Source organism: Gavia stellata, chromosome 21, assembly GCF_030936135.1.
Source record: "Gavia stellata isolate bGavSte3 chromosome 21, bGavSte3.hap2, whole genome shotgun sequence".
NCBI lineage: Eukaryota > Metazoa > Chordata > Aves > Gaviiformes > Gaviidae > Gavia > Gavia stellata.
The window spans coordinates 1,827,310-1,961,944 of record NC_082614.1 but is presented as its reverse complement, the minus strand read 5'-3'; the positions used below and the strand labels follow the sequence as shown (position 1 = coordinate 1,961,944).

The 134,635-nt window shown below is 62.6% G+C and overlaps 7 protein-coding genes and 1 non-coding gene across 28 annotated transcripts in view; 4 read left to right on the top strand and 4 right to left on the bottom strand.

Moving 5' to 3' along the window:
* The window catches only part of EWSR1 (EWS RNA binding protein 1), a 22,819-nt gene extending 20,481 nt beyond the window's left edge, over positions 1-2,338 (top strand). For all 4 annotated transcript variants that reach the window (XM_059827498.1, XM_059827496.1, XM_059827495.1 and 1 more), the window contains 4 exons: positions 41-218; positions 630-727; positions 1,851-2,136; positions 2,245-2,338. In XM_059827498.1, the coding sequence (XP_059683481.1) occupies positions 41-218; positions 630-727; positions 1,851-2,136; positions 2,245-2,284 (602 nt within the window). In that variant the 3' untranslated portion in view covers positions 2,285-2,338. The remainder of the gene's footprint in view (positions 1-40; positions 219-629; positions 728-1,850; positions 2,137-2,244) is intronic.
* A 916-nt stretch (positions 2,339-3,254) lies between these two features.
* Positions 3,255-14,371, top strand: GAS2L1 (growth arrest specific 2 like 1). Its single transcript, XM_059827895.1, is given in 7 exon segments — positions 3,255-3,275; positions 4,713-5,274; positions 5,276-5,368; positions 8,125-8,232; positions 8,525-8,621; positions 8,970-9,040; positions 13,024-14,371. Coding segments are annotated over 6 exon segments (2,226 nt in total). The 5' UTR covers positions 3,255-3,275; positions 4,713-4,722; the 3' UTR covers positions 14,329-14,371.
* A 2,993-nt stretch (positions 14,372-17,364) lies between these two features.
* AP1B1 (adaptor related protein complex 1 subunit beta 1) lies at positions 17,365-36,474 on the bottom strand. Of its 7 annotated transcripts, XM_059827878.1 has the most exons (22): positions 36,386-36,474; positions 35,230-35,335; positions 33,261-33,396; positions 32,203-32,448; positions 31,169-31,359; positions 30,420-30,641; positions 28,932-29,052; positions 28,618-28,713; positions 27,386-27,501; positions 26,435-26,600; positions 25,433-25,531; positions 24,782-25,041; positions 24,139-24,340; positions 23,244-23,264; positions 22,635-22,781; positions 21,973-22,118; positions 21,281-21,410; positions 20,629-20,713; positions 20,049-20,135; positions 19,133-19,287; positions 18,490-18,498; positions 17,365-17,777 (listed from the first exon to the last, which is right to left on the bottom strand). In XM_059827878.1, exons 1-22 carry the CDS (start codon positions 36,420-36,422, stop codon positions 17,703-17,705), a joined length of 2,853 nt encoding a protein of 950 aa, XP_059683861.1. In that variant the 5' UTR covers positions 36,423-36,474; the 3' UTR covers positions 17,365-17,702. The 7 variants fall into 7 exon arrangements, with proteins under 7 accessions (XP_059683861.1, XP_059683858.1, XP_059683859.1 ...); XM_059827875.1 differs by lacking the exon at positions 18,490-18,498; XM_059827876.1 differs by lacking the exons at positions 18,490-18,498; positions 23,244-23,264 and adding an exon at positions 22,882-22,917.
* On the bottom strand, positions 21,749-21,853 carry LOC132318929 (small nucleolar RNA SNORD125). Its single transcript, XR_009484411.1, has one exon. It is a non-coding gene; the product is annotated as a small nucleolar RNA SNORD125 (small nucleolar RNA).
* A 9,583-nt stretch (positions 36,475-46,057) lies between the features above and the next one.
* On the top strand, positions 46,058-51,951 carry NEFH (neurofilament heavy chain). Its single transcript, XM_059827787.1, is given in 7 exon segments — positions 46,058-46,123; positions 46,125-46,707; positions 46,710-46,786; positions 46,788-46,842; positions 48,902-49,101; positions 49,844-49,968; positions 50,361-51,951. Coding segments are annotated over 7 exon segments (2,697 nt in total).
* Positions 51,952-53,439: 1,488 nt separating this feature from the next.
* On the bottom strand, positions 53,440-68,451 carry THOC5 (THO complex subunit 5). The gene is made up of 20 exons (XM_059827790.1): positions 68,430-68,451; positions 67,115-67,228; positions 66,366-66,509; positions 65,623-65,736; positions 64,867-64,964; positions 64,090-64,236; positions 61,471-61,585; positions 60,827-60,959; positions 59,737-59,814; positions 59,330-59,370; positions 58,295-58,394; positions 57,729-57,837; positions 56,160-56,261; positions 55,779-55,875; positions 55,306-55,420; positions 54,693-54,796; positions 54,519-54,606; positions 54,269-54,384; positions 53,868-54,058; positions 53,440-53,629 (listed from the first exon to the last, which is right to left on the bottom strand). Exons 2-20 carry the CDS (start codon positions 67,208-67,210, stop codon positions 53,566-53,568), a joined length of 2,052 nt encoding a protein of 683 aa, XP_059683773.1. The 5' UTR covers positions 67,211-67,228; positions 68,430-68,451; the 3' UTR covers positions 53,440-53,565.
* A 965-nt stretch (positions 68,452-69,416) lies between these two features.
* Positions 69,417-73,183, bottom strand: NIPSNAP1 (nipsnap homolog 1). Its single transcript, XM_059827805.1, has 10 exons — positions 73,104-73,183; positions 71,610-71,737; positions 71,412-71,457; positions 71,005-71,099; positions 70,766-70,836; positions 70,509-70,649; positions 70,296-70,327; positions 70,086-70,180; positions 69,898-69,981; positions 69,417-69,542 (listed from the first exon to the last, which is right to left on the bottom strand). Exons 1-10 carry the CDS (start codon positions 73,181-73,183, stop codon positions 69,478-69,480), a joined length of 837 nt encoding a protein of 278 aa, XP_059683788.1. The 3' UTR covers positions 69,417-69,477.
* Positions 73,184-75,134: 1,951 nt separating this feature from the next.
* NF2 (NF2, moesin-ezrin-radixin like (MERLIN) tumor suppressor) lies at positions 75,135-122,590 on the top strand. Of its 12 annotated transcripts, none has more exons than XM_059827796.1 (17): positions 75,135-75,259; positions 87,057-87,182; positions 88,198-88,320; positions 90,573-90,656; positions 95,133-95,201; positions 95,691-95,773; positions 96,444-96,519; positions 96,830-96,964; positions 99,229-99,303; positions 100,727-100,840; positions 103,219-103,341; positions 103,728-103,945; positions 105,310-105,415; positions 105,827-105,848; positions 110,345-110,450; positions 112,760-112,919; positions 122,516-122,590. In XM_059827796.1, exons 1-17 carry the CDS (start codon positions 75,146-75,148, stop codon positions 122,564-122,566), a joined length of 1,785 nt encoding a protein of 594 aa, XP_059683779.1. In that variant the 5' UTR covers positions 75,135-75,145; the 3' UTR covers positions 122,567-122,590. The 12 variants fall into 12 exon arrangements, with proteins under 12 accessions (XP_059683779.1, XP_059683778.1, XP_059683777.1 ...); XM_059827795.1 differs by lacking the exon at positions 105,827-105,848 and adding an exon at positions 114,755-114,799 and having other exon boundaries at positions 110,323-110,450; positions 122,516-122,546; XM_059827794.1 differs by lacking the exon at positions 105,827-105,848 and adding an exon at positions 114,755-114,799 and having other exon boundaries at positions 110,320-110,450; positions 122,516-122,546.
* Positions 122,591-134,635: the final 12,045 nt, after the last annotated feature.

Genomic DNA, 134,635 nt, shown 5'->3' with positions numbered 1-134,635 from the left:
TGGCCGGTGCCTCCTGGCATTAACGGAGCCTTCCTTGCAGGTCCGGGGGGGCCCGGGGGCCCGGGGGGGCCCGGCGGCCCCAGTGGCCCCATGGGCCGGATGGGAGGCAGAGGTGGAGAGAGGGGTGGCTTCTCCTCGAGAGGACCGCGGGGATCCAGGGGAAACCCCTCCGGCGGGAGCGTCCAGCACCGAGCTGGCGACTGGCAGTGTCCCAATCCGTAAGTATCCCGTGCTGCCCGCGTCCTCCGCGCGTCACGGCAGCTCCGCCGGAGCCTGGCAGCTCTCTCGTCACTCCCGCGCGGTGACAACAGCCGTCTCTGACCTCAGAGCCCGCGGAGGGGCCCTTGTCTCTGAGCTGCTGTCCGGGACAAATAGGTCTTTCCCAAAATAACTTGCTGGGTCTTCCGAGGAAGCGCCTTTCTCCGGTCCAGAGCAGGGAGGGAGGGCTGCTGCCGCTGCCCGGGGGGCTGTGGCTGAGCGAGCAGCCCGGCCGACGCGCTCCAGGCCCTGCTGAGCAGCTTTTGTGTCCCCTCTCCGTGTGCTCTCCGGCTGACGGCCAGGCAGCGCTTCCGAGCGTTGTTCAGCCGGGAACGCCTTCCCGCTCTTTGCTAACTGGTGTTTTTACCCAGGGGGTGCGGAAACCAGAACTTCGCCTGGCGAACGGAGTGCAACCAGTGCAAGGCTCCCAAACCGGAAGGGTTTCTTCCACCCCCTTTCCCCCCTCCAGGTACGTAGAGCTCGCGGCGGGGCGGGAGGCACCCGGGTGTCCAGGGAGCGGCCCCGAGCCTGGCTTGGGGCTCCAGGGAGCGGCTGGGCCTGGTCCCTCCTTGGGCTGCGAAATGGAGGCTGGCACCGCTCTGCCCTCCGTCTCTCCCGCGCTTTCCCGCTCTTCTGCAGCTGCCGAGGCTCTTCCCTGGGGCTGTCTTCGGCACTTTGGTTCCCCAAGGCAACCCTTTCACCTCGTTAGGCAGCGTCCTCTTAACGAGCCCCGGCTCTCCAGGAGAAGCTGGGTGAGGTGCGCTTGCTGCGCTCCCCGCCCGCGGTGGTGGCCCTCCGGCTTCCCAACCGCTCCCGGACTTCCCAACCACTCCCAGACCTCCTTGTGTTGGTGGCCCTCGGGCTTCCCAACTGCTCCCGGACCTCCTCGCATTGGTGGCCCTCGGGCTTCCCAACTGCTCCCAGACTTCCCAACCGCTCCCGGACTTTCTTGTGTTGGTGGCCCTCGGGCTTCCCAACCTCTCCCGGACCTCCTCACATTGGTGGCCCTTGGGCTTCCCAGCCGCTCCCAGACTTCCTAACTGCTCCTGGACCTCCTTGTGTTGGTGGCCCTCGGGCTTCCCAACTGCTCCCAGACTTCCCAACCGCTCCTGGACTTCCTTGTGTTGGTGGTCCTTGGGCTTCCCAACCGCTCCCGGACCTCCTCGCATTGGTGGCCCTTGGGCTTCCCAACTGCTCCCAGACTTCCTAACCACTCCCGGACCTCCTTGTGTTGGTGGCCCTCGGGCTTCCCAACTGCTCCCGGACCTCCTCGCATTGGTGGCCCTTGGGCTTCCCAACCGCTCCCGGACCTCCTTGTGTTGGTGGCCCTCGGGCTTCCCAACCTCTCCCGGACCTCCTCACATTGGTGGCCCTTGGGCTTCCCAGCCGCTCCCAGACTTCCCAACTGCTCCTGGACCTCCTCGCATTGGTGGCCCTCCAGCTTCCCAACCGCTCCCGCACCTTCTCCCATTTTTAGCGCCGCAGCTGGACATGCCAGGTTCATCGGGGTGGGGTTTGGCCGGCCGGAGGAGCGTCCGGAGCGGGCTGGCTCTCCCTTCGGAGCGCTCTGAGAGTCTTCTCCTCTCGCCCAGGCGGAGACCGCGGTAGAGGCGGCCCCGGGGGGATGCGAGGCGGGCGAGGAGGTGGCCTCATGGACCGCGGGGGACCCGGTGGCATGTTCAGAGGTGGCCGCGGTGGAGACAGAGGTGGATTCAGAGGGGGCCGGGGCATGGATCGGGGTGGCTACGGAGGAGGCGGACGGCGAGGAGGAGGAGGCGGCGGCGGCGGAGGCCCCGGGGGCCCCCCGGGACCCCTGATGGAACAGATGGGAGGCGGCGGCAGAGGCGGACGGCGCGGAGGGCCGGGAAAGATGGACAAGTACGTAGGGAGAGCGGGCGGGGGGGCAGCGGGGCGCAGGCCGGGTTTGGGTGCTGGGGCGGGGTGCCGGGGTGCCGCGACTGACCCGGCTTCTCCCTCCGCTCGCAGGGGCGAGCACCGCCAGGAGCGCAGAGACCGACCCTACTAGAGACGGACGCCGCCCGGCCGCGTTTGCTACCAGATTTATTTTTTAAACCAGAAAAAAAATGTTTTAAATTTATAATTCCGTATTTATAATGTTGGCCACAACATTATGATTCTTCCTTGTCTGTACTTTAGTATTTTTCACCGTTTGTGGAGAAACATTAAAACCCGAGTTCAGCGGTAGCGTGCCGAGTTCTCCTTCCTCTGTGTGTCCCCCCAAAAATAACACCGCCACCCTTTTAACGCCAACGGACCGGGGCGCCCCCCTTGGCGCGAGGGTGCTGGGTGCTGGGTGCTGGGTGCTGGGTGCTGGGTGCTGGGTGCGGCGGCGGTGACCTGTAGCGATGTCGATGGTTGTGATGGTTTGTTTTTTGTTTGTTTTTTTTTAAATAAAATTCCCGCTGTTTATCCCCGTACCGCTGCTGACCTCTCCTGGGAGCACCCCTGGCCGGGGGGGGGGGGGACACCCCCACGCGGGATGGAGCGTCACGGGGGGGGGGTGGGGTGGGTGCTGGAGCTGCCCCAGCGCCCCCCCCGCCCCCGCGATCCGCACCCCCCCTGAGCTGCGGGGAGGGCCCGATCCTGTCCCCGCGTGTGTCCCCCGGTGCGGGGACGGGGAGGGGGGGGGGGTGTCCCCGGGGCGTGCGGGTCAAATCACACCGGGGGGGGGGCGGGGAATATGTGTCGCCGCCCCCCCCCCCCCGCGTCCGTGTCCCGCGTGTGGGCCCGTCCCCGCCCGCCGCTCCCTCCCGGCCCTCTCTGGGCCGCCTCCAACTTCCCGGCCCGGGCGCGGCGGCGGCGGCCGCTCTCCGCTCCGCTCCCTCCGGGCCCTCCGCTCCCGGCGGCGGATGGCGGCGGGGGCTGCGCGGGGCCGGGCGGCGGTGGCGGCGGTGGCGGCGGGGCCCCCCCGGGGCTCAGAGCCGCGGCCCGGCCCGGAGCGGGGAGCGGGCGGGCGGCGCGGCCCGGCCCGGCGGTAGCGGAGCGCGGAGCCGGCGGTGAGTGCGGCGGAGAGGGGCGGGGGGGGGGTCCCTCTCCCTGTGCCCCCCCCCCCCGCGTGTCCCCCCCCTGTGTCCCGTCCCCGCCTCCCCCCGCACAAGTCGGCATCTGCTTCGCAGGTGCTGACCCCCCCCTCCCCCCCCCCCGCAGACGCCCCCCCCCCGCAGAAAGACACCCCCCCCCCCCCCAAGGGACCCCCGGGTAGAAATATCCCCCCCCCGAGGAAAGGGGACCCCCCCCCGGCAGCATGGACACCCCCAGGGGAAGGGACCCCCCCCAGGGTGTGGGGCTGGGGGGGGCTGCAATGCGGGGGGGGGGGGGTCACTGGGGCGCCCCCCCAGCGGGGGGGGGGGGGGGTTCACCAGCTCTTGTACCCCCCCAGGTCAGGGAGGGTGGGGGGGGGGTCCTCAGGGTGCTGCCCCCCCCCATGGCTGAGCGCTGGGGCCCAACGCCCCCCCCCGCGGGGGACACTGGGGGGCGGTAGTGGGGCGGGGGGGGGTCTGCCTGCCCCTGGCGTGGGCCACCCCCTGCTGTCCCGGGGGTGTCACCTGCTCCCGGGGTGCTGACACCCACCGTGGTGACACCCACCGTGACTGGGCAGCTTTTGGGGTGGGGGGGGCTCTCTGCCACAGTCCCACAGTGGGGGGCCTGGTGGGGGGGGACATCGGTGACAAGGGACTTATTAATCTGGGGGGGCAGAGGGGACATGGGGCGGGTGGACATGGGGTGGGGGGACACAGGGTGGGGGGGACGTGGGGTGGGGAGACACAGGGTGGTGAGATGGGGTGGGGGGGGACATGGGGTGGGGGGGACATGAGGCAGGGAGACACAGGGTGGGGGGGGACACGGGGTGGGGGGGACACGGGATGGGGGGGTGACATGGGGCGGGGGGGACACAGGGTGGGAGGGACACGGGGTGGTGAGACAGGGTGGGGGGGACACGGGATGGGGGGACATGGGGTGGGGGGACATGGGGTGGTGAGATGGGGTGGGGGGGACACAGGGTGGGGAGACACAGTGTGGGGGGGACATGGGGGGGGGACACGGGGTGGGGGGGGACACGAGGTGGGGGGGGACACAGTGTGGGGGGGGACACGGGGGGGGGGGGGGACACACGAGGTGGGGGGGACACGGGGTGGGGGGACACAGGGTGGGGGGGACACGGGGCGGGGGGGGGACACGGGGTGCCGGTGCTGTGGGTGCTGGCAGGGGCCAGGCAGGTTGTGGAGATGGTGGTGTTCTCCCTCCTGCCCCCAGGGAAGGGATGGGGGAAACTGAGGCACACGGGGGTCCCCCATGCTGGGGGGTGACACACACCCCGGGTGGCCCAACCCCGCTTGGGGAGGAGCCGCTGGGGGCTGGGGGGGGGCCCTGGGGGGGGGTGCTGCCCACCCCACCCACCCCTACCAGCACCCATTGCCCCCCCCGCCCCGCAGGCAGCTCGCCATGGCCGACCCCAGCCACATCCAGTCGGCCGCTTCCAAGAGCATCCGTCCCTTCCGCTCCAGCGAGGAGTACCTGGAGGCCATGAAGGAGGACTTGGCCGAGTGGTTCAACACCCTCTACGACCTGGAGCTGCAGGCGGACACCTTCCTGGAGAGCCTGGAGACGGGCTGCCACCTCTGCCGCCACGCCAACAACGTCAACCGCATCGCCCTCGACTTCCAGCAGCGGCACCCCGAGGCGGCCGCCCGTATGCGCGTCCCCGGGACCGAGGTCGTCTTCCAGGCCAAGAACGTGGTGCCGGGTTCCTTCATCGCCCGGGATAACGTCTCCAACTTCATCCAGTGGTGCCGGCAGGACCTCGGCATCCAGGACGTCCTCATGTTCGAGACCAACGACTTGGTGCTGAAGAAGAACGAGAAGAACTTTGTCCTCTGCTTGTTGGAGGTGGCCAGGAGGGGCTCCAAGTTTGGCATGCTGGCCCCCATGCTGATCCAGATGGAGGAGGAGATCGAGGAGGAGATGAGGGACCAAACGGCCTATGGCGTGCCGGGGTGCGCGCCAGGAGAGCCGGGACCCCCAGGCGCCCGCCTACCCCGGCAGGGCCCGGCCCATCGCCCTCTGCGACCTGAAGAACCTGGACGAGCTGGTGAGCCGCGCTCCCCTGGGAGCCCCGTGCCTGGGCGAGGGCCGCGAGGGCCACCCAACGGGGTGCCCTATGGCCCTGAGAGGTCCCCCCCCGTCCCTATGGCCCTGGGAGGTCCTCTCTGGCCACCCAACAGGGTGCCCTATGGCCCTGGGAGGTCCTCTCTGGCCACCCAATGGGGTGCCCTATGGCCCCCAGGAGGTCCCCCCCGTCCCTATGGCCCTGGGAGGTCCTCTCTGGCCACCCAATGGGGTGCCCTATGGCCCCCAGGAGGTCCCCCCCGTCCCTATGGCCCCCGGGAGGTCCTCTCTGGCCACCCAACGATGCCCTATGGCCCTGGGAGGTCCTCTCTGGCCACCCAACGGGGTGCTCTATGGCCCCCGGGAGGTCCTCTCTGGCCACCCAACGGGGTGCTCTATGGCCCCCGGGAGGTCCTCTCTGGCCACCCAACGGGGTGCCCTATGGCCCTGGGAGGTCCTCTCTGGCCACCCAACGGGGTGCTCTATGGCCCCCGGGAGGTCCTGTTTGGCCACCCAATGGGGTGCCCTATGGCCCCCAGGAGGTCCCCCCCGTCCCTATGGCCCCCAGGAGGTCCTGTTTGGCCACCCAATGGGGTGCCCTATGGCCCCCGGGAGGTCTCCCCCGTCCCTATGGCCCCCGGGAGGTCCTCTCTGGCCACCCAACGGGGTGTCCTATGGCCCCCAGAAAGTCCCCCCCGTCCCTATGGCCCCAGGAGGTCCCCCCCATCCCTATGGCCCCCGGGAGGTCCTCTCTGGCCACCCAACGGGGTGCCCTATGGCCCCCGGAAGGTCCCCCCTGTCCCTGTGGCCCCGGGAGGTCCCCTCTACCCACCCAACCCGGCTCTCGGTGGCCCCTGGGAGGCCCTCGGCCGCCCAGCCAGGCCCCGGAGCCCCGCGGAGCCTCCTGACGTCAGGACGGGTTATTTCGGTGGCCGTGGCCATAATCACAGGGGGGGACACGGGTGTCACCTCCACCCCTGCCACTTCCTCCCTGCGGGGTGGGGGGGGGACACACACACAGCGGTCCCCATCCCGGGAACCTGCTCCTGCCCGGAGCTGGCCCTCCTCCCCGCAGCACCATGGGGCTGGTGTCCCCAGGGACAGACGGACGTGGGGACATCCCGGCTGCTCACGGCCATGATTTGGGGCATCAAGAAGGGGGGGGGGCCCTCCGCAAGCCGGGGTGCAGGGACCCCCCCCGGGGGCTGGGAGGCTCAGGAGGGATTAAAGGCAGGCCGGGTGCAGGATCCGGCCCGCGCGTGAGGCAGCGGATTAATACGGGGACAGGGGGGGGGACATGGGGGACACGGGGGGACGCGGGGGGGGGTCTGCCCTCCCCTGACTCCCTAAGCTCAAAGCCCTTTGTCAATTGAAACCCCGATTCCTCATTAAGTCCCGCAGCTGCCACGGGGCGGGGGGAGCATCCTGCACCCCCCCCTCCACCCGCTGCTGCTGCAAAGGGCCCCCCCCCTCCCTGCTGTTGCCCCCCCAAACCCCCCCAGCCCCCCTGGCCGGGCGCTGCCAACCCCGGCTGCAATTTTTCCGGGCTGCGTAATTCCTCGCCATCGGCTTTTATGGGCAGCGCTGGAGCCGGGGAGGAGCCTGACGGTGCCGGATCCGGCCCGACTGCTCCCCATGTTCCCCCCCACCCCGGGTCAGGACCCCCCCCTCAATGCAGCCCACACCCCCGTGCCTCAGTTTCCCCGGTTGGGGCTGACCTTGCCAGCCGGCTGCTGCCCCGGATGGGAAGCGGAGCGGCCGGATCCTGCCCTGGCTGGAGCCCTGCGGTGGGCAGGAAGGCAGAACTGCAAAAAAAAAAAAAAGAAAAAGAGGAATTATACAAAAAAACCCCCAAAAATTCAGGGGTGGGGGAGGCAGCAGGACTTGTCCCCCCCCTCCCACCCCGGGCCAGGGCAGGATGCGGCCGTGTCCCCGCGTGTCCCCGTGGCTCCCTGCCTAATCCCTGACGTCAGCGCCGGCCAGGCCGCGGGCAGGGCGGCCGCCCCAGAGCGGGCAGCTGGCCCCACGGGGATGGGGGGGGTCCCCGGGTCAGCCCCCCCAAATCCTCCCTTTGGCTTTGTATCGGCACCAGACGCTGAAGTTGGGGTTTTTTTGGGGGGACACACAAAAAAATGGGGCTTTAACCCTTTTCTGTTGGCGGAAAATGTGGGGTGCAGTGGGGCACTGGAGGTCCCTGCCCCATAGCGGGGGTGCTTGGCGGGGGGCAAATCCCCCGTGGTTTGGGGATTAGCAGGGCTGGGGGGCGTTCCTCCTCCTTCCCAGTTTCGGGGCGGCTCTGAGCTCCCCACACCTGGGGGTCCCAGAGTGGGTGGTGGGCTCCAGGGAGTGGGGCTGGCAGCAGCTGAAGCGAGTTGTGCCCGTTCTCAGCCTGCTCAGGGGTGGCCATGGGAAGCCCCCCCCACCCCCCACCCCGGGCTCCTCTCCCACGCTGTGTGGGTGCTATGGGTGGCCCCCACCGCCCGGGGCTGCAGCGGGACCCACCGGTTTGGGCTCCCACAGGAACCCACCCGGCTGCTCCTCGGCAGGGACGGGCAGCGCGCTGCCCACGGCCTGTCCCTCCCGCCGGGACACGCAGCGGCAGGAGGAGGGGAGCTGGCGGGCCGGCACCCAGCTGGCTCCCCACTCTCCGTGGGCTCTATACAGCGCGCACCTATCTATAGGGGCTGGCCCTATAGCTGGGGGTCGGCGCCCCACGGCCCCCTCTCCTTTCTGCCGCAGGTGCGGGAGATCCTGGGCTGCTGCTCCTGCCCCTCCCAGTTCCCCATGGTCAAGGTCTCCGAGGGTAAATACAAAGTGGGCGACTCCAGCACCCTCATCTTCGTCCGAGTAAGAGCCGCCGCCGCCGCCATCGCGCCTCTCACCCCACTGTCCCCCGCCCCACGCCGGGACCCCCCCTCAGTCCCCCTTCCCTCGCTCCTCGGTGCAGTGGGGACGTGTCCTGCGAGACCCCGTGGTGGGAGGGCGCCGAGCTGGATTTACTCCCCACAAACTGCCCCACATCTGGGACCGGGGGGGGGCTGTTCGCCCCGTTCCCCCCCACCCCCCCTCCAGGAGTGGTCCCTCTTTGGTCCCATCCAGGGGAGGGGGCAGGGCGGGCGGGGTGACCGGCTGTCCGCAGGTGCTGAGGAGCCACGTCATGGTGCGCGTCGGCGGCGGTTGGGACACACTGGAACATTACCTGGACAAGCACGACCCGTGCCGCTGCGCTTCCCTCTGTGAGTGCCCCCGGGGCCCAGGGACCCCCACCCAGCACCCCCAGCCCACCGCCGCACCCCCCCGCCCGGCCGGTGCCGCCCCACCTCACCACCTTCACCGCTCCTGTGGCTCTTCCCGGGGCTCCTTTCCCTGGGGCTGGGCTGCTCCGGGCGCTGATCCGGCTGAAACGGGAAAAGGAGCGGGGAGAAAAGGCAGGTTTCCAGCCAAATTAATTCCCGAGGTGATTAACCCCCAGCGTGGGAACCCCTGGCTGGAAAAGCCGGGTGCTGGCGCAACATGAGGTGGGTGGGGGGGTGTGGGTGACAAGGGATTGCCCCCCTCCAACCCCCCCATGTCTCTGTTTCCAGCGCACCGCCTGCCCCAGCCCCGCACCCCGGGCTTCTCCCCGCAAAAACCAGCTCCCAGCTGCTTCTCCCCCGCATCCCGCACCCGCAGCCCCAGCACCCCCCGCCGCCCCCGTGCGCCCGGCCCCACCGCGGCCGGGGGGGACAGCGGCCACGCCAGGACGGAGCGGGGCGGCCACCAGCCGAGGGGTGTTGGGGACACCGGCATCCCAAAGCCATCGGCCAGCGCCAAGCAGGAGGGTTTGCCCCCCCGGGGGGGGTCAGCCCCACTGCCCGGCTCTGCCAGCCCCTCAAGGAGCCCCGCTGAGCAGCGGGCGGCCAGCACGGCCAGGTAGGGCACCCATGGGTGCTGCCTGGGGGAGGGGGGAGGCACAACTGCCGTCACCAGGAGCCAGGGAAAGGACGTGCAGCCCAGCTGGGGAACACCCACCGGCCAGGCCCAGCCCCATGGCAGCCCCACGGCAAGGCCTCAGCCCCACGGCAGGGCCCAGCCCCATGGCAGGGCCTCAAGCCCCACAGTAGGCCTCAGCCTCATGGCAAGCTCCAGCCCCACGGCAAGGCCTCAGCCCCATGGCAAGGCCTCGGCCCCACGGCAAGGCCTCAAGCCCCACAGCAAGGCCTCGGCCCCATGGCAGGGCCCAGCCCCATGGCAAGGCCTCAAGCCCCACAGTAGGCCTCAGCCTCATGGCAAGCTCCAGCCCCACAGCAAGGCCTCAGCCCCATGGCAAGGCCTCAGCCCCACAGCAGGGCCCAACTCCACAGCAAGGCCTCAGCCCCATGGCAGGGCCCAGCCCCACGGCAGGGCCCAGCCCCACAGCAAGGCCTCAAGCCCCACGGCAAGGCCTCAGCCCCATGGCAGGGCCCAGCCCCACGGCAAGGCCTCAAGCCCCACAGTAGGCCTCAGCCTCATGGCAAGCTCTAGCCCCACGGCAAGGCCTGAGCCCCACGGCAAGGCCGAACTCCACAGCAAGGCTTCCGCCCCATGGCAAGGCCTCAGCCCTGTGCCAAGGCCTCAGCCTCATGGCAAGCTCCAGCCCCATGGCAAGGCCTCAGCCCCACGGCATTGTCCAACTCCACAGCAAGGCCTCAGCGCCACGGCAGGGCCCAACTCCACAGCAAGGCCTCGGCCCCATGGCAAGGCCTCGGCCCCACGGCAAGGCCTGAGCCCCATGGCAAGGCCTCAGCCCCATGGCAAGCTCCAGCCCCATGGCAGGGCCCAGCCCCACGGCAGGGCCCAGCCCCACAGCAAGGCCTCAAGCCCCACGGCAAGGCCTCAGCCCCACGGCAAGGCCTCAGCCCCATGGCAGGGCCCAGCCCCACGGCAAGGCCTCAAGCCCCACAGTAGGCCTCAGCCTCATGGCAAGCTCTAGCCCCACGGCAAGGCCTGAGCCCCACGGCAAGGCCGAACTCCACAGCAAGGCTTCCGCCCCATGGCAAGGCCTCAGCCCTGTGCCAAGGCCTCAGCCTCATGGCAAGCTCCAGCCCCACGGCAAGGCCTCAGCCCCACGGCATTGTCCAACTCCACAGCAAGGCCTCAGCGCCACGGCAGGGCCCAACTCCACAGCAAGGCCTCGGCCCCATGGCAAGGCCTCGGCCCCACGGCAAGGCCTGAGCCCCATGGCAAGGCCTCAGCCCCATGGCAAGCTCCAGCCCCATGGCAGGGCCCAGCCCCACGGCAGGGCCCAGCCCCACAGCAAGGCCTCAAGCCCCACGGCAAGGCCTCAGCCCCACGGCAAGGCCTCAGCCCCATGGCAGGGCCCAGCCCCACGGCAAGGCCTCAAGCCCCACAGTAGGCCTCAGCCTCATGGCAAGCTCTAGCCCCACGGCAAGGCCTGAGCCCCACGGCAAGGCCGAACTCCACAGCAAGGCTTCCGCCCCATGGCAAGGCCTCAGCCCTGTGCCAAGGCCTCAGCCTCATGGCAAGCTCCAGCCCCACGGCAAGGCCTCAGCCCCACGGCATTGTCCAACTCCACAGCAAGGCCTCAGCGCCACGGCAGGGCCCAACTCCACAGCAAGGCCTCGGCCCCATGGCAAGGCCTCGGCCCCACGGCAAGGCCTGAGCCCCATGGCAAGGCCTCAGCCCCATGGCAAGCTCCAGCCCCATGGCAGGGCCTCGGCCCTGTGCCAAGGCCTCAGCCCCACGGCAAGGCCTCAGCCCCATGGCAGACTCCAGACCCGTAGCAGGGCGGAGGCCCCGCCGTGGGGCTGGGCCCTGCCATGGGGCAGAGGCCTCCTCCCCGCGCAGGCCCAGCCCATCCCGCCCCACACCGCCCGGGCTCGGGGGGGTCGCGGCCGTGGGGTCTCTCCCCCCCCCCGCCTCCCCGCGGCCTCTTCCCGCCGTTGCCAGCGCGCAGGCGCAGTGCGCACGGCGTGGGGCGGGGCGGGGCCTGGTGTAGCCACGCCCCTGTACGGTGATTGGCAGGCAGGGCGAGCTGCCCCTGGCGGGAAGGGGCGTGCGGGGGGGGGCAATGGGGGGGCAGTGGGGGGGGCAGTGGGGGGGGCAATGCGGACAACTGGGGGGCAATGGGGTGTGCAATGGGGTGCAATGGAAGTGCAATGGGGGGGTGCAATGGGGGGTGCAATGGGGGGGTATATGGGGGGCAATGGGGAGTACAATGGGGGGGCAATGGGGGGGCAATGCGGACAATTGGGGGGCAATGGGGTGCAATGGAGGGGGGCAATGGGGGGTGCAATGCAGACAGTTGGGGTGCAATGGGAGTGCAATGGGGGGTGCAATGGGGGGGTGCAATGGGGGATATATGGGGGTGCAATGGGGGGCAATGGGGGGGTGCAATGTGGACAATTGGGGGGGCAATGGGGTGTGCAATGGGGTGTGCAATGGGGGGTATATGGGGGTGCAATGGGGAGTGCAATGGGGGGGTGCAATGGGGGGATGCAGTGTGGACAATGGGGGTGCAATGGGGGGTGCAATGTAGACAATTGGGGTGCAATGGGGTGTGCAAGTGGGGGTGTAATGGGGGGTATATGGGGGGGCAATGGGGGGGTGCAATGTGGACAATTGGGGGGGGCAATGGGGTGTGCAATGGGGTGTGCAATGGGGGGTATATGGGGGTGCAATGGGGAGTGCAATGGGGGGGTGCAATGGGGGGATGCAGTGTGGACAATGGGGGTGCAATGGGGGGTGCAATGTAGACAATTGGGGTGCAATGGGGTGTGCAAGTGGGGGTGTAATGGGGGGTATATGGGGGGGCAATGGGGGGGGTGCAATGTGGACAATTGGGGGGGCAATGGGGTGTATATGGGGGCGCAATGGGGAGTGCAATGGGGAGTGCAATGGGGGTGCAATGGGGAGTGCAATGGGGGGGCAATGTGGACAATTGGGGTGCAATGGGGGGCAATGGGAGTGCAATGGGGGGGCAATGTGGACAATTGGGGTGCAATGGGGGTGCAATGGGAAGTGCAGTGGGGGGGCAATGGGAGTGCAATGGGGGTGCAATGGGGGGTGCAATGGGGGGGTGCAATGTGGACAATTGGGGTGCAATGGGAGTGCAATGGGGAGTGCAATGGGGGAGCAATGGGAGTGCAATGGGGGTGCAATGGGGAGTGCAATGGGGGGTGCAATGGGGGGGCAATGTGGACAATTGGGGTGCAATGGGGGTGCAATGGGGAGTGCAATGGGGGAGCAATGGGAGTGCAATGGGGGTGCAATGGGGAGTGCAATGGGGGGGGCAATGGGAGTGCAATGGGGGGGTGCAATGTGGACAATTGGGGTGCAATGGGGGTGCAATGGGGAGTGCAATGGGGGGGCAATGTGGACAATTGGGGTGCAATGGGGAGTGCAATGGGGGGTGCAATGGGGGGGTGCAATGTGGACAATTGGGGTGCAATGGGGAGTGCAATGGGGGAGCAATGGGAGTGCAATGGGGGGGCAATGGGAGTGCAATGGGGGGGCAATGCGGACAATTGGGGTGCAATGGGGGTGCAATGGGGAGTGCAATGGGAGGCAATGGAAGTGCAATGGGAGGCAATGGAAGTGCAATGGGGGGCAATGGGGGGGGCAATGGGGGTTGAAACGGGGCTTGCACTGCCCCTCCAGCCCCCCCGACCCTCTTCCCGGTGCCCCCCCAGGCCCCGCGACGCCGCTCCCACCCGCTCCCGCCGCTGCTCGGGCGACAGCGACTCCTCGGCCTCCTCCGCGCAGAGCGGCCCCCCGGGCCCGCGGGATGGGGGCACCCCCCGCCGCCGAGACCCCAACCGGGGGGTCCCCCCGCCGCCGCCGCCGCCCCGCGACGCCGCCCCCTCCCCGGGCGGACGAACGGCTCCGGAGGAGCGCGGCCGCTCGCGGGTGCCCAACGGGCCTGGCCGGGCCCTGCCGCGTGCCCGCAGCCATGGCCGCCCCGGCCCCCAGCCCCTGCTGCTCATCAGCCGCCGGCGGGACGGGCAGCACTCCTGGGCGCGGGCCCAGACCCCCTCCCGGCCCAGCAGCCCTCCCCGCAGCCGGACCCCTTCCCGCCCGGCCGCCCGCAGCCCCGCGCCCGCCCCACGCCGCTCCTCGCTGGAGGAAGGGGTTGGGGGGCAGCGGGTCGGGGGGCCCGGGGAGGCCCCGCATGGCGGCGGGGCCGGGGAGGCCTTGCAGCGGGAGCTGGAGGAGCTGGCACGGCGGTTGCGGGCCCCGCTGCGGCTGGAGCCCGGCCAGGAGCAGCAGCTCTTCCGCCGGCTGGAGGAGGAGTTCTTGGCCAACACGCGGATGATGGCGGAGCTGGAGGACGGGGAGACCCCCTCCGCGTCCCCGCTGCCCCCCGCCACCGCCGCCGACTCGGCCTACTGCTCCTCCAGCTCCTCCTCGTCCTCCCTCAACGTCTTCGGCAAGCACGGCCTCCCCGCCGAGGACGGCCGGCGGAGCGGGAATGGGGCCGGCCCCCCACCGCCGCCGGCGGCCCCCGAAATGGCGGATGCGGGGCGCCGGCCGGCCCTCTCCAGCTCCTCCGACGAGAGCAGCTGCTTCCCGGCCTCCTGGGACGCCCGGGAGCCGCGGGGGTGCCCCGAGTCCGACACCGACTGGGCGCCGGGGGAGGACGAGCTGCCGGAGACGGAGGAGGCCCCCGCCATGGCGGACGGAGCCCCGGGAGTGCCGGGGGTCCCCGAGCCGGTGCCTTCCTTCCCAGCGCCGTCCCCGCGCCCCCAGGCCAAGCCCCGGCTGGACACGCAGCCCCACAAGAAGCCCTCCAGGATCCCCACCCCGCGGGGCTCTGGGGGGGCCCCTCCCCGGCCCCCCACCGGCAGCCCCAAGCCTGGGGAGCACAAGGCCTGGGGGGCTCTGCAGAGCGTCCTCTCCTCCTTCCTGGAGCCTTCCTGGCTCCCGCGGGAGCGGGAGGCGCTGGACGAGGACGCTTGGCCGTGAGACGCCCGGCTCGGTGGCCACGGGTGGGGAGAAGCCGCCGGCACCCCCCCCGGCCACCCCCGGGGAGACGGTGGAGCTGCTGCTGGTGATGGCACCCGCATGGCATGGCCCCGGCCGGGCGACGGCCACGGACCCGGGGTGGCCGGGGAGCCGGGACTCCTTCGCTTGGTGACTGTTGGCAGTTGGGGTTGGGCTTTGCCGGGGCGCCCCCGGCCCCGGCCGGGAGCAAAGGGCCCCGGCTGTGCCCCAGTCCCCGTGGGGAGCAGCTCCATGGGCGGGCGGCCACGGTGTGGCCACAGAGGGGGTGGCCGGAGCCGAGAGCGGTGTCCCAGGCGCCTGGGAACGGGGCTGGAAAGCCAACGGCTCTTCTCATCTTTGGCTCTTCTCTTCTCATCTTTGGCTCTTCTCATCTTTTTGTCTCTTCTCTTCTCTTCCGATCTTTGTCTCTTCTCATCTTTGTCTCTTCCCTTCTCATCTTTTTGTCTCTTCTCATCTTTTTGTCTCTTCTCTTTCAATCTTTGTCTCTTCTCTTTCAATCTTTGTCTCTTCTCATCTTCCCCTCTCCTCCTCCTTCTTCTCTTGTCATCCTCTCTTCTTGGCCACCTCCTCCTCTTGATGGCTTCTTTTCATGTCATGTTCTCTTCTTCTCCCCCTTCTCTTCTTGGCCTTCTCCTCTTGTCATCTTCTCCTCTTGATGGCTTCTTTTCATGTCATGTTCTCCTCTTCTTCTCCCCCTTCTCTTCTTGGCCTTCTCCTCTTGTCATCTTCTCCTCTTCGTGGCTTCTTTTCATGTCATGTTCTCCTCTTCTTCTCCCCCTTCTCTTCTTGGCCTTCGCCTCTTGTCATCTTCTCCTCTTCATGTCATCTCCTCTTCATGTCCCCGTTCTCCTCCTTCTCCTCCTCCTCTTTTCGGCCGCCTTCATGTCATGTTCTACTCTTCTTGGTGTTCTCTTCTTCTCCTCATTCTTCTTTTCTCATCTCTCATCTCTTCCTCCTCTCTCCACATCTGAGATGACTCGGGGACATGCACCTCGTTGTCACAACCTGTATTTCGGGGTGGGGTGGGGTCGCTCGTTCCTCCCCAGCACCCATCAGCCCCCGGCCGGCCGCAGCCGTGTCCGTAGCGTGTGTCGATGTCCCTCAGGCGGGACGGGGCTGTGCGCGGAGCCCCCTGCCCCGGGCCCCCACCCCTCCGGCCCCGCATGTCCCCCCAAGCCAGTAAAGACCAACGGAGCTGAACCCACCGTGTCCGGTCGTCTGTCCGGGGCGGGGAGCACGACCTTCCGGGGGGTTTGGGACTCACTGAGGGGCAGCCAGTGGCGAGGAGGAGGGATGTGAGACCCCCCCAAGCCCAAGGGAGGAGAAAAAGGACCCCAGGAGGGGCAGGAGCAGTGGAGAGAAGAGCTGGGGTGAGAGTCAGCCCCAATATTCCGCACCCCATTGTGGCCATGGGGACCCCTCAGCTGCATCTGGGACCCCTCCAGGTCCCCAAAGCCCTCTTCGGCACCCCACGGCCGAGAGCCTCCACCCGAGAGCTGCTCGCCCCAGGGGCACGGCCGTGCTCTGCCGCTGCCCAGGGTGGGCAAGGGCTGGGCGGGTTGTGGGTCGCCGTGGGGTCTAAACCTGCCGGCGGTGGCCATCCCGCTGCGATTTTGGGTTTCCAAAGTGGGGTGTGCGCTGCGGTCCCCGGCTGCCTGCCCTGGGAGCAGTGCCGGTGCCTGGCCGGGGTGCCGGTGCCTGGTGGGATGCCCCAGAGCAGGGGCTCGGTGCTCATCCCCGCTCGGCCCCGGGGCCAGGGCTGTCACCCCCCAGGGCCCAGCTGCACCTCCTGGGGACACTGCCCTTGTCCCCAACCCCAGGAGGGGCTCAGGGGTGGGAGGGGGCCCTGCACTCCCCTGGCACCAGGCACTATGCACCGGTATGGGGCCACCTTAGGCCTTGATGGAGCCGTTAGAGGCTCCGGCACCAGCCCGGAGCGGAGCGCAGGAGCGAGAGCTGCTGCTCAGCCTCCCCCGTGTCCATCCTGTCCCCGGCCCCGTGTCCCCCCTGTCCCCGGCCCCGTGTCCCCCGGCCGCACGCCCGGCACCGGGCAAGTTGCTGCTTCAGGCCTTGCCGAGCCAGAGACCACGGCCACCAGCGCTGGAGAAGGCTCAATTCCTCCCTGCGAGCGCAGGGCGCTGCCGAAGGGAAGCTCCCGGCATCCTGCTTCCCGAGGGATCTCCGGGCCACGGCCCGGGCACTGAACTTGGGGTACCCCCCCCCACCGCCGCCGCAGCTCCATGGGCAGATGGCACCTTGAGTCAACAGTGGCTTAAAAGAAGTGAACGTACACTAAATTTATATTTTATATATTAGATATTTCCTGCACCGAACGCTTCTAGGTAGGGGTGACCCATGGCTTTATTTCGGGGGGAAGAGGGGGAAAACGAGCAGTGTCACCGCAGGGGAAGGCGGCACATCCTCTCCGGCACCCACGGGCACCGGGGAGGAGGAGAGGGAACCGTGGGGCTGGGGAGGGGGGCAGCTGCCCCAGCTCGGGGGGCAGAGGGAGTTGCTGCTCAGAGCCCTCCCAGCCCCACTGTGGGGGCTGGATGGGGCTGGAAAAGCCCTTTTTTTTTTTTTTTTACTGCACGTGCAAGTACAGACTCAAATTTGAGATCCTCGCGCCCTTCCGCGACCTTTGGAAACAGCTCCCAGAGCGGGAAGACCTTCTCCAAAGGGATGGGGCTCACCCCCGGCTCTCCTGAACCAGGGGACCAAACCGGGGACAGGCGGGAGGTGCCGCAGGGGAAGGAAGAAGCCAGGGAGGGCTCCAGGGGGGAGCTGGGGCAAGAGCCCCCCAACCCCACAGCACTTTGGGTGCCGACCGGCACCAAACAGGCTCAGAAGGAGAGCGGGGTGCTGTTCCCAGGGACGCAGAGCGCTGAACACCACTCTGGGGAGAGGCGAGACCCAGCGCCAGTGGGGAGGGGGAGCGCTGCAGGGTGGGGGGCACAGGGCAGAGAAGGAAAGCAGCCCCCCATGCGTGGTGGCTTGATAAAAAAAAAAAAAAGCAGTCAGGGGGAGCGGGAGGGTGAAACAGGGCTCTTGACGGGGCAACATCAGCAAGGAGGAGACTGCATTACTCACACACAGGTTTCTAGAGGGATGCAGGGAGGGGCCGGGACACCCCTGCCCTCCTGCGCCCGCCACAGCCCCGCGGGAGCTGGGAGCACGGCTCCGGCTCCGTTTTCAGGGCCCTGGGGTGGGAGGGAGATGCCCAGGAGCTGGTTCCTCGGCAGGAAGGAGAGAAGACATGCACACAGGTCCTGCCCCGCTTCCTCAGGCGGGAGAGGGAGGAGAGGAGGAAGAGGAGGATGGGCTGCAGCAGCACCTTAGTTCTTCAGGATGGTTTCGTAGGCTTGGTAGACGTACTGGGACACCTCCGGCGCTCGGCATTTCAGGGAGAGCTGCGGGGAGAGAGGAGGAGAGGGGATCATGGCACGTTGCCCCATAGCGATGAGCCACCAGCCCCAAAGCCCTGCATGCTGCAGCATCCCCCCCGTGGGGCCCGGGGTAACCCCAGCTTCTTATTTTAGCTGGATAAACGAAGCTGTTAGAAGGCACCGAGGCCCCTAAACACCCTCCCCGGGCTGCTGGTGCTCCCCCCGGCCGGTTGAGGAGCGGCCGTCCCCATGCAGCGCAGGCAGGGCGGGCAGGCAGAGGTGCACACAAGGGTTTGATTCGCTGCCCGTAGCTCGAGGGTGAACATTTCCCCCCTCAAGGGAACGTTCCTAGTTCCTCTCCCAGGCGGTACGAGCCCCCTTCAGTTTTTTGCTCCAAGATTCAATATTAAAATAACTCAGGGATCAATTAGCATCTCAGCCCGCGGGCGAGCGGGGAGAGCTCAGCGCCAGGGTGCCGAGCGGGGAAGCCTCCGGGATAAGGATTTGCAGCTATCCTCATCCCAAGTGAACCCAGGAGGGTGGTGGGAAGACCCCGACCCTCCGAAACGTTCGCCTCCAATGAAGCTCCGCTCTCGGCGTCACCCCCGTGCCAGAGAGGGAGAGGCAAAAGGCACCAAGAGACAACGCAGGGCTGGCAGGTAAAAACATCAGGGGAGAAATAATCAGGCAGCAGGCAGAGACAGCCCAAAGCCGGGGTAAAAACCAGTCTGCTAACCTCCAAATCCTGCAAGAGCGGGCAGGCCGGCGAGGGCAGGCAGGCAGCAGGTACGGAGATAGAGAGAGAGGTGAGTCAAGGCGCCACAGCTCGTCCCAACCCAAAGGAAAGAGGCTGCGAGGAAGGTGGGGAAGGGGCCGGGGCGGGGAAAGCGGGACATTGGGAGGGCTCACGCCTGACACGAGGACAGACCGCTGCTCCAAGGCTGGTTTGCAGCTGCAGTGGGGCTGCCCAGCACCCCGGCAGAGCCCGGAATGCCCCAGGAAGGGGATGGGGTTGGGGTTTTTTATTTTAACGGAGACGTGTCGGTGGGCCGCGGCCTCTCTCCTTCCTTTTGCTGCCACCACGGTGTCCCCCCCGCGCTGGGAGGGCGGCTCAGCAGAGGCCGAGCGTTGCTGCAGAGCGCAGCGGGCCAGCGCAGACCGTGTCTCGCCCTCCCCACGCGAGAGGGACGCCGGGACCGGCACGGGGACGGAGCTGGCACTGACAGCAGCCGTGGGGGTCCCGCCACCGCAGCCGTGCCGCGGGACCACCCAGCCAGACCCACGCTCCGGGCAGAGAGCAGGGAAGGCAGGCAGGGCAGCGGCCTCGCCTCGGAGCCGCCGCGGGGCTGTTTCGGAAGCGGGCAGGGGAAGGGGCGTACCGTGAAGCTGGGATTGCTGGGCTGGATCCTGAGCTCTGCCAGCACCCAGATGCCGTTGGTGAGCTTCAGGGACTGGTAGAGCATGTCTTGGCCCTCCACGTTCCTCTTGGCGATGGTGAAGATGTTGCTGCCTTGGAGCTTGCTGCTAACGGCATCTGCGCGGGAGGAGAGAGCTGCTGCAGGGGCCGCTTGGGGCAGGGCACCAGGCTGAACGCCAGCTCCCTTCAGACCTGCTTCTGCCCCATCTCCTCCCCTCCGCGATGCAGCGCATCCAAAACCTGCCATTCCCACGCAGGGAGGAGAAGGGCTTTATTCAACTGGACTCCCGGGTGCTCCCCAGGGAGGACAGGCAACAGCCCAGAGCTCGATTCACAAGCAGAGCCGCTCCGCTTCGCTCCACAAAGCTCGGCTCAGCGCTGCCAGCGGGACTGAAAGGACTCGGCTGTCCCCACCCGGGGTTCCCACGTCCCGCTTGGCACCAGAGCTCCTGGAGAATGGGCTGGGGGAGCGAGGAGGCGCCGGGGAGCCTGGGCCCGGCTCCTGCCCACGGCTGCCTGCTCTGCCCGCGACCACGGGAGCACTGCCCTGCCCGGGACAGGCTGCTGTGAGGCTGAGCAGCGTCGGCGCTGCGCGATCCCATTCAGCTTTTCTGCACCGAGACGGAGCCCGGGGTGGACACAGCAACTGTCCCCGGCAGCAGGGACAGCCCCAGCGGGCAGAGCGTCTCTGAGGCTGCCGAGTTTCTACAACTAGTCAACGGCAAGCAAAGCAGCAGCTCCTTCCTGCAGATATGGGGTAGGCACAGGGGAAAAGAGCTCTCGTCTCCCCACAGCCTGGGCTGGGATAACTGGGATGAGCCGGTCAGCAGCAGCCAGCGGGGAGCTGAACCAGGTCCTTCCGAAGGGTTTGGACCCACCTGCATTGAGAGAACATTCTTTGATCTGGAACTGGGCCTCGTTCTCATTGGGAATGTCCTTCCAAGTGGCCAGGAACATCTGCCGCTCTGCAGCGAGGAACGAAACCAACACAGTGAAGCCACAGGACCGGCCGTCCCCTCCACCTCCCAAAGGCGGCACAACACGAGGGCCACGCTGCCACGTCGCTGGCGGCTGAAGGGATCCCTCCCTGCCACCCCGCCGCCCCCTCCAGCAGCTACCCAAGACCAGCCTCACGCAGCCGCAGGAAAGCTACCCGCTTTGCTGGCTCAGGGAAGAGGCTGCTGAGTGCCGGAGACGGTAAAATAAGGAACAAGTGAAGCGAGAGCTCTCCCTGGCAGTCAGGAGTTAGACGGCGGCTCAGGCCATCTCCAGTAGCCACACTGTGGTCACGCTGGACCGGCAGTGTCCCCATCCGCAATTGCCAGGGGCACCTGGTTCCCCACTGCCCCCTGCTCCATCCCCAGGGCTGGGAATGTGGCTGGGAGGATTCCAGGGGTCGGGATGGCACCTACAGAAGCGCACCTTGCAGGAGTCACAGCCACCCGCGCCCCAACTCACCCATCTTCCCGTCCTCCACGAAGAGGATGTGCAGCGGGTACAGGGTGCTGAAGTAGAAGACGTCGATGTTGTTTTTCACCGCGACCTGGGACGGAAGGACACGGGGACGTCAACACCTCCTCCGACCCACGGCAGGCAAGCGATTCCCAAAGCGAGCATCCCATCCCACCGTACACCACCCATCCCTCTCGCGCTTGGTGTCATCCGGCGAACGTCACAGGCAAGAGACTGGCAGCTGCCAGAAGGGAGCCGGAGAGACCAGCAGCCGTGCCCCGCACGCCAGCACGCTCCCAGGCGTGCCACTGTCCCCAGCGTACAGGGGGACACCATGGCACCCCCTCAGCCCGCTCTCCCCGCTCCCTCCCGGGAACTCCCGCTCCACCGTCTCCCCCCGCACTGGGACACTGCGAGCAGATGCTCAGCCGAGACTCGGCTCTGCCGCTGTCAGCGCAGATCTTCCTCCGCGCAGGAAGCGGTCTGCGCGGAGCTGGATGTCAAATCGGAGTCCGACTGAGCTCCGACAGCAGAGAGACGATGAGCTGAGTGTTCCTTCTCGCCTGGTTCCTGCCGTCACGTCTCCCCGCGGCAGCGCACGCACCCCGGGGCACCCCCTGCCCCCCCCCAGGAGGGGAGACCCCCCCGTGTTTCCCACCTGGAGGTTGTTCAGGGGGTCCATCTTCATGACAGAGCCGACGGTGTTCAGCGGAAGGGAGATCTCCACGGACTGGTTGGGGGCGAGGGGCGCGTGGACTTGGAGAGGAGCTGCCGGGGCCAGGCCGAAGCTGGGGGGACACCCGAGGAGGGCGGGGGGTCAGGGCAAGGGGCAGCAGATGATGGCAGAAGGCATTGCCCGTCTGCTCGGGGTCAACCTCAGGACCCCCCCGCCTTCCTCCGCCTGGACCCCAGGAGCACCCCACCTCGTCTCGCTGCCCCTGCGCAGCCCAGGACCGGGGCAGGAGCAGGAAGCCCCAAAGTTTTCCCCCTTCCTCCCGCACAGACTCACACCCATGTGTAGCATTCCTGCCCCGTTCCCTCAGGACTATCCCTTGTTGCGTCCCGCTGAGGGAAAAGAAGGATCGCTTCCCCAGGAGGACAAATGACAGAACGGCGGTCAGAGCCCAGAGGAACGGCCTCTTCAGTCAACTTCTTAGAGGCTTTGGTTTGATGATCATCACCACCACAGCCATCAGAGAGAGAAGGGTCATCACGTGAGGCTGTTCCCAGCCCTCCCAGCCTTGCGGCCCCTTCCTCCCACCCTTTTTCCGCCGGCAACCGCTCCAGAGCCGAGCTCGGAGGTGTCACGCAACACCTTCACCGGCTGCCGCAGACCAGGAGGGACCTCACCTGTTGCGGTTGAACTGGATGGCGAAGTCAGACATGACCTGCAGAGCTTTGTTCGTTAGCACGAGGTCCATGGAGATGGAGCCCAGCTGCCGGCTGAAGGTACCGGAGATCTCCAGCCCCTTGGCTTTCATGGCAGGGAGCCAGACCTGCGGTAAGGAGACGAGAAAACCCTTTGGGGTTTTACCCAAAGCAAACCCTTCAGCGCTCTCCAGCCTGGCAAGAGCCACGCAGGGCGTCTGTAAAACCAGGAGCGTTTCACGGTTACCCACACGCAGTGGGCACAGGTACGGTCGCCCTCACCCCAGCCAGGGCTGGGCGACGCTGCTGCCGAGTCCTCCCAACCTCCCCACACACACCGGGAACACCAAACCTCACCCCAAGATCAGAGACGGAGCCTGACAGATCCCGGCTCTCCGCTCTGCTTGGAGCTCCGTGCCGCCCGGGGGAACACGCAGAACGCCTCTGCCCCGCGTCCCGGCGCCCGGGCAAGCTCTAACGTCCTCTCCGTCTGCAGACCACCCCCCTCCGCTTGCTACCGTGCCAGGAAAAGGGCGTTCATCTTCCATCTCCCCCCTGGGAGGCCCTGCAGCGTGGAGCGGGCACGGGGAGGGGGCTCTGCCCCCCTTAACGCCACAGCCCTGAGCTTCGGCTGTCCCACTCACCGTTTTGGGTGCCACGTAGGATCCCGACAGGGTCCCCACCCCACCGGTGAGGTCAAAGAGGTCTCCCAGGCCGCTGCCGAGGGGTGCCCCCAGGTTCGCGGGCATCGCGGTGCTGGGTGCTGGTGCGAAGCTGCCGCCGCCGCCCATCTGCGGGGGACAAGGGAGCGGGTTACGGGGGGCACCGTGGGGTGGGGGACAGGAGGAGGAGGGTGCAGAGGGAGAGAGAGGGGTTCAGGCACGAGGGCACACTCACGGCAGGGCTGCCTCCCACATCGCTTCGCAGCTGCAAGAGACAAGAAAGGCGCATCAGCGGGGGCCAGCGCACCGAGGGCACAGGGATCCCGCAAAACGGCCCGTCAAGGGCACTCTAAAAGCGTCGGTGCGGGCTAGCGAGGGCCCAGAGTCGGCGGGGATGCTCCAGCGGTCCCAGAGCTGGCGTGCCAGGAGCTGGGGGGGGTGGGGCTGGCTGGCCCCAGAGGGAAGCGAGGTGTCAGTGGGGCACCGAAGCGGAGGGCTCGGGCTGCACGGGGGGAGCAGGGGCAGCCGGGGTGGGTGTGGGTGCTGGGGCTACGCGTGGTCGAGAGGGTTAAGAAAAGGGCTTATCCATACCCCTTCCGACTCGTCCCCCATCTCCAAGCAGAAGCAGGCAAGGCGGAGAGAAGAGCCAGCCACATGCAGAGAGAAGCCAGGATAGAAGAGACAAAAACAGAGAGACAAGAGAAGGCGGGGAGGGAAGAGAAGTTAGTCCTGCCGCAGTGCCAACCCGTCCATCTGTCCGTCCGCGGCTGCCTCAGAGCCCAGGGATAGAGCGTGACCGGGGTCTCTCGGCCCCGCGCTCAGCGCCGGCCCGTTACCGACCCCAGCAAGCCCCCAAAGAGCCAGGGCGGCACTTGGGGGACTACAGAGCAGGAAAAAACCTCCAAACTCTTTTCCTTCCGGATCATCGCCAGCACCCGCAGGGCCGGCAGTCCCAACCAGGCAGAGGTTTCCACCCCTCCTCACCCTGCGGCCAAATCGCTGCTTGGTTTGCATTCCCAGGAGGACGAGCTGTCACCTCCAGGTCTCTCGGTGCCGGAGGCACCCGTTAAAGCACCCCGCAGGCTGGGAGCCGGCACGTCTCGGCACAGCCCCGCAGCAGCTTAGGGTACATCCCCTTTCCGCGCAGCTGTGGGGTTTCAGAGGGGGACCCAGCAGAGCAGTCACCCCGGCAGCACAGCACGGACAGCGGGAGCATCTGCGCGGACCTCGTGTACCGAGAGAAAAGGCACTGGGGAGCACTAACCCCCGGCCCCGCTCCAGCCATCTGATGAGGACAAGATAAATTAGGGCGCAGTGCCCCTCCATCCTCAGGAAGATGTGGAAGAGAAGGACTAGCCCAGATGTCTCCGGGCAGAGAAGCCCATCCCACCCCCAGGAGCTCCGGACAGGAACTGGCACCAAACCCAGCACGATGCCACCAGGGCAGCCGGGCGCTGGGGACAGAACCGGCGGGGCTGCGACGTACCAGGCTGTCCAAACCGCCTCCGAGGAGGTCCACAGCGCCCATCTGCACGGAGGAGGTGGCGACGGGAGGTCCGCTCACCGGGGGCCCCAGGTCCAGGTTCAGCAGGTCACCCAGCAGGTCACCCTGAGTGGGGATGACGGCTGGCTGCTCCGCCGCCTGCACCCCCGAGGGGGCTGTGTCAGGGCTCTCGGCACTCTCGCTCCTAGAGGGAATGGCAAGGGAAAGGTGTGAGATGCTGAGGAGCTCCGGCTGAGCCGACAGGTCCCGCTGGAGACACGAGTTCGCCCAGCCGGGCCTCGCAGCGAGCCATCGGAGACACCCCGTCCCAGCACGGCTCCCAGCGCTCCAACACACTCTCATCAAGATCACCTTCCACTGAGCTCTGAGATCACTCCTTCAGCCTTGTAAGGACAGCATTGAATCCATACAGCCCCGCTCCTACGGGGGAGCCTCCCCTTGGGAAGGGGGGCCCTCAGCCCAGCTCCCGGCACAGCGGACACAGCCAGCTCTGCACGGTGCTGCGTGTGGCTGGGGCAGCCCCACGGCCACTTGGCTCCGCATCCAACCCACCCATCGCACGGATCCAGTCCTGGAAGTCCCCGCGTGCGGTGGAGAGTCCCCCTGGGGAAGCAGAGATACTCACGAGCCCGTTCGCGGAGGCAAGCTCTTGTGCACGACCCCTCTGCTCCCCTCCACGAAGGCGCTGGGAGGTTTGTGGTAGACAGAGGCCAGCGTCCCGATGTAGCAGATGAGCTCATCCAGGAGCGTCGGCTCAATCAGATCCGTCTCTTCGGAGATGAGGGGCTTCTCCGCCAGCACCACCTCCTTGGCGGCCACGGGATCGGTGGAGAGCAGGCGCCAGTAGATGTAGCCGCGGTCCCGCAGGTCGGGGTTGTCGGAGTCCTTCGGGAAGCACGGGGGTTAGTGCGGAAGCCGTCAGGCTGGGGAAGCTGCAGCTACTACAGAGCAACTCGGAGCATCTTGGCCCCATCTAAGTCTTGCTGTAGTATTAAGAGGGATCACGGGGATAAAAGTTAAAGCTATTTATGTCACACCTCTGCTGTACAGAGGCTACACCACTTTGCTGCACCAGCCTTAGCAGAGAAACAGCACACGATGCCTCCTGCGCTACGGGAGAGAATCTCCTCGCTCTCCAGGACTTTAACTATCAGCTTTTCCAGAATTAAGCTCCAGGAATCTGCCTCCTGCCACGTTCCCAAGCCATTCCCACTGCCTTGAGGGGGATGGCGAAGGGCGCAGGAAGCTCTCCCCTGGCGCAGGAGCCGTTACCCACCTGCGTGGCCAGGCTCAGCACCTGCTGCACCAGCTCCTGCGTCTCGGTGGGTTTCTTCAGAAACAGCTTCACGATGGCCGTCAGCAGCTGCAGCTGAACCTGCAGACGGACAAACAGGGTTAGGGAGAGGCAGACAGATCGCTTGCACCGTTTTTGGGGAAGAACACATGAATTTTCCCCCCCGTACGTGCCGCTGGGACGTAACGCCAACCTGCCTTTCAGGGGACCAAACGCATGCTGACTGCCGAAGCGGCGGTGACGAGCGTCAGGGCATTCGGCGTGGCTCCCAGCCAGGCCGGCAGCCCCTTGCAAGCCGATTACCGCACCCTCAGCCCGTCAGAGCCACAGGTTGATGCAGAGGTTACTGGGCAAGATCTTGGGACCGGGTTACACAGTCCCACAAGGGGGAAGGGCAGAGCATCCTCCGACTTTTATCAGGATAAGCAGCAGCAGTTCACCGACAGTCCCTTTAGAGCCGAGGCAGGATTGCTGGCTTTGCTATTTGACGTTTCTAGACTTTCCCTTGTTCACCGTGACTTAGTTTCACAGTGTTTCGCACAGTGGCGTTGTAGGAAGTTTCTATAGACGGAAACTCCCCCAAAATTCCACAAGCAAAAGCACTGGCCTCGGCTGCCCCGGCAGAAGCGGCAGGCACGTTTCCCTCTGCTCATTTCAGCTGTCTGACTCTGTTTTCCAGCTCCGAAGGGCTGATCCTGTCCCGGCACAGAGGAAGGACCAGGGGACCACTTGGTCCCTCCCAGCTATTACGGAGGGAATGTGCTGGGACACCCCCACGGTGGCATCTCATGGGCCACGTTCTACACCCAAAGCCACGGTGGGACACAGCTGCCGTGAGCGCCTGCGAGAAAAACACCTTCGCAACCCCGCTAAAGCAAATCGCTCCGTTACGCTATAATTAGCCCAAGCTTTGTCGCAGTGTCACCCCTCAACCAGCCAGACCCCCCCCCATCGCATGGGGGGCTGCCCCCCATCCCACGGCACCTGGGTGCTCTCATCGTGGAAGCCCTCCAGGAAGCTCTCCAGCAGCTCATCGGCGTTGTCAATCCGCTCAGCATATTCTCCCACGATCCAGATCATGGCAGCCCGGGCCTCGGGCTCGTCCAGGGAGTCAAGGTTCTCGCAGAGGGTGGCAATCACGCTCTCGTACCTTCCCGAGGAGACGACACGCGTTCACCGAAAGCAAGAAACCCGAGTCCCCGCCCCGCTCTAACCCCAAACCACGTCCCATCGCCCTCAGCAGAACCAGGACGTCACCGAGGGCACTGGCAAGAGCCGCTGCCACCTGCCTGGGGCTGTCCCCTCTCCCCCGGCGCTGTGGCACAGCATGACACTGCCCACGCCAATCCCTCTCCAGCCCCAGAGCGTGTTCCCCTGCTCACCAGCCCTGCTGCTGAATTAACCTCTCAGCCCTGCTCATCTGCTCTCCCTCCTCTCTGCAGCAGCCCTGAGTCTCTGGCTATCCGTGCAGATCTCCTGTTCATTACTAATTCACTTCGTTAGTATTTATTACCACTTTCAGTACATGACTTCGTGATCACGCAGTTGCCTATTCATCCTGGCTCAGCTGGAACGCTCCCCTCTCCTCCTGCTGCCCTTGCTCCAGCGTCGGGAGCGCCGAATTAAGAGCCAGAGATGGTTTACGCTGACACGAGGGACCTCAAAGTCTCTGGCAGCGCCTCTCCATTGGGGTGTCCGGATCTGGGACTGCCACTGTGGGGCTGGGGATGTCCCCAGGGCTGGGGACAGCTTTTCTGCCTCCAGTTTAACTCACTGACCGGTGATCACATCCCACCCGGAGGGAGCTGCAGCCCATCCCTCACCCACGCCTGGGTCTCCGCAGTGCCGCCCCAAGCACGGAGGGGCGGAAAGAGCCCACCTTGGGCAGGGAACGTACACCCGCGGCCCCGAGGCTCGTGAGCAGCCGCCACGCACTTGTTGGGGTACTTGCGGAAGATGTCCTTGATGACGACAATGGCCTCCTGCACCACGTAGTTGACTTTGGTCTGGATGAGGTCGAGCAGGGTGCTGACACAGCGCTCGGCCGATTGCTGTCGGAGGGACTCTGTCAGTCAGCAGCGATGCTCTCGCATCCCCGTCCAAAGCCTCCGCTGCCCTTCCCACACCTCCTCCGTGCTCCTTATCCCCTCCGTACCACCCCCAAAGCCAGCCCAGAGGAGAATGGGGGATGCACAAGTCTGGTCTCCCCTTCCTGCATCTTTAATCCAGGTCTGGCTCCTCCTCACCCCCCCTGCACGCTCCCAAAGCCTCCTCTCTCCCCACACCGCTTGCTCCCTGCTCCCACGGGATGCGTTTCAGGCCGTGGGGCGCAGAAGCACAGCGGCGAGCCCAGACCTCGGCTTGCCGGCGCAGCAGCATCTTGCACCTTGCCTTAGTTTGGAACTGCACAGCCACGCGGCTCAGCGTTAACAGTGAAAACCAGCCAACGTCGTGGCAACAAATCCCCCCGGGAGAGGCTGGCTTCACTGCGGAGGGGAGGGGAGGGATCGCTCTAACGGCAGAGCTGGGCCAGCTCAGCTCCTGGTGGGAGGCAAAGCCTGAGCCAGCTCCAGCGCGTCTCCTCCTGCCTCTCACCAGCGCCCGGCTCGCTGGTGTCGAGCTGTTTGTCTCACGCGATTGAGGACGCTCCGCAGTAAACCCGCTGCAGTTATCAGCTGGCTCAAAGCGACACGACCTTGTCTGTGAGCCCGCCTGTACCCGAGCCACGCAGAGCCACAGCACGGTTTTTAATAATCCCCCTTCTTCAAATTACCCCCGAGGAGAAGCAAAGCCTCCCAGCCCCTCGGTGAGGGATTAGCTCCCCGCCAGCCCCCTCCGCGCTCCCCGAACACGCCGCTATCATCCACCGCATTAACACATCGGGCACGGCTGCAGGAAGCTGGGTCTGCAGCGGAGCACGGGGCAGGCAGGGATCCTAAACCAGCTCCAGCAGCAAACGGTAAGGGGATGAACTACCCTCCTCCCACCCCATACGTGCCCCGGGGAACAACTGCAGCTCATCCCCAGGCCCAGGAAGGTTCTTGCTTATTGGCACAGCACAAAGTCCTGGGGTGAGACGACCTCCAGCTCATCCAACACGCGCTGGAAAGCGATGCCTTGCCCAACCACTGCTGCCGTCAGGACCCAAAGCGACCCACAGCCCTCACCTCCACCTTGATGGCACAGCGGCCGATGGCTCGAACCGCCTTCCTTACGAAGTCCACGTCCACCTCCGTGGCGTACTCCTTCAGCTCTGCCAGCACCTGCCGGAGGGGACAAGACAGTGAGAGCCCAACTGCAAGAAAAGCCACCAGAGAAGCGGGGCAGTGACCCAGCAGAAGCTGACTGGGTGGTACAGCTGCTCCCGTCAGCACCCTGCAACCCCGGGTCTAGGATTTCCCGGGCGAATCCCTTCCCCGTGGGGCTGGAGCCTCCTGTCCGCCCGCCTCGGTGCCCACGGCACAGCCAGGCAGACTCTGACCTGAGCAATGTTGGCCTGGGAAGCCAGGCGGATCATGATGTCCAGCTTCTCCAGTTTGACGTAGATGGGGTCGTTGTACTTCACAAAGAACACCTTCATCTCGTGCTTCAGGATCTCGGGCCTGAAGGACAACGACAGGCAGCGACTGAGACACACACTCCTTCATTTTGACCACACAGAGAGACGCCAAAGATCTTCCAGAAACCACAGTTTTCTCCAGAGCCTTCTGGACACCCAGTACTGCTCTTGGATGACTTCTCTAGCGGCAGAAGCAACATCCGAGCTTTGCTTCCACCGCCAAGCTCTGACCCAGGCAGCAACCCGCAAGCAAAGCAGTGCAGAAAGGGAGTTGTCCTCCCGCAGAAAGCTGCACGCCAGTCAGGAGACAGGAATTCATTCGCCTGACCCTGCAGCCAGCTAATGCCCCGAGGCCGTGCACATCCACCACTCCATCATCCAGCTACAAGCATGAATCATGGCTCCTCCGGCGAGGCTGGAGCTGGGATGGCGAAGGCTTGAGGAGACCGAGGACATAAGCGGGGGAAACCCGGAGCGGGAGAGCTAGCAGCGCTGTGCCAGGAGGACGAGGCTCCTTGGCCGCGAGCGCAGGGCTCTGGGGGCCCGTCCGATGCCAAGGAATCCAAGAGACCGCGATTATCCCTCCGGGACTCTGTCCCTCGGCTCCGCTTTGCTGGCGCGCAGGGGACAGAGCGCAACCTTGCCGCAAACAAAGACCAGACGCAAGGCAAGAGGGGACGTTTGCCTTGCCAAGGTTGGAAGGGACATGTTGCGGGAGGCAGGGATGCAAACGCAGAGCCCAGGGCTAGGCTGGACCTTTCTCGCCAGACCATCCTCTCTCTGAGCTGGGGAAGGGACAGGCCAGGTCCAGCTCCAAGGAGCCAACTGCCTTCCGCATTCCTGCTCCCAGGGACGCTAATTGCTTTCCACTTCTCCCAGAAGTTGCTGCTATTTTTAATAGACAACCACGGCGTTACGACAAATCATCTGACTGCGGCTGTCGCTGCGGAGCACAGCTCTCCAGCTGGTCGCTTCTGCTCGGGGCACGTGTGGGGCCTCGGACACCTCCTGCCCACCAACGATTTTAGATCAAAGGGACAAAAGGACTCTCAGCACTTATTCAAAGAGGACGACTACGTAGAAACAAGCCGATGTCACAAAAATTCCTCACTAGATGTTTAGTGACTAAACCAAAGTCTTGGCTTTTTGCCTTTCCATCCTTTGCTCCCCCAAACAAACAATAAATTAAAAGAAACCCCTCCCGGAGATCCCAGCTTAGCTCCCTGCCCATTGCCTCTCCTGATTCTCTGCACCCAGCCCTTGGATTTTAACTAATAGAGAAGAAAAAAACCCCCTACGAAGCCCCGACAACGCCGCAGTCAGAGGGTTTGAAGCACTGGGAAGCAGCGCCCGTAGAGAAGAGGGAAAGCCAGAGCCAGGCTGTCCCTGCTGCCGCACCGGCGCACCCACCTCTTCTGCACGATGAGGTTGATGTTGCGGAGAGCAACATACTGCAGCTCGGGCTCTGCGGAAAGCAGGGTGACGAGCGGCGGGGCCAGCTTCTTTAGCAGCGTGCCGTAATAATCCAGGTCCTTCGACAGCATCTCCATGAACTTCATCAGCACCTTCACCGCCGAGAGCACCACCGCCGAGTTGGCGTGGGACAGCCGGGGCGTCACCCGCTCGCAAATGCTGGAGGTGTCGGGGGTGAGGGGGAAGGAGAAGGGAAGGAAAACGATCACAGCCCGTTTCCCTGCTTAAACACTGCTGCCGGTGCCGATGAAGAAGAAAAAGGCGCTGGCGGAGGCTGCAGTGAGGCAGCTGAGCAGCACTTAAGACCTTCCCAAGAGATGCGGAACCGGCTCTTGAATGCCGCGATGGGGGTTATTTCCCGGCCTTTACAAAACCCTTTCCAAGCTCCCCAGTGCCTGTCCTCCCCCACTGCGCAGCGAGGCCACGTTCTGCGGCAGCTCGAGCAGCACAATCCCTGTGCCAGCCGGGGGACGGCGCTCGCTCCGGGACCGCGGCAGTCCCCGCTGGCTGTGCCCAAGGCAGGGTAGCCGGCAGGCGCCCGCTGTCCCACCTCCCGCAGCGGGATGCCAAGGGTCGGGAGGATGAGGATATTTGGGGAACGGGCAGCGTACCCCCTCCCCTTTCCAGCCCCATCTGTGGTGGCCCGAAGCCACCGCTGCCCCCGCAGCACCCAGAGCCTCCCTCACCTCTGGGCTTCCCGGTCATCCTTGGGCATGTAGTTTGCCAGGCAGTCCAGGATGAAGATCTGGCCCCACTCGGTGCACTCGTTCAAGGCCGTGAGCAGTTTGTTGATGGACTGGGGGTTGAGGTCCAGGAGATTACTGCTCGGGTGAGACTCCGCGATTTCCGAGAGAGCTGCTACTGCGTTGGCCACTACCTGCCAGAGGGGACAGGGGCACGTGTTAGGTGACGGCAAGCGTTAGGTGACACCAAACGCGGTTCACAGCCTGGGGGAAAGCTGGTGCAAAGCGGATGAGCTGCATCCTCGGTATCAGCACTTCGCATCCCAGCGACATCTGGGCACCAGCTTCTCCTCCCCACCGGCTGATCGGCAGGAGATGAGCAATCACCGCCAGCGTGGTCCCACCACCCACGCCACATCTCCAACAGTTCGCACATGTTCAGCGGGAGTCATCCTTGGCCCCGTGCCTGGCACAGAGGAACCCGCTCTCGCTCCCCTTCTCAGGGCAGCTCGGAGGAGCCCCATCGCTTTCTGCGGCAGCTCCCGGGCTCGCTGCTACGCCTGCAGCAAGATCTGAAGAGCAGCAAAGGCTGGGGGAAGAGAAACACTGGGGAAAGCAGGCTTTACAGTTTCTCCCATCTGGGGAACGGCAGGGAGAGTAATGCCGGCCCAGCTGCGAGGAAACCCTCACCAGAGGCAAAAGCCACCAGCTATGTGGTACCAGAGCCACGCACCAGCTCCCCTCTGCTACCATCCCCTGCTCCGAGCTGGCCAGGGCAGCCCGCTCCACACCGGGAACAGAGTAACAATGCGCTGCCAAGGAATCGGAGAAACCTTCCACCCAGGAGACAGGGTTCCGGGACAAGGAACACAGCCGGCAGCCCTCAGAAAGAGCTGTCCCCAAAAGCCGTCTGTTAAACGCCAAAAAGAGGACGAAGGGGAGCGCGGGAGGAAAGGAGTCAGTGCGTGAAGATGAAGGGAGAGTATTTACTGCCATTCAGCTGAAAAGAGAGGAGGGAAAAGGCAAAAAATAATCACCATGGGGTTGGAGTCGGAGATGAGGTCTTTAAGGGTGTCCAGGAAGCCCTGGTCCTCCACCAGCTGCGCATTGATGTCGTGGAGCTTCGCCACGCAGACGGCCGCCGTCTTGCGCACGTAAGGGTCCTCGTCCTTCAGGCACTTCCGCAGGGGCTCACACAGATACTCCGTTATCTTGTCCACGCGGATGCAGCCCATGGTCCGCACAGCCAGAGCCCGGATCAGAGGGTTTGGGTCCTCGCAGTCCTGTGAGGGGATGAGAGGGGGAGGTGAGATTTCCAGGGCCACCTCTTCTTGAATCAGAGGCGTCGGCGGTGGCTTCGGGACCTCCATTCTCACGTGGGTACCTGAAATCTAGAGGTTTTAACAGGGCTCTCAAGAACAAGTCACCCAGGAGAGAGGTTTGATCTCTTGTTCTGCCATCTGGCACCCACAGAGTTTTCACACCATCAGTTCTCATTCCAAACACACCTCCAGGAATCTGATGTCTTCATCACTTACATCAAGTATCTGGAGTCAGCTGCTACTCTGCGGAACGGCCACCTGACCTGGGAAATGCACCCACCAGCTTTATTGTGGGGTTTCTTTTCTTCCTAAAAAGCCAAAACTCTGTCTAATGCCCACCAAGCCTTTTCACAAAGTGCTTTGGCAATACCTTGGCTCCTAAAAAACATGCTCTTCAGATCCCAAGTCCAACTGGAAGCTCACGAGGGCTTTCTCAGCTGCAGAGACTTCAGCGCATAAGCTCACACGATGGCAGTTCGATCACAGGAGCTGCCCACAACCAAAGCTGCCACTGACAGAGCAGGTGGCACAATACAGCCACCACGAAAATGTTTTTCTTCTGCGTTACTGGACAAATTCGCTCAGTTTTCTGGAGCTGGGGGAGCCCCTACTCCCTAGGAGAGGCTTTGGAAACCTGCCCACACTCCCGCCTTTGGAGCGGGGTGCACAGCAGCTTAGTGCGGCGGCCTCGCGCGAAAGCGGGGATGCACACGGCGGGCTGAACCGCCCCGCTGCAGCACACGGCTCTCAGGCAGGCAGCCCTCTCCTCTCACCTTCACGAAGGTGTTGACTGCCATGATGGCCATGTCCGGCTGGCTCTTGGCGTAGTTCATCAGGTAGAGGTAGACCAGCTTCTTCAGCTCCAGGTTGTCTGTCTGCATGCAGTTCACCACGTCCGGGAAGAGAGCGCTGAAACACAAAGCGCCTCTGTGAGGGCAGGATACGGCCCCAGCGCTGAGCCGGTGGGAGGAGACGCCGCTGCCTGCGGGACCCCACACTCCCCCGGGCGCGTGGCCATCCCCTTCCCATTGCTCAACCCGCTCCCGAAGCCGGAAGACCCCAGGCTCTCCCATCACTGGAGCCCGCCCTGCAGCAGATGCGGCTGCATCACCCATCCCCGGGGGTTTTTCTTTACGGTTCCGTATCAACAGCAGCTCAAAACAGCCCCTAACGGACCGAAATTGAGCCCTCCCGCAGGGCTCTGCTGCATCCCAGCTCCAGCGCATGTCCGCTGCCCTGGGAGAAGACGCAACACCACCCAGCCGTCACGGGACGTAACGGGAGGGAGCCGTTCCCTCCTCGCCTTCCGCACGATCCCTCCCGCACAGTCCTACCAAAACCGTCCTCTGCTTTCGCAGACGTTAAACCTGTTCCTGCTGCGAACTCCTGAGCGCTCACCCCACACCCTACGCTAAGAAACATCAACGTTAGAGAAGTAAACGCCCAGGACTGGGCGTTAGGAACAGCCCCGCTCCCCGAGGCGAGCCCTGCCGCAGAACGATGCTCTGCTAGGACGGAGCGGAGCTGCCAAGCTGCCTGCATGGAGCTGGGGGCTTCCCCTTCCCAAACCTGATCCTGGTGAGTACTCAACGCCCGAAAGCTGCGGGATGCCACAGATACTGTTTCACCACAGACGACAGACAGCCCAGTTAGACCATTAAAGGTACAGACAGCCCAGTTAGACCATTAAACCACCTTAGGAGAGGCAATCAAGATCAGAAGGCCGACGCAGGAGTTATCCCGTGCTGACAGATGTCCCTTGGCTCCCAGAAGCTTCTCCGCCACTGCAAACGCAGTCATGGCTTACAGGATCCAGCCCAGACCCCCCAAGCCCGTGGGACAGGCGCTTTGCCAGTTCTCTCGCGGAGCTCCGGCCGCCGGCAGAGCCGGCACCCGCCTCAGCTGCTCTCCCCCCAGGCTAAACCAGGCTTCCCCGGCACCTCCCGGGGAGGGGTGAGCTTCGGAAACTGCTTTCTTGCAGCCTAAAATACACACACACCCCCCCAAAAAAAAAAAAATATGGGCTGCGGCAGCTGATATTTCCTTTTCAATTGATATAGCTCCTGCCGAGCACTGACCAGCCTCGGGCAAGTCCCCGCCGTGTCCGGCGTCGTCTTCTCCACGGCGGCCCCAAGACGGAGCGTTACCTGCTGCTGCGAGCGCTCTGGGAGCCGGGGAGGCACCCGTTTTCCAAACGCAGAGCCCAGAGTATGTTTTTTCTCCATCTACTCTCAAATGCACCGTGAAAAGCAAAGGGTTGACGTTGCGTGTAATGCCAAGGGCGTGCGGGGAGGGGTCCGTGCGGGGAGGAGGGGCCGGAGGGGCCACGCGCTGCCCGGGCAGACAGATAAAGAAGAGGGAAAAGCAGTCGCCCGACCTTTTGGACTGGAGCGGCTGCAAAAGGCTTATCGACACCGAGGCAGAGAGAGCAACCCTCTGCCACGAAGGCTCAGAGGAGGTTTCTGCTTGTTTTTTAGGAACGCTTGAAGGAAGTGGCAATAATCCCAACTAATTTATCTGGCGGCCAGACCAATCCTCTTTCAGCCAGATTACTACCAAAGCCAGGCAAGGTCCCGCCTGCCAGACGGCCACGCTCACGCCAACATTCTCCTCCCGTAGCAGGAGGTATAGTGGCAGCCGGGAGCTTGCTCAGTCCTTGCCCGAGACAAAAGCCAGCACAAAAACCCCTCGGAGGGAAAACCAGGAGCCCGTAAGCCGTCCCGGCACAGCAGCGCCACGCACCTGACATCTTTGCCGACAGTCATGGACGCTATCACCTTCTTCACGGCCTCCTTCTTCTTCTCCTTCTTGTCGCTGTTCAGTTCAGCTTTGAGCTCAAATATCTCCCCTGGAGGAAGGGGAAAAGGGGGAGCTCAGGGGTTGGGGATGGGGCACCCACCCCTCTGCTGGGTGCTCCTCCCAGGGGAGGGGGAGCACAGCACCCACCCGCTGCGTGCCGGGGCCCCTTTGCCACCCGGGGTGCCAAGAGCTGGAAAGGGGGATTTATCCTCCCAAATGTCTCGCCGAGGGCCGGGGCTGCTCTGGGGGCTCAGCTCTTATCCGTGGAAACGGAGCCGAGCGTGCCGGTGCGTCCCTGCAGCTTCTCCAGCCCCAGAGGGCTTTAGGGATGGGAGATGCCGCAGGAGCGATGAGCACCCCACGCCCCAAGTGTAGGACTCGGGGTTTATTTGTTGGGTATTTTGGGCTGCAGGGCAGTTATCACAGCGCACAGTGAAGCCCCGGCCCCGTACTCAGCTGTCGGGAGGCACTCCCCTACCCGGGGAGCCCACCGCAGCCCGGACGATGGCAGGCACCCGCAACGGCGAACGCAGAGGGGTTTTGGGAACCGCTCCTCAAGCCCGGGTAAGGGACTGTGGCTCCCAAATCCTGCTCTGCGTCCGGCAGCAATCCTCCAGCACCTTGCTGGGGGTGACCAGCGGCTCCAGACCCAGCCGAAGGGCATCGTCTCCTGCCCTCGCAAAGCCGCGCTGAGCTCTTTATTCACTCCCAGGCAGGCAGACTGAAGAGGAAGATGCCACATTAATTCCTTGGTCTGGAAACTGCTTAAGTTGAACGCCCCGAGCGCTTCTCTCCCAGCCCCGGGGAGCTCTGCGGGGGGCCCTGTCCCGCAGCCGCTCCTGAGCTGCTAAAGCCGATAACGCAGCTGCCAACGGCCTTGTCTGGGTTCAGGGCGCTGGGGACGAGGTGCTCTGACCCCACGGCTGCGTCGGAGCAAGGAGCAGGGTGTCAGCCACAGCATCCTGTGTGGGCTCAGGGCGTTCCCACGGGGGTCAGCTTCCCACGGCAGGGACGGCCCTCTCTGCCCGGCTCATACAGGCGCAAAAAAAGCCTGATTGTTTTGGGAAAAATTGCGTGACCCTCCTGCTCCCTCTCTTACCTTTCTTCGTGGTGGTGAAGTACTTCGAGTCCGTCATGGTGGTCTCCAGTTAGTGGCACGTCCCTGGGAGGAGAGGCAGACCAGAGAGGTTGAAGGTTGCTAGTTTCCTTGCTGAGGTCGCTATGGAGAGCTCCGTGAAGGAAAAAAAACAGGGGACGGAAAGAGCTTGGGATCTCATGGGAAGAGCCACAAGGAGATGAAGCACCCGGAGAAGCCCTCAGCTCCCGCGCTGCCGGAGGAGCCCACTCCCCCGGGGCGGGCGAGCGCCTTGCAGCCACGCTGGCGCACCACGGCTCTGCCGGTGAGTGGGGAATCAGCTGGTTTGCCAACGGCAATGTGGAGGAGGAGGAGGAGGAGGAGGAAAGCAGCCGCTGAAGACGCCAGCGCTCACCCCTGCTCAGGCTCCAGCCCCGACTTCCTTCTCTCACCAGCAGCCACTTTGCTCGCCCCATCCCACACGGAGCCGGGCGGCCCTCGTCCCCGCTGCACGGGCGCAGTTATCTCCCCTGGGCTTGTCTCCTTGGCCGAGAAACACTTTTCTAGGGAAAATTCACCCCCGGCCCTCCCTCACACCTCCCCAGGGAACAGCTCTGGGATGGGAAGCGGAACCGAGCAAAACCCGAGGCTCAGAGCAACGCCGGAGCGAGGGGCACAAGTCTGCCAGCGCCCGGCTACGCATGCCGGCAAGATCAAAAGGAGCCTCTTCCAGAAACCGTCCCTGCGCCGGCAGCGGTGCTTTAAATTCAAAGGGTGCGAGGTTTCCGCCCGGCACTTGGGGCTGTATTATATAATTCAGGCAGTGTAGGGCAGATTTGCGGCTTGGCAGGCTGCGGAAGCCCGATGTGCAGGCAGCAGATCGCCCTTCTTAAAGGTCAGCGGGGATTTGTCTTTTACGGCTGTTTCACCCATCTTTCCTTCAACAGCAAAGAAACCAGAGGATCGTCCTTGAAAGCCCGCAGCGGCCTTGCTGCTTTGGAGGGGCAGGAGCGCAGAAAGCAAAGCCAAGTCAAAAAAAAAAAAAAAAAAGCGCTTGCAAATGGTTTTAAAATGTAAATGAACATCTTGAAAGCCAAATGCAGCAATCCCCTGCGAGCAGGGGAGATGCGGCCAGAGGAACTGTGTCCTCTGTTCCTTTTCCAAGCGGGATAGGGAACCCCAACAGGGATAAAAGGGAAGTCTGGATAAAATCCGGGGGCCGAGCCTGCCGGGCAGAGCACCCGGCCAGAGCCATCTTGGCGGGCAGTAAGAGAGGAAGAGTTTGCATCGGTTCGGGGCTCACTTTGGCTGTCGGCAGCGCGGTCCCGATGCTGTTACAGAGGGAGCGAGTCTGCCACTCTGCTACCCCAGCCTGTGCGCAACCGCTTCCCCGGCAGCCTCGCCTGAGACACAACACTCCTCCTTCGGTTACCTGGGATTTATCCCGAGCCTTTTTTCCCCCCCTCGGTCGACGGCTCTCCAGCGAACAGCGGGAGCTCCCAGGCTGTGCTGCAGCAGCTCTCTGCGCCTGACTGCAGATCCCGTCCTGCAAGAGAAGGAGGAAGGAGGATTTACTGCAGTCCCTCCGATTTCAGCGACCTGGCTCGCGGTCAGCCCTGCTCTGCAGAACTGCCTGGAAAGCAAACTTGAAGCCTACCGGGGAATTTCTGCAGCCGGCTCGGAGACATGAATCACGCCTGCTGCTTTCCCGCAGCTTCCCAGAGCCGCCGGCTACCGCAGCCTGTGTTTTAGCCATCCAAAACCCCACCAATTTCCCAGACGGAGATGGCCACCCGTCTCCCCGGGCCCTTTGAGCCCTGCAGTGCCTCCAAAAAACAAACTGCCGCCGCCGCCTCCTCCTCCAGCCTGAGCTCAAGAATTAAGGCGCACCCCTCGCTCCCCACACCAACACCTCAACCTCTGCAGCGGCAGGACCAGACTTGAAGCAACCGAGCGCCTCGAGCAGGGTGACGAGAGGCTGAGCGAGGCTCCGAACACCCGCCGAAGCTGGGTGCTCAGCGCCCTGCACCGTGTGTGTCCCCCCCAGGCTGAGGAAGGGTGAGGAGGCAGGGCTGCCTGCCAGCCCGGGGACGCAACCAGCGCTGGCACAGCCCGGCTTGAAGGTGAATTCCGCCAAGCTCAGCCCTTGGGCAAGGTCCAGCGCTGCTGCCTGGCTCCGGTTTTAAGGTCGGCAAAGGAAACGGTTCAGGGACTGCAGAGCAGCTCTTGCATTACCCCATCTCTTTCTACACGCGGCTTTGTCCAGCTTGAGCTGGGCAAAGGGACGGACGGGGCCCGGTCCCCTCTCCCGAGCTGGAGCCCAGCAGTAAATAAGCCGCATTTCTGGCACAGAGAAGCAGGGAGGGGTGTCAGATCCCGAGCCAGCACCCTCGATCATCTCGTTTGGACGGATCTGATCGTTTAGAGTCATTACAGTGAGCTGCAAATACTCTGCCCTCGCTAAACACCCTCCACCCGGCGAGCAAAAACGGGTGGCGGGAGCTCATCTGCAGGCAGGGAGATGGCAGCAAGCGCTGGCCATGGGGCGCAGAGCCAGGAGCCGAGCGCAGGTGTTTGCTCCCCCGGCTCCAGCAAATTCCCACTGAGCTCCTCTCCAGGCTGGGAAAAACATCCCTGCGCTCACTGATCTCCCAGCGAGGGGCTGCGTGGAGCAGCAGTTGCCGGCGGCAGCAGCGCTCAGAAAAAACAGGATGCAAAGATCTGCAGCAACAAAATGAGGAAGAGAAAAAGCCCCTGACCTTGAGGTGGCTCAGATTTTACCCTATTTTCTTGCCAAACTTAATTTTAAGCCGGTCTTGCAAACTGGATTCAAGGGGTTGAAGGAGTCTGTAAGGATATGACAGCAAAAGGGCGGCTGGGTGTTGGAGGGGAGCACCCGGAGCTCACCCACACCCCGTTCGGGCTCCTCGGGTCCGTTTTGAGGACGAATCTTTGCAGCGGCCCAAACCCGCACCCTCCCTGGGACCCCCGATCCATCGTCCCCGGGCAGGGGGGCTTCCGCGCCCTCCAACCCCTGCCCCGCTGCGGAGCCTCCCGCTCTCAGGCGGTCCCCGCAGCCAAGGGGTGGGGGGAGACCCCCTCTCCGAAGCCCCTACGAGGGGTGAAACCAGAGCACGCGCCACCAGCGATCCCTCCCGCGCCTCCCTCCTGCGCCGGCCAGGCGCAGCGATGGAGGGGGAGATGCAGGGAGCTCAGCACCGCTCAGCCCCCCGTGCCAGCTTCGGGGAGGAAAGCGTTTTACCCCCGATCTTATTCACCCGGGACGACTAAATCCAAGAGCTCCCGAGGACCCAGAGCAATGCTGCTCTCCCGAGAGCCCCGGCGTGACAGCGGCCGTGCCGCTTTGCCTCCCACGCTCCCCCTCCGCCTGCCTCGGGGTGGAAAACGTCGTCCACGTTCACGCAACGCGCAGCAGAAGGGTCCTGCTGGGTGCTGCTACGGAACACCTTCCCTGAAGGCCGCAGCTTTAACGAAGTGACTTTGCTCCTGCGATGCAGCACGAAGGAGCCCGTGGCCCCGCTGGAAGAAGCGCCGCGGTTTGGAGCATCCGATTTTCCTACTGCTCGCGAAGCAGTTTGAGGCTGAGGGAGAAGCCGGCGCTCCGGCAGCCAAGCTCACACGGCTGACGGCAGGACAGCGGGCTCCTCCCGGGACCTGCATTTCCGAGCTGCCGGGCGATGCACCCGGACAGGCGCAACGTGGTGGAAGGCCCCTCCTCGATCTCAGGCCCTCGGGTCGAGAACGCGGCAGAGCTCAGCTGTTCTTCGTGCCAGCGGGCTCCCGAATTCAGCCATCCCGCGTGCTCCTAAAGCCGAGATACAGCAACAAACGTGGCACAGTGCTTCTCGATGAGGCACGTGCTGCCAGCGGGTTCCCTGAGACAACACCAACACCGAATAACCCGTCGCTGGTGCCACTCGTTTCCTCTTGCAGAGAGTGGAAGAAGAAAACTCGTTAGCGACCCCCAGCTACTTTTACCACCCTATTTTAGGCCAATTCCTCCATCCTCAGAGGCTGAGATGCTGCTGAGCCTTTCAGCTTCCAGCACCAGAGAGCAGTTGCCTGGGAGGGACGCGGGAAAAGCGCTGCTGCCGCCGCTCTTCCAGAGGAACGCGCCATCGCAGCACCACACGAGCGTCTGAACCGTGCCCGAGACACGCCGGGTCCCCGGTTATTGCGGCGAGAGGGCTCGCCGTAGCTCCGCTGACCTTTCTACGGACTCTGGGACAGCCCAGGACAGGAGTTTACCGGCTAACGGTAAGTTTTGATCTCCCCAGCCTGACGCGTGTCTTCGGAAGAGTCCGACGAGGCAAGCGGGAAGGGAAGGAAGAAAGCAAACGCAGGGAGACGTATCCGCTCCAGCCCCACACAAACGCACGCGCCCTGAGCGTCAGGGGGGACGTGCTGGCACCTGAAGCGGAGGGAGAGGCAAAGAGGAGCAGGAATTCAAAAGCGCAAGGAAACAGCTCGCCTAGAAAACAGAGGGTCAGCTGAAGGTTAGCGGGGGAAGAGAACTCCTACAAGTAACGCGCCCTCTCGCAGCTGCAAATAAAGCACTCGACGTGGATCAGTAAACCCCAAAGTCGGCACAATTAAAGAAAATTGAGGCAGATTAAAAAAATCTTAAATACTGAGACGGGTAAGTGAAGCCATGGGGACTCCACGCAACTATTCCCCGTTGATACGAAGCAACGTCAGACCAATGCAAAAGGCCAGGCAGGCGTGAGGCGGCGACGGTTCCTCACGCCTCCAAGCAGCGCTGTGTGCCCCGTTCCGGGAAGGAGCCGCGTCTGCTTCCGCGGGTGAATTAACCCCCCGGACCAGGCACAGACACCAACGGGGACGATAAAAACCCGAGCGCTGATGAAGAGAACGAGCAGCTGAGGATACGAGCGCCAGCAGCTAAAGAGCCTCGCGCTGAACTTCAACGGAGTGAATAAGGAGGGGGAAAACATTGGGTTACGCGGTGTGTCCTGTCCTGCAGACAGCACGTAGCCACGGGCGCAGCTCCCACCCCCGTGCGCGACCCAGTCTCTGCCCCACACCTCTCCCCACAGCCGGCACAGAGCCCCCCGAGCCCCACGCACGCTCCCTGGGGCAGAAGATATTTTTCCGAAGGACTGGCCTGATTTGAGCCACTCTTAGCTGGCGCTCGGCCCCGTGGCACGCAGCAAGGCAGGGCTGGGAGCCTGCTGCTGCCTCCCGAGCTCGGCTCAAACCTCCGCACCTCCCCGAAGGAGCCGGGACTGTCCCATCCGCCAGCGGGGCCGCGCTCTGCCGCAAACCAGCCGGCTGCATCGCCACAGCACCGGCACCGTACCGCCGAACCCCGGGGGGTGGCAAGACCCTGCGGCTCCCACCTAAGTTGTAAAAATACCCCTCCAGTGTCCGCCCGTAAAGGAGCCACTGGTGAGTGCCACAAATTACCCCGCACCTTCTATAACGAGAGGAGCCACCGATTTGCAGCAGCGCTGAGTGCAGACGGGGGTATGTGAACGCAGACGGGGGTCTGCGGACGCAGACGGGGGTCTGTGGACGCAGACGGGCTGGCAGCCAGCACGTCCTCTCACAAACCTGTTACCGAGAGACCCACACGCTCTCCAAGCGGGTCCGTCTCCCACCAACCAACAGGTTAAGGTGCCCTTTTTTAATAACTCACGGGGAAAAGCCCTGCCAAAGCGACCGCCGTGTCAGCACGGCGCCCGAAATCCCGGCAGATCAGTTCATTTGCTGAGCCGCCGCCTGAAGGAAGCGCCGGCATCTGGCCCTCAGTTCACCCAGATAACAGGAGGGCCACGAGAGCGGCCGTACGCATTGAAAATGAGTCACCCATCAACCAATAATTGGGGAATAAAGCCCACAAACAGACAAGGGAAAATCCCAGGGTGTCCCCTGCGCCGCGCGTCACCGGGCAAAGCAGCACACGGCCATCCCGGTACCGCAGGGCCCCAAGCGTCGCGCTCCGGAGAGCCGGGCGGGAGTTGATCACCTCGAGCGGGGATAAACCTCCAGCGTCCCTCCCGGAACACCAGCTGAGCACCCTCAAAGACACCGAGGACCCTCTTCCGGAGGTGTCAGGACACAGCATCGCCTTCCCACGGCAGAAGGGACGTTCTCCAGCCAGGAAAGCCGCGCTCCGCAGGGCTCTGAGGACGGACACCTCCTGCCGCCGAGTTCCCAGCCTGGCTTGATCCGAGTAAGGACCAACACCGCTGGAAAGCCCCGCGGGGTCCCAAAGTGTCCGGTTTGTTCAGAGCGGCAGTCTGAGGGGCGTGGGAAGCGGCCCGGGATCCCACAGCCACAGGTTTGGGGCAGGAACACCCGATCGATCCAACCGCGTACCCGAGGAACCCGTTTCTCGCCCCACGGGAGAGCGGAGGGTAAAACCCCGTCCGAGCCCCCCCCGCTACGGGGGGACGGTGCCCCGACGAGTTTTACACCTCTGCCAAACTCCGTACGGTAGAAAGCAGCCGCAGGGAAGGAGAACACCTATAACGCACCTCCTTTAGGCAGAAGCTGTTTCACAGACTCCTTTTTTATCAGATTTGGGGGTTTTCCACCCTAAAACCTCCCCGGAGGGGGCGGTGAGCACAGGGTACCAGAGCGGGTGCCTCCCTGTCGGATCCAGGCCCAGCTCCCGGCCTCCTCCACGTCTCAGCGGAGGCCGGTACCGACCTCTTCCCGCGGTTCCCCTTTTCCCGGGCCCCCCCCAGCCCCCCCGCCGGGCCCGGTGCCCCCCCGAGCTCCGGGCCCCCTTCGGCTCTTGACTCCTTCCACCTCCCGCCCCAGAGCCGGGAGCTCGGCGGGGCACGGGGCTGCTGCGGCTGTACCCGGGAGCTCGAGAGGGAGGCGGGAGTGGGGGGGACGCCCCGGTGGCTGCGGCAGACCGGGAAACCCGCGCCTCCCGCGGGACCTGCCCCCCAGGAGCCATGCCCGGTGGCGGCTCCGGCCGCTCCCCCGGGGGGTACAGCTGGCGGAGGGGGGGAAGCGGACTCCGGGGCTGACCCCGGGCCGGGTGGGGATTGTTGGGACACGGAGCTACGGAGGGCGCGGGGAGAGGCACACACCCGGGCTGGGCCCGCGGCGGCACCGCGGGGCGGGAGGCGGCCCTGGGCCGGGAGAGGCCGGAACCGGGGCTCCAGGCTGGAGGGGGCCCCGTGTGCTGCCGCGCCTGGGCGGGGGGCGAGGCCAGGCCCGGGGGGGGGGCGGGAAGGGCCCGGGGGGGGGGGCGGGAAGGGCCCGGGGGGGGGGGCGGCCCAACCCGGCCCGGAGCTCGGCCCACCAACGGGGGGGCCCGGCCCGGGGCGCACACGGTCAGAGGCCGCCAGCAGCCCCCGCCGGCGGGGAGGGCCGTGCAGCGGGGCCGCCTGGAGGAGCAGCCGCCGCCGCCTCCCGTGCTCGGCCCCCCGCCCCCGGCCCGGCCCGGCCCGTACCTGCTGCCGCCGCCGCCGCCCGCTGCCACCGGCCCAGCGGAAGTGAGCGCCGCGCGGGGGAGCGCTTCCGGGGCGGGGCGGGGGCGGAGCTGGGGAGGGGCTATGGCGGGGAGGGGTGGGGCTATGGCAGGGAGGGGCGGGGCTATGGCGGGGAGGGGCGGGGCTATGGCGGGGAGGGGCGTGGCTATAGTGGGGAGGGACGTGGCTATGGCAGGGATGGGCGGGGCTATGGCGAGGATGGGCGTGGCTATAGTGGGGAGGGCGTGGCTATGGCGGGGAGGGGCGTGGCTATAGCGGGGAGGGGCGTGGCTATGGCGGGGCGGAGGGCGGGAGCGGGGCCGGGGGGGAGAGGGGAGGGGCGTGGGGAGACGGGGTGGGGCCGGGGGGGGGCGGGAGGGGAGAGGGGACACCGGAGGGGCTGTGCCGGGCCCCGGGGACGGGACAGGGGACCGCGCCCCGCGCTCCTCCTGCCCGCCGCGGCCTGCACCGGGGCACTGGGGGTCCCCCCCGTCCCAGCATGCACCGGGGCACTGAGGGGTCCCCCCCCCCGTCCCAGCATGCACCGGGGCACCGCAGCCATCACCCCTCCAAGCCTCCCAGTGACCCCTGCCAGGGCTGGGGAGCGCTGATTGGCTGGGCTCCACGTACCCGGCTTCTGATTGGCTGGGCTGCACGTACCTGAGGTTTGATTGACAAGGAGCGCGTCCCTGGCTGCTGATTGGCTGAGCTCTGCTTCGCTGCGGGTTGGCTGAGCTGGGGGTACCTGCGGACCGGTCGAGATCTCTATACGTTGATTGGCTGAGCTGCAGCTGTGCTGATTGGCCAGCTGGGTTACGCGTGCTGACTGGCCAGATGACCTACGAGTGCTGATTGGTCGGGCGTGCCATGGGCGGGGCTGCCCACCCCCCCAGGGCGGGTTTGGGGGTCCCCCGGGGGTCGGTGCCCCCCCCTGGCGGGATGGCGGACCCGGTTCTCCGCCCCCTCCCCGCCCGGAAGCCCCCCCGGACCCCGCTTTGGGGGGGGCCCGGGGGACCCCCCTGCAGAGCCCCCCCCCCCCCCCCCGCCGGGGGGGACCCACAGCCCCGAGCGGTGCCCGACCCCGGGGGGGGGTCGCAAAGTGTGTGTGTGTGGGGAGGGGTCGTGTGTCCCCCCCCGCGGGTCCCTTCTCTGTCACCCGCCCGCGGGAGGGGCTGTCTGGGCCCCCCCGGGGTCCCCCCGCTCTCCTTCACCCCGGGGGCCGGGCCCTGCTGTGCCCCCGGGGGTCCCGCTCCCCCCCCCGGGGGTCCCACTCTCTCCCCCGGGGGTCCCTCTCCCTTCGGGGGGTCCCCGCTCCCTTTCCACGGGCCCCTCGCTCAGTCCTCGGGGGTCCCCTCTTCCTTCCCGGGGGGACCCCGTTCTCCTCCCGCGTGGTCCCCACTCCCTTCTCGGATGGCGCCCGTTCCCCATCCCGGGGGTCCCACTCCCCATCCCGGGGGTCCCGTTCCCCACCCGGGGTCCCACTCCCCATCCCGGGGGTCCCGTTCCCCACCCGGGGTCCCACTCCCCATCCCGGGGTCCCGTTCCCCCTCCCGGGGGTCCCCCTCCCCATCCCGGGGTCCCCCCTCCCCATCCGGGGGTCCCATCCCCCTCCCGGGGGTCCCCCTCCCCCACCCGGGGGTCCCCCTCCCCCTCCCGGGGTCCCCCTCCCCATCCCGGGGTCCCGTTCCCCACCCAGGTGTCCCGTTCCCCATCCCGGGGTCCCACTCCCCACCCGGGGGTCCCCCTCCCCATCCCGGGGGTCCCACTCCCCACCCGGGGGTCCCGTTCCCCATCCCGGGGTCCCCCTCCCCACCCGGGGTCCCGTTCCCCTCCTGGGGGTCCCCCTCCCCATCCCGGGGTCCCACTCCCCATCCCGGGGGTCCCATTCCCCACCCGGGGGTCCCACTCCCCATCCCGGGATCCCGTTCCCCATCCGGGGGGTCCCGTTCCCCACCCGGGGTCCCACTCCCCACCCGGGGGTCCCCCTCCCCATCCCGGGGGTCCCACTCCCCACCCGGGGGTCCCGTTCCCCACCCGGGGGTCCCCCTCCCCACCCGGGGCGCGGCCCTGGGGTCCCCCCACACCCCCGGTGCTGCGGCGCGGGGCGGTGCCGCTGCGGGGTGCCCATCCCCGTGGCCGGTGGCGGGGCGGAGCGGCCGCCCCCGAGCCCCTATAAAGCGGAGGGCGGCGGCGCCGGTGCCGCAGCGCGGACGGGGGGTTGGCCATGAGCCTGATGCTGGAGCCGCTGCTGGGCCCCCCGGGGGGGCTCCGCAAGGACCCCCCCCGCGCTCCCCCCGCGCTCCGCCGCCTCCAGCGGTTTCCACTCGTGGCCGGGCCCGGTGGGACGCGCTCGGGGCGCGGGGGGCGGCAGCGCGGCCGCCTCCTCCACCGAGAGCCTGGACTCGCTGAACGGCGAACCGCGGGCGCGGAACGAGAAGGAACTGCTGCAGACGCTGAACGACCGTTTCGCCGGTTACATCGAGCGGGTGCGGGCGCTGGAGCAGCAGAACCGGGCGCTGGCGGCGGAGGCGGCGGCGCTGCGGCAGCAGCAGGAGGGGCGCTCGGCTATGGGCGAGTTGTACGCGCGGGAGTTGCGCGATATGCGGAGCACCGTCCTGCGCTTGGGCGCCGAGAAGGGGCAGCTGCGGCTGGAACGGGCGCGCCTGACCGAGGACGTGGCCGCGCTCCGGGAGCGGCTGGAGGGGGAGAGCCGGCAGCGAAACGAGCTGGAGGCGGTGACCCGCGGGTTGGCCCAGCGCTCCGCGCAGGCGGAACGGGCGCGGGGGCCGCTGGAGGAGCGAGCCCGAGCGCTGCGGGAGGAGGCTGAGCTGCTGCGGCGGCAGCACCGGGCCGAGGTGGGTGCGCTGCTACGCGGGCCCGGGCCGAGCCCCCCGCTGAGCCCCCCGCCGCCCTCCGCCCCGGTGTCACCGCCGCCCTCCGCGACCTGCGCGCCCCAGCTGGAGGGCACGGCGGTGCGCAGCACGCTGCAGGCCGAGGAGTGGTTCCGCGGTGAGTGGCTGTGGCTGTGTCCCGCCGGGCCCCCCCCCCCAACTCCCCCCTCCGCTCCCCGGGGTGCGGGGACCCCGCGGGCTGCCGCGCGCCGGGAGGGCGTTAAGGCACCCGCGCCCCCGGGGGGTGCGGGGACCCCCCAACATGTACTGTGCGCCGGGAGGGCGTTAGAGTAACCCCACCCCGGGGGGTGCGGGGACCCCCCTATATGTATTGTGCTCCGGGAGGGCGTTAGAGTAACCCAACCCCGGGGGGGTGCGGGGACCCCCCCCCATATGTACTGTGCTCCAGGAGGGCGTTAGAGTAACCCAACCCCGGGGGGTGCGGGGACCCCCCTATATGTATTGTGCTCCGGGAGGGCGTTAGAGTAACCCCACCCCGGGGGGTGCGGGGACCCCCTATATGTATTGTGCGCCGGGAGGGCGTTAGAGTAACCCAACCCCGGGGGGTGCGGGGGACCCCCCCCATATGTACTGTGCTCCGGGAGGGCGTTAGAGTAACCCAACCCCGGGGGGGTGCGGGGACCCCCCTATATGTACTGTGCGCCGGGAGGGCGTTAGAGTAACCCCACCCCGGGGGGGTGCGGGGACCCCCCCCATATGTACTGTGCGCCGGGAGGGCGTTAGAGTAACCCCACCCCGGGGGGTGCGGGACCCCCCTATATGTATTGTGCTCCGGAGGGCGTTAGAGTAACCCCACCCCGGGGGTGCGGGGACCCCCCATATGTACTGTGCGCCGGGAGGGCGTTAGAGTAACCCAACCCCGGGGGGTGCGGGGACCCCCCCCCATATGTACTGTGCGCCGGGAGGGCGTTAGAGTAACCCCACCCCGGGGCGTGCGGGGACCCCCCCATATATACTGTGCTCCAGGAGGGCGTTAGAGTAACCCCACCCCGGGGGGTGCGGGGACCCCCCCATATGTACTGTGCGCCGAGAGGGCGTTAGAGTAACCCAACCCCGGGGGGGTGCGGGGACCCCCCCCATATGTACTGTGCTCCAGGAGGGCGTTAGAGTAACCCAACCCCGGGGGGGTGCGGGGACCCTCCCATATATACTGTGCTCCGGGAGGGCGTTAGAGTAACCCCACCCCGGGGGGTGCGGGGACCCCCCTATATGTACTGTGCTCCGGGAGGGTGTTGGGGTCCCCCCCCGGGGGCAGCAGGGAGCCCCACCCCTGCCAGCAGCTCCCGGGTGTCTGCGGGTACGCTGGGGCACGGCGCCGCAATGCGTTTCGGGGAGGGTGCCACGGTCACTGCTCCGGCACCCCGAAAGTTTGTGGGGTGCCGCATCCCCCCCCCCCCCCCCCCCCCCGGAATGCCGCAGGGCGCTCTACCGGTCCCTCCCCGCTGGAGCGGGGCCCGGAGTGTCTGCGGGGAGGGGACTACACGGTGGGGGCGGGGGGGAGTGCCGCATCCCCGGCGGGGGGGTGGGGGGGGAGCAGGGGTGTTGGGTGGGGCACTACGGTACTGGCGGGGGGGGGCGGGAGGGGCACCCCGGGGCTCAGCACCCATGGGCGCGCTGGTTCAGCACCCTGGAGAGCGGCGGTTCAGCACCGCGGACAGCGGCGGGTGCGGCACCTCCGGGCGCGCTGTCCCCGCGGGGCGCAGTCTGCCCCGAGGGCGCGGGGGGGGGGTCTGTGTGTGTGTCCCCCCCAACCCTGTCCCCCCCCTTCCTCCTGTCCCCCCGAGTGGCTGTGGGGCGCTGCGGCACTCCCCCCGCCCCGGGCTGGAGCCGGGTGGGGCAGGGTGGTGTGCGCAGGCGGCTCTCCAGGTCACAGGGGTTGCGGCAGGAGCTGGAGGGGAGAGGGAGGTTCGCAGCGTGGGTTTGCGCTGGGAAAAGTCCAGGAGGGTGAAAACAGCCCTCCTGCCCGGGCACCGCCACCCCCCGCACAGCGGGAGCACAGGGGGAGCGAGGGCTGGTGCAGCCGGGGAGCCCCTGCCCGGGCCGGCTCCGCAGAGGACGCGCACGCAGAGGACGCGCGGTCTTAAAAGATGTGAGGCTCCCCAAGAAGGGGAGGCTGCAGCCTCCCTCCCCGCAGCTTCTCCCTTCCCCTGTCGCAGTGAGGCTGGACAAGCTCTCGGAGGTTGCCAAGGTGAACACGGACGCCATCCGCTTGGCCCAGGAGGAGATCTGCGAGTACCGCCGCCAGCTCCAGTCCAAGACCACCGAGCTCGAAGCCCTCAAAGGGACCCAGGAGTCACTGGAGAGGCAGAGACAGGACTCGGAGGAGCGCCATCACGCAGATGTCCTGTCCTACCAGGTACCGTGGCGCAGCCGGCAGCGTCCCAGAGCTGTCGGTTGGTGGGGAGGGACCATCCAGCTGCCATGGAGGAGCTGCGCTGGTGCTTTGGCTTCAGAGATGGTGCTGACCAACAGCAAATACTGAGGGTTGGGTGGAGAGCCGCGGCCTTCCCCAGCTCCTGGTGATCAGTCACTCAGAGCCTGAGGTTGCATCCGGACTGTTGCGTCCCTCACCCCTGAAGGAGCTCTCCCCCATCTCCGCCGGGCTTTGGGCCACCCGTGACACCGCTGAAGCGTGGCCGGGGTTCGGGTCCTTCTGTCCCACAGCTGGGAGCTGCAGCACAGGGCTGCACCGGGTGGTGGCTGTGGACTGAAAGACCGTCCCCGGGGTGACGCCCCATCAGCCTCAGGCTGGGGCCGGGTGGTCATCAGACTCACCCAGACGTCCCTACAGCTTGTCCCCGCACTGCCTGGAGCTCTGGGAGGGGGCCGGGGGCTCGGCTGGCCGCGGTGCAGCTCGCAGCAGGGGCAGCGCGGGGCTCCCGCCAGCTCCCCCAAGGGAACGGGACACACTGGAACGTGTCCTCTTCCCCCGTGTCTGCGGGGAGAGGCGGGTGCAGACCCCTCTCTGAGGCCACCCCAGTACTGGGTGAGCAGTCCCTCCTCTGGAGACCAAGGGAGCCTTTAGGGGTGCTCCGTGTCCCCCTTCTCCTGGGGACTGTCCCCCTCCATCATGTCACCAGTTGCTCTGTCTGCCTCAGGAAACCATCCAGCAGCTTGACAGCGAGCTGAGGAACACCAAGTGGGAGATGGCAGCTCAGCTCCGGGAGTACCAGGATCTGCTCAACGTCAAAATGGCTCTGGACATTGAAATTGCTGCCTATAGGTATGGGGGTGCCAAGGGGCAGGTGGGAGAGGGGCTCAGCCCGTCCCCAGTGCTGGTGTCTCCGGGGACCGCTCCTCGAGGGCCCTCGCTAACACCTGGGCCCTTCTGGGTGGGAGAGAGACCATCCAGCCTCCACGACCGTGGCGGGCAACGTCCAACTGGATGACGCAGCCCTTTGCGGAGGGAAGGGTGAGGGAACCTGCACAGCTCAGGGCGTAGGAGCAGGAGGGTCAGCCGGAATCTTGAAAGCAGGGCAAGGAGGGTGACGGAGCCGCAGGGCAAGGAGGGCGACAGAGCCGCAGGGCATGGCTGGCAGCTCCTGGTCGTGGGAGGCGGAGAGAGCTGGGTGAGAAGCAAGCACTGACAGCCCTGCTCTGGTCTCTTCCTGACAGAAAGCTCTTGGAAGGGGAGGAATATCGGATCGAGACTGGTTATGGGATGATCTCCTTCCCTGAGGTGGTTCCCAAGGCTCCCAGCATCCCCACCAACATCAAGGTGAAGAGCGAGGAGAAGATCAAGGTGGTGGAAAAGTCTGAGAAGGAGACCGTGATCGTGGAGGAGCAGACAGAGGAAATCCAGGTGACTGAGGAGGTCACAGAGGAGGATGAGGCTGAGAAAGCGGCTGAAGAGGAGAAAGCTGAAGAGGAGGAGGAAGAAGAGGAGAAAGCTGAAGAGGAGGCGGAAGAAGAGGAGAAAGCTGAAGCAGAGGGCGAAGAGGAGGCCAAATCTCCTGCAAAAGAGGAGGCCAAGTCCCCAGAGAAACCCAAGTCCCCCTCAAAGGAGGAGGCCAAGACTCCGGCTGTCAAGTCCCCTGAAAAGCCCCCAAGCCCCTCAAAGGAGGAGGCCAAGAGCCCGACTGTCAAGTCCCCAGAGAAACCTGCACCCCCCTTGAAAGAGGAGGCCAAGAGCCCGGCTGTCAAGTCCCCAGAGAAACCCCCAAGCCCCTCAAAGGAGGAGGCCAAGACTCCGGCTGTCAAATCCCCTGAAAAGCCCCCAACCCCCTCGAAAGAGGAGGCCAAGACCCCGACCGTGAAGTCCCCGGAGAAACCCGCAACCCCCTCGAAAGAGGAGGCCAAGACCTCAGCAGTGAAGTCCCCAGAGAAACCCTCAACCCCCTCCAAAGAGGAGGCCAAGACCCCGACCGTGAAGTCCCCAGAGAAACCTGCACCCCCCTCGAAAGAGGAGGCCAAGACCTCAGCAGTGAAGTCCCCAGAAAAGCCCCCAACCCCCTCGAAAGAGGAGGCCAAGACCCCGACCGTGAAGTCCCCGGAGAAGCCCCCAACCCCCTCAAAGGAGGAGGCCAAGACCCCGACCGTGAAGTCCCCAGAGAAGCCCCCAACCCCCTCAAAGGAGGAGGCCAAGAGCCCGACCGTGAAGCCCCCCGAGAAAGCCAAATCTCCTGTGAAGGAGGCGGCCAAGTCTCCGCAGAAAGAAGTGGCCCCAGCCAAGGAGCCCACCCCCTCCCCTCCGAAGGAGCCGAAAGCCCCTGCGAAGGAAGAGGCAAAGGCTCCCTCCAAGCCCGGAGCCGAGGAGGGCAGGAAAGAGGACGCTCCCAAGAAGGATGTCGCAGCCAAGGTGGAGCCCAAAGAGAAGGCAGCTGCGGTGCCGGAGCCTCCGGCCCCGCCGGTGAAGGAGACCACCAAGCCAGGTGCCAAACCTGCGGAAGAAGGAAAAGCCGAGAAGGAGACTCCACCAAAACCTCAGCAGGAGGTCGGCAAAGCGGCTGCGAAGGAGACTGAGAAGCCAAAGGCTGAGGAGAAGGTGGAGAAGCCAAAGGCTGAGGAGAAGGTGGAGAAGCCAAAGGCTGAGGAGAAGGTGGAGGAGCCCAAGAAGGAGAAGGTGGAGGAGCCCAAAGCTAAAGCGAAACCCAAAGATGACCCCAAAGCCAGTACGGAGCCCCCCAAGGCCGAGGCGCCTAAAGAGGCCCCCTCCAGCAAGGAGGGCAAAGCCCCGGAGCCGGCACCCGCCCCGGGAAAGAAGTGAGCAGAGTCCCAGGCGCCAAAGAGCACCTCTGGGCGCGGGAGCTGCTCCGCTCCCCTCCGAGGGCCAGGCCCGGAGTGGCGACCTCCCGCCGGGCCGGGCTTTACCTTAGCAATATGTCCGTGTGAGAGACGCAGCCCCTCGCCGCCCTGCCCCGGCGGTTTGGCCGATAGCTTCCCTAGCAGAACGTGATACACGCCGAGCGCCACATGTACACACTTGAATTATAACCGAGGAGAAGAGACCCCCGGGGGACCCGACCGCCCTTCTCCTATAAGTGCATTTATTTAATATACGTGCAATGGATGGACGAGCGCAACGCAGAGCTCTAGCTGCTTGGGAGGGGGGCTGGCGGGGTCCTTCCCTGGCCCGGGGGTGACGGCTGTCCCTCCGAGCGGTGGCCCAGGCTGCAGCCGGCTTCGGTGGGAGAGGCTGGGCGCCGCAGGAATGCTCACAGACGCAGGGTGCACGAGGAACCTCAGCCCACTGTTGTTTGCTTTCTGTGCAATAACCAAATAAAGTGCTTACAGAGACCCCCCGCCGCTGCTGGCCTCCTCTCTGGGGTGGGAGGAGGAGGAGGAGAGGGTGAAGGAAGGCAGGGAAGCCTGGCCGGGGGGGCTGGGACCTGTCACCCAGGGCTGGGGGGGTGACACGCGCCTTTCCAAGGTCCCAGGAGGAAAGCCTGGGGCGAGCCCACCCCCCAGCAGGCACAAAGGACGCGGTGGGACGCCTGTGCGATCCCTGCCTGTGCAGGGGCCGGAAATGGGGGCAGCCCCCCACCCCGCGGAGGGTTTTAGTGGTTTGGGGTTTTGTCTTCCTTCCCTTTTCAAAGCGTGGCTCCCAGGGGGGCGGTGGGGCCCCATTTAACCCGAACACTGCAGCACCGCCCCGATGGCACGGAGAGGATCTGTCAGCCTTCCGGGGAGGTATCGCCCGCAGGGGAGACGCTGGCGGGCAGGAGGGACAGTGCCGGTGGGAGCGGGGATGGAGCCCCAGCTCCGCCACCCTGCCCGTGGGCCAGGACCCACAGCGGGGAGCCGCGAGGCGCTGGGGAAGGGGCGCGTCCCAACTCCCTTTCACCCAGCAGGGCGAGGCGGGGTGCGGGGATTCCCACCGCCCCCCTGGCAGGGTGCGGTGAGGTCCTGCCTCTCCCAGGACAGGGCTCCGCTCCCTGCCGCAACGCCCAGGGAAGCGGCAAAGCCGCTGCCTGGTTGCAGGGTTTGTGCCGAGTCAGCTGGCTGGCGGCCAGCGCAGGCAAGGACAGGCTGGGCCGCAGTGCGGGCTCCGGAAAGAGGCTATTTTTAGCCATCTCAGTTTTTAGCCACCTCAGTTCCGCGGTCCCGAGGCCCTGCGGTGGGGAGGGAGGGCAGGAGGCAGGCAGCGCTCCAGGCGAGGGGATGCACCAGCAGCAGAGCCCGGGGACAGGGCTGGCTGCAGCCCCCCCATCCCCTCCCTCTGCACAAAAGGGGCAGGCACACGCTTTTCCTTCAGTTCGGCATTTAATCCCTTCAGCTACAAAACCTTCAAACGAAATCTAAAACCCGGGAAAAGAAACTGGAATGGTGGGAGGGGGCCGCTCCTCCCCGCGGCCAGGACGAGGGCGATGCCCGGGGGTGCTCAGCGATGGCTGAAGAAGCCCTGAGGATAGTTGAACTTGAAGGGCTTCAGGCGCATGGGCCCCCTGGAAGAGGAGAAGAGGGAGAGGCTGACCCAGGGGGTCGGGAAGCCCACGGAACCCCCAGAAAGCGCCTGGTCCCGGCGTACTGCCCCGCTGCGGGGTGCAGAACCCCCCAGGCGACTAGAGAGGCTTCAAGGCCAGTGCCAGGTCAGGGAACGGGGACAGCAGTGCCACCAGGAACCCTGCCAGCACCCTCAGGTCCCCCCCAGCTCCTCCCTGCCCCGCGGCCCCCGGCTCTAACCTGACCAGGCGCAGACACATCTTCTCCTGGGGAAACTCCTTGGGCCCCTCCACGCTGGTGTCGTGGGGCTCCGTCTCCAGGTAGACGTCCAGCACCATGCACAGGCGCTGCAGCTGGTTGGTGAGGAGCTGGTAGCCCGGTTTGGGCCCCCACAGCTCCTTGTAGTTCACGTTGACCTCGCTCTCCATGGCCTGGCGGAGGGAATGGGGATTGGCGCAGGCTGGGGTCTCCGCTCCGCCCTCCCAGGCCCCACGGCTGCATCCGGCAGGTCTTGGGGACCTGCCCCGAGCTGCCTGGCCACCAGCTCACCCCAACGGCTCGCTTACTACGGACGCAGAACCGCTGGGAACGCCCCCCAAAAGCCAGGACCTCCGGCCTGCTCTCCCACCGCCCTGGGTTACCCGAATATTGTCGTCATTGCTGCCGGTTCGCTCTCCTTTCCAGTTCAGGCACAGGCTGAAGACGGGCGGCAGCGTGGAGTAACCGGGGTTCAGGACGACGGCTGCCTGGAGCTTGGCTGAGGAGGGCAGGGAAGAAACGTCACCCACAGCCCACAGGGCCTCCAACCGGTCCCATGAAGACCCCCAGAAGGTGCCCTGGGGGCGATCGGTGGGGGAATTAGCAACGGCCAGGGGAAGGAAAGGTGCCTACCTGTTCCCCTTTCTATCAGGGCCATGTAGTAGAGGTGAGTGTCTTCAGCCAAGCCAGCCTCTACCACATCCTTCGTGTACGGCAGCTCCTGCGAGGAGAGGCAAGAGGAGGAGTCAGCAGCTGTCGGCGCCCCGCGGGAGCTGGAAGGGACAGGGCCTCGCACTCGGCACCTACCGCGTAATCTTCGTAGGGAATGGCAGCCCACTTCACCAGGCGTGAGACGATCTTGGTAGGGAAGAGATGCTGGCACTCGCTGGAGACTGGCACGACGCCGTGCTCTGAAACCAAGGACAAGGCCAGCTGAGCAGGGGAGGGCCGGGGACAGAGCTCTGTCACTGTCCTGCGGGTGGGGATGCTCCAAAACCGGGACCTGGGGACATCGGTACCCTTCCGCCACCTTCATCAGGCGCTCAGAGAGGAGCAGCGGAGACCTTGGCTGCCATCCCACCGGAGCTCACAGCCTTGGCAGCGCACGCCCGGCCTGCCCGACAGGCGTATGACAGGCCAGGGTGCGCGCTTCACCTCCCGCCACGGCCCGAATCGATTCCCAGCGCAGGGACGGCCCGTCCCAAAGGGATGCTGGGCATCGAGAGGGGGCACAGCCTTCCTCTCCCACCCGAACCAGGGCAGCCCTCGCAGCCCCGCCACCTCCGCTGGTGCCGAGGACGACTGGGAACGCTGAGGGTGGCACTACAGATCTGTAGCACCGTTAAAGGTGACATCAATCAGCTCTCCTCTGCTGCTGCACCCCCCATCCCCTGGCACGGGCAGGGAGCCAGGCGCTCACCGAGTGACGCAAACTGCTTGTGGAGAGCCAGGCGGGACTGCAGCCTCGTCCGCAGCAGCTTCACAGTCAGCTCCATGTGGCTGGCGCTCAGCGAGTTGTCCGCGGGGACCGTGTGCTGTGGGCAGGAGGGGCCGTCACCATCACGCCCGCAGGCCCCCACTGGGGACCCTTCGCTCCAGGAGCCACCCCACCCAGCCACGGGGACAGGGACACACTCAAATCGCCGCTCGGTGCCCGGAACAGGGCTTAGACTATCGCACGTGGGAGATAAAAGTACGTTGGCGCGGCCCCGCTGCACAGATTTATCCCAACTGAGCCTGTCCCAGCCAAGGGCACGCAGTGGTTTGGGAGCGGCTGGTGCCAGCGGGCGCTCTGGGGTCTGGGGGGGATGGGACAGGACACACAACTGTCCCCAAAACCCTCCCAAATCGCAGCTCAGTGTTGTGGTGGAGAGGGGAGGGGGTGTGACGTGCCTGAGGCTGATCCTTAGGGAAATGCAGGCCGCCCAGCTTCTGCACCCACACGTAGGGGTGCCCCAGCTCTGTCACGTAGTCGCTCAAGGTCAGGATGCTGTGGGGACAACGAGGGAGGGTTACGCCACCGCAGAGCGTTCCCCGCCTTGTCCCCCCCCACACCCGGCCTGCGAGCCAGCCCGAGGGAGACGCTCCGTCCTCACCCGCGCCCCACGCTGCACCCAACGAGCCCACCCGACGCCGACTGGCAGGACGCCGGCTTCCCGGCTGCCGAGCCCTCGCTGACAAGCCGGGGAGGGCCACACGGCGCGGGGAGCGGGGCAGTCACGCCAACCGCCTGGACAAAGCTGCCCCAGCTGTGTGGGGCAGCGCCCCACTCACCCCACTTTATCAAACTGGAACTGGTTGGCCGGGTTGGGCGTTTTCCTCCCGTGGTCTCCCGGATAGAGGCAGTTGAGGAGGGAGTCTGGGGAGAGCAGGTCGCTGGCGGGAGGAGGGAAGAGATGAATCAGCAGCAGCCCGGGCGCTGTGTCTCTCCGGGGCGGCCACTGACAGGCTCTGAGCCCAGGGAAGGGGATTATGAGCTCCACGAGTTGGGTTTTGAGACCATAATGGCTTTCCCCTAGTTACACTCCAAAAGGAGATCTGCCTCTTCCCTGGCTGTGAAGAAGACAGAAATCCCAGGGCACCCGCTCCCCGGTTTCCCAGGACGTGGCTCACTCCAGCGCATTAACTCTGAAACCTACTGATGTATATGGAGAAACCATCGCCAGCAGAGGCAGGGCACGGCCTGATGGCTGTTTGCCACCCAACACGCTTACGTAGAGGAATTCTGCTTAATGAAATAAAATTCTTCATCTCCGACTGTACTCAGAAGCCCGACCAAGCGTAAAGGGCTGTAGGATTTGGCTCAAGCCACAGCCCCACTGGTTGGGGGCAATACAGCCAAGGGCAGCTGCGAGGGAGGGAGCACCCTGCCCAGGAACCCTGCGGAGAGACTCGAGCTGCTGTCGCGGGGATTTTGGGTACCTACAGGGAAAAGAGAACCCCAAGAGGACTGGGAGGCCTCGTATGGGACGGGCTGGGAGGCAGCACTTGCTTCCAGGTAAGCCCAGACCAGCCTCTCCCGTGTCCCTCCTCCTCCGGCACCTCCTCCCGGCCCGGGGAGAGCCGCTGGAGAGCGGGCAGCTGATGGGAGCTCCCTGGGCAGGCTCCCACAGGCGCCATTTCAGCTATTCCTCACACAAATCGGGCTCCAGCCGTCTCCGGGGAGAAGCAGACGCATCTCCCACCCTCAAGACAGGGTGACCCGCAGAGCGAGCGGGTGAAGGGAGCGGGCAGGCACGGGCTGCGGGAGGGAGGAAAGGGGTTCAGCTGCGAAAGGGTGACTGAACGGGACGAGCAGGAGAGGTTCTCCCCCAGCTCCTGACAGGCCTGGCACCGCTCGAAGAGGTTCCCAACCTCCCTGCCCCTGGCTTGCCGCGACAGAGGGAGAGGAGGAGGATGCTGCCTGCGCTGCAGCAGCCTGGCAGGGCTCCTGGCAAGACCCGGGAGCTAAGGGGAAGGATACCGCCGGGCAGGGGAGAGGATGCGCTGGAAAGGATCACCTTGAAAGCCCTCCCCAGAGGCAGAAGGAGAAGCCAAGACAGCACTTCCAAACTGCAGCTCTGCACAAAGGCCCTTGAAGTGCGCCAGGATGAGGGACTGAGGTTAAAACCTCACCCGCTGGGAGCAGGCAGCTGGGCGCGGAGTGCCCCGGCCCACCGGGCACAGGAGCTACAGCTGAGCAGAGGGACATTGCCACCGCACGCTGCCCTTGGCACAACGTCGCTCTGCCAACGGGTCACTCGGAAGAGAGCACAGCAGGACACCAGGGCAGGGCGTTCATGGCAAGCGGAGGGGTCGCTGCCGGATGAGCTCCCGGCTCAGTGTCCCCAGGGCTCTCCTTACCCGGCACTGATGGCAGTTGTCATCTCAACGGCAGTGGTCACCTTGGATTTCACCGTCATGACGTTGAGGTTCATCAGGTAGTAGAAGGTCAGGTGAAGCACGTTTTCATCTGCGCCAATAGAGAAGGGACAACACCGCTGTTCGCTCTAGCTCGGAGCGCTCTGCAGAGGGGGACATACGTGTCCCCCTGCCAGGACAACAGCAAAGGGGGCAGAGAGGCAACGTGGGGAGTAACTGGCAACCGGTGCACCGTAACCTCCAACACCGTTCCGTCAGCACTTGCCAGGTTGTACCTGTCAGGCCCAAGACCCCGGGGCAAAAGAGAAAAGCTCCCAGGTAGGAGGAGGAAGTTCAGAGCAGGGTCACCCCACCCACGTGGGCAAGAGGAGCTCCGGGAGACAGAGCTGCTAAACCACCTCGTTCACTCTCCCCTGGAAGGCCGCTGGGCTGAGGGCAGGAAAGCCTCTCCGCGCCCCGAGCTCTCCCCGAGGACCAAAGCGCTGCCGAGCTGCTCCCCGACCTGCTGTCGCACACCCTTGGGCGCTCTCCGCCAAGACCCCGCTTACCTTTGCACTTCAGGTCGACGGTGACGGACAAGGGGTGCCGCTTGAGCATCTCCTTGCGCTTGTCGTCCAGCTGCACGCCCAGGGTGGGTCTGCGCCGCTTCTGGGGAGGGCAAACCAGAGCTGTCAGACCCTTCTCCTCCCACCCCTCGGCAACCCTTGGCCCCCACCCTCCTCTCCCGCTGCTCTTTCCTTCCAGTCTAGTTCCCCACTCCCCCAGCACCGCGGCCGGAGCAGCCCTTGGGAGGGAGCGGAGCAGGAAATCTTTGCCCTGCTGCAGGGTGAGGACAAAGCAGCGCTGGTCCCCATCGTTCCTTCAGCTCCCAGGATTGTCCCTGCCCCTGTGAGACGGGCCCAAGGACCCGCTGGCCCCAAAAGCTTCCCCACAGGGGCAGAAACTGAGGCCCTTCCCGTTACCCTTCCCCACAGCAACAGCCCGACACACCAGGCGCTGCTGCCGGGTGGTGGGGAGTGGCGGCACGAACCTCCTGTGGGCTTCCGTGCTGGGAGCAGCCAGCACCCACGGCCTCTCCCCAGCACCCAGAAGGTACAACCTGTAGGACCTAAACGCCGCCCCGAGGGAGCGCTGAACCACCCCCAGGGCAGAGTTCGGTTCAACGCTTTGGGCAGGGGATGGACACGCATCCCTGCCCGGACAGACACGCATCCCTGCCCGGACAGACACACATCCCTGCCCGCCGGACGCAGCCTCCCCAGCCCGAGGCTATTTATACAAAGTGGAACAGCTCCAGCCGGAGAGCTGCCGCTGCCGGGTGGGATGCGAGTGTGGTGGGACGCGAGCCAGGCAGATTTGTACTCTGGCTCTCCTGCGTTCGGGACAGAAACTGGAAAGGGCACCTCTCTCCCCGCAAGAAAGAGCTGGGTTTAACGTCAGCGCACCTCCACACACGCTGACAGCGCGTAGGGACCAGTTCCGAGCCCCACTCGGGCCCAGCTCCCCAGTTGGCAGGCGCAGGTCCGTTTGCCCACGATACTGCGTTGGGAGAGGACCCAGAAGGGGACAGCGCTATCCCTTACCGTGGTCTGCTCTTCCTCCGCATCGGAATCGCTTTCGTCATCTGTGCGAAGAGAGGAGCGTAAGCGGGGACCGCCCGGGGCTCAGCACCTTTCCCACAACCAGAAGGACTACCAGTCCTTTCTCCAAGACCACAGCTCCCCCCGACATCACCATCCCCCCAAAAGCGAGGCCCTAGCAGAATGCAAACGCACAGGAACCTGTGCCCCGGGACAAGGGGTCACTCCAAGGGACGAGGGACTGTGAACGTCTCTCAGGAAGGAGGACCTGGGGACGGAGGGGATCCGCCGCCGGGGACTTTGGCCAAGCAGACACCGAGCACTGCGCCACCTCAGCACCCACCCCAGAACCCACCCGCTTCTCTGCCCATCCCTCTGCCCGCACAGAGCATCAGGCAGTCTCTACGCACCCTGCGAGTCCTCAGGCGGCTTGTACAGGGCTTTGGCTTCCTCTACGCTCCCTTCAATGGCGACCACAAGCTTCTTATCTACAGAGGAGACATAAAAACTAAGCTACGAACCCCGCTGCTGCATGGGAAAGGCAGTTAGAAGCTGCCCCAGAAAGGCACCGCTTCATGGCTGCACGAGGCAGAGCCCCGCGGCAGAGGAAGGTTGAACGAAGAGGTGGTTGTCCGGAGGGCTCCTGGGGGCCACCGCAGGGCTGGATCTCCTGGATAGGACGGGGTCGGAGGAGGGGAAACGCTGGGTTTTGAGGGACTGTCCCCGGAAACCATAAAGGCCAAATCTTTATCGAGAGCCAAACAGGGCTGGGATCCGGCTGGCACAAGCAGGGAGCGAGGAGCCGCAGGTACTCGTTAGCAGGGACCTGGTGCGGCCAAGTACCACAGCGTGGTCCTTGCACGCTCCTCTGCTGCCTGCCCCGCTCCTGCAGCGGCATCAGAGCCGGTGAGATTGCAGCTCTCACGCTACGCTTACGGCCCTCTCCGCACGGGGGATGCGGACAGCTCAGGGGAGCCCGAGCCCTGCTGGGAAATCCCTCCCAACTCGGGGAGGCTTCGGAAAGCCCCTCAAAATGCAAAGCTGCCTAAGGGAATGAAGGTTTTCGGGTGAGCTGCGGGGAAGAGCCTCTGCGAGGGCAGGCAGAGGTACCGCCCGCTCTGGAGTCACCACCACCCCTGGGGTGACAGCTCTCGGGAGGTCGCGTCAGCACTGAGCCAGCTCGCAGGCCGCAGGGACGTCCCTGCCGACCTTGAGAAGTGGGCAGAGGGGGGAAGCGAGCTTCCTAAGCGGTTCTTCCAGCGAGGGAGCTGAGCAAACAAGGTTTCAAATGCTGCTGCCTCATCGTGCTGGCCCCCAGGCCACCCTGGGCTCAGCAGAATCCGGCAGCAGAGCAGATGGGACAAAAAGGACCTCCCAAAGTGTCCCCAGAGCAGTGCTTTGAGTGAAATCTGGCCTGAGAGGGGAACGTTACCCCCCAGCCCCAGCCGGTGACAGCCCCTCGCAGCGTCACCAAGGACTGCGCTCCCCCTCGGTGCTCACCGCAGGCCTGACCGTAGGCGCTGGCTTGAACGAAGAGGACGTAGAGAGGCGGCGGGAGGTGTCGGGCTGTCTCGTACTGTTTGTGCGCCTGGTCGAAAGGCATGAAGAGATACTCCTGGACAGGCAGGGAAGCCTGGGGGAAGAAGAGGGCTAACCTTCATCGCTGGGAACAGAAGAGTTCGCCCTCCTCACCCCTTCCTTGGCCCCCAGGCTGGCGAGCGGGAGACTGGAAACCAGCACAGCGGTGCGGTGCAGGGTTAAACGCAGCCGCGAGCACGGTGAAGCCCCAGGGAAGGGCTGACAGCTCTCCTTTGCCGGAAAACTTTTGGATCTGAAAATAACCCAGTTCCTTCTCCTGTTCTTCCCTCCCAAGGCAATCACAAGGGGCTGGAACTGCGTATCGCTCTCCAGGGAAAGGCCCATTTAATGACTCCTCCATCCGCAGTTCTGCAGGAATTGCCGCATGAACAAGGAGACTCCAGAGGAGTCTCGGCACGAGGCAGATCTACCTGCCACGCTGGCTGGGAGCGACACGTCTCCAAAGCAGAATCAGCCCAGGCCTTGCACCGCTCTAACACAGCCCTCAGAGCCTGACCTCAGCTCAGCCCCAGAGGCCCTCTCCCCTTCCTGCGGGGCTCCAGTACCTGCATGATGCTGTTGAGTCGAGGCTGGAGGCTGCTCAGATACTCCTTCTTCACCTCGATCTCCTTCAGGATCTTCTCTTTGCTGGTCAGGCACTCCTTGTACTTCTCTGCCAGCCTAGGGGTGGGAATTCGGTTACCGTCACACATCCCAGCTACAAATCCTGCCGGGGCCCGCCTGGGTCACGGGCCCCAGCTCTCCTGAACTGACAGAAGTCACGCAGAAACCAGGAGAGCTCAGACGCGGTGACAAAGAGCTCTTCAGGCCAAGGGCAAACGGAGCCGGAAAGGAACCGATTAGAGCTGGAAAACAAACAGGGAGAGAAAGCGGAAGCTCAGCCTTGTGCTGTGCTCCGAGAAGGGACAGCAACCGGATCTCCCCTCAGCAGACCCGCTCACGCGCCAGCCTCTGCGGCCAGCAGCCACGCCGACGGAGCCCTGACGACCCCGCCAAGCTCCTGAAGAGGCTTTTCCGCTCCGTATCACCCAGTCGCTTCATGCCACATCAACTCCTCAGTTAAACCCGTGCGAGTCGAGGTTTAACAAACTAGCAAGTGCTCCTCTGTAACTGGGTAGAAAGCCCAGGAAAATGCAAGTTCACCCCGACGCTCCGAGCCCTGGGTACACTCGTGTTCAGGGAGAACGCGTTAGATCTCCTCGCTGCTGTTGACCGCAACCTCCTGCCCAGCAGAAAGCAGCGGCAGGGAAAGGCGGGTACGGCGGTGCTGCCCAGGACGAGGCACTGCCCTGGCAGGGGGAGCAGCCGCCGGGGGGGCTCAGGCGCTCCCCTCTCAGCACCCTGCTCCCCACCGGGCCGGAGCACCCGCAGGGCAGAGGACCCTCCATCCGATGGGCAGCAACGGACCTGACGGCGCAGGACTGAAACGCTTCTGTTTCAAGCAAAACTATGTTTGCGTTGGGTCACCGCACCCCAACAGGCTCCGACACAGCACAGTTTTGACGTCCAGCTTTCAGACACCTCTACCGAGCTCCCCAAAACAGAGCCACAGCGAGAGCAGCGGAGATCCCTCCAACACCATTCAAGATGCACCTTTCAGAGGGCTCCAAAGCAAATCCGTTACTCCACGTGGTTCCACCGCTGAAAACACCAACGTGACAGTTATGGATAGACGCTAACAACCCCGACAGCGTCAGAACGTGCCCGGAGCACTACCAGCATCTGCTCTTGAGGCAGCTGAAGAGGCTATTTCCCACCGCAGCAGCGGCGAGAGGTGAACAGTGTTCCCTGGATACCATGGGGCGAGGACTGGGGATCGGCAAGGCTTCTCAGCAACCCAACACGCAACCGCGGGACAGGCTCAGTTCAGCTTGTCTTTGCCCTCTCCGCAGTTTGCGCTGAACAATCATTTTTCAGGAGGATCCTCAAGAGATCCCCAGGTCAAAGCTCCTCTACAAGCGTGTGCCACAGGCAGAGCCGTCCAGAGGATCTCGGCCGCAGCGTGAACCTTCCACCAGGCAGAAGCAGATGGGATTGACGTGAAGGATCTGGGAGAGGCGACGCATGAGGCGTTCGAGCCACGCAGCACCCGCCTGCAGCACCTCTCGCTAGTCCGCTCCGCTGAGCGGCTCTGCTTGTGCAGCGCCTACCGGCAGGTTCACAGTGATCCTTCCGGAGGGCTGTCTCGGCTGCCGCCTGCCTGAAAAAGCTGCTGCCCGTTATCGAAACACAGGAACGCTGCGTCGTGTTTGCTTGTCGTGAGGGGCAAGAGTTGACGGAGTGGCTGAGGGACCTCGCGCGTCAGAGCCTGCACTGAGGAGGTGGCTGCCACAGCGCCAGGACAACAGCACCCGGCACAGCTCGGCCGGGATGAGCGCTGCGCAGGCAGCTCCCCACCGTGGCACGTGCCAGGAGCACAGGCAGGAATGGCAGCAGCGCTGGGCTGTGCCACTGAGCCAGGCTGACTTCATTTTGCTCCTCTGCTCACAGCACGGCAGACAAAACAGGGAGCGCTTTGCCCAACGTGGCACATCTTGCAGAAGTGGAGTCTGGGTGGAAGCCCGTAACTGCCCACCCTTTGATATCACCCCTACGGCGGGAGGCGTCCCCGTTCCCTGCTGCGAGAGTCTGCAAGCAGACGCTGCGGAAACATCAAGCAATAGAATTACTTTTGTTCCCTTGATACCCAGCGCTGACGTTTGCTGCCGCGGTGAGAGAACAGGCGTGGGTTTATCAGGAGAGCCAAGACGCCTTTGCTGTCGTCACCCAGAGCACAAGGCGCAGTCCCAGCCGGGCAGTCCCCCTCGCAGAGCTGCTGCGGCCAGCATGGGGCTGCTCTCGCACCGGTTTGGGGGTTGCTCAGCTCCCCGGGATCCCCCGGGGCTCTCTTACATCAGGCGGGTGAAAGAAAACACCGTGATCTACAAAACAAGGATCCCACCAAGCCCAGCTCTACACAAAGAGCAATCCTCCACGCCGAGGGCTCAGTTACACAATAAATCCGTTGCTTGTTCTACACCCTATTTCAGGAGGGTGTCAAAACCTTTAAAACCTTTAACACCCACGCTTGCTTCACCCGGTAGCCGCGCAGCGCGCTCCGGGGGGTCTGTCGAGAGCCGTACCCTGCAGCAGGCTGACCCCAAACCGAGACGCCGCTGACCCACCTCTTGCGCTGCTCCAGCTCCCAGTCCAGGCGCGCCAGGGTCTGCTGGTGGGGCTCGGACAGCGTGACGGCAGGCCGGCTGATTTCGGGGGGGGCCTCTTTGTAAAACTCCTCCAGGCTCACCAGCTCGATCTCCTCATGTTTTGACCTGCGAGGACGGACAGATCAGATCGGGGAAGGGAGGGAAACGCTGCAGCAGGGCTAAACCCAACCGTACCTCACAGGAGAGTAGTCAACGCCAACGCCCCGTGCCCCAGCTTCGCTCTGCTACGTCAAACACCACAGCGTCAGCGAGCTGAACCGCAGCAGAGCTCAGCAGAGGAGGGAAAGGTCTGAAGAGGGTCCCTCCTTTCACGGAGACACCTTCCCCGCGTGGTTAACCAAAGCGCTATTTGAAACAGAGCTCTCCTGGCAGCAGCACAGAGCACTGCCTATGCAACGAGCACGGCGGAAGGCTCGGCTTTCGGAAGAAAGCTGATACACGGAGGCCAGAGAGGCCTTGAAGAGACCAGCGCGGCCACGTCTTTGACATTTATGTTTTCTCCTCCACTGTCCCTCTATCACAATAGATGCCCTCTTCCCTCCTCCCTACACGAGCCTCTTTCCCTGTGTCCCAGCACGAGAACCCTGGGACGCTCCGTCCCTCCTGCATGGCGGCATCTGGAGCACCCGCTCTCCTCCCGCAGCGGCCTCGGGCAATGTGCCAAGAGATCCCAAAGGTTGGAGGGCTCTCCCCCACCTCAGACCACCGCTCCCTCTCCTCCCTGGCCAAACTCACTTGAACTCCAGGCATTTGGTGATCTCTTTCTGCAGGTGCATCACCTCATAGAGCAAGTTCTGGAGCTGCAGGTGATATGCGTCGACCTTCTGCTTTGCCTGAAACGCAGACACGGCCAGAGCAGGGGGTGAAGCTCTGTTACCTTCCTCCCAGCAAGCACACCCCGCAAGAGTCACCGGCACGCACCCCCCTCACCGTACCAGCTAGGGACAGAGGGGTTTAGGGTATGTAACAATATTTTTTTTGGAAAAAAAGACATTTTCAAAGGCTGGGAAACCAAATGATCGTGACATCAAACCGATTCTGCTCCCTTCCAGCACGTTTCTGGCATGGAACAGGGCAGAGCTGCTGGGGCACACGGGCCGAGTCCCCTCCCGTCCCCTCAGCGGTACAGTGAAAACGAGCGCTGTTCAGGAACTGTGAAAAGCTCTCCGAGAACTCCGGGTAAGGAGCTTCGGGGCCACCCGTATACATATTTCTCAGGCCTGCAAGCACACTGGACTCCTGAAATAGAGCTTTCCAACTCCCTGTTATGTTTGAGACGGAAGCAGATACCGCTCCTTCATCGTTTGTTATAATTACAGCTTTGACTGCACTGCAGCAGAGTCTTCTGATAAACCTCTAATTCAAAAACCAGAACCCGGCTGGCGTTCCGCTCCTCCCCGGCACTCACACGCAGGACAAGCAGGAATGGCACCGTCTGCGATCCCGCTAAATCCCAACCTGTATTCGTCACCCCCCAGCTGCCCTCCGTGCCTCGTGGGTTTGATCTCTCCCTTTCTTCAGCCGAATATGAGCCAACCGGTTGAGCTTCTTCAGGGTCATGAAATGGACGCAGCTCTGAATCCGCCGCTCGTCGATCTCCGCAGCCTGAGTGGCAGGAGAGGGGTTTTAGAAGCAGGAGAGATGGCTCTCGCCACAAAGCCCCTTTGCTGCAGGCGCTTCCTGCGAGTCCTGGCACAAAGGGGGCTCCACGCTTCCCTAAGGAGCCACAATTCACGTCACCAGCGCTTCCGAGGGAGCCTCCCGCTGCCAGACTCACGGGTCACCCGCTGGAAATAATATGGGGGGGTTTCCGGGCTCGCTCCAAGTGATTTTTTCTCGGCAGTAGGAACAGAGGCGTTTGAGCCCGAAGCGCTCACCCGACCGCGCAGAGGACAGCCCGGCGGTCGCAGTGCCTTCCCCAGCCCCGGCCGAGGCTGCGGGACAGCGAGAGCCCGGCCACGCCGCGGCAGTCAGCAGGGGCTCAATTCCTCCCCCAGGAGCCCCCGACCCGTCAGGAGCCCGGAGACGCTTTAGAAGAACTCGGTCTGCGTAACGTCTGCTCAGTCAAGACCAACGCCTCAGCTAAATCGTACTTTACTTTATTTAAGGGAGGCTGTTCCATTTCCCTGACTCTCCCCAGCAGATGTCACGGCTTCTGCTCCCGTTCCTCTCAGATTAAGGAAAACCATCCAAGAACAGAACGCGTTAAATCGAGCGCTGAGCCCTCTCCTTACGTTGTCCTTGATGCCTCTGCTCTTCAGCTCCTGGATTTCTGCCATCAGCCTCTGAAGCTCCTGGCAAGTCTCTCTGTAGAGTTCGTAGTCTTTGATGGGGTCGCGGAGATCCACCTCGCACTCCTCGCTGTAGTACCTAACATCCTGCAACGGCAGAAAGCACCTTCTACGGCTCGTTCCTTCCACCTTCTCTGGAAAGGGCGCCAGGAAACAGACTGCTAGGTCTTGATTCCTGGCTCCGAGCCTTAATCCCAAACCGAGGAGACTTTACACACGGGAGAGGACTTGGTTAACAATCCCGGACACAAATACCACCGGGCGTTAAAACGCCTTGGGAGTTCAGGTCGCCTCTTAGATAGCGACTGGAAATTTAAACGGGTATCTGTCCTGTGCCAGGTATTTCCAAATTACTACAGAGGATAAACCGGGGAAGGTGACCACTACTTCCACCCCGGTCATCCCGCTGCGCACGGCAGTGTTTTAAGGCAACCTGCAACCCCCCGCGGGTCCTTTCAGCTTCGTGCTCACTCTCCCTCTGCTTCCAGAGAAGCATTTGACTCCCTGAGCGCTGTGTTTGCTGGTTCAGAAATTCAGAGAGGGAGTTTCAGAGGCGCTGGGAGCTGGCTCGTCCCTGGGGGAATGGTCTCACGGCTTCCCCATGGGGTGAATAAGGCCGGCAAAGAGCGAGAACAGCTCTTTTTAAGGCAGGAGGCAAGCACCCTGCCGCAGCGGGCAGCCGGGTGCCCTACCTGGTCGGCATCGGCCTTGCCCCGCTTGCCGTCCTGCGGGCCCCCGTCCGTGCGGATCACTTTGGGTTTCCTCTTCTTGCTGGATTCCGAAGACATGGTGCTGCCAGTCGAGGACTGGGGGAGAAAAGGCAAAGCCGTCATCCGTGGGGGCCCAAAGCCGCAGGGAACAGGGGCTGTCCCAGGCCCCCTTCCGCCAGCCCACACCTTGGGCTCGGCCGTCTCCCACCCCCATGAGCCCCTGTGCCTCCTCCCCGCTCCCCACCCTCAGCCCCGCCATAGACCCCCACCCCGGGGCCCCGGGGCCTCCGCTCCTCCACAGCCCCCCGGCCCCCAACACACCGGGCCGAGGCGCCTCCGCTCCACCGGAGCCCCCCCAACACCCCGAGCCCCGGGGCCTGCGGTCCTCTAGAGCCCCCCCCGGCCCCCAACACACTGGGCCCCGGGCCCCGCGCTCCACCGGAGCCCCCCCAACACACCGGGCCCCGGGGCCTGCGGTCCTCTAGAGCCCCCCCCCGGCCCCCAACACCCCGGGCCCCGGGGCCTGCGGTCCTCCAGAGCCCCCCCCGGCCCCCAACACCCCGGGCCCCGGGGCCTGCGGTCCTCCAGAGCCCCCCCCGGCCCCCAACACCCCGGGCCCCGCGGTCCTCCAGAGCCCCCCCCGGCCCCCAACACCCCGGGCCCCGGGGCCTGCGGTCCTCCAGAGCCCCCCCCGGCCCCCAACACCCCGGGCCCCGGGGCCTGCGGTCCTCCAGAGCCCCCCCCGGCCCCCAACACCCCGGGCCCCGCGGTCCTCCAGAGCCCCCCCCGGCCCCCAACACCCCGGGCCCCGGGGCCTGCGGTCCTCCAGAGCCCCCCCCGGCCCCCAACACCCCGAGCCCCGGGGCCTGCGGTCCTCCAGAGCCCCCCCCGGCCCCCAACACCCCGGGCCCCGGGGCCTGCGGTCCTCCAGAGCCCCCCCCGGCCCCCAACACCCCGGGCCCCGGGGCCTGCGGTCCTCCAGAGCCCCCCCCGGCCCCCAACACCCCGGGCCCCGGGGCCTGCGGTCCTCTAGAGCCCCCCCGGCCCCCCGCACCCCGGGCCCAGGCCGCACCGGAGCCCCCCCAGCACCCCGGGCCCAGAGGCCTGCACTCCTCCACACCCCCCCAGCCCCCAACACCCCGGGCCCCGGCGCCTCCGCTCCACCGGAGCCCCCCCAACACCCCGGGGCCTGCGCTTCTCCACACCCCCCCCTCCGGCCCCCAGCACACCGGAACCCCCCCCGGTCCGGGCTCGGTTCCCCCCGCGCGCCGGCGGTGCCCCCCCCCCACTCACTCACTCACTCCGCCGCCCGCCCTCAGCGCCGCCCGGAAATGACGCCAACGGAGCAAACGAGGGCGGCGCAGAGCAGACGCCGTTAAAAAGGCGCCCCCTAGCGGCCACTCCCCTCGGAGGACCGCGAGCAACGAGCGGCAAGGAGGCGTGGTGTCGGTAAAAAGGGGCGTGGTGTAGGAAAAAGGGGGGCGTGGTGTCGGAAAAGGGGGCGTGGTGTCGGAAAAAGGGGGGCGTGGTGTCGGAAAAGGGGGGGCGTGGTGTCGGAAAAGGGGGGGGCGTGGTGTCGGAAAAGGGGGGGGCGTGGTGTCGGAAAAGGGGGGCGTGGTCACCGCCCGCATTGACACGCCCTGCTGGGGAGGGCGGGGCAGCCCCGGCGAGCGAGTCCCCCCGCGGTGGGGCCACGCGTGGGCTTGGGGGGGGGGCTCCGGGTGCAGAGAGGCACCCACAGACATGGGGGGGCCCTGGTTGGGGGGTCCCAGTGGCACTGGGGGTACCCATGGGCGGGGGGGGGGCACAGTGCGGGGTCCCCAGTGGGGCTTTGTGGGGGGGGGGGGGGGGTGGACCGTGGTGTATGAGGGCACCCACGGGTGGGTGGGGGTCTCGTGGTGTGGGGAGGCACCCACGGCCAGGGGTGAGAGCCCCCCAGGGCGGGGGGTGCCCCCCAGGGTGGGGGGGCCGAGCAGCCCCAGCACCCCCTCCCCAGAGAGGGGACGAGGCGGTGGCATATTAAATATTTAATGGGCGATGTCCCGCAGGGGGGGCGGCTCCCGCCGGGAAAGGCACCCACGGGGAATAATTAACCCCCCCACCCACCCCCGGAGCCCACCCGGCTCCCCCCGGGGCAGCGCAGTCCCCTGCCGCACTGGGGGACCTTCCCCAGGATGGGGGGCTCCCCCCCTTCCCGCTCTCGCCCCCCCCGAGCACCCCAAATTGGGGGGGGGAGGCAGGAGCTGTGGGGGAGCAGAGCCCCCCCAGCAGTGCCGGGGTGCAGGCAGGGAGCCAGGTCCTGCGGGCGCAGGGGGAGACCCCGGCGCAGACCCCCCCCCTGCCGCTCACTGCAGGGGCGAAATCTTCAGGGGAATCATTATCCGCGACTCCATGCTCCGGATCAGCGGGACTGGAAAAGAAAGTCAGAGAGAGGTGAGGGCAGGGGGTCCCCAAGGCGGGCAGGGGGGTCCCCGGCGTGGGCAGGGGGTCCCCAGCGTGGGCAGGGGGTCCCCGGTGCGGGCAAGGGGGTCCCCAAGGCGGGCAGGGGGTCCCCAAGGCGGGCAGGGGGGTCCCCGGCGTGGGCAAGGGGGTCCCCAAGGCGGGCAGGGGGGTCCCCAAGGCGGGCAGGGGGTCCCCGGCGTGGGCAAGGGGGTCCCCGGCGTGGGCAAGGGGTCCCTGGTGCGGGCAAGGGGTCCCCAAGGCGGGCAGGGGGGTCCCCAAGGCGGGCAGGGGGGTCCCCAAGGCGGGCAGGGGGTCCCGCTCACCGGTATAGTACACGTTCTCGTCCCAGCCCCTCTTCCTCCAGGCCGCATTCCGTGTCTCCTCCCGGGACTGCAGGTCCCTGTAGGCTGCGGGGAGGGGGGTGGCACCGAGGGGGTGTCCCGTCCCCCCCCCCCAGCCCCTACAGCGGGTGCACCCCGGGGGGGACGCGGGCGGCGGGGAGGCCGCTTACCCCAGAGGTGGTGCACGACGTAGAGCTCCCCGATCTGGGAGAAGAACCCGCCGACCGCCTCCTGGTTCTCCTGCCGGTACTTAATGGCCCGAGCCCTGGCAGGCAGCGGGGGGAAGGTGGCGGGGGGCGGTTGCCCAAGGGCCCCCCCCTGCTCCGGGGGGGTCCTCTTCCCACCTCGGCTCCCTCCGTGCCGGGAAAACAGTCGCTTACCAGTTGTTGCCCCATTCGATCATGGTCCCTGGCTGGAAACGGAGGTAAAAACCAAGAGTGAGCCACCACATCCCACCCGCTCCCCCTGTTTGGGGTCTCTCCACCAAGGAGGGAGGAATTTGGGGGGCTGCCCCCCCAAAACACCAGGCAGGACCCCCGCCTGAGGGGTATATCGAGCCAAAGGCCACCCTGAGGCGTGGGCTGGCCCCCCACCTTCAGCTTGTAGGTCCTCAGCTCATAGATGTTGGGTCCCCGGCGAGGCAGGGGCTCGTTCCAGAAGCTGAACTCCAGGAGCAGCTGGTTCCTGCGGGACAGCAGCATCCGGCTCCTCTCCTTGCGGAAGTCCAGGTACTCCTGGGGACAGCCCCGGCCGGGGGTTTCGGGGTGGGGGCGAGCGCAACCCGGGCTGGGGGAGATCGGGCAGAGGCGAGGGGCAGAGCTCGGGCAGCTCACCCCAATCCTGGCGGTACCTTATTCTGCTTGAGCTTGTTCATGCAGTCCATGAGGGCCGGGTACCCGCCCGAGAAGCGCCAGAGGTGCACTGGAAGGAGAGTGTGGGGCTGGGGAGAGGGGGGGCAGCACCCCAAAAGCCCACCCGGCACCTCCCGCCCCAGGTGACAGCCAGGCCCTGGCACAGGCCGAGGTCTTCGCCTTCGCTCTCAGCCCCTGCGGCAGCGGAGGCAGCGGGAGCCACCGGCGGCCCTCTCACCTGCCTGGTCCTGCTCGCCGTACCACGTGTTCCAGTTCCCCACCAGGTCGCAGGGGTAGTCGGCGTCCGAGTGCAGCTTGGGCAGCACCTCCTCTCTGCGGGGGCACAGCGAGGGCAGCTGGGAGGGGGGAACCGCCCCAAAACCCTCCCGAGACCCCCGTTTACCCTCCCCGCTCAGCACGAGGGGTCTGCGCACAGAAGGGTCTGCTCTAACGGGACCTGGAGCACTCCAGGGATTGCACCCATTTCACAGGGAGGAAAACTGAGGCAAGGAGCAGGGGCACAGACCCGCCCAGGGCCTTGAGGAGCTCTGCACGAGCCCTCCCACCCCCCTCCGGCTCCAAAGCGGCACCCCACCACCCCGCCAGCACCCCGGGCAGCCCCCTCCGACAGGCAGCGGGGCTCACGTCAGGTTGTTGTAGGCGTCCAGGCACTCCGGCTTCACGTTGTGAACTGCGGGGAGAGGAGAGGGGCTGCCAGGGCGGGAGCAGGGCCCAGGGCAGCGCAGTGGGGCAGGTAGCGCAGTGGGGCGGGGGTCCCCATGGGCGAGGAGGGGCCAGCGCAGTGGGGTGCACCCCCAGCCCCTTCCTCCCGCCAGCGCTCACACTGGATCTTGTAGAGGCTGCTGGTCTCCTTCTTGGAGAGGAGGTTGGAATGGGCGTCCTTGCGGGGATCCACTTTGTGCACGAAGAGGGAGCGGAACCAGCTGCCCTCGGCGTCCCTCGAGTACCCCCTGCGAGACAGCGGGTGAGCGCGGGGGGAGCACCCGCTGACACCCCCTCCCCGGAGGGAACACCGGCGGCTCTGCCCCGGAGCGACCGGCTGGAAAGAAAATGGGACCCAAAGGCCATTGTGCTGTGCCCGTCAGCCCTCCCGCCTCTGCCAGCGGCTGCCTGCCGCCTCCGGATCCTGGGGGGCACCGTCCGGATCCTGGGGGGCACCCTCCATCCTGGGGGGCACTGTCTGGATCCTGGGGGGCACCCTCTATCCTGGGGGGCACCCTCTGGCTCCTGGGGGGCACCCTCCATCTGGGGGGCACTGTCCGGATCCTGGGGGGCACCGTCCATCTGGGGGGCACTGTCTGGATCCTGGGGGGCACCGTCTGGATCCTGGGGGGCACCCTCCATCTGGGGGGCACCCTCTGGCTCCTGGGGGGCACCCTCCATCCTGGGGGCACCCTCTGGCTCCTGGGTGGCACCCTCCATCTGGGGGGCACTGTCCGGCTCCTGGGGGGCACCGTCCGGATCCTGGGGGGCACCGTCCATCTGGGGGGCACCCTCTGGCTCCTGGGGGGCACCCTCCATCCTGGGGGCACCCTCTGGCTCCTGGGGGGCACCCTCCATCTGGGGGGCACTGTCCGGATCCTGGGGGGCACTGTCCATCTGGGGGGCACCATCCGGCTCCTGGAGGGCACCATCCGGCTCCTGGAGGGCACCCTCCATCCTGGGGGCACCCTCTGGCTCCTGGGGGGCACCCTCCATCCTGGGGGGCACTGTCCGGCTCCTGGGGGGCTCCGCGATCCCCCTCGGGGCAGGGGGCTGAGGCACGGCCCTGCCTGGCCCGGCTCGGGGGGACGTGGTGAAGGCGAAGGCACAGCTCCCCCCGCCCCAGGCTGCCGGGGGGGGCCCGAGCACAGCCGGGGCACCCGGACGGCCCCTTTGGGGGGGCAGATGGGCTGGTTGGGGGGCTGCCCCCCAAGAGCCCCCCCAGCCCCAGGAGCTGCTCCAGCCACGGTGACCCCCTCCGCGCTGGGTCAGACCCGCTGCCCCACGGCACCGGCCCACAGCTCCGCCGGTGCCCCCCGGGAGGGCGCGGGGCCCAGGGCGGGGGTCGGGGCCCTCCCCGGGGGGGGGATGACACCCACACCAGGGCCCCTCCAGCCCCGGGGCGGCGCTCCCGGGGACCTTTGCCCGTGGGGCTGTCCCGCCTGGGGAGGCACTGCCCGCGGCCCCCCCCCGCCCGGCGCCGCGCCAGGCCCCGGGCCCGGGCCCGCCCTGAGGGGAACCGGGGCGGGGACGGCGGTTCTGAGGGGAAAAGCGGGGCCGGGGGGTGGGAATGGGGCCGGGGGGGCCGGGGGGGGCCGGGGGGGCCCCGCTCACCGCGCTCCGCCGGGGGCCGCCCCGCCGCCCCGCAGCAGCCGCCGCAGCACCGCGCTCCCGCCGGACCGCGCCGCCGCCATCTTCCCCCGCAGCGGGGCGGGGCCGCAGGGGGGCGTGGTTAGCTGGAGCCCGCCCTTCGGGTAGACCACGCCCTCCAGGGGCGTGGCCCGCCGGCCTGGGCGTAGCAGCTGGCGCGGAGAAGGGCGGTTCTGATTGGGCGCCGCGCCCCGCGGCCGGCCACGCCTCCGCGCGCCCCGCCCCGCCCACTCGCCGCCGCCCGCTGCCAGAGCGAGGCCTCATTGGCTGCCGGCGGGGAGGCGGTGCCCGGAGGGGGCAGGGCCCCGACAGACCCCAGCAGCCAATCAGAACACTCACTTGGAGAAGTCAGTGTCTGATTGGCCGCGTTGTCTTCCACCGCCGTATCCTGCCCCCTGCCGGCCGGAGGAGGCAGCTGCTGCTTCCTCTCTGCTCCCGGGGGGCGGAGCTCCCGCGGGCTCCTCCCCAGAGGAGGCGGAGTCAACTGGGGCGGGGTCAGGCGGGGCGGGGCCGGGACCCATCTGCTGTCAGCGACGCCCGCGGGGCCCCACGACTCCCCCCGGGAGTCCTCCGAACCACAGCGCCCCCTGCCGGGCGGGACCTCCTCCTGCGGGGGGAGACCTGCGGGGGGGGAACGGGGGAACGCTGCTGCACTGTGCCCCACAGCCCCTCCAGCCCCATAGATCCGACCCTGCCCCATAACCCTCCTGCCCCATAGATCCAAACCTGCCCCATAACCCTCCTGCCCCATAGATCCGAACCTGCCCCATAACCCTCCTGCCCCACAGCCCTTCCTGCCCCATAGATCCGAACCTGCCCCATAACCCTCCTGCCCCACAGCCCCTCCTGCCCCATACATCCGAACCTGCCCCACAGCCCCTCCTGCCCCATAGATCCGACCCTGCCCCATAACCCTCCTGCCCCATAGATCCGAACCTGACCCATAAACTTCCTGCCCCATAGATCCGAAACTGCCCCATAACCCTCCTGCCCCACAGCCCCTCCTGCCCCATACATCCGAACCTGCCCCATAACCCTCCTGCCCCATAGATCCAAACCTGACCCATAACCTTCCTGCCCCATAGATCCGAAACTGCCCCATAACCCTCCTGCCCCACAGCCCCTCCTGCCCCATACATCCGAACCTGCCCCATAACCCTCCTGCCCCATAGATCCGAACCTGACCCATAACCTTCCTGCCCCATAGATCCGAAACTGCCCCATAACCCTCCTGCCCCACAGCCCCTCCTGCCCCATACATCCGAACCTGCCCAAAAAACCTCCAGCCCCATAGATCCGAAGCTCCCCATAACCCTCCTGCCCCACAGCCCCTTCTGCCCCATAGATCCGAAGCTCCCCATAACCCTCCTGCCCCACAGCCCTTCCTGCCCCATAGATCCGAACCTGCCCCATAACCCCTCCTGCCCCACAGCCCCTCCTGCCCCATAGATCCGAACCTGCCCCATAGCCCCTCCTGCCCCGTAACCCCTCCTGCCCCATAGCCCCTCCTGCCCCACAACCCCCAGCCCGCCCCATAAGTCCTCCCGCCCCACAGCCGCCGGTCCCGGTCCCGCTCCCCCGGAACGGGACTCTCCCGGAACGGGACCCGCACAGGAACGGGACCCGCCCGGACGGGGACCTCCCCGGCAGCAGGGGGCGGGTTCCGGGGCGCTCAGCCGCTGCCGGGTCCTAGCGCCCGCCTCCGCCTCTCCCTCCCACGCATGCGCCTGGGTGGACATCACGGCGCGGGCTGCCGCCCGCTCCGCCCGCCGCCAGGCGGCGCCAGCGCCCGCTGCCCCCCTCACTCCTTCCTCCCCCGCGCGGCGAGGCGGCCCCGCCTCCCCCCTCTCCTTCCCTTGAGCGGCGCGCGCTTCCCCCAATGGCATCCGCGCCCCTCCACCGCCCGCCTCCCCGTTGGCTTGCGGCGCGGCGGGGGGCGGGCCCGGTCCGTGGCGGGGCCAATGGCGCGGCGGGTCGGGGGGCGGCGGGCCCGGCCCTCCCCCGCCATGGCCGGGGCCATCGCCTCCCGCATGAGCTTCAGCTCGCTCAAGCGGAAGCAGCCCAAGACCTTCACCGTGCGCATCGCCACCATGGACGCCGAGATGGAGTTCAGCTGCGAGGTGACGGCCGCGGCGGCGGGACGGGGCTCCCGGGGGCGGCCCGCGGAGGTAGGCCGCGCCCCCCGCGGCCTTCCCCGCTCCCCCCGGGGCTCCCCCGGGCCCCCCCGGGCCGGGCTGTGGGGAGGGGGAGCGGGGGGGGGGGCGGCCCGGGGGGGAGCGGGGCCTGTGGGCCCTCCGGCCGCGGCCCGGTGGCGATCCGTGTCGGTACTGCGCCTCAGGGCCTTTATCGTTCCCCTTCGGGGTCTGTGTCGTTCCCCTTCGGGGTCTGTGTCGTTCCCCTTCGGGGTCTGTGTCATTCCCCTCCAATGCCTTTATCATTCCCTTTCAATACCTTCATCATTCCCCTTCAATACCTTTATCATTCCCCTTCAATGTCTGTGTCATTCCCCTTCAATACCGTCATCATTCCCCTTCAATGCCTTTATCATTCCCCTTTGGGGTCTGTGTCGTCCCCCTTTGGGGTCTCTGTCGTTCCCCTTCAATGTCTGTGTCATTCCCCTTCAATACCTTTATCATTCCCCTTTGGGGTCTCTGTCATTCCCCTTCAATGCCTTTAACATTCCCCTTTGGGGTCTGTGTCATTCCCCTTCAATACCTTTAACATTCCCCTTTGGGGTCTGTGTCATTCCCCTTCAATGCCTTTAACATTCCCCTTTGGGGTCTGTGTTATTCCCCTTCAATGCCTTTAACGTTCCCCTTTGGGGTCTGTGTCATTCCCCTTCAATGTCTGTGTCATTCCCCTTCAATGTCTGTGTCATTCCCCTTCAATGTCTGTGTCATTCCCCTTCAATACTGTCATCATTCCCCTTCAATGCCTTTATCATCCCCCTTCAATGTCTGTGTCGTTCCCCTTCAATACCTTTATCATTCCCCTTCAATACCTTTATCATTCCCTTTCAATACCTTCATCGTTCCCCTTCAATGCCTTTATCGTTCCCCTTCGGGGTCTCTGTCATTCCCCTTCGGGGTCTCTGTCATTCCCCTTTGGGGTCTCTGTCATTCCCCTTTGGGGTCTCTGTCATTCCCCTTCAATGTCTGTGTCGTTCCCCTTCAATGCCTTTATCATTCCCCTTTGGGGTCTCTGTCATTCCCCTTCGGGGTCTGTGTCGTTCCCCTTCAATACCTTTATCGTTCCCCTTCGGGGTCTCTGTCGTCCCCCTTTGGGGTCTCTGTCGTTCCCCTTCAATGTCTGTGTCGTTCCCCTTCAATGCCTTTATCATTCCCCTTTGGGGTCTCTGTCATTCCCCTTCGGGGTCTGTGTCGTTCCCCTTCAATACCTTTATCATTCCGCTTTATTTTGCCGTCACAGCCGGAGTCACCGCGGCACAGTGGCCCTCGCGAGGGCCCTGCGGTACGGCTGTCGAGGCCCGAACCCCCGAGGGTCCCGCTCGCAGCGCTCCCCAAACGCACGAGAAGGAGATTTTCCCCTTTTCACGGCTCGTGAGCCCAGCCCTGCAGATGAGGGGAGCTCCGGGGTCGTGTCCCGGCGCCCGCTCCCGTTCTCTCTGCCTTTTCTCCCGTACTTTGCCGCTTTGGGCCCTTGGGAAGCGGTAAACCTTCTCCCCGGGCGGCCGCTGTCAGCCCCGCGGGTCTGGGTTGTTGCTGCTGCGTTTTCAGCCCGTGCAGAGGGACCGGACGCGCAAACACCAAAAACCGTCTCTCCCCAGTGTAACTTTTTTACTTAATAGTCTCTATTTCCTCAGCCTCAACCCGATCCCGCGGGAATTCCAGCGCCCGTAAGCTGAGGGGTTTGTCATCGCCAGTTTTCTCGCTCTTGAAATCTGTTGCCGGCTCTGAAGAACTCTCTGCCTTTCCCAGGGATTAAGGGTTTATTTCAGACGGTCGTCGTGTGAGCTTCCCACCGTTACGCTGCCAGCAGAGTTTCAGTGTCCTGGCTCCGTTCTTGCGTGTTTTCCCGAGGCTGCCAGCAATAACGTATGATGAAAAGTAAATAATTCGGTTTTTTCTTTAATGGTGCGGCCGCTTGTTGTTCCGTGGCGGGATCAGGGTGTTTGCGCAGCGATAAGACAACGCTCTCGGGTGGGATTTGGCCGTGCAACTTCTGCATCTTCAGATGACTTCTCGGGGCGGCTCCTGCCAAAAGAGCTTGTCGCTGCAGCTCGACTTCTCCAGCCCTCCTGGAAGCGCAGGAAGGAGCCCACGAGCAGCGCGTGTTCTCCTGCTCGCATCTCCTGTGTCTTGACAGAGGCGGTGCACGAGGGACGCGTGAAGGAGTTCAGGCGTTGTCCTGGCGTGGGAGAATTCAAGCGTTGTCCTTCAGCGCAGAGCGCTCGAGCGGAGGGGAGGGAAGTAGTTGGGTGCAGGTGGGTGACAGGGCTGTTCCACGCCACGCTTACCGCAGGCGAGGTGTGTTTTATTCAAGCCCGGCACAGCAGCTTGAGGTGTGCGTTTTATCCGAGCTTGACTCGAGCAGTCCGGCTCCCCGGCCCGGTCTCTGTCCCTGTCCCTGTCTCGTGGATGTGCGGCTCGGGGGAAAGCTCCTTGGCTCGCTGACTCCGCAGAAACGCACCAAAGCCGACGCCTGATGTCGCAGAGGGATCAGACACACGCTGCGGCCTCTGTGGCGGGGGCTGATGCGAGGGAGGGGACGGGAAGGGGCCCAGGGAAGGGCTCAGCTTGTGCAGCCCACGCCAAGACCCGGAGCCGGGAGCGGAGCTTGTGCCCGCGGTGGTCTCGGCTGCCCCACCTGTGAGTCGAAGGGGCGGGAGAGTGGACGGTCTGGGGGGACCACGCTTCTCCCTGAAGGGATCCTGCCCCCGGCCGAAGATTTGCCGGGCTGAGGCCCTGGAGGGGTGAGACGGGAGAGGAGTGAGCGGCACGGTTGGCCTGAGCGTCTGTGCCATCGGGGCAGGAGCTGGCAGGCGGAGAGGAGCTCCGGCAGTTCCTCTGCGGTGCCGGCGGTGTACCTCCGCTTGGGTTCTGTCTCATACCTGCTGTGCCGGAGCCTGCTCCCTGCCTCAGGCTTCGAACCCCACGGCAAACAGCAGCCCGGCAGGCGGAGGAAGGGATGTGCTGCCCGATCGGTGCTGACGCCTCGGCTTCGCCCCAGGGTGCCCATCCAAACGGCCCCGCAGGGAGCCCTGCCTGCTCGGCAGCCCTCCCGGGGAGCGGGGTTTGCTTGAGCCTCGGGAGCTGGCGGGTGGGTGTTCGGAGCAGGATGGGACGGTGGGAAACCCTCTGCGGGCCGGGGCTGCAGGTCCCTGGGGAGCAGAGGCCACAGTCTGGGCGGAGCAGGCCGATTCCGGTCGTCCTGCCGTGCCGTCTTGTCGTGCCTTCGGTCCCATCCGCTTCCAGAAGGCCCCGTCCTCTCTCCGCCCTGTTGCAAATCGCCACCGCTCATCTCCGTGCCCGACCTCTCTGCTCCCAGCCTTGCTCCGAGTGTTGCCATGTTGCTTTTGCCCCCCCTTTTCCTTCTCCAGGAGCTGGATCCCGTCTGGTGAGTGATCCGGGGGGTGCGTGGCCGTTCCGGGCAGGCTGACGCGACGTGTGGGGCTCTTCAGCGTAGCTTAACCAGTGGCTTCTCGGAACGGGTATCGTTCGTGTGCTGGTAAACCCCTTTGAGCGATCGGCGCTTTGCTGTAGAGGCTTTTCTCTGTGGGAGTGATACAACTGATGTTTTTTCTTTACGCTTTATTCCAGAGCTCTCGAGGTGTGCTCTGTGTTGTCACGAGTTAGACATCCCGGCCCCGCCGTGCGGGACAGAGGCGACGTCCTCGCCTCGAGGCAGTGCCGGCGGAAACCCGGGACCTCAATGCCACCCGGGACCGGCGGAGGCCGCGGGACGTGGGGCCTGGCAGTGACCGCCCGGGCGAGCGGCTGGGCTAGCGAGGTCTGCCCCGGCCCTGGAGGAGAGCGTGCGGAGCGGCCGAGATCTGAATCCCTGACCTGCTCCGGCGTGACGGCTGGCTTTCGGGGCTGGGCCGAAGGTGGCTGGCTGCAAAGTGTAGAGCCCCGGCTCCTGTGCCAGCGGTCCCTCTTCTTCCGAGCCCACCGCTGCCGCCGTGGGGGCCACACTTTGTTTTTCTGTGTTAATTTTTCAATCTGCCCTGTAGAAATTCCCAGCTGCGTATTTTAAGAGCTCATATCTGCTTTGCATCTGTTTGCTCTGCAAATGGTGTCTCTAAATTGAGCCCAAATCTAAAATTATTCGTAGAAAGGCAATCTTCATCTTTCTAATGTGGTGAGGAAGCTTAATAATCACAGTTGGGGTTTCACTTTAAAGACTTACAGTTTGTTTGGGGGAATCTTGAAGGCGCAAAGTGAACGTCTTCCTTTTTGTTACCTCCATCGCAGCTGTTTGAGCCTGGTACCCAATTAATCGATGGCACCTTGAGGAGCGATAGACATCTGCATAGCTCTTCAAATCCCCGTCTTACACCGATTCCTACTGCCCCACCTTCCCGGGAACAGCCTCGGATAACCCGGGCGGCCCTTCAGCTCTCGGCGCTTGGAGAGCAGTGCGAGAGAAACCCGGTTGAAAGGCATATTCCGCGTTGGTGTTCCCCCGGGATGAACACCGCGATAAGCAGCACGCTGCCCGAGTGCTGATCGGGGAAAAGCTGTTTGAAGCGGCGGCGGCGTAAGGCAGAGCGCGGCAGGGTGTGGTACTCGCGCTGATGGCTTGATGTCAGCCCAGAGCGCGGTGCCGGGAGCCTGCCGTGCCCGATGGTTTCCTCCGATGGTGCGACGTACCCGACGGTGGCCCTGAACCGATTAATGTAGCCGACACGGCGAAGGTAATGGGATTTTGGTGGTGCCTCTCTAGATGAGGTGGTCGGTTATCTGTTAGCTCTGGCACAACGTCTTAAAACCCTGCGGTATTTCCAAGTCCGCGTCTTCCAAGGCATCGCTCGTCCTGTCCCTCCGGCGGGATGGCGGTGCTGTAGTGCGGCTGCTCTCCGGTTGGTCTCGCGCGCTCGGATGTGCCGGTTTTTTCCTCCGGGAACCAAGTTCCCTGGTCGAGGGGAGAACCCACCAATCTTTTGGTCCTGTGCATGGCTTTGCCCGTTCCTTCCTCCCGTGGCGGTCAGGCGGGTTTGTGGCTTTCCGCTTCCGGAGCCACAGCACCTTTTCCGAGGGTGGGTGTTTTCTTTAGCCCTTTCTGTCGTGTCTGTGATCTTGGGCCGGAAACTCCCGCAGGGATGGGTGCTCCGCCGAGGCGCAGCTTCCCGACCTTCATCCCTGGGCAGCAGCAGCTTCTGCGGGCCTGGAGTTACGAAGGAGTAGAAAAGCTGTACAGCCAGCCGAGGGAAAGAGCTTAAGCGTTCAAGCAGCAAGGAGAAGCAGATTTGGAGTGATGTATTTGCTGGTTGAAATGAGCATCCTATTACTGCTTCAGCACTTAAGCTGTTCCTCGCTGTCCGCAGAACAGTTTTGGTTGGAAGGGATCGTTTTAGCCCGGTGCCCCGCTCGGTGCGGGGCCAGTTGGGTGTGGTTGGTTGTGAAGCTCTCCTCTTCCCTCGTCAGGAGACGAGACCCAATTTCTGCAGCACGCGGCCAAGCGTTAGTCTCTTTGTTAACAGACGGGAGGAGTTGCGTAGCTGAGCTGCACGAGTTCCTCCTCTGAAACGGCAGCAAGTGAAGATTTGGCGGTGCAAATCTGGGGCCAAAGAAGTTTTTTGAGTCAGAGCTGGCGCAGTAAATCGGGGTTGAGTTTTCAGCTCTGTCCAGTCACTGCGCTAAAATAAAGAGGGAAGAGAAGGAAACCAGGGAGCCAAGTGCCCCCGGCTCCCTCCTGCCTTGCCGAACGCTCGGAAGGGGTTTTACAAAGATCCTTCCACCCGCAGTTAGACGTTCGGCAGCGGTTTGGTGACGCGAGTAGGGGCGGTGATCTCTCTCGATGCCGCTGAGCTCCCGCAAGCGGGCAGACGGTTAACCGGAAAAGACAAATCTGTGGGCAGTAACAGCTCTTTTAAAAAGCAGCGAGAAATAATCCCCCTCAGCCACAAAATGATCTGCAGTGAATCGTTGGGATACCGCCTGTCAAAGCCGACGTCCTCAGCGCGCCCGTCTGCCCCCACCCTGCGTCGGCTCCCTGCGAGCGCTCGGGAGTTGGTGCTGTTTCGTCGCTGCTGATCTCTCCCTACACGTGAGACGCGGCAGGTAAGGGCCGTTTTCCCACTTCGTGTCTTGGAGGGGGTTTATGCCAAAAAAAAAAAGGAAAGGCAGAAATTCTGCTGATTCACAACAGTGTCATTTGGAATTAATGTTTCGGAGGTGTCCTGCTTGGAGCGGTTCGGTTCTGCGTTCCCTTAAGCTGTGCGCGAGTCGCGTGAGACTTATTGTGAGCACAGATCCTCTTTTGGCTCCTCTCTGCCCGCACCCTGCGTCTGAAAGGCTCTCTGGATCCCCCCTGTCCCACTGCAGCCTCTTTGGAGCCCGTTCCAAAACCCTGTGTTATCCTGTTCCCTCCGCAGATCGTTCCAAACCGCTGCCAGTCCTCGGTCTCCGCGGTTAACCCAGGGGAGGTGTGTGGATGCAAAGGGGAAGGAGGGAAGGCACTTGGGGCAGAAAATCTTTCGCTTTCGGTGTGTGTACTCCAGCTTTGATGCCGCTTGATACCTCTTTTTTTTTTTCTTTGTACAGGCAGTGGCTTTCGAGTAGGTGGTTTTTGAAATTAAAAGGACTTGGACAGGGAAGCAGCCCTGGAAACAATCTGCTTGGAGGTGGGAGGCAGCGCTCCGTTAGAAAACCGAGCGGCCCTTCAGATTGGAAGAGAGGCATTTGGCAGCACGCGTGCTTTAGCCGTGCTTCGTTCAGGGGTGAACTTGCAGTCGCCGGGGCAAGGCCAAGCCTCCCCCCTAAAGCTGACAGGGCTGTAAAGCCTGGCCGGGCTGTCCCTGGGGTAAGCGGTCTGTTTTCAGAGTGCATCAGCGTGCAAACGATCCTCAGAGCAGGTCAGGCTCGGGGAATACTCCCTGTCCCTCGGCAAAGCCGGCTCCGGCCCAGAGGTAAGGCTCGGCGCTGGGCTCGCCGCCCTGCCTGGCCCTTCCCAGGGCAGGGAGGAGTGTGCTGCACTACGGACCGTGCCACAGCAGCACGGGGACGGCTCCGTCGAATGTTATATCCCTGCGCCGGAGGTCCCTGCGGGAACCAGACCCTTCTCTCCGCCTCTTGGAGCTTCTTCCCCTGCCTCGAGCTGCTGCTCCACCCTTGAACTCTCAAACTGCGCAGCCCCAGCTTAGGGGGCGAGGTGAGGCTTTGGGATACCCTCCGTTGTTGTCCCCTCTGCCTTTCCCGCTCGCTCCGGTGCCGGCTGGCCGGAGCCACAGCAGCTTGGTCTCCCGCGTGCCTCCGTCTTGGGCGGACCCCACGCAGAGTGCTTGGCCGCGCCATCTGCGGTGCGACGCCTAGGCGGGTTTTTGGCCTCCTCGGTGGTTAACAGAAATAGATTTTAATTAAAAGCTTATTATCGAGTTGTCGTGTAGCATTAGTAAATAAAAATAACTTTTACAGCCCTGTCTGGTGGCTCAGTAAGCGGCGACTGAAAGTGTTTGACAGCGCTTAATTTTTTAAAAAATGGAAGAATATTGCACGTTTCATTCCCTGTTTGCTCCACATGGGCTTTAAATCCGAATCAATGGTTCTCCGTGGCACTCCTGTCTTCATTCAAGTCCGAAAGGTGAAATAAATGTGGGCTGCAGTCTCAAAGTTATCTCCGGTTCAGTTGTGAACTGTTGTGGGTGGTTGGTTTGGGCATCCCCCGGTGGGATTTGGGACAGCCACAGCCTACGCAGGTATCGCTTCCCGGGCCGTCAGCGGAGCGATGCTCCGCTCTGCCTCTGCCTCCTCCCTCCTGCCCTCTCCCCGTCTTAGCGCAGAGGTGTCGCATCCTCTTCTTAAAGCTTTCTTCTAAATGGAAATAGTGTCACAGGGTGGAAGCTGAGCGCTGCGTCTGGGGCTCCGTCCCCTCTTCCGCGCCGTCTTTCAGCCTGCCGTGTCGTCGCAGCCGGGGCTCCGTGCGCTCTTCTCGTCTCTGGCACAGCTCTAGCACTCGATAAAATGGTCTGTTAAGGTGAACAGCCATTTTCTGCGTTATTTAAGGATAAATTGGTGCAGTAAAATATTCTATAGATGTTAGTACTTTCTTCAAGGTCATGCTTTAACCCAGTACCGCGCCTCCTGCAAGGCGCTCGCGCTGCGTGGGGTACGGAGGGACCGTTGCCGTGGGTTTGCTCTGGGAGGCAGCGTGCCCGCGCTGAGCGGGTGAGCGCTGCCTTGATGTCCCCCCGTCGCTTGTCTGTGCCCTCGTTCCCCGGCCTGGCCCCGGGCACGGCTGCGGCTCCGGTGGTTGGCGTTTGTGACGAGGAGGAGGTGAGATCTCCGGCTGCCGGGACGGAGCCAGGTCCTGTCCCCGGGGCTTGGGGCGCCTCCCTGCCCTCCAAGGAGAGCTTCTGGCACGAGGAACCTTAATCTCACGGGGTTCAAAAAAGTCCTTTTTTTTTTTCCTTTTCCACACAGCTGTGGTGTAAATTCAGTTTGAGATGGATGGAAGAAAAGCAGCAGCCTATGCCAGTGGGTTTTGGGAATCGCTTTTCTCCGTAGACCCCCCGTTCCACCCTCTCCACACAGGACGGTCGCACCCTCTTGCGCCCATTTTCGTAGCGCTGGGCCCCCCTCCTTGTCACCCCACGACGAGCGGATCTCATAACCCTTCTGCTCTTTTTTGCGCCTGGTTTATCAACCCGTTAGCTAAGGAGCGGTTGTGAAACTTGACGGAAAGGTTCTGCGCCGAAATACGTTGTCCGGTTGCCTGCTAGTTGGCAATGACTCGTGGTGCGGGTTAATAAATAACGCAAGCCTTGTTAATAGATTCCAAATGCGCTGTCTCCGCTGGAGAAAAAGATGATGCCAATAACCCGTACTGGAATTACTCTATTCCAGCCCCTGGCTGCCGAGTTTTAAGTGTTTAGTGCTGTTTACTTAAAATGCTCTGTTGATAAACGGTAAGCGCTCTGTACTTACTAAAGAACATAAATTCCGGCTCCGCAGGATAACAGCCTTGCAGCGCTTCCCCCGTTCATAAAGCAGCTCGTCCACGTACGCCTTCCGCCACTCGCCGAATATATCTAACAACCCGTGTGGGGATCGTGCCAACGGGCGAAGGCGAAGATGCGATTGGAAGCGGTGGTGCCCGCGGCTGATGGAGGGTGCTGAGGCCACACGGTCACATCCCGCTCCGCCCCGCGGGTAGCGGCTGCGGCCGATTAAAGTTATGGCGATACGGCTTTTTATCGGGAGACGGGGCGTTATCACAGCACGGTGCCAGCCGCTCTGGCGTATGGCTGAGAGGGGGTTTTGCTCCCCTAAGCCTCTGCGGTTTGTTTCCAGGAGCTCGTAACGGTTCGCAAAATTGTCTTGGTGCTTCAGGTGTCGCTTGAAGCGGAGAGGGGGAATGGTGTCACGGGCAGAGGAGGGATGGGGAGCTGCCCGCCCGTCCTGGCTCTCCCCCGGGCTCTCTGCGCAGCCTCGGACAGCAGCTCTCTTCGTCTCCCCGTGCCCGGGGGGTGTTTTATGGCCAGGAAATATGGCAGTTAACGATACGGGGCCGTCAGTAAGGGTAAGGAGAGCTGTGGTCCTGACTGTCTGCAAAACAGTTGGAGTTCGGCCGCCAAAAGATGCCACTTGAATGCAGATTGTTATTTTAAGTACTGAGGTGTGGAATGAAATCGTGTATGTTGAAATAAACGCGGCCGCTCTTCCATTTTTATATTTAATGAAGGTAATTCAGCCCCGCCGGGGAGGACGTCTGTGCCATGCGACGGTTGGAGACTTCAGCACCGTGCAGGCAGGAACGTTAAATACATATTTCTGCCGTACCGCACGCGTGCGACGACAGCGCAGCGGTGTAAAATCTGGCGCTTAAAATACGCCCGTCGCCAAATTAAAATTGCGGAGGGGGGAAAACACGCAAAGCTTTAATGCTCGCTGCTGCTCTTCGAAACGAACTGCCGGCTTGCTTCGAGGGAGGAGATCTTCGGGTCGTGCCGGCCGGCGCGGCGTGCTGAGTGAGGTCTGGTGGGATCCCGGCCAGGGGGGTTGTTCCAAACACCGATCCCATGGGATGCGGAGCCGTGTCTGGGGAGGAGACGCTCCCGTCAGCAGCGCGCAGGAGCCTGTCCCGGGAAAGGTTTGGCGCGGGGCTGTGTGCGCGCGGGCACCGATCGCCCTCTGAAGCGATGGGGCGAAACGTGGTCTTTGCGGAAAGGGAAAAAAAAAAGCTGATAACGCTTCAGGGAAAGCGGTTTAATTCTGGTTAAGGGAGAGCCCTTTGACGGCAGCCTGGTTTTATGTGCCTGCGGAAACGGTAAAAAATAGCTGTTTGAACGTGTCTCGCTCTCTTTTGTCTCAACCCTCGAATCAACCGCCCTCTTAATAGACAGGGAAAGATCTTCCGCGATCTGAGCCATCCTGTGCCGAGCTGGAGCTCATCACGGGGACTGGAGGCAGCTCATGTCTGAAATTAGGGGGTTTTTTAATTACAACCCTGCAAAACTTGCTCCTCCCGCTGTTTTTGACCTGGAGGTGTTGACGGCGCTCGGTATGAGTTGCGGAGAGGCTGCGGCGAGGCGGCCGGGGGGGCGGGTTTGGAGGGTAGCGTCAGCTTTCTTCTATTCCGGGACTGTCAGCGCCTGTGTGTGCGCCCCGGGAGGGGGAGAAAATCGCGCTATAACTCATTTAATCAAAGCGGGATGGCAATAAGCTTCTCCTCGAGGGCTCTGCCCGCAAGGCGGCAGTGGGTGACAGCGGGAGCGGCGCGTCACCCGCCACAGCGGTCCCGGCAGTGCCTGAGCGTTCCTCCTGATGCCGTCCAGGTGGCACCGAGATTGAGTTGTAGCGCCGAGAGAACGTGCCGAGATCCTTTTCCCCGGGGGCTTTGGGGTAATGGCCGTGTGTCTCGGTCCAGCAGTTGTTTCCGCTGCGCAGATGGAAGGCCAGAGTGGCTTTGGCATATTAGATTCATCTGGTTTATGTCCCTCTTCACCTTTCTGCCTCCCAGTGCCTTCTGTTTTTAGGAGCAAACGTCAGTGACGACGTAGATGCAGCTGCAAGGTCGCTCAAAGGCCGTGGTCTTCGAGCAGGACCAATTTTCGCTGCTCCTGAGCCGCTTTTGTTACCGACGTTTTCAGCAGAAAATGCAGTTTGACTCTATCAAAACGTGCTCTGAGAGAACCGCTGACTTCAGCGATGATTTTTTTTTTTCCTGAGCTCTTTTTCCCTTTTACCTCTGCGGGGTCGGTAGCTCGGGACGAACGCACGTCATACAGAGGTTGTTTCACTCCTGATTTTCGGGAGTGCCTTGCGCCCTTCCCTGTGACACCCTGTGGCCGATACTGCAGTTCGCTCAGGGCTTCCTGGGGCTGCAGGCAGCGACGTTAAAGCCACGAAGGGGCAGTTAAGAGTGATTTTTCTCTCTCGCTGGAAACAGGCCGCTCGTAGCAGTGCGCAGCCCAAAAGGAACCTCAAGGGACCCTTCAGGTCCTCAGTTGGATGTCGGTGGGTTGCCGGAGGAAGAAACGGGGGGGTTTATTTACAGTGTTGTTTGCAGGGGCGGAAAAAAATCACATCTCACTTTCCTGGTGAGGGAGGAGTTGGTGATCGCAGACAAGATCTGCTGGAAGGGTATAACATACGCTCCGTTAGGACGTTTCCTTATCTGTACCTTCTCCACACTCTCAAAGGCGTTGTGAGGTGAAAAAAGAATGGATTCGGTTGAAGGGAGATGAAGTTCTGAACTCCCTCTTTGTAACTCCGCTCCCTTTTTGCTTTCCTGCAGGTGAAGTGGAAGGGGAAGGACCTGTTCGATCTGGTGTGCAGGACGCTGGGACTCCGAGAAACCTGGTTCTTCGGGCTTCAGTACACCATCAAGGACACGGTGGCTTGGCTTAAAATGGACAAGAAGGTTGGAACCAAATTTCCCTTGAGAGGTCGTGTGGGACGACAAAGGAGGACGCGCTTTCCTCTTCCTTTGAACGTCCGAGGTTGTGTTATGTGTGGTATTGAGTGAAGTGCGTTTAAATCTCGTCCCTGTGGCATCTGTAAGTCAAACTGCGAAGAGTTGGCTGAGATACCTCAGCGAAGCCTCCGGCCGTACGCTGAATCCCCTTGAGGCGCTTTGGGCGACAGCCGTGCTGGCCTTCGGGGTGACTGTGGAACCTAAATGAAACCAAAAAGTCTCTCTTCTGTGCCCTGAACAACAAAAACCTTTAGCCAAAAACCTGTAGCGGAAAAGTGAAGTTGCATCTTGGCTTCTTTTGTTGTTGTCGAGATGCTAAAGAGCTGGGGAGGGGGAAAACCAGGGAAGTGAGAAGGAGATAAGGGAGGGAACGTGAGCGCGAGCCCCCAGGGAGCTGCGGGGTGGGTTGGAGGAGTGACAGATGGGGCTCTGTTTGCATCCGGAGGATGTCACGTTAAAACCAGGCGGTACTCCAGACTGTGAGGGAGGTCTGGGGGGTGTCTCGCACCTCACGCCAAGGTTTGAAACTTAACGTGAGTCGGAACTGGACGGTGCCAGCGCAACGGCGGGGTGGCGAGGAGCCACGCTGAGGTACGGGAGGAGGCGGCGCAGGGGAAGAAGAAGGTCGGACGGTGGCGTAGCAGGATAGAGCATCGCTCTGCGAGGTTTAGAAGAGGCAGTGTGCGCTCGTTCATCGGGATCAACCTTTGCTGTCTCATTCTGCGTGCGGTTTGTCCCTGCCTTGTTTGTTTTCCTCCATCCTTCCGAGTGTCAGAAATGTTTGTTTTCTTTTTTTAACTGTGGTTTCTGAACTACTTAGGTTGGTTCGTCTGTTCTAGACGTCTAAAGTGCTCGGCAAAAGGCGCGCCGATGCGAACAGAAGGGAGTTGTGTTTTGGCCCCAGGAGAGGGGGTGCTGGAGAAGCTGGAAAGAGTAACTGAGTGGCTCTTGTATCCCGCAGGTTCTGGATCACGATGTTCCCACGGAGGAGCCCGTCACCTTTCACTTCCTGGCCAAATTTTATCCTGAGAACGCAGAGGAGGAACTGGTCCAGGAAATCACACAGCACTTGTTCTTCCTGCAGGTAGGAGCCGTGTCAGTGCGCTGGTTTCCAGCGCGAGGGAGAAGGAGCCGGGATGAGCTGAAGCGCGAGAAGGTTCCAGGGTCAGGAAGTTGCTCGGCAGAGCGTGGCTCCTCATGGCTGTGTTCACACCTCTCTGAAGGGCGTTGTCTTCGACAACAAAAACCTCTTAAAATAGGTCAAAGCTGGTTTCTCTGGACCAAGCAGTCCCAGACGCTCAGGATTGCCAACCTCCTAAACAGACTGTCAGGAACGATGAGGTGATTTGTAGTATCAGTGTGCGGTAGTGAGGGAAAAGGAGTCTGTGGGATGTGGGGAAGGATGACACACACGGAATCCACCTCTCCGCAGGGTGTGGCCGTCAGTTGTGCTGAGAGATGGCAATTGCCGTTGTACGTGGTAGCGTCGTTAGGTGAAGCAGGGGAATTGCGTCCTCGAGAAGAGAACGCAGCCGACGTGTTCCGTGTTCAGGCTGTACAGCAGCGTTCCCCTCTTCGCAAAGCAGCCTTCAACTAGCTGGAGCAGAAGAAAACCCCAGAAAGACGGCTCGGTCAGAGAGCGATGGCAAAGCAGAGGAGAGGGGGAACCCAACGGTCCCACCTGCCCCAGTAACTCGGGCCCTTACGTTAAGCATTTGGAAACGGTGGTGAACGCAGCTTCAGGCTTTTGGCTTTTTTACGTACGCTACAAAACTTTGTGTCCTGAGAAATCGGCTCAGCCGATGTTGTTGTAGCAGTGCTGCACGGTTGGTAACGAAGAGCTGCTATCACAGGAGCTCTCTTTCAGACAAGATCGATTTTCTGAAGCTATGTCCTGTAAAGGGTTGCGTCAGCTGCGGGTACAGGGGGTAGAGTAGTCCTGGTCGGACCCCGAGGTACTTATTGGGGTGTTTCAGCTGCTCTGCGGCTGTTCTTTCAGAAACTTCAAATTAACTAAGTCATAAAAATAAAAAAAGACGCTCAGTCTTAGGTTTGTTACGCCAAAGTCGAGCAGCAAACCTGGGTTTGGGCGCTCTTGGGAACACCGCTGTAGACTTCAGTGTGCCCTGCCCTTTCCGGTGGATGTCAGAGTGAGCTCAGCGGCTTCTTGGCGCTCCTCGCTCTTCCAGCGTTCATCTCTGGTCTTCAGAGCTAAACGACTTCGAAGTGCAAAGTATTGCTCTTAATTTCCAAGGTCTGTCTCGTGCACTAGTGTCTCCGCAGGGCTATTTTTAAATGTCCAATTTGCCGTGGGCTTTATCCTTGGTGAGGAAAAATGCTGTTGGCATCTTTGAAAAGGAAAATCGGAGAGGAAAAGCGGTTAAAGCAGCATTTTATAAACGCAGACCGTGACTTTTCCACTAGGATTTCTGATGATGAGAGGAGCCCGGGCTCCTGTAGCGCGTATGGGAAACGGGAGCACACGTAAGCTTGTAAACTCTCCTGTTTTTACCTTAATGCAGGAGAATATTTTCCGTGATTATGTTGTAACCAACTTTGAGCACTCAAAGCATCTTATAAATTCAAACTGATGTCACTGCATCGCTCTGACAATCCATTTAAGTCTCCCAGGAAATAGTGTGTTTTTTCCCTACCTTTATTCAGGAAAATTAAGTGTGCGAAACCAAAAAATATCAAACATGACAGGTTTAATTTTTTAACGCGCTGAAGCCAGGAAACACACAGCCGTGGCTTTTGGGAACTGCACGGTGGCTCTCCCGGGAGTGTGCGCAGGGCTTTGCCTCCTGCTCACAGCACTGCCGCGGAGGCGGCCCGCAGCTCTCCTCGCTGCCGCTGGGATTGGAGGGAGTTATCTTCCAGCACAGGCGCGTGCTGCCTCGTCACGAGCCCTGAACATCCCAGAGCAAAACCTTTGGCTGCTCGGAGCCTCGGCCGCAAACCTCTTTTTTTAGTGGCGTGTAGAGATGTCGTATCAATCCATAGCTTATGCCTTCGGAGGTTTTATCGCCGTGTTTACGCACAAGGCTTTACCCCCCCCTTACCTTTCGCAACGGGATATAGGTTCTGTTGTTTTCCACGTATAAATTTAGCTCTTCCCGCAAACCTGTCTGAAGAAGGCAGCCCGTGGCAGCCTGAGCCCTTCCCTTCCGAGCCACCGGAGACCTCCTGCGCCTGGACCGCGATTAGCGTTAGGAAAATCGTTAACTGTGTGGTTGACAGCTCGAGTTCAAAGAAACTGCAACCATCTGCTGTGACGGTCATGCTTTGCACTGCTCCGCTAAATGTGTCTTATGTGTCCTTCACTGCTACGTGCAGGTGAAGAAGCAGATTTTGGATGAGAAGATCTACTGTCCGCCTGAAGCTTCTGTCCTGCTGGCCTCGTACGCCGTCCAAGCCAAGGTAGGCACAGGGGGGTTCTCCAGGGACCCGCCGATCTTGGCACTGGGCTAACGTTGCTCCCGGGAAGTGAGGCGCTTTGCCATACACCTGCTTCCCCAGGCAGGGGAAGGCAGGGAAAATCGTTAAAACTTGGGAAGTGAGGGGAGTGCTTCCCAATATTGCCTTCTCCGCACCGCTGCTTCCTGCCTGCCCTCAGATGTTGGAGAGATTTTTGCTTTCTCTTTCCAGGACTCTCTAGCAAGTGCTGGGCCTGTGAGCTGCAGTGCGTGCTCAAGCGTGGCTCGCTGCTGGAGCAGGTGGATTCCCCGAGCCCGGGCGTCTTCGGATCTCCTCCCTGCTCTTGCTGTTGTAGCCAGGGGCAAACCAACCATGGGACTCGCAGCTCTGCTGCTTCCCCCGAATACTCGTCATCACGATAACTGCTCTGGTTTGAGTGCCCCAGCTTGCCACGTACATGTTTTTGGAGTGTTAAAGGGCTCTTCCTGACTTCTCCCTTTATCTTGGGCTTGATCTTGGGTGTTTGGCCTCACTAGACAGGGGAAGAAGTCAATGGCCACTAAGTTCCCCTGTTGCTCAGCTACGTTCTGCTCTGGACCCGGAGTCAGTGTGTTTTGCTGAGGATTTATTTAAGAGAACTCTGTTTTCCAGCCTGGAGTGTGCAGCCCTGGACTCCTTGCCGCAGTCCACAGCGCAGGGACTGCAGGGATAGAGGGAGCAGCCCGAAGTTCAGAAGTGGGGACATTCTTGCAGGAGGGGAAGTAATTTATCCCTGTACACGCACAACACGTACCGCAGCTCAATTAAGGAGCCTTCTAGCTAATCTCCACTTTGTGTGCGTGAAGAGAATGTCTTTGGAAAAGGAGTGACTGGAGTCCGGTCGCAGCCCAGCCGTGTTATCGCCGTAGCCTCGCGGTCATAGTGGGTTCTGACTCTCTGGGTGTGATTTAGGGAAGGGGTTTGGCTCGCAGGACCGCAGGCAGGTGGCCGTGCCCGCGTCTGCCCTGTCCCCAAGGAGCACATCCGTCGGCAGTTCCGGGAGAAGCCGCGTCCGGCTGCTCTGTGAGACGCCTCAGCTGACCCCGCAGGAGTGGGACTCTGCTGCCGGAAGAGAGGGCCGGATCGCGGCGGGTTGGAAACAGGGGCCGGTCCTCAGTGTTCCGCCGTGGCTTTTTCCGGTTGCCATATAGTCCTCCTCGTAAGCCTTTAGCCCGTACCTGGTTTGTCCGAGTACAGCCCCGGGTGATGGGCAGCAGTGTTCTTTGGTGATGAATGGTTGAGTTCACTAGAAAAAGACGTTTTCTCCTCATAGTCAGAATATTGATGAAACCGGACTTTGTTCGAGAGACGCATCAGCCAGGGAAAGATGAGCTGCTTTTAGAAATGTTTCTATTTCTGTGAAACATTCATCACTCTTATCAGAGTGCATGAGTAAACACTGACCTGGCTTTTTCTCCCTTGACCTGCTGAGCTGAGGATACGTAGGGGATGACTTCTCCTCTTGCCAGAATGAATAAACCCTTGGGTAAATACTGAGCGCCGCTAACTCTTGGCCACGACAGCTTCTGCTCGCGCCATCGGGAGCAGGCTGTGATTTGGTGCAGGACTGTTGTGCCGTCCCCTTTCTCTTCTTGCGGCTCGGCCGCTGACCTTGCGCTCAGTAGCACACTCGACGTGCTCGACACTCGGTCGTCTGGAGGAGCTCGGCTGGAGTCTGGAGCCGTTCTCCTGACCTTGCACGTCTTGATTCTGCACAGAGATTGCGGGAAGGTGGAGGAGCGATGCCTTTTCTGATCTTTTCTAATGTGCTTTCATGTCTGCATCAGATATCGCTTTCCTTGCCGCCCCACAGGGTTTCCCCTTCTGCTGCTTTTTTCAGCAAAGGAGAAAGCTGAAAGGACGTCTTCAGTACAGAGCCGGGAAGAAAGATGTTGCAGGTCATCTCCTTCCGGTTAAATAGGATAACGATGCCCTTCCTGGACAAGAAAGCGGCCACCGAGCACAGTCATCTCACTAATAAGGTGCTGATGTGCACGGTTAGGGGCGTAATAGCCTGACAGAGCGGTGTGTTTGCAGCCGTTCGACTGACAGCCGGGTCGGTTTGTACTGTTGTTGAACACCTACCTGCGATAACAGGGTGTGGGTCGTAAAAATGAAAGCTTATTTATTTCTATATGGTTGTGTTCATTTGGGGAATTGCTATGTGTTTCCCCCTCTAGCCCTGCCTTCAAACCACCCACACCGCTTTCAGGCGTTGGAGGCGGTTCAGGTTTTAAATAGCCGGGAGAGACGGGGGATCTACTGAAAAACGCATCCCGGCAGAAAATGGTAACGTCCAGGAGGTTCTTCCCTTTCTTGCCCCTTAAATGCAGATCGCTGCCGTGCTGCAGCCCTCTCGGCGCTTCAGATCTTGTAGCAGTAGCAAAGGGCTCTTCTAGTTTTGGTTTTTTCCCCAAAACAAACAGTACTTGGAGTTAATAGTCTGAAGCTGAACGTGCCTGAGTTTATCCAGGACGGTGTAAGCCAAGTGTACGAATGAGGTAAAGGCAACTCCCATGGTCCTGTAACGATGAATATTGATCATATCGTTCAATTAACAGGAGCTGAAATTCCATGACAGTTTTGAAGTAATGATTTAATCGAAAAGGTCTTTAAAAGTATGTTTGCCGAATCGTTTGAGCCAACATACACTGCAAGACTTAAGCCATTTGTTGATTTTTGACTTGTGAATAATTAATGTTCTCATCCAGACTCCCTCTCAGTACAAACATTCCTTTGGGACGTGGCAATATTTTTCACCACGTGAAAATCGCATAATCCGTACTTAGTCTTGGATCTCCATGGTAGATCACAACAAAAAATAATCGCATTAATCCTATTTGCTATTATTTTCATCACCTAAAAATGATTTATTTTCTGCCTCTCCAAGGTTATTGGTGGTGTTTTCTTTGCCAGTGCCGCGTTTTTATTGCTGTTCCCTTTTGATGCGCGTTCAAGGGCCGTGGACCTGCAATGCGCTGCTTTCCGAGGAGCTCCGAGCGTCTGTAGATCTCGGAAGACAGACAGTTGCCACTGCTCAGCACCCTCCTGAATGAAATCCATGGCGGTTTTGTTATATTAATTGAAGTCTGAGTCAGTGTTGATCGTTGCATGCTTCCTTCGCATCTGCATTGGCTCCGAATCAATATTTGCGTCTTAATCCCCGCTCGTTGTCTACGCAGCGTCGCTCACCGGGCTGCGGCGAGGGTGTAGGTGTAGGCTTTTGATGCTGAGCTCTGGTTTTAGTCTACAACGTGACGGTTCTGTCGGTAAAAGGAGGCTGATACGGAAAGCTTCCGGACTTACTACGTGACTACCGTCTGTGTCTTGATCTGGCTTTAAAAATTGTCCCCCTTTTGTACTTTCTGAGCTGAGGCCCTCCGGAAGAGCGGGGCGGGAAGGCAGTCTCCCTTGCAAAGCGAGTGACTCGAACAAATGTTGCCGTGTCTTGTGTGATTGGGTAGTGTCACTGCAGAAGTCCCGTTTGCCGGGTGAATGAAAACCGTGGCGTTTCGTGTACGTGCCTCACGTCCCTCGTCCTCTTCTCTTGAACGTGCTAGGTTCTTTGAGGCGCCGTTTTCTGGTGCTTTCCTGCCCTCTTAAGCTGTCCAGGAGGTAAATTCCTTTTCACGTGCACCGCAGGGACACTTGGCTTTTCAATCTGTTAATAAGCAGTTTTATTTCTCAGTTACTTTATATGCTGCTCAAAAAGACGTCAATCTAAACAAATACCAGTAATTACTGGATGCGCTTAACAAATCTGAATTGGATTTAACGACCCAGTTGAGCAACAGACCCTCTGGCGGAAAAGGCGACGCCTGCTCGAGAGGAGTCTGTCAAACTCCTGGGATTTTCCTTAATATTTGTTCGGGAGGGTGGTGAGCAGCGACAGGGAAACCGCCATCTGCCTCACCCAAACTACTGGTATTGATCAGTTTTTAGGGACAAGTCTTTGTCCGTATCTTGACTCCCTGTCCCGCTGCCGGTGGGAGGGCAAGGACCTCTCGGCTATAGAGTCAGTCTTCCCTTGCGTCGGAGGAAGTGTGTTCTGGGCATGGTAATTAGAGTAGAATACGATAGTTCAGTTGGAAGAGACCTACAATGGTCATCTAATCCAACTGGTGGACGTCAGCTGATGACGGTGGACGTCAACTGATGACAGTGGATGTCAACTGATGGTGGGAAGTTTTGTTCTGCTTCCACCTCTGCTGCATGAGTAGGAGGAGGACGTTAGTTTCTATTAGCAATCAAATGACAAAGAAAATAACGTTTTTGAATTTACCGAGCAGCGTATGTTCTCTGCTCTAACAGGTTGAGCCGTGAAGGCTGTAAGCAGTCTGCATTTGCTCTCTCCCCAAGGGGTGGATGTGTGAAGGTGAGGAGTTTCGCTTGCCCGTGTTGTTAACGTGGGGCGGGCACGGTGTCTGTGCTTCTTTCCAGTACGGCGATTACGATCCCAATGTCCACAAGCGAGGCTTCCTGGCGCAAGAGGAGCTGCTTCCGAAGCGGGTAAGGAGCTGGGCCGAGCGGAAGAGTGGGTTTCCGAGCCTGGCAGCGTTGTGGGCAACGGAGCCCTTTGCAGAGGTCTCCGTGGGACTGCCGGCGGGCTGCACCCTGCTTCCCTCTCCTCGGGCTGCCTCACCAAGGCAAACAACCCAAAAATGTGTATGGAGGGAGGAGAATTCAATCTCCTCCTGACATATCTTAGTAAAACCAGAAGGAAATGTTTTCTTTCCACGGTTTCATCCTGCCCGCACCTCCTCGCGATGGCCCGGGGACAGCTTGCCTGTGCTGCGTGCTTGGGAGGGTCGGGCGAGCGCCGGGCGAGCGCGGGGTGCGGGGCTGAGCCTGCGCTGCTGAGAGTCGCCTGTCTGGAGGTGGCCGTGGGGCTGGGGAGGGGACGCGTGGGGCTGGGCTCTTTCTGGCTTGTTTGCTGCCTGAGGGGACCGTGGCAAGAGTGGCACTGTGACCTGGTCTCTGTCTCCCCACGTACCTCAGGTAATAAACCTGTACCAGATGACTCCGGAGATGTGGGAGGAAAGGATAACAGCCTGGTACGCAGAGCACCGAGGCAGAGCGAGGTGAGTGTGTGCTGGGGCGCTGGGTTGGGGTCGGACCCCCTCGCCGACGAGTCGCCGGGGTTCGGGGGGCGTGGGCAGGCGATGGGTGAGCGCTGCTGACGGCGGGGTGATCCCGCACACCTCTGTAGCAGCCTCATGAAGGGCTTTCTTGGATTGCTCTGCGGGTGCCCCGCTGTCCCCGGCTCGCTGACGGGGTCCCGGGGAATTCAGGACTGATGCTCAGTAAGGGACCGCCTGCAGCGGGGCGGGGGGTCGGGCTGCTTTTGGGGCCGGGAAAAGAGATGGGGCTTCAGACCGATGGGGTGTACCGCTGCCTCGGCTGGTAAAACGCTCCTTGTGGGGGATCAGCCTGAAGTCAGATGGCTCTGAAACAGGGGCCCCCCAGCCGGGGATTTCCGCTCTGTGCCTAAGGGATCGGGAGACGGAGAAGGCAAGGCTTGAAGCGCTGCGTCTCGCCGGGCAGGCGGCAGTGGTCATTAAGATGCTGCTGGGCTGCAGAGCGGGATTTGCTGTTGGGCTGCATTGATCCTGCCGGCAAAGACAGCTTGACCCGTGCGATAGGGACGGCGAGGCTTGAAAGCCGTCTGTGTGCTTAGGATCAGAAAGAGCCGCCACCCCCTCTCTCTGATCCCACCAAACAGCGTAACTGTGCCCTCTTTCTCTCTGACAGAGATGAAGCTGAAATGGAGTATTTGAAGATAGCTCAGGACTTGGAGATGTACGGAGTGAACTATTTCGCGATTAGGGTGAGTGTAGGTTGTGGGTCGTGTTTGCTCGCCGGCGTAGCTCTTGTGTTGCTCTTCGTCTTTTGCGTTGCCGCGCGGTTGGACGAGCGGAGCCTCGGAGAGGCAGCAGACCTGGGAGACGGCTGCGGAGCGCTGGCCGAGTCCCTGCTGCAGCGTGCTTCGCTGCTAGCTGCCGGGGAGGCAGAAGCTTTCGTAACGCGCGGTGCGGGTGGGTCACTGCCCAGGGCTGGTTGCTGAAGCTGACGGTGGCTCCTGTCAGAGCCTCCGAGTGGTATAAAAGGGTTTTCTGCTCTTTTCTTTCCTCCCGTAGAACAAAAAGGGCACCGAACTGCTCCTTGGCGTTGATGCCTTGGGTCTTCACATTTATGACCCAGACAACAGGTTGACCCCTAAAATCTCCTTCCCGTGGAACGAGATCCGGAATATCTCATACAGCGATAAAGAGGTACGGATACATCTCCCCGTTTCCCTGAGAGCAGTAAGAACCCAAGTGCGATTTAAAATGATTTCTCTCGGCTTCTCTGTCTGCTGTGCTTGCTCTCACTGGCTTAGCTAAGGGCAGCTCAGCTTCTCCGGCTGAAGCCTTAACTCCGAGCCCTTCTGAGACCTTCCGGGAGCAGGCGTACAGGAGGGCAGCTGGGAGCTCTTCTCCTGTTTGGTTTTAGAGTACCTTCAAACCCTCTTTGTCATTTTTTCAAAAGAACAAAATTGCTGTTGATGTGCTTAGCCCAAATATCAAAGTTCAGAAGTTGGGATCGCTGCTTCGCTGTATATATTACAGCATAGATTACTGTGTGAAATACGGCGAGATGTATTCCTGGTGAGAAAGGCTCTTGCGTCTTCCCGTATCGTTACATCATCTTGAGTTTTCCGGCTGCCGGGCTTAGCTGGAATCTTCTTAGGAAGTTGAGTAATTTAAGCCCACTGTTGGGTAGATATTTATTAAATCCAGAGCGTAAATATGACTCTTCGGAATCATCGGCCCCCAAACCTTTGAGGAGAGCGATGAAATTGGTTGTGGAGGGGAAACTGATCTGCTCAGTTTTCAGTCTGTGAGAGCTGCTCAAAGCAAACCGGCCGCCTTTATCGTAAGGAAGAAAATTAACTTCTTAATTAAAAAGTGTTTTCCAATCTAAACATGATACTGATCAGCGTAAAAGCTGAAGGGTCCTCATCAGCTGCATTGGTGGAATGTCTTGTGACGTTTTCTAAGTGGTAAGGCCGTGCTGGAATTCTCTTCCCTTGTTTTACTCCTTAAAAAGAAAGAGCTTCACAGCTCTGCAGAGCAGCCCAGCGCTTAGAGGCTTTCGAAGGCTTTCCCGCCCGTGACAGATGAGTGCGGTGGAAGCATCTGATCAGGCCTTGCCTCCGAAATCCGGGGATTGAGGCCTCCGTAACCGGGCCTTGACACAAGACCATAATACAGCTTTCTCTCGGGGGAAAGGACTGCCACCTTCCATCAGGTCAATCGTCTGTGTAATAAGATGACCGCAAGTAGACCTGACGTGACAGTAGACAGGCTTAATAGCTGCGTCCCACAGCTACGTCGACGCAACAGAGGGGTTCAGTCCGTCGTAATGAAGATTGATGGTTTATGTGGAACGGAAATTCCTCTCCTGGCGTATTTCTGCTGTTGCTCTCGATGACTGGTGAGGGTTCTGCCGGAGCCCCAGTCCAGGGACGTTCACGCACCTCCGCCTGTGTGAAAGTCTTAAAAGATCGGCTCTTTGACAACAGAGAACGCTGCCAGGGCGGGTTCTGCTGAGCCCCTTTCGGGCAGTCCAATGCATTGAGAAATAGACCCTCTTTAATGGGCACGGACTGCCTGCTCGAGCGCTCTCTCTTCAGCCGGTTATTTCTGCAGCGTGGGGGAGCGATGGGATAGATGCGTGCCTTCTGAAAAATGCCGCGTTGCGGCGCGCTCCATCTCTTCAAGTACCCTTTGGTTAGTTGAGAGCCTTCTGTCCATCCGGGGGCTGTGTAACCGAAACTCTCCGGTCCGGCGGTGCCACCCACATCCCCCTGAGACACCGGCTGTGGGGAAGCTCTTTGGGGAGGGTAAACCCGGGCCGTGGTCAGAGCCGCTCAGTTGGCGCAGAGGGTGTAAATACAAGTTAGAGCGAGGGAATAATACTTGGAATTGCAGAGCAGCCTTGCGACGCGGCTGGCTGCTGGAGAGCGGAAGGCACGCAAGATCCCTTTGGGGAGCCCGTGCAGGCGGAGGTGTCAGTGGGAAGGGCAGCAGCTCCTGTTGCTCCTAATTCAACCCTCCTGCCCACCCCTCGGGCGGCTGAGCCGGTTCCTCCTCCGCTCAGAAGCGGCACAAGTTTCTGCTGTGCCTTCTCCGTTCTCGACAGCCGCCGGGAGAGCAGCGTCCTGCCTCGGGAGGTGCCGAGCTGCCTCTGCTCTCTGCGAGGCGCTCCGCAGCGGACACCGGCTGTCGGGCGTTGCAGTCTGTGGGTGGACAGCACTCATTGCTTCTGTGTGGCTTTCGCATTTTTCTGACCGGAGGAACAGTTGTCTCCTTGGTTGCTTTTGATACTAGTTCTCCTGCTTGGCTGAAAGCCACGGGGAGAGCTCTCAGCCTTGTTTGTCCGACACTGCTGACCTCCTCTGAGCCAAAGCTTTCAGTAAGACTTTTATAGCTGGGTTTTTATTAAATGCGCTGCTCTCTGATAACTCTCTCCCTCTGTATTTTTTCCTTTTCAGTTTACGATTAAGCCATTGGACAAAAAGATTGATGTTTTTAAATTCAATTCATCAAAGCTGCGTGTGAATAAGCTGGTAAGTCTACAGAGTCATTTTTATTGCGTGCAGCGGTAGTTTCTGCAGGCGGTACGAGACAATGTTCTTTCGGGGCCTTTCCTTCGAGCAGCTGGAGGAGCGTTCTGGCCCGGCTGGACTGTAGATGGGATTTGGTATAGCAGTTCCTACCCGGTCATAGGCTCTAGAGGAGAAGGGGAAGGCTCAAGTCAAGCTCCTTCACAGAACCTCTTCCCCCTCCCCTGTTTTTGCGCTCCCTTTCTGAGCTCTCTCCAGCTGACTGCATGGCGGAAGCACCGAGTAAGTCAAACTTTCTCGTCACCCCCATCTTTGCTCCAGATCCCCTTTCTTCTCCTGCGCATCTTTTCCGTTCCGCCCTGTGCCGTAGATCTCCCTGTGTTGGGACGCGCCGTTACGGGTCGCAGTCTCCTGCTAGGCAGGTCCCCTCTGAGCACACCCCTGGTACAAGGGTGGAGGGGCTGCGGTGAGCTCTTCCGTTCAGCGTCTGTGCTGGCGAGCGGCTTTAGCCGGCGCTCTGGGTTTGGTATCCGAAGGGGCTTTGGTCCAGGTTCTGTGGTAGCTGTGCACCGTTGTTAAGTCGCACCAGAGACCTTTGCTGTCCTGTACTTCACGTGCCGTAGGGAAGTGGGGCTTCGTTCACTGCGCCCGTCAGGTTTGTCGTGCGGAAGCTCCTCTGACTCCAGAGAAGTCATTCGTGACTTGTGAGATGGAAGACGGGCATCTAAATCAGTCCTTTAGAAAAGAATCCGAGTTTAGAAACCTGCTTTTATTGCTGAAAAGAGCCTTTGGTCTGCTGTGTACCCACCCTTTGCCACCCCTCCTCTAGTACTGCCACCTTCCTTGTCCTCCTTCAGTACCGGAGGAAACCACATCGGTGCTCAAAACCCTTCAGCAAAGGTCTCTGAAGGCGTCCAAGGAAGTTTTTGATAAGCCCTCTGTTTGTCCAAGATGGAAAGCGGTGTTCCTTCTTTTTTTTCTTTCTGTCTTTATTTTTAAATCTCAATGCTTTAAACACGCACTTGGGAGAAGGCGCAAGCTCACCTCCACCCTAAAGAAAGAGAACCAGGGAACCGCTCAGAGCCGTAGAAGTCTTTGGTTCGTTATTTGGGCTAATGCCTTTTTAGGGCCGGTGTAAAACTTGCCAGAACCGTGCTGTGCTGGATGCGCAGCCAACAGAAAATGGGTCTCTGCAGAGAGCTGACGGCCCAGGAGCGGGTGTTTGGTGCGGGGCTCGGCTCTGCCTCGGCTCCCTGCCCCTCCTGGGGGTGCGAGAGCTCGTGGGCTTCGAGATCAGTGGGTGGAAGTGCTTACAAGCACCAAACCAAAGCAGTTCTAGTGGGTTTGTGTGTCAAGAATACAAACCGCCTCGTTGTTGTCATGCGTACAGCTGTTTCTCTCCGCTCTTCACCCTTGACTGGAATAGATCCTTCAGCTGTGTATTGGAAACCATGACCTCTTCATGAGACGGAGGAAGGCAGACTCGTTGGAGGTCCAGCAGATGAAAGCGCAGGCCAGGGAGGAGAAGGCCAGGAAGCAGGTGAGAGACATCTCCTGTAACCAGCCCGTGAGCCAACACCAAAAACGCCAATGAACTTGGGAAGGAGCGGTCTGCAGAATGACATCGCGCCCGCGGAGCAGCTCTGGGGGAAGGTCCAGCTGAACATCTCTCTTTAGCAGCCTGCTCCCACCTCGCCACTCCTTCCCAGCTCAGCTCTGGGGCCAGCCGGGGTCCGGCTCCCGCGCTCAGGAGCAAAACCGGCAGGACTGGAGGGAAGAGCTCTCCCAGGTGTCCCACAAGTGTGCACGCACCTTCCCTGCCTGGGTTTGTGCCCGGGCGCCGTAGCTGAAAAGACGTAGTACGCTGGGGCAGCTCCTTGTAATTAAAGTAGGGGCTGTGAGGGGGAGCTGTGCTTTGCCGTAGTTCTTCGCCTCATTTTCTAATGACACGGTGATGGGATGCACGCCGACGTTTCGGGGTGTGCAGCCTGCATGCTAATTGGGTGCTGGCCTCCGTTATCCGCCGCGGGTCAGCCCGGGCAGCAAAACCCGCTCTTTAGAGGCAGCAGCGTGTAGCCGATGAGCGTATATCAGCAAATTGGATTGTATGAATCATTGTTTTCTGCTCGTAGACCTTTTCTACTCACTGAAACCCGCACAGCTAATCTGAGTACTGGTGCTTAGAATATAAATATGAAAAGCCGCTAGATAGCGGCAGAAGAAACCAGAGCACGCACTCGCACCCAGGAGAGCCTTATGCTCAAGGGACTGCTACGCTAATGGATTCGAGCGTGTCCACAGCGGTGCCTGCACGGTGCTGGGGTTGGGGCTGAGGGGCTCGGCTGGCCTGGAGACGCGATGTGGCTTCTCTTGCGGGCACCGCCTGAAGCAGTTCTCCTTCCCATAGCTTCTGGGGTGGGGGGAGATGGCGGGAGACGCGGCACTGCGAGGGTAACCAGGCCAGCTCCTCTGGGGGAGAGGGGCTCTTTGCATCCCACGGGGATTCCTCTGGTCAGTGAGGAGTTGGCACGAGCGGAGGAGAAGGAAAAGGTCCTCTGGGGAAGGACCGGCGCGGTGCCCAAGCACTGGTGGCTTCAGGGGACAGGTTTTACCATCTTGTGAGGTTTTGGTGCGTTTGAATGACGCCAGCAAAGCCTGAGATCCTGTGCTTCGCTGGGCTGCTGGGAGAGGTGAGCGCACCGAGCTTGAGCAGAAGCTTATCGCTTCGCATGAGCTCTCCGAGCCGGAGCGCGTGAGCTCTACGGGAAGGGTCAGGCTTCTGCTCGCGTTGGCTGCCCTCTCCCGAGCTGGCCGCCGTGCTGCCTTGCCTGCTCTCTCCTCCCTCCCCATGTCCACCGTTGTTAATGCTTCCAGATAGTCCTTTGATATAGGGACTTCTTGTTAATGGAAGTGCTGAGTGGGATGCAGATTGTAACGATAATTAATGAGGGGCACCTTTAATAGGAGGAAGCAGAGCCGTTAGAGCAGTGGGCATCCTGCTTTCAGAACACGGTTGGTGTCCAAGAAGCGGAGAAATGTGTCTTGTCACACTCATTTCCCTTATTAAACCCAGCCGGTGGGCTGTGCCATGCTGCGAGCCCTTGCTGGAGCGTGGATATTTATAACGCACCCATCCCTGTCGTGCTTAAACTGGGTGCGTTCATTAGCCCGATGGCTCCTTTTGGGCGCTTGGCCAGCGGAGAGGCAGTTGTGGGGTACGCTCTGTCCGCACAACACTCTCAGCAGCCGGGAAGAGGTGGCAGGATTCCGGTGGGTTGTCTCGGCACAGCTTGGATCTTCCCCCCAGGAGGAGCGCTGCTGTTTCCTGCAGACAGAGCTGGAGGGCGAGAGTTTGTTCTATCTAGGAACTGGTAGAGGCGGTCGTGCTCGTTGTGACCTGCCCTGTAAATGAGTGGAAGGGAGGTTTCCAGCATGCTGGGTTAGGTGTCTGACCAAAAGTCGCAGCTATCCACATCCTTCAGACTCCTGCCGTGCAGGCTCTCTGTGTTCGGTGGTTTGCAGATGCCCTCAGAGTGCCCCGACGCGCGGTCTTGCCGTCTGTTCCCTTCGCCGTAAGGAACTCTGCGTAGCTGGAGCTCTCGGGACCCTACTTGTCCGCATCTGCCCTGTGGGTCAGCGTAGGAGGGCACTGTCTGGGGATGTAATCACTTGTGGGTCAGCGCTGTGGGTAACAGCCCGGTCAGAGGAGAGGGGATTGTCTCAGGAATGGCACTCTTCAAGGGAGCAGGGTGCATGGGGTCAGCCCCGTTCAGTGAGGTTCCCCACGTTGATAAGCAGAGAGGAGGCAGCAGCGCAGCCCTGGGCTCTAACCCCCGTGTCGTGACCCTTTCCCATCCTACGGAAAGCCTTTCTAACGTGCGTTATTCCCCCTCGCTTCCCCCGTTCCCTTTTTCCTAGATGGAACGGCAGCGCCTGGCCCGAGAGAAGCAAATGAGAGAAGAGGCTGAGAGGACGAGGGACGAGCTGGAGAGAAGATTGATGCAGTTAAAGGAAGAGGCAACAATGGCCAACGAGGCTCTGGTAGGTCTCGGGGGGGTTGTTTCCCGAGGCACTGCAGCGGCTGTTCCTCGCTCTTCCCACTGCGGAAGTGTTTTCGGAGGCACGCTGTGGCTGTCCTATGGCTCTTCTCAGACTGCCGCCGGTGGGTGGTGATCGGGAGGGCTGGACGGAGCTGATTTCATCCCGCCCGCCTGCTGCGGCAGGAGCACGGAGGAGGGGGATTTGGGACGGAGCCTGGGCACATCCAGGTCTTGGCTGCGGAACGCTGCAGGCGTTGATGGAAGGGAGGGGCTCTACGGGCCGTGGGGGCCATGTGGAGCGAGCGGCTCCGGGCCCTGCGCCGGGGGTGTAAGCACATTTGGGGGACGTTCACTGTGCTCGATGGCTTAACGTGCCTTAATTCTCAGATGAGGTCTGAAGAGACAGCAGACTTGCTGGCTGAGAAGGCTCAGATCACGGAGGAGGAGGCCAAGCTCCTGGCTCAGAAAGCGGCTGAGGCCGAACAGGAGATGCAGCGAATCAAAGCCACGGCCATCCGGACGGAGGAGGAGAAGCGGCTGATGGAACAGAAGGTGCTAGAGGCAGAGATGTTGGCACTGAAAATGGCGGAGGAGTCGGAGAGGAGGTCAGAGAGGGTACAACCTTGCAGCTGCCTCTGCTTTGCTTTCCAACCCCCTCCTGACTTAGCCGAAAGAGTGGCTCGTGCCTTGAGTTAGTCCACCCGAGGGTTTGCGGTGAGCCCTTGGCTTCCCGTCCGTGTACAGCAGCAAACGGCCTCGAGGCTCAGCTGGTGTCTCTCTCCGTCTCGCTGTTTGCCACAGCTGGGCTCTCCCCGAGCGGGAAATGGTGCTGGCAGAGCAGTGGTGGCCCTGATCCTTCCCTGGATTGGAGCTGGAGACCCTTCTCTGAAGCCTTCTTTGGGAGAGGTACTGTGGAGAGAGCAGCAGGGAAAGGGGCCGTCAGCCGGCGCGGGAGAAGGTACCGGCGTCCGTGGCGCTCTGCCTTCCGTGCCCTGACAGCAGCAGCGAAGCCAGCTCTGCTTTTGGGTGATGCTGCAAACACCCCCTGCATTCCCCGAAGTATTTGACAATATTAATAACACTTGGGTGTTTTTTTTTCCTTCTGGACGATAGATCTACATTCCCTATTTTTTCTCTATTCCTCTATTTACCTCTCAGTTGTTCAGTTCTCACCGGTCTTGAGGTCTCTGTTTCAGGTTGGCCTTGAGGTCTCCCTAGCTCCCGGAGTCCTTGCTTCTTGTTAAAACTGCTGTTTCCATCCTCTTGACACCAGAGCCCAGGTCCCACCGTGCGTTCGGTAGCGAGCAAGTAAAAGACGACTCGTGTTTCCTCCCAACTGATTACTCCTTTCCGTGCGAGCGCTTGCTTAGTGTCAGCCCTTCCGCTTGGATGGACGTGCCCGCGTCCATCTCTTCTCGTCTCGGTCTCTATCTTGTGAAGCCTCCGCTCAAATCTCAGTCCGGCAGAGAAAGCTTCCTTCCCTCCTGCGGCTTTCTGCTCGTGGAGGTGTCCCTGAGGCTCAAGGGTGAATACCAGCTCCAGAGTTGCTGGGCCCTGCAAGTAGGCAAAGCTGTGTGATCTCGGCCGCTTCTTCCTTTTTGAATGCAGTAAACACTTGTTAGTACAGGTTTACTTCTCAGAAAACTGCCTCTCCTGCTGTAAGCCTGAGCTTAACTTCTGAAGCTCTTCTCCCCGTTCCGGCACCTCGGCACGCTTCTCTGGCCCGGCGCCTTGCTCACTGGCGCTCGCACAGAGCCCACCTCAGAGCCGCCCTTCTCGTGGGGTTCGTGCTACTGAAAACATCCCACGCGTCCGAGGTTCTGGCGTTTCCCTTGATCAAACCGTTTCTTAATTTAGGTCTTTGTTGCGGGACGACCACCGACCTGTTCTTCACCTACCCCGTACTCCTGCTCCTCCGCCGTCCCATTCCTCTCGGCTTCAATCTGATGTTTGCTGTTTTTCCCTGCAGGGCGAAGGAGGCTGATCAGCTAAAGCAGGACCTTCAGGAGGCACGCGAGTCTGAGCGGAGAGCAAAGCAGAAGCTCTTGGAGATCACCAGCAAGTCGTCCTACACAGTAAGAGCGGTCTGGGTGGTAGTCCCCAGTTCCCAGCCGGCGAACGGGCCCTCCTCTGTAGCCCGGAGGAGCCACGCGCGGGTGGAGCGTAGCAGCTCAGCAATAGCTTTCAAAATAGGGTTCAGTACTTAGGAAACAGAGGATGTCCTTATTCTTGTTGGGTGGGTAAGCGTTGTTCAGACCCTGTGAATTCAGTCTTTGGGCGTAAACTGGACACTGTGTGTTTATGCGCTGGAAAAAAAACTTCTTGAAGGGAGATTATTCCATAATTGCCCATTAAGAGGATTTCACACCTTCCTCTGAAGTATCTGGTCCCGGTTGCTGCCGGGGACTGAAACGCCAGAGTCAACGACCATTGCTCTGATCCGTCTGGCAGTTCCTTTCCTCCACTTCCCCAATCGTGCTGCAAAGCCCATCAGGCGCTCCCCTCCCCGCGGCTCACAGCTGCCACGGCTGCCGGCTCGGCTGCCTCGCCGTCCGGGGGGCTGGAGGGGGGAAGAGCCCGACAGCTTCAGCGATAGACTCAACGGGTGTATTCGGGAGTTATCGACCCGCCTGGTACTGAAGTTTTAATTTGTACCTGCAGGCTCCTTCCCCTCTCCTCTGGAAGCTTTTCGGTGGATTGGAGAGGGCTTGAGATGAAGTAACTTTTCATCCTGAGTCGCTGAAGTTCCCTGCAAAAACGTTCAGGAGGTTTTCCCTGCAAAAACGTTCAGGAGGTTTTAAAAACGGCGGTGAGGGGAAATAGTCAGGGGCTCTTAGCTGTGGGGCACTCGGTCGAGTGCTCTGCCTCCGCGCTCTATAAAGCTTAGCTTTGGAGCGCTCCTTATTTCACAAGTCACGGGGTTTCTATCCACCCGTTCTTTAGTTCTGCCTTTAACTCGGGCACGGGGTGGAGTGTCCTCACTGAAACTCTGTGGCTACATCGGTGTCGAAGTCTGGGCGGCTCTCACACCTCCGTGTTCCTCGCGTTGCCGTGTCCATCCTTAGCCACACAGGCAGAACCCGGCTGGCGAGCGCTTCTCCGTCAGTCCCGCTGCCCGGGCCGGTGGGCGGCCGCGGCCGCGTTCTGCCTGCGGAGTTGAAGCCTCATTAGTGGGGATGTTGTGGGGTTGCGCGGAGCTCAGCTCCGCTCCTGCAGCTGCGTCTGCCCGGGGGCAATCTGCGCAGAGCCGCCCGGCCCGGGCACACGCTGCTGCGTCCTCTCCCTTCCCGAAGGAGCCTCGACCTTCCCGGCGCGGCTGCTGGTGCCAGGGGGAAGGGGACGTGCTCTTTTCCGCCCTGGTTAGTGCAGCCGCTGCTCCTCCTGCCCCTCTCGTAGCCGCGGGAGGAGCGCCGTGTCACCCGGACTCGAGGGCTGTTGTTTCCTAAGGTCGGGAGGATGCAAGCGTGACCGTTGGAACCCCGCGCTGGCTCCGTCCGTCCCCTCTCACGCCTGCCTCGCTTCTCCCTTCCGCTGGGGCCTCTCTCATCTCTCTGCCGCCTGCGTGTCAGGGGGCAGACAAGCGCGATGTGCTGAAGAGCCGCGGTGGGGCGAGCCCACCCCCCTGCCCGCCCCACGGGCACCCAGGGCAGGGAGGGAGCCCGGGGGACGAAGCGGCTTTGAAGGCTGCTCTTGGGAGGCTGTGTCCCTCGAAGGGTGCAGGATTCCAGCTGCTTTCCTCCTTAACCAGGGCATCCCACTGAGTTTGCTCTTTTCCGTGGTCCCGGCACTGCGCTGTGTCGTCCCCCGGCACTGGGCGCTGGACAGGACTTCCCTCCGGGGGAGCGCGAGCAGGAGGGGAAGGGGGGAGTGGATGGATGTGCTGCAGAAAAGGCAAGAAATACTGAAGTTATTTTTTTCTTGTGACTTTCCGGTCTCCCCTCCTGGTTCTTTAAAGCTTGTTTCTGCGTCTTTGTAGTCCTTGAAGCCCAGGCTGCTGTTGTGAGGGGACTGGGAGGTGACGCATGAGAAAGAAGATGCGAATCTCCATCTCGGCCGTCAGGGCTGGGAGAACAATTCATTCTTTACAGACTTGGCAACGACTCTTTGCCTCCTCCTTTGCCCTTCAGGAGCCACTGATGGCAAGACTAAAGGCAGTCATCTCTTCTCTGGTCCTCTTGAGACAGTAAGTGGCTGTCTCGGGCTTGCCCGAATTCCTGAGCCCCGAAGTAAAGGCGGTGGCAGCAACAGGAGGAGCTCTCCCTGCGGGGGAAACCTCAGGACATGACTTGCTCAGTGCTTCTTCCCTATCATCTGTCTCGCTGTCTGCTCCGGAGACCGCTGTCAGCGTGGCGCTTGCCTCTAATAACTGCAGAAAATCGCTTTAATGCGGTAGCGGAGTTATGCACTTTGTTCCAGGTGAGGAAAGACATAAGGGAAAAGGTCTGTGTCCCCTTCATCATCCCGTCTCCCAGTGACACCCCGTGTCCCCTGGATTACAATTCTCCGCGCCCTGTGCCAGACGTGCCGGGGGTTATTGCACGTGGCCGGGGAACGCTTTGCTCCAGACACTAAGCCCGGGCCTTTGAGAGCCCTCCGCGTGCTCTTTGCTGTTTCCTTGCTCTTCCCCACTGCCGCTGCTCCCTGACTTCTCCACCAATTTCTTGTCCCTTCCTGAAGGAGCGGTGCTGAGGAAAGGCGAGGGAGTGGCCGGGCAAACCCTGACAAATTGGCATCTGGACTTCATGATTGCAGCGAGTGAAATTCCTGCTCAACTGTTACTGCTGCTGTTTGGGCTTTTTTTTTTTTTCCCCCCAACAAAACGCAACAAGCTCGTGCTGAAAAAAAGGCTAAAGGTTGTTTGGAGGCCAGCGGGCCGGTTCGGATGATCCCGGCTCCCCGCGCCGCAGGGATCCTCGCGGGAAGGGCTTTGCAAACACCTGCGCGCCTTACCGGAGAGGGACTTGAATGTCAGCGTGATGCAGGTTTTTAAATCCCTCAAGTGCTTTGGCAGACCTGTCCCCTCTCCTTCCAGACTGGAATTTAGGTACTCAGCTGTCCCTTTCAGCGCCTGCTCCACGATTGAGGCGGCCGTGTTCTGCGCCGGCGGCGATCGGCCATGTTCTGCGCCGGCGGCGATGGCAGAGGGGAGCGAGCAGTCGTGTCTCCCCGCCGTGCGCGTCTAGCTCACCTGTAACGCTCCAGCCAGACCGAGCAGCGCGGTTTCGGGTGCCGCCTTGTTTACGCTTGTACCGGGTGTTTGCGTTCCAGCTGTGCCTCCGCGGGGTAAAGGCAATGTCATCTCTCTGGGGCTCGCCCGGCCCAGGAGCGAGCAGGGGACGAGCCCTGGCTGTCTGCGCATTCCAGGCTGGCAGCGAGGGAAGAGGCAGGTTATTGCGCAGAGTAAATCTGTCACCGCCCCGGTGCCAGCGGTTCCTCTTGAAGCGGAGCTATAGCCGCAAACGATCCCTGGAGTATCCCAACTAGGAGGAGTGAGGGGAAGAAATAACCGGCTGAAGCTCAGGATCCCGTGAGTCGGGGCGGGTTCCCTAGAACCAGCCCACCAGCTCTTGGCGTGTGCCGCCAGCGCAGCCTGGCTCTGCAGCGCCGTCCCCTGCCGTCCCCCGGTCCCGGCTGGTCTGGGCACCTTGTTTTCCTTACAGGAATCCCTTAAAGCAAGAAGGAGCCTCCAGCCGAGAGGTGGGTGACCTTCTGGGTGCCCGGCTGGGTTTCTCACCTCCAAAGCGAGGGCAGCAGTTCTGACTCAGACCCACGCGCGCAGTCTGCCGTCTGAAGCCGCTGTGCCACCCTTGACGTGCGCCGCTGCTTGCGACCTCATCTAAGGCATTGCAAGAGCAGAGCGATGATTTGAGTCGAGATGTTTTGCCTCTGCTGGTAACGAGCCCATTTATTAGAGGTGTGACAGAATTGTTGCCTGAGAGAAAGGTCATTTTTTTAGGGGAGGATAAAACCTTGAGGGCCTGGCAGTGTCCGGGGGGGTATCACAGCGTTTTGCAGGAGGAGGAGAGTCCCCGATCCTCGCTCAGGTGCCATAGGAGCGATTCCCTATGTTATCTCTGCGTTTCCAACTGAATCTGGCAGCGGTTCCTAAACCCTTGGAACTGTAAATTGCTGCGAAGGTAAAAACGTATATCGGTGCGTCTCGTGGACCTTACTGAAATTGCAGCCCGAGTTAACCCTTGGGGTTCCGTTGTTCTCCTGCTCCTGCTGTGGGGAGCGGTGGAGCGCAGGACTCTGCAGTCGCACAGGGGCTCACGTTGCCCCTCCTCACAGTTTGCACTTTTAAAATTTGATTTCGTGTTAAATAGCTGTCAGACGTCTCCCAGGAGGCAGCTTCTGTCCGGCGTTGTTTTAAGCGGCGCAGCAGTCATAAACCCGAGATTTCAGGAAGTTTTGTCAATAGATTCTGAAGGTCGGAGGTGTTTTGTCTCCTCTTTACTCCCACAAAGAGCGGGGGCCCGGAGGGGCAATGGCTCTGAATTGAGGAGCAAATTGGGAACGGAGCGCGGGGATCCTCAGGCTGAGCTGGTCCTTGGGACGCCGGGCTTGTTTGTTGCTCTGCCTCTGCAGCGCCTTCGAGCGCTTGCCATCTTCTGTGTTCAAAGATGACCGGCTGAGAAAGAGCCTCGTAATCTGCTCTCCGAAAAGTCTGAGGCTGGCTCTGAAAAATGAGGTTGTGAGTAGCGTTGCGTCAGGAATACACGTGCCCCTTCCCTTTCCCCGTGCAAATCACGAGATCCTCCCAGCTCAGCGCCGCTGCGAGGTAGAACAGACCCAACTCCAAGAAGAGTGCGGTGTCACCTGGGTAAGGAGCAGATCAGGACCTCCTTACAGCATTAGTAGGTGGCACCTCGTACTGCGCGCTTGGGTCTTGCTCTGATTTTACCTCTACGTGACAGAACGCTCGTGAGAGAAACACTTGGGTGGCCAAAAGGGATTGATTTGTACTCTCTCTCTTTAGCAGTCCATGAACTCCAGTACGACAGCGCTGCCTACCGACCTGCCAAGCTTCAACCTCATCAGCGAGAGCCTCTCCTTCGACTTCAAAGATACGGACATGAAGAGGCTTTCCATGGAAATCGAGAAAGAGAAGTACGTGGCATACACCCAGGCCGGGCCAGGGCTGGGATTTCCGCCTCGGTTGCAGTGGGGAGGAATTGCACCGGGGTTCAATGTGGCTTTTATGTTCCAGACCAGCGCTGGTGCAAGGTGAAAGGGGGAGAAGTCTTTTGGGTTCGCGTTTACCAGGTCATTAGTGGCTCTGTCCGGAGCGTGACATAGCCGCTGGCTGACCATTCCTCCGGGAGAGGACCTGGCGTCACAGACGCAGCCCTACTCCCCACTTAAATGCGAGTTAAGGCGCGCTGAGCCCTGCCCCAGGCAGTTCCTCTCCGTACGCTTCACCCGGCTCTAGTTTAGCCTTGAATTGTCCACGCTGGTCGAAGGAATTGGCAGCAGCCTGGCTGCCGCCACACTGAGCTCCCGCAGGTTGGTGCCTGTGGATTTGCGGCGTGTCCGGAGAACGTAAGGATAGCTGGAGTCTGGGCTACGGCCCCGCTTTAGGGCTTTAACCCCTTTTTCTTGGAATCTGTGTTATGTTTATACATAAAAAGTGGATGCGGGCAAGTTTGGATGTGATTATGAGCTTTGATCTTGTGTTTTCCTCAGGGTGTAAGTGTAGCCTTCAAAATTACAAATTTAGCAGAAATCAAAGCAGATCAGATTTTAATCTCTGTAGTAATCATGTGCTTTGTTCATTGGTTGGGGGGGAGATCAAAGCCAGAAGGGCTCTGCTATAGCGCTCCGGCCAAAACTTCCTGGGGCTGGAAGGAAACGCCCCTGAATCCCAGAGGGGGGTTTGTTCTGCCTCTGCTGAGGACCCTCTCCCTGGTGTGAAATAACAGACCACTGTGCTAGAGACAGAGGTTAAAAACTTCTCCTAAAGCCAGAAGGAAAGAGGCAGAAGCCGAAAATAACAGGATCATTCCCGGTTCTGTACCCAGGTTGCTAACTAGGTCATCCCACTCTCCTAAGCAGGAGGAGCTTGGCTCTGCCAAGTGCTGGAGGCAATAACACGCTTTTGCTGACTTCTCCGGGATTGTTCCCCTTCCTCGGGCGCTGGGATAAACGCCGCTACAAATTCTGGCACTCTGAAAAGGTTCCTCGCAGTCTGCTGGTACTGTGACCTGGGTCTCGGTGCCTGATCCCAAGTACAAGGCTGTCAAGGCACCGTGGAAGGCACTTAGGGCCAAGTCCTGAGGATGGCCGGGCTTGGGGTTTTTCTTTCTTTCTTTCTTTTTTTGGGAGACCTTTCTCTCTCCCAGGGGTGCTGTGTGTCTAAAAGATACCTGATATTTTGGGGCAGTGCTTGCTCCCACGTATTTTATAAGTTAAATCCCTCTAAAACACGACAAGTTGGTGTATCAGGGTCCTTCCTTACTGGAAGAATTCGTGCTGGTGAGGCCGCACCTCGAATGCTGTGTTCAGTTTTGGGCCCCTCACTCCAGGAAGGACATTGAGGTGCTGGAGCGTGTCCAGAGAAGGGCGACGGAGCTGGTGAGGGGTCTGGAGCACAAGTCTGGTGAGGAGCGGCTGAGGGAGCTGGGGGTGTTCAGTCTGGAGAAGAGGAGGCTGAGGGGAGACCTCATCGCTCTCTACAGTTACCTGAAAGGGGGTTGTGGGGAGGTGGGTGTTGGTCTCTTCTCCCAAGTGACAAGCGACAGGACAAGAGGAAATGGCCTCAAGTTGCACCAGGGGAGGTTCAGGCTGGATATTAGGAAAAATTCCTTTCCTGAGAGAGCGGTGAAGCACTGGCAGAGGCTGCCCAGGGAGGTGGTGGAGTCACCATCACTGGAGGTGTTCAAGGAACGTGTGGACGTGCCACTGCGGGACATGGTTTAGTGGGCATGGGGGGGTTGAGGTGATGGTTGGACCTGATGATCTTCCAGGTCTTCTCCAACCTTAGTGATTCTGTGAGTCTGTGCCTTTGAGTTTGTGATCTGGGTTTGAGAGAGGGTGCGGTGGAGTAGAGCAGCACTGCGTAAACCACTGTCTTGTAGACTGAAAGTGTTTGATGTTAAGCTGTGTCATGGTGCAGCCTCACTCGGAGATGGGGACACTCACAAATACCACCCGCAGCTCCAGTTTGGTGTTCTTTTTTTATAGTAACATAACTTAGAGAGTTTTGTTCTTGGGTCGGCTGTCTGGGTCCTCCTTTTAGTGACGAACAAATCATTGCTCGGAGTAGTTTACTGTGTGCTGTAAACTGATGTTGGTAGTTCCACACCCCAGAGGAGATGAAGATAAGGTTTTTCTGTTATAATTCCGTTATCGGCTGCTGCGCTGTCCTGTCCCCGGGTGCAGCTGGCCGCTACTAACCCAGGTTTTTTTGTGTGTGCTAGGGTAGAGTACATGGAGAAAAGCAAGCACCTGCAGGAGCAGCTGAACGAGCTGAAAACAGAAATTGAGGCGCTGAAGCTGAAGGAGAGAGAGACGGCTCTGGATATATTGCACAATGAGAATGCCAGCCGAGGCACCAGCAAGCACAACACTATTAAAAAGGTATCGGAGGGCTCCAGTTTGTATCTCGCCTGATGAAATCCTTTAAAAACTACAACAAAATAACCCTTCCGTTTGGTTTAGCTTTTGCACAAGTTGTTATAATAAAATTGTTTGATCTAGGCTCTCTTCCCCGGCTGCATAGCGTTGAACCGGGGCGCAGAGTTTCGGCTGCTGGTGGCTCCCGGGTTGTGTGCCCCAGCCAAGCCGTGTCTCCGCAGGGCTGTCTGAGAGAGGTCTGGAGGTGTGGAGGTCTCGCTGAACCTTAACAGACGCTCTGCGGGGACGCTGTTAGGAGGGATCTGCTGCCCTCGTGATCCCCGGCACGGGAAAAGCCCTGCCCCTCCCGACGGGCGTTGCAAGGAAGCAGCCTTGAGCTTGGCTGGTGAATAATCAGGGCAGCGATACTCCCGGCTCGTGGGCTCTCAGTAGGAAAAGCCAAAAGCCTCTTCCTCTCTTTTAATCTGTTCTGGAATAACCTGTAGCGCAGCTTCAAACACTAACAGCAAAATCTTTCGCTAGCAGGGTTTGTGTGAGGTGTCCGCTCCCCGTGCCGTGGACCCTGGCACCACCTGCCTCTAGAAACGCAATCGAGACGAATAACTTGGCCAAAAAGTCAGGATGGCCGGGTCTGCGAGCCCGGCGGTCACACCGGAAAGGTCACAGCAAAGCCCCCTCTTTATTTTTACATCCCATCCTTTTCCGTATGCTTAGTGGCTCGGCTGTTCTCCCAGTGGGGCTCAGCGTAGCGAGGGGCTGGGGGCGCGTCCACAGTCAGGACGGTGGGATGTGGTGGTCAGACCCACTCTCCTGCGAAGGCGTTTCCCCAGTGAAGGCGTTTCCCCAGCGAAGGCGTTTCCCCGTGAAGGCGTTTCCCCTGCAAAGGCGTTTCCCCAGCGAAGGCGTTTCCCTGCGAAGGCTTTCTGCCAGCGGCTGTCCTAGCGAAGGGTTCGGAAATCCGTATGGCACGGGATGCAGGCTGCCCTAACAACTCCAGGTTTCAAAACCAAATCCTTCTCTCTTTACTACTCCCTGCTGAGAGTTGCGTCTGAAAGGATTTGAAAATAGCGGTTCGTGCCGATTTTCGTGGCTGGGAGTTGGTGACCGCTGAATTGGGGCAGGAAAATGAATTAGTGGGTCTCACTTCCCGGTTTCCCCCTGAGCTATTCAGTTCTGTCCCTCCAGAGCGGAGCATATAAAAATCTTCACAGACCCTTTTGTCGTTGTAGAATCTGAAGACACTCCTGCTCCCAGCAGGTTTTGTGGGGTTTTGTCTCCACGCTCGGAGTCCTCAGTTTAAACAGAAAATGCTAAATTTTCCCGTCTGACAGAGACGGGTTCATAGACAGCCGATGGTCCCGTTTGTCTCCGAGAAGGCGGCTGGGCCGTCGTTCCGGCGTCTGCCAGGGCTCCTCGCTGTCACTGGGACCGCGCGGTCACTCTTCGTTCCTCTGGCGCTGAGTCTTGTCCTGTCCCCTCCCTTCAGGAGCAGGCGTGGGGTGCCCGGCTCCGCGCCTCAGCCAGAGGAGCGAAGGTTTTAAATAACAGTCTATTAGTGGAGCATATCAGAATAAAATTACCGATGGCTTTGTTCGTGCCACCAGGAGGTCAGGAGGGCTTTTGTCTTTGCCGTTGTGACGGAAAGGAAAACGCAGGACACCGGGAATGGGATAGCAGTTCCGCAAGGCTTCAATAATACCACAACCCTCTGCCCCCGCTGGAAGCCGCCGATCGCTTCAGCGTGCCGGGTGAGCTCTGCAGATTGCAGAAATGACCTGACATTACCTGTATCACAGAGGATTCTTTTGTTTCTTGTCCATTTTATTTTGCCGGTTTAGCCTCAAGCCCAGGGCAGAAGACCTATCTGCATTTGAGACTTCCAAGTAGGTTATTCCAAGGTACTCCGCGTGGGGTGACGGGGTCACCGGCTGCAACACTAACCCGTGCATGAGCTTCTCCTCGCCCCCCGCCCTGCTCCAGCCTGCTCCCATTGCTCCCGCCCCTACAACACCCCTTTGCGCACTGCAGCGGCTTGCGGTGCCGGTGAGACCGGGCTCGTGGGGTGCAGCGCCCTGCCCGTCCCGGCGGTGGACCCGTGCAGCACGTCGCCGTCACAGCCTCTCTGCATTCGTGTCTGCACCTGATCCTCTGCCGGGAAGTGTCTTTCTTGGCAGAAGTTGGCAACATCAGTGGGGGAGTGCAGGCGTGGATGCTTAAATCATTAAAGACGGCTGGTTCTGCTCTGCTGCTGGTGGCTGGGAGTCTGTTGGAGGTGCAGGGCAGCCTTTGAAGATGTCTTTAATGAAGTAAACCAGAACCCTCCCCCTTGTTTGCTGCAGAGAGCAATTCAGGATTTAAAAAAGAAAAAAAGCAACCAAACGAACCCCCTCAGCTCTTTGCTGCCAAAACTGTCACAACAGGCTAAAAACGCACACCTCCGCCTCGGAGCGGAGCCGCGCGTGGACGCGTTGTCGGCGTCTGCCTGTTTGAGAAGTGTGGCAGGAAGGCGGAGCGGGCGGTTGAGGACGGCCGGCGTCGGCCCTTGGGCAAGGCTGCGGCTGCGGGCGCGGAGAGGCTGTGCTGGAGGTAGCGCTGTTGGTCGCCGTCGCGCCCGGGGACGCCGGCTGTCGGAGCCGCTCTCCTTCCTGCGACGCCTCTGCCTGTCCCCTGCCTCCTTCAGCACGCCGGTGACTCCTGTGCTCCTAATGCCACATCCCTTCGTTCTGGAGCCTGCTTTCCCCCCGGGATCTGCCCTCAATCCGCCGGCTGTGCGCGTGCAGAGCACTGACTCCCTCCTCCGGGCGGGTGAATTTGGGGAAGCGTCTTCGCTCTTTCCCGCGCGCCCGCAGGCTTTCGCGAGTTTTGAGCGGTAGCGCTAAGGGAAGAAGCGGCACGGGGTGCTGCGGTAGCCGCGCTCGCGAAGGCGGGTGGCAAACCCGGTGGTAAGCGCCTTTAGCGAAGGCTTTCATTTATTAAAGTTCCTCCGAGGGCTCGCAGAGCCCTGCCTGCGCCGCGGGCGCCTGCGGCCGATCGCGGAGCAATTTCTCAGCACCTCTGGGGCGCTGCAGCGGAGGCAGGAGGACGCTTTAGATGCCGACGTCTCCCTGGCCAGTGCCCAGAAAGGATGGGCGCAGGTTCGTGCCGTTCTCGAACGGACCACCCTTTCAGGATCGCAGGCAGCGCTGTGAATCGCTGCAGCCATGGCTTTGCGCCGGCCGGCTGCTGCCAGCCGCTCCCGGGGGAGCTGAGGGTGTTCCCAAAATGGGCCGCTCTCTGTGTTAAGCCTTTCCCAGGGGAAGAGGCTAAAACGAGGGGTGACCCTGCAGGTCTGCCCACCTTGGGGGAGGCGTTGGATGTCTCTGGGGCTGCGGTCGAAAGCAGTCATCCCATCCTGGCTGGCTTGAGGAACTCCACGGCAGGTAAAACTGGGGGGAAATCCGCTTGTGGCAGCAGCACAAGAAGGTGAAATGAAGCCCTGGCAGTTTGCAAAAAGACTAATCCAGCGGCCGGGATGGATCCGGTGCCTGGGAGGCGTCCCCATCATTAAACCAGACGCGCAGCAAGCGCTGTGGTGTGACCTCGGGGTTTTGTTGCCTGCCTTTGAAGACGCCTGCGAAGTTTTTCATGTTTAATTACGTGGTTAACATGCTAATCCTTCTTTATGAGCTCTGTGGGCACAGCCCAAGCACCTCATCGGGAAAATGATTTCCCTTCTCCGCTGTGGGCTGGCGCTGCTGACTCCGGCGGGCTCGGCTTCGGGAGGGTTTGCCGCTTCGGTTGCGGTAGAAGATGAAAAAACCCACTTCTTCCTTGCGCCCTGCGGCGTAGGACGGCTCCCAGGACGGGCTGCTGCTCTAAAACACCGTCGGGTCTTTCATTCCCGTTGCTTTCTTCTGGCACAGTCATGCTTATTTACTGTGATTTAAGCCCTTTGAAGTATCCAGGCAAGGAGCAAATCTCCACGCCCCTTCCCAGAGAAGCAGCTTTGTCCTTGAGCCGCGCTCTGGTCCTCCGACGGATGGGCTTGGCTGGGCTCTCGGGTGGCTCTTGGCTTTTTATCGGACGCGACGTTTCTCCGGGGCTCGAGCTCGCTCCTTGGGGCCAGCGCTCTTGGTGCCGACCTCGTGCGGAGGTCGGTGGTGGGCTGAGCTGTTGCTGATGGTTCTCTCGGCTGCTCCCGTCCCGGCTGATCCTGGGTGCGGTGCGGCGTTGCCGTCAACTTGGGTAATGCAGGGTTTTTTTCCCATCGTTGAGGCGCTTGAGGTTTGGATAAGCTCCTTCAAATCTGCTTATTTATCACCGGTAGACTAATTGGGGCTTCTGGTATCGTTGGGCCGGGAACGGTCATGTTCCACCACGTTCCTGTGGTGCTCTCCTGCGCGTTCAGGCGACGAGCAGCTCCTGGCTGCCAAGAACGGAGCGAGGCAGAGCGAAGCGGACTTCCGTGGGCTTGTCTTTACGCCTCTCGCCTTCAGGACGTGCTGTGGTCTGTCCTCTACAGCAGCGTAAGGACACTGGTGAGTTAGCGATGGCGCTGCCGTCCGAGTCTCTTGTGACGCTGATACGAAGCCGCTGTGCCACCACCGAATGTCACGGGGCTCCTGGGTCACCTGGCCGAGGGTTTTCGGGGGGCTGCGTCGGGGCAGGCGGCTTCTCTGCCCATTTTCCAGCTGCGCCTGGCTGGCATCTCGCTAGGGACCACTGAACCGCGTCCTTCGAGGACTTCAACAAATCTTGTGGGGTCTCTTTGGCATCTCCTGGCGACTCTCTTCCTCACCTCTCCCCTTCTGGGACCTGCGGACTCTCCTGCCTGAAACGGGTCCTCTTTGCTCCGGCGGTTTGCCGGGCAGATTCGTGGCCGTTCAGGGAAGGAGGATGTTATTGCGCCTCATCCCGCAGAGGGGACCAGCACGAGAAATACTGTTGCTGTGGGAAGGGCGGAAGGAGGGAGCGGGGTGGTACAGGGCAGGCGGAGCCGCGGGCGGGTGCCTCTGTCCTTCCCCATGCCATCCCGGGCCGGGATGCGGTGCTCTATAGCCCCGTGCAGAACTGCAGTATCGCTGTGGCATCGCTGCGTAATCCGCTCCCCCCGGAGAGGAGAAGGCTGCGCGCTGCCGAGCGGGCGCACCACCAGCGAGGGACTTCCCGGGAGGAGCGTTTCCCATTCCCTTGGGAGCTGCGAGGGCAGAGGGAGAAGAGGAGCGTGGGTGCTGGCCTCTCGCCCTGCCCCGCACCCGCTGGGGTGGCACCCGGGGGGCAGAGCGGCTCCGCACACCTCTCGGCACACGTTTTCCGAGGGCAGGAGGAGACGGAGGCACATCCCGTGTGGGTCTTGCCCACACGTCCCGCTGCGTGCGAGGCCGCGTCCCTGCTGCCTTCCTCTTCTCTCTGCCCTGCTCCTCCTCGGAGCTGGGAAGTGAAACCCCCCGGCAGCTAAACTGGGACACAGCAGCCTCCTTCCCTGTTTACAGGGAGCGAAAGGAAACCGGGAAACGTCAGACCTATCAGCTATTTTTGTGGCAGCCTTTGAAAAGTGTTTCCTTCAAACGGAGCGTCATTTTCTCTCTTTTAAACACGCTCATCAAAGCGGTGGAGGCCGGGGGAGCGTTGTGCTTAGGAGAGAATAAACGGCAGCGTGGGAGGAAGAGCGAACCGGGGAGGGAAAAATAGGAAAGTTTGGGGTTCAAAAGTCAATGTGGGAATTGAAACGTCCGCCTGGGCCGGGGGGAGCGGGCAGGGATGGAGAAGGGCGTTCGGGGGAGCGGGGTGGGGAGTAAAGGGGATTTACCGTATGCGGTGCCCGGTGGTGATTTAGTGGGGACAGTGGGGCTCTCTCCCAGCAGCAGGAATTCCGGCACGGCACCGGGTGAGGCGATGCCGCTGGGGGTGGCCTGCGTCACCCTCTCCTCCGGCCTGGCCGGGCTGCAGGACAAACAGCGCAGGGGCGAGGAAACACGAGATTTTAAACCTCCCCTGTTCCCCGGAGCCCGGGAGGACGGCTGATGTGATTTGAGCCCCTTCTCCGGCCCCGTCTCCCGCGCCTGGGGAGGGCAGCGGCTGCGGGGGGCTCGCCGGAGCCCGGCGGTTTCTCCCTGGTCGGATTGCCTTGCCGGCGGAAGCTCTGTGCCCGCGGTTATCGGGTCAGCCGCTCGCAAACCCGTTTGGCTGTGGGGGACGGAGCGGGTTGCTTCGCTTTGGTTGGGTTTGGAAGCGCCATCGGTCCAGCGGCCCCGGGTAAAAGCAGAGCTCGGAGGAATGCCGGTGCAGGAAGGCGGGGAGCGCGGCTCTTCCCTTTTTCGTATCTTGATTCATTTGAGCTCTGGCTGCTTAATTGCGCGCGCTCGCTCGCTCTAAATTTTCTTTGATGGCTCTGGTGGTGCACTGTGGAGCCCACCCTCCCTCCCGCAGGAAGAAGATTATCATAATACTGCTTGTAAATCAATTTTTTTTTCCCCTCTCCGCGCTGACGAGAATGTAACTGGCTCTTAATCAGTCTGCTTCGCCTGCGCAACGTTGCGGTACGGGGATATGTATTTATTTCCCCTCGCCTGGCCGGGCGAAGGGGAAAAAAGAACGGGAGAGGGGGAGTTTTCCCCCCTGGCACGGCGCAGCATCGGTGGTGGAGTCAGCGTGCAGTCGTGAGCAATCCTCATTTCCTCTGTCCGTTCACCACATGCCTGACTGGGACGCGGTGGGAGAAAACAGCCGCCTGAGAGCTGCCGCGCAGCGCCGATTCCCGGTGCGGGAGGTGCTGCCGGAGGTGCCTTTGCTCCGGGGACGGTGGAGGCAGAGCAGCCTCAAGTTGTTGGCCCCTTCCTCTGCCCGAGCCGTGGCTGAGCTCTTGGCCATCACCCGCCTCCTGCTAACGGGAAACGGGGCGACTGTGCCCCTCTCCCGCCCCGTGATGCTTTTCTCACACCCCGCGGGTTCCTGGGGAGAGAGTCAGCCGGAGGCTGCGCTTCGGGGAGCCTGAGCAGGAAGAACTCCTCCTGCCCCGCCGCCAGCACCGCGCAACCCTCCCGGCTCGCTCGGAAGCGGCCGGAGCGTGACACGGGGGTGGTGAGGGATGGGGGGTGCCTCCGCACGGCGGGAGCGAGGGGGGCAGCGCCGGTGCCCACTCTCCCCCTTGAAATTCCCTGTGCTCTTTGCCTTTCAGACGGCAAAATGTAGCCGGTGGCGAGTGCGACCGAGCAGCAGAGCACGGCCCTCTCGCAAATTCAGCGCTCGTACCTCTCTGCGGGACCCCGTCGCATCCAGACCCATCTTTCCTCCCACTCCCTGCGGGGCCGCAGCTCGGCTGCTCTTCCCGTGCCTCGGTTTCCCCGTTGTAGGTAAAAAAAGCAACACTGAGCGTCTCGGGGTTCCTTTGAAGGGTGAAAGCCCCTGTGAAAGAGCGGGGCTGCATCTCTTCCTTCGCCTCGCGCCCGTGCCGGATGTCCTCGGAGCTCTGCTCCGCATGCTTCCCCGGCACAGCGGCAGCGGTTCCATAGGAAAGCACAGCTTTGGGTGCTGCGGCCGCTGCCCGAGCGGTGCTCGGAGGTCCCCCGGGGCTGCGAAAGCGCGCGGGGGATTGAGGGAGAGCCGCGTGGAGCTGAAGGCAGACTCCGAGCAGTCGGCTCTCCCTTGTGAGCTGGGGGAGACATCTTCCCTCTCTGCCCCAGCAGCGCTTCCCGCTGGCTCCTGGCTTTTCGCCCTCGGAGCACCGCCTGTGCCGGGGGGGACCTGGGGGTCATCTCCCCTCGCCGCGCTCCGGGGGGGCTGCGCCGTGGGCTGTGATACACCCCCCGGCTGGGGGAGAGAGGACTTGAGTGGCGGGGTGTCAGCAGGAGAGCCGGCGGGTCCCTCCTCCCGGGGCCTCTCCGAGGTCTCCCCAGGGGAAAGGGGAAAGCGAAGCTGCCTGATTCCGGGCTGCGGTGGGCAGACGGGCTCCGGTGTGAACCCCGGCACTCGTGGGGCACCGCTCGGCCTCACCCACCCCTCTCCCGCCCGGCGACACCCTCTCACCCACCGCCCTTCGCCGCCGGGGGAGCGCAGTCGCCGTCCTTGCGGCCGCTCGCCGCGCGGGAGGCAGCAGCCCTGCTCCCAGGGAAGGATGCTGCTGCACCCCGTGATCTCCCCTCGGGTTTTCTATCCCAAATTCCCCAGGCCGGGTGTTCCCTTGGGATCACAGGTGGGATTTCTGGTGGAAGAGCCGAAACGAAGCCTACGCCGAGGCCGGCAGTGGGGCTGGCAGCAGGCTGGGGCTGCCCGCTCCTGGTTTTTTCCCTCTCCAGCCTTGAAAGAGAGGCGAAAAGCTGCCGACAGCGCGTGGAGCCCCTGTCCCACCGCATCCACCCTCCGTCCAGCTCTGGAGGGGACGCTGAGGAGGAGGAGGGCCAGCCCTGCCCGGGAGATGCTGCCAGCAAAGGGTGTTAAGCCCCTGCAGAAATTTCCTCTGCAATACAGATTTTTTTCAGAATGGCATTAGAGCTGTGAAGGAATTACGGAGGAAAGGCCGTGGGGGGGAGCGGGGAGGGAGAAGAAGCGCTTGGCAGCTCCGTCGCAGGGCTTAACTCACCCTAAGGTGATCCCAGGATCCCTGTTTCAGCAAAACCGGCGTTCCCGGCGGAAGGCACTGCTGCTTAATCCAGCTGAAACGGAGCCTTCGCAATTAGCCGCCTTGTTTGGCAAACTCTCGCGGTGATTCAGCAGCTGCTTGGAAGGTGGCACTTCTCCCGCCACGCTCCTTTGGGGGCTTTTCTGCAATGACTCTGATTCCGCCCTCGCCGCGGAGGATGTTTCTTTCCTCTCTCGTTCGGCCCCTTAGAAAAGGGGCTCCATCCTCGGGCGGGATGGAGGGAGCAGGTCTGGGGTGGGCTCCCGGGGCGGGGGGAAGGCGTCAGCCCCACGCGGGCGCTGGGAGGGTGGTGTGACCCACGTTGAGGCCGCTTGGACCGCGCCGGGCACGCGTGCTCCTGCCGTCGGGGCGGTGGGTTGGGGCTGGAGGCGAGCGTGGGGCAGAGGGTGGTCCCTGAGTGGTGGCGGAGGTCACGGAGGCGCTGGGGAAGTCGGGGGTTTAGGGATGAGCGTTTGACGGAGATTCTCCTCCAGCTTTGTGAGAGCCCCGCGCGTTCCCCCAGCGTCGGGGCGCGCGCTGGACCCCAAGGGCGCAGCCCCATGCCCGGGATTGGCACCTTTGGTCCAGGCTCCGGCGCATCCCGCAAGCCGAGAGCCGCAGCCACGTTAATGCCGTCGCAGCAGCCTTTGCTGGGGGGAAGGTGGTGTCGGCAGCAGAGAGCGGACGCGCTCCCCCAGCCCGTCCTGCCCCCCCTTGCCCTGCGCTTCGCCTTGGGGCTGTGCTGGTTGCGGCGGGGCGCTCGCCTGCTGGGGCCGTGCATGACACCCCCAAATCTGCCGGGGCCGTGCATGACACCCTGGAATCTGCCTTCCCCGGTGTCTTCGGAGGGGCCGGGGCTCGGCCGGGGGGGGATGACGGCAGCAGCTCCCTCCTGCTCAGGCGGGTGCCCCGCCGTGGGGGGGCGAAGGTGGGGCTGGGTGCTTTGGGGGGAGAAGGGGGTCGGCCCCGTCCCCCTTCAGCCGCCCGCTCTGCTCTCTTGCAGCTCACCCTACAGAGCACCAAGTCCCGCGTGGCCTTCTTCGAGGAGCTCTAGGAAGCGACCAGGCGCTCCGCACTGCTGCTGCCGGCCCGCCGGCTCCCCCGCCAGCCGCAGCCTCTCCCCCGGCACCGGGGTGCCCCAACCGGGACCAGGGTGCCCCAACCGGGACCGGGGAGCCGGGCATGGCCCCCCGCTCCTCGCCGGGTGCTGCCGGCCTCTGCGCACCGACGGACTCGGAGCCCGGCTGCCCACGGACGGTGTGGCGTTCTCTAGCTTAGCGTCCAGTCATCCTCCTCCCTGCCCCGCGGTTGTCCTTTATTTTCCAGCCTTTTTCTTCCTTCCCTAGCGTAGGTTCTTGGCTCGGCCCTCCAGGCTTTCCCCTGGTGCTGTGCCCCCCAACCTGGCGACCAGCGGAGGAGCGTGCCCAAGGGTCTCCTCTCCCACGGACGCCATCCCTCCGGGCTGCCTTCTCCTGCCCGCAGCGGCGTGCCAGCCCGGACCCCCATGCCGTCCCAGAGCCCCATGCCATCCCAGAGCCCTGTGCAAGCCCCAGAGCCCAATGCCATCCCGGACCCCCATGCCATCCCAGACCCCCATGCCATCCCGGAGCCCCATGCCATCCCAGACCCCCATGCCATCCCGGAGCCCCATGCCATCCCGGACCCCCATGCCATCCTGGAGCCCCATGCCATCCCAGACCCCCATGCCATCCCGGAGCCCCGTGCCATCCCGGAGCCCCGTGCCATCCCGGACCCCCATGCCATCCCAGAGTCCTATGCCATCCCGGAGCCCCGTGCCTTCCCGGAGCCCCATGCCATCCCGGAGCCCTGTGCCAGCCCCAGAACCCCATGCCATCCCGGACCCCCATGCCATCCCAGACCCCCATGCCATCCCGGAGCCCCATGCCATCCCAGACCCCCATGCCATCCCAGAGCCCCGTGCCATCCCGGAGCCCCATGCCATCCCAGACCCCCATGCCATCCCAGAGCCCCGTGCCATCCCGGAGCCCCATGCCATCCCAGACCCCCATGCCATCCCAGAGCCCCGTGCCATCCCGGACTCCCATGCCATCCCAGAGCCCCATGCCATCCTGGAGCCCCGTGCCATCCCGGAGCCCCGTGCCATCCCGGAGCGCCGGTGCCGGCGGTGCCTGGAGCTGCATTAGAACCCAGAGCATGTTCTAGTAGAGTGCTGTAAATCACAGGGGCCGTCGCGCCGCCTCTCCCAGCGCCCGGCAGAGGTGGGAGGCAGGCGGGCAGGGAGTAGGGTGCTGCGGCTGCGGGGACCTCGCTCCGTGGGGATCAGGGCTGCTGCTTCTCCGGAGAGAGGTGGCAGGAGGTGGGGAGGAAGGTCTCCTCCTCCTCCTCTCTCCGAGGCGTCGGGAGCAGGAGAACAGCTACTGCCAACCATACGAAACCACCTTTTTCCCGCACGCTGTGAGGAAGCTGGGCAGCTCTCTGCCTTCGCTCAGGGGGAAACCTCCCTTCAGCGGAGATTTACCCTGTAACGGAGCCGGTGCTGCCGCGGGCATCTCCCACCTCCCCTCGGCACCCCCAATTCCTCCCTCCCGCAGCCTCACCGGTGGGCCGGTGGGACTTGGCGTGTCCCAGATCGCGTCCCGAACCCTTTTTATTTAAAACCGCGCTGCCTCGCATCGGCTCCCCGCGCGTGGCTGCCGTCGGGGTGGCCGTGGCCTGGCACAGCCGCGTCCCCCTTCCCCCGGACTGTCGTACTCGGAAGAAATAAGCGTTTTCTCTGGTTTAATAAACACTCGGAGCACTAGGAGGGGGCGCGGGGGGCTGTTTGCTCTTTTTTCTTTGGGGAAAAACCTCGCGAAGCCCTTCGCTGCCGCGGTGGGCGGTGGGGGGTTTAGTGGGAAGCGCGGGCCGTAACCCGGGGGTCCCTCCGGCAGCGCCCTGCGGGGCGGGACGGCTGCCCCTTCCCCCTCGCTCCGGGGGTCCCCCATCCCCGGTCCCTCGGGGCTCCCCCGGCCCTGCTTGCGGCAGGGTGCCCCTTTCCCTCCCGGGGTTTGGGGGGCTGGGGGGGGCTGAGCCCCGTGTTTGCCATCCCTGGGGCTCTGCCCGAAACCGCCGGATCTCGGCCTGTCTGGAATAAATAAGGATACGCTGCGTTGACCTCCATTTTTAATTAATTAGGGAGAAATCCCCTTTGGTGGCGCGGGGACCCAGCTCGGCTGCCGGGGGGGACGGGGGGTCCCCTTTTTTCCTGTTCCCAGGGGGGTTCACGGGGGTGGGAGGGGGTTTTTGGGGAAGGGATGCTGACGGGGGCAGATGTGGGGGGCGGTGGGAGGCAGCGGGTGAGGGAAGCGGAGGGTGACCTGATTTCTCATGCGTGGGGCAGCAGGGCTGCCCGCAGCCGCTGGTGTCAATAATGCAGCTGATGCGCTGCATGCGCTGCATGTGCTACCTGCGCTGCATGCACAGGGCAGGCGGAGCCCCCGGCCGGGGGATTTGGCCCCGAAGCGAAGCCGAAAGGGCTTTTCCCGGCTCGGGTCACGGTGCCGGGGGGCAGCCAGGGCCGGATCCAGTGCGGGGGGGCTCCTTCTGCGGGAGCCTGCACGCTCGCAGCACTGCACACTCGCAGCACCATGCGCCCGCAGCATTGGGCGTTCATGGCATTACGTACTTGCAGCCTTGAGCGTGTGCGGCATTGCACACTCACAGCCTTGCACGCCTGCAGCCCCGCATGCTCACAGCACTGCACCCTTGCAGCACTGCACCCTCGCAGGACTGCACACGCGCAGCACCATGCACCCACAGCATTGCACGCTCATGGCATTGCATACTTGCAGCCTTATGTGCATACAGGATTAGAGGCTCACAGCTTTGCACACTCACAGCCTTGCTCGCCTGCAGCCCCACATGCGCACAGCACTGCACCCTTGCAGCAGTGCACACTCGCAGCACCATGCACCTGCAGCCTTGCACACTCACAGCATTGCACACTTGCAGCCTTGTCTGTGTACAGGATTGCACACTTCCAGCCTTGCACACTCACAGCCTTGCTTGCCTGCAGCCCCACATGCGCACAGCATTGCACTTTTGCAGCAGCGCACACTCGCAGCACCATGCACCTGCAGCCTTGCGCACTCACAGCATTGCACACTTGCAGCCTTGTCTGTGTACAGGATTGCACACTTCCAGCCTTGCACGCTCACAGCCTTGCACGCTCACAGCATTGCACGCCTGCAGCCCCGCATGGTCACAGCATTGCACTCTTGCAGCAGCGCACACTTGCAGCACCACACACCTGCAGCCTTGCACACTCACAGCCTTGCACGCTCACAGCATTTCACACTCACAGCATTGCACGCTCACAGCATTGCACGCCTGCAGCCCCGCATGCGCACAGCATTGCGCTCTTGCAGCAGCGCTCACTTGCAGCACCACGCACCCGCAGCCTTGCACGCTCACAGCCCTGCACACTTGCAGCCTTGTCTGTGTACAGGATTGTGCACTTCCAGCCTTGCACACTCACCACCCTGCACGCTCACAGCATTGCACGCCTGCAGCCCCACATGCGCACAGCATTGCACTCTTGCAGCACTGCGCACTCGCAGCACTGCACACGCGCAGCACCATGCACCCACAGCATTGCACACTCATGGCATTGCACACTTGCAGCCTTGAGTGTGTACAGCATTGCACACTCACAGGATTGCACGCCTGCAGCCCCGCATGCGCACAGCATTGCGCTCTTGCAGCACCGCACACTTGCAGCACCATGCACCTGCAGCCTTGCACGCTCACGGCATTGCACACTTGCAGCCTCCCATGCTCCCAGCGTTGCCTGCTCAGGGCCTCGCACGCTCACAGCCTCGTGCTCGCGGCACCGCACCCGTGCAGCCTCACGCACCGGCAGCGTCACAGACGTGCAGCCCCCGCGCAGCAGCGGCAGCCCCGCGCCGCAGGCTGGGCCGCTCCTCCGCTTTCAAAGGAACGTTCCTTCAGATTTTCCTCCTTTTTAGCCAAATCCAACCCAGCGGGGCCGCGGCGGTGGCGGAGCGGCTGCGGGTTGGCCTGGGGTGACTTTGCCGAGGGAGAAACCCATCAAAGAGCGTTTCCCACCGACCTCTCCCAGCGCCGTCCGGATCCCTTCGGAAGGAAATCGGGATTTTTTTGCCGACCCCAGGCAGCAGCCAAGTGTTTCGGCAGCGGTCCCCCCTGCGCTTTCACCCTGGGGGTGCCTCTGGGCCGATTTCTTACCCGCAGGAGCGTCCCTGTCCCCAAACCCCGACTCGCAGCAGGGAGCCGGGGCCAGTGCGGGGCGGTTGGGGAAACTGAGGCAGGGATGGCGGCGGTGAGGCCACCCAGCTCCGGCGCTGCCGATCAGTATGCCGGCCTCATCCCACCCATAACTCCTGGGGTGCCACCCCGCCCCTGCTCCGCACCCCCAGCTGCACCCTCTGCACCCCGGGGTGCTGCCCCAGCGCTGGGTGCCTCAGGGGTCCGTCAGCGGGGTGGGGAGCACGGGGGTGCACGAGGGAAGGGCGTTTGCACGCGGGATGTGCATTTGCACGAGGGAATTGCATTCGCACGAGAGCTGCTTTTGCGTTGAGGGTGCGCGTGCCCGAGGGAAGAGCATTTGCACGAGGAAAGTGCATTTGCACACAGGGTGTGTTTGCATTAAGTGTGTGCGCGGGAGGAAAGGGAGTTCGCACGTCGGATATGCGTTTGCACGAGCGTTGCTTTTGCATTAAGGGAGGGGTGTAGAAGAGAAGGGCATTTCCATGGGGGAAGTGCATTTGCACGAGGGATGCTTTTATGTTAAGGGGGGTGCGCATGACGAAGGGCGTTGGCACGCAGGGTGTGCACTTGCACGAGGGATTTGCATTTGCACAAGGGGTGCTTTTGCATTGAGGGTATGTGTGCACGAGGAAAGGGCATTTGCACGAGGAAAGGGCATTTGCATGCGGAATCCTTTTGCATCAAGGGGGTGTGTGCACAAGGGAAAGGCATTTGCACGAGGAATGCTTTTGCATTGAGGGTGTGCGTGCACGAGGAAAGGGCATTTGCACAAGGAAGGGGCATTTGCACGAGGGCTGCTTTTGCATCAAGGCTGTGTGTGCACAAGAGAAGGGCGCCTGCACGCCGGCTGCGCGTGCCCAGGGAGGTGTATTTGCACGGGGAGGTGAAGGAGGGAGGCGCACTCGTGCCCCCCAGCGATGTCGGGGTGCAGCGGGTGCCCTGGCATGCAGGATGGGTGCTCGGAGCCAGCACGCCGGCGTTAGTCAGCACCCACCTGGCTCTGAGTCGCTGCTTGATGGATGCAGGTTGGCACTGCATGGCACGGCACAGCACTGCATGGCACTGCATGGCACGGCACTGCATGGCATGGCACTGCATGGCACTGCATGGCACGGCACGGCATGGCACGGCACGGCATGGCACTGCATGGCACGGCACGGCACGGCACTGCATGGCATGGCATGGCACGGCAGTGCATGGCACTGCATGGCACGGCACTGCATGGCACTGCATGGCACAGCACGGCACGGCACTGCATGGCACTGCATGGCACGGCACGGCATGGCACGGCACGGCATGGCACTGCATGGCACGGCACGGCACGGCACTGCATGGCATGGCATGGCACGGCAGTGCATGGCACTGCATAGCACGGCAGTGCATGGCACTGCATGGCACAGCACGGCACGGCACTGCATGGCACTGCATGGCACGGCACGGCATGGCACGGCACGGCATGGCACTGCATGGCACGGCACGGCACGGCACTGCATGGCATGGCATGGCACGGCAGTGCATGGCACTGCATGGCACGGCACTGCATGGCACTGCATGGCACTGCATGGCACTGCATGGCACGGCACGGCATGGCACGGCACGGCATGGCACTGCATGGCACGGCACGGCACGGCACTGCATGGCATGGCATGGCACGGCAGTGCATGGCACTGCATAGCACGGCACTGCATGGCACTGCATGGCACAGCACGGCACGGCACTGCATGGCACTGCATGGCACGGCACGGCATGGCACGGCACGGCATGGCACTGCATGGCACGGCACGGCACGGCACTGCATGGCATGGCATGGCACGGCAGTGCATGGCACTGCATGGCACGGCACTGCATGGCATGGCACTGCATGGCACAGCACGGCACGGCACTGCATGGCACTGCATGGCACGGCACGGCATGGCATGGCACGGCACGGTGGGCGTCGGGCCACGGGCCATCATGGGCGCAGGCTGGAGCTGAGGGGACTGGGGCACCCCAGGGCTGCGGGTGGCTCTGTGGGTGACCCTCTGCCCACCAGCAACGGGACCCAGCAGAGGGTGGGAATTAGGGGAGCGGCCCATGGGACACCCCATCCCTGCTCTCAGGCACCCCGGGGAGCTCGGGGCACCCATGGGTGCTCAGCTCCCGCATGGTTCGGATCCAGGTTGCGGGGTGCCAAGGTAAAACGCTGCTCCCCGGGGCAAAGCTGGCTGGGGTCCTGCGCTTTGGGGACAGCACCGTGGGGACGTGGGGCCTTATTCCTTCATCGGCCGGTGGCTGTCCCCACCGTCCCCACCGCCCGCGTCCCGCCTCATCCATCACCGCCAGCACAGCGCTGCCGCCTGCGCCCCTCCACCTTTTCCTCTTCCAGGGAGAAAAAGGGGAAAGAAAATGAGGTGAGGAGGGAGAGGAGAGGGGAGAGGCAGCTTTGCCGGGGGACGGCACCCGGGGCCACCCTGCTCCCGGCAGAGACCTGGCCAGCTCGGTGCATCTCCCGCTGCCCTCACACCTCCCCTGGGCCACCGTGGCAAAGCTGTCATTAAAAGCCCGACGTGTATCGGGTGGGTTTAATTCGGGGCTTAACTGGCGCAGAGGGAGGGTTGATGGGGGTTGATGGGGGTTGATGGCCCCCCCAAACCTGGGGCTGGTCCCAGCGGTGCCCCCCGGGGAGGGGGTGACAGACGGGTGCTGCAAAACCAGAAGCGCGTGGAGCTGCTCCAGCCACCGCGGTCTCCCCGCGGGTGGGGGATGGACCACCGGAGGCTGCTCGGGCCAAGCGGGGGGATGCCGGGTGAGGTGCCATGGGGTGCAGGGCCATGGGATGGGGTGCAGGACCATGGGATGGGGTGCAGGGCCATGGGATGGGGTGCAGGACCATGCAGTGGGGTGCAGGACCATGGGATGGGGTGCAGGGCCATGGGATGGGGTGCAGGACCATGAGATGGGGTGCAGGGCCATGGGATGGGGTGCAGGGCCATGAGATGGGGTGCAGGACCATGTGGTGGGGTGCAGGGCCATGCAGTGGGGTGCAGGACCATGGGATGGGGTGCAGGACCAGGAGATGGGGTGCAGGGCCATGCAGTGGTGTGCAGGGCCATGAGATGGGGTGCAGGACCATGTGGTGGGGTGCAGGGCCATGCAGTGGGGTGCAGGGCCATGGGATGGTGTACAGGACCATGTGGTGGGGTGCAGGGCCATGGGATGGGGTGTAGGGCCATGGGACGGGGTGCAGGGCCATGGGATGGGGTGCAGGACCATGGGATGGGGTGCAGGGCCATGGGATGGGGCGCAGGGCCACATGACGGGGTGCAGGACCATGGGATGGGGTGCAGGGCCATGGGATGGGGTGCAGGACCATGAGATGGGGTGCAGGGCCATGCAGTGGGGTGCAGGGCCATGAGATGGGGTGCAGGGCCATGGGACGGGGTGCAGGGCCATGGGATGGGGTGCAGGACCATGCAGTGGGGTGCAGGGCCATGGGATGGGGTGTAGGGCCATGAGACGGGGTGCAGGGCCATGGGATGGGGTGCAGGACCATGCAGTGGGGTGCAGGGCCATGGGATGGGGTGTAGGGCCATGAGACGGGGTGCAGGGCCATGGGATGGGGTGCAGGACCATGCAGTGGGGTGCAGGGCCATGGGATGGGGTGCAGGACTGCACCATGGGGTGAGGAACCGCATGGTGGGGTACAGGACCATGCGGTGGGTGGGGTGGAGGACCATGTGACGGGGCGCAGGATCATGCAATGGGGTGCCTGACCTTGTGGTGGGGTGCAGGACCACACAGGGGGTGCAGGACCGGGCGATGGGGTGCAGGATGGGGTGGTGGGCTGCACAACTGTGCAATGGGACTCAAGACGGCGCAGCGGGCTGCAGGGTGGCGTGGTCTGGTGCGGGATGGTGCAGCAGGCTGCAGCACCACACGGTTTGGTGCAGGACCACGCGGTGGGGCGTGGGACCTTGCAGTCTGCTGCAGGACCATGCAGCAGGTCACAGGACCCTACGGTTTGGTGTAGGACCCTACGGTTTGGTGTAGGACCATACAACACGCTTGGGACCAGCCGGTGCCCGGGAGATCCTGGGAGCTGCTGCCCTGAGAGCGTGAGGACCGACATCTCTCCGGGCACGGAGGAGGGTGAGCCGGCGCTGCCGACCAGCACACGGCCGGCCCTGACGGGGAAGGAGAGACCACCTCGGGCAGCACCCCGCCAGCCGGGACCTCACCCCTTCACCCTCACTCTTCTTTTCCCCTTCCCTAGTGATCTCCTCGGGCAGCAGCATCCCTCCCGGCCTCCCTCGGCACCTGCTGCCACCGGAGCCCTGGGGCCGCATCCGGAACACCCCACTCCCATCGCCTCCCCCAGCCTGACCACGGCATCACCTGCTGCGGGGACACCGGGCATCGCCACAGCCCCGCCGGGATGCTGCCTACCGCCGGCCTGGGCATCGCGTGCCGGGGACCGCCTGACCTGGGCATCACCGCACCGGGTACCGCCAGCTCCTGGCACCATGGCACTGGGTACCACCGGGCCCTGAGAAGACCGCACTGGATCCTGCCGGGTCCCGGCATCATGGCACTGGGTACCACCGGGCCCTGAGAAGACGGCACTGGATCCTGCCGGGTCCCGGCACCATGGCACTGGGTACCACCGGGCCCTGAGAAGACGGCACTGGATCCTGCCGGGTCCCGGCACCATGGCACTGGGTACCACCGGGCCCTGAGAAGACGGCACTGGATCCTGCCGGGTCCCGGCACCATGGCACTGGGTACCACCGGGCCCTGAGAAGACGGCACTGGATCCTGCCGGGTCCCGGCACCATGGCACTGGGTACCACCGGGCCCTGAGAAGACGGCACTGGATCCTGCCGGGTCCCGGCATCATGGCACTGGGTACCACCGGGCCCTGAGAAGACGGCACTGGATCCTGCCGGGTCCTGGCACCATGGCACTGGGTACCACCGGGCCCTGAGAAGACGGCACTGGATCCTGCCGGGTCCCGGCATCATGGCACTGGGTACCACCGGGCCCTGAAAAGACGGCACTGGATCCTGCCGGGTCCCGGCACCATGGCACTGGGTACCACCGGGCCCTGAAAAGACAGCACTGGATCCTGCCGGGTCCCGGCACCATGGCACTGGGTACCACCGGGCCCTGGGATCACGGCACTGGATCCTGCCGAGTCCCGGCACCATGGCACTGGGTACCACCGGGCCCTGGGATCACGGCACTGGATCCTGCCGAGTCCCGGCACCATGGCACTGGGTACCACCGGGCCCTGAGAAGACAGCACTGGATCCTGCCGGGTCCCGGCACCATGGCACTGGGGCGTCCCAGCACAACGGTGCACAGCAGCCCGGCGAGACGGAGCCGATGTCTCTACCTGACGTCGCTGTGCCGGCGTGGCACGGCTGATTGCCGGCGGCTCCTGGCGAGCATCGCCTGCGTGCCGACGGCGGGATGGGAGCGCAGCCTGGCCCGGCACAGCCGTGTCCTGAAGCAAATCTGGTTGCAAGGAGGTTTGTTGGGGCGGTGCGTGGAGAGAGGAAAAGGCTGCAGGGATGCTGCGAGGGAGGCGTGGAAGCCGTTTCCGAACGGTTTTAACGCTCAGCCAAAGGTTTTCTTTTGGAGTCTGACCTCAGCCTTGGCTGTGGCAAAGAAGAGCCGCCCGGTACCGGCGCCCACCCGTGTCACGGACGCGCAGGCGCTGGAACGTGGGTTCTGTTGCATTTCTTCCTCTTCCTGCCGCTGTCCCCGAGGGCTGAATTTCAGCCGGGTGGGCTCAGGGGTGGCTTCACCCTCGCGTGGTGCCTCTGGGGCCGAGCACGGCTCTGCCGGAGCCGTCCCCTTTGCTCCCCTCTCCTGTGCCCCTCTCCAAAAGCGGGATCCCACCCTGCGCTGCTGCACTCCTTCCCGGGCGGGCTTCCCTTCCCGCGGATCTGGTTGTACGCTGTGAATGAGTTTAAGAAGGTCCTTGACTGGGAGTTGTCTCCCCGCTCAACCTCTTGGCGGGAGCGAGTGGAGCCATCGCTGCCCTCGCCATCCCGGGGTTTTTTCCGCTCGGAGGGATGCTAAGAACAGGCTCGTCTCGATTTTTCCCAGGTTTCCTAAAGCAAAATTAACCCTTAGCAGAAGTCTTGTCTCCTCCCACGGAGGGGCTATTTTCCCCCTTGGGAACCCAAATGAAACGCGGCTCTCAAAGCCTTTCCCGGTCTTCCTTCCCTCCCCACCCGCCCGCAGCTTTGCCCGGCGTTTCCCCCATCACGGGTGTGATTTGCTCCGAAATACATCCCGGTGCGGCAACGGCCACGGCCGCGCTGGGTAGCGGCTCCCGAAACCTCCCCGGCGGGTTATCGCAGCCGCCCTCCCCGGGTTTAATAGCGGGAGCCGGCAGCCGGCGTGGCGGCAGGGATAACCTTGCGGCTCGGTACGTTGCAGCCATCCCTCTTCTTCCATCAAGCATTTATTTAAGGAACATGTCACTAAATACCCAACTGACAGCAACGGCCCCGAGAGATTGATGCCTCCGGCGCCTCGGAGGGCTCAGTGCCAGCGGGTGACTTTAAAATGACACACGGGCCACCCTGGGCCGCTCGCGTCCCCTCCCTGTGCTCAGCGTGAGTGATGTTGCAGCCCAAAGGACACTGTGGTGCTGCTCCCCCCCACCGGCATCCTGACGCTGTCCTGGGCTGAGTTATCCGTGGGGTTGTCCTGGGGGATTCGAGGCACCCAGCCCAGCTTTGCACCATCCCATCCCTGTCTCTGCCAGGTTTCCCCATCCCTGTCAGCTCTCCCATCTCTCTGAGGGATCCCACTCCCATCCCCATCCCATCTCCAACCCCATCCCCATACCGTTGCCATCCTATCTCCAGCCCCATCCCTTCCCATTCTATCCCATCCCTTCCCATTCTATCCCATCCCATCCCATCCCATCCCATCCCATCCCATCCCATCCCATCCCATCCCATCCCTTCCCATTCTATCCCATCCCATCCCATCCCATCCCATCCCATCCCATCCCATCCCATCCCTTCCCATCGCATTCTATCTCCATCCCTTCCCATTCTATCCCATCCCTTCCCATCTCATCCCTTCCCATCCCATTCCATCCTATCCCCATTCCTTCCCATCCCACACCTTCCCATCCCATCCCATCCCATCCCATCCCATCCCATCCCATCCCATCCCATCCCAACCCCACCCCTGTGAGGCATCCCCATCGCATCCCCATCCTCATCCCCATCTCATCCCATTCCCAACCCTGTACCCATCCCATCCCCTCCCCATCCCAGTCCCAATCCTCATCCCCATCCCAAACCCATCCTTATCCCCATCCCATTCCCATCCTAATCCCATGCCCAACCCCATACCCATCCCATACCCATCCCTAGTCTATCCTCATCCCCATCCCAATGCCAATCCTCATCCCCATCCCAAACCTCATCCCCATCCCCATCCCAAACCCATCCTCATCCCCATCCCCAACCTCATCCCCATCCCCATCCTCATCCTCATCCATCCCCATCCCATCCCTGGCAGGTTCCCTCTCTCCTCCTCAAGGACAATTGGGAATTTCAACTGGGGGACGTGGCGGACACCAGACTTACAACCTCCTGGCTAAACGGAGCTGGTGGGATACGCTCCGGGCAGGGCGGGAATCCGGTGCCGGAGTCTCTGCCGGGCCGGGGGACGGCGGGGAGCCGGGGGAGCCGGACAAAGCGGGATCCATCGTAAACGAGGAGGAGAGGATTAAATTAAAGATCAATCAGCCCCGGCTCTGTGCCGGCACCGCTTTATTCCTTTTAATCCCCCCCTGGAACTTCCGGGGGGAAATAAAGGCGTTGACATCGGGATGCAAAGCCGG

Bases quoted from the DNA above. Each gene is read 5' to 3' on its own strand.
- AP1B1 (XM_059827876.1), bottom strand. From the start codon at position 36,422: ATGACGGACTCGAAGTACTTCACCACCACGAAGAAAG. The intron at 35,336-36,385 runs GTAAGAGAGGGA...CCCTTCCTCCAG, and splicing joins CTTCACCACCACGAAGAAAG to GGGAGATATTTGAGCTCAAA. The intron at 19,288-20,048 runs GTGGGTCCAAAC...CCTCCCGCGCAG, and splicing joins AGAATGTTCTCTCAATGCAG to ATGCCGTTAGCAGCAAGCTC.
- THOC5 (XM_059827790.1), bottom strand. From the start codon at position 67,210: ATGTCTTCGGAATCCAGCAAGAAGAGGAAACCCAAAGTGATCCGCACG. The intron at 57,838-58,294 runs GTAAGCGGGGTC...CTATTGGCGCAG, and splicing joins CGTCGACCTGAAGTGCAAAG to ATGAAAACGTGCTTCACCTG. The intron at 56,262-57,728 runs GTAAGGAGAGCC...TCCTCCCGCCAG, and splicing joins ACAACTGCCATCAGTGCCGG to CGACCTGCTCTCCCCAGACT.
- NIPSNAP1 (XM_059827805.1), bottom strand. From the start codon at position 73,183: ATGGCGGCGGCGCGGTCCGGCGGGAGCGCGGTGCTGCGGCGGCTGCTG. The intron at 70,650-70,765 runs GTACCGCCAGGA...GGCTGTCCCCAG, and splicing joins ACAAGCTCAAGCAGAATAAG to GAGTACCTGGACTTCCGCAA. The intron at 70,328-70,508 runs GTGGGGGGCCAG...CTCCGTTTCCAG, and splicing joins TGAGGACCTACAAGCTGAAG to CCAGGGACCATGATCGAATG.
- NF2 (XM_059827791.1), top strand. From the start codon at position 75,146: ATGGCCGGGGCCATCGCCTCCCGCATGAGCTTCAGCTCGCTCAAGCGG. The intron at 87,183-88,197 runs GTTGGAACCAAA...TGTATCCCGCAG, and splicing joins GGCTTAAAATGGACAAGAAG to GTTCTGGATCACGATGTTCC. The intron at 103,342-103,727 runs GTAGGTCTCGGG...CTTAATTCTCAG, and splicing joins CAATGGCCAACGAGGCTCTG to ATGAGGTCTGAAGAGACAGC.